Source organism: Chlamydotis macqueenii, chromosome 1 (assembly GCF_036417535.1).
Source record: "Chlamydotis macqueenii isolate bChlMac1 chromosome 1, bChlMac1.mat, whole genome shotgun sequence".
Lineage (NCBI taxonomy): Eukaryota > Metazoa > Chordata > Aves > Otidiformes > Otididae > Chlamydotis > Chlamydotis macqueenii.
In genome coordinates, this window is record NC_141556.1 from 200929276 (window position 1) to 201073454 (window position 144179).

The window sequence follows — 144179 nt, forward strand, 5'->3', positions numbered from 1 at the left end:
TCTTACCACACCCCCCTGATTTGTTTTTTTTATGAGTGCAGGGTACCTTTAAGTCCCCAGAAGCTAAACCAGCTCACATATGGCATGCTACAACTACTCGAGACCGGTTTCTGGAGAGGCAGCACAGCTGAAGAACACGTGCACTCACATCCTCCCTCATTATTCATTCCGGGTTTCTGATTGAAATGCTCCTACATCACACCTAAAAACCAGAAGATTTAAAAATAAGCAACAACCATGTAAGACACTGTAACGGGGATGGCACTATTTTTTTTTCTTCCTTCTGAGCCCAGAATACATAACGTAATGCTCATGAGAATCTGAGTTGTCTTTAGGCAGGAAATTGGTGTTTATATATAGTGCATCTATATATAGATCCGCACTCCAACACATGCAGCATTACTCTATGTGTGTATGTGTATAACGTGCAAGATTTTCTTTTCCCCTCATACTCTAAATAATTAATCAATGTACTTTTACACCTAAAAGATTACTTTGGCTTCCCCAAATAAAGACTGGATAAAGCTCAACAGGAAAGCTGAATCTGAAAAATAGCTAAAAACGTAAGGATTTCGGCACAGAAGTTCCCAGAGAAGGAAGAACCAGCGCACATTAATCTGTCAGTGGTAACTCTGTGTGCACTCTTGTCTTCCAGCAAAGACACAGTAATTCAAGTTAACTTTGGGGAGCAGCAGAGGAGGGCTAACTTGAATCAGCCCACCCTTCCTATTGAGTATCCACATGCCAGTGAAAACTATCATTTTATACGCACTAACACATTACCTTTCTGTAGTTTGCAGGTTTAAGCTAGTAGAATCAGATACATACCCTATAGTACATTGCAAAAATTGTATTTCTTGGTGATGGCACTCAGTAAAAGACCCCCAAAATAGTGTGGTTTGGAGAAAAAATGAACAGGAAGCTCTTAAATACTGCTTTACCCTCAAAGCATTTTGCAAACGTTAACATTTCAGTGCTCCCAGGACACAAGTGAAACCATGCCACACAGCTTCCCTGGAAAATGGTAAAATGCCTCACTTAAAGGCTAAGCGGAAAGTCAGATGTGCTACTGTAAGGTGGGAGTTTTCTTCATCCAGCTGCATACCCAGCTAGAGTGTACCCGTTTTTTTTTTTTTTAAAAACCAACTTTATCCTTTGTTTCAGTTATCACCAATGCACTCACTTCAATAACATGACCAAATGTTAGAAGCTAGCGACGTTAAAAATAAAATGCAAGCAAATATAAAGGCAGTTGCCACAAAGAGACAAGTCCACCAGATGTCTTCACTTTGTTAGAAGCAAGACATTTCTAAAAGCAGCTGAGAAACCCCAGCCTCACACAGCAGCACAGATCTGCTCCCTTCCATGGACCTCACCAGACTTGGCTGCTTTAACTTTACCGGCAGAGATCTCAGTTGTAAAGAACCTGAGCCTTACTGCAATCACGGATTTTCACGTAAAAACCTGCTTATTTTCCAAGCCAGGGCTAGCACAGGAGTAAGAGGAACTTGGACACCGGTATCACTGTTTGGCTGGCAGGTTTTCTAGCATTCTTGCCACTAAGCTGCAAAGAGAAATTTCTGTTTCTCAGTGATCTCTTGGTACATATCACATCCAGATAATTCCTAGAGGAATCTATATCCATAATAAAGATTGCCAAATTTAATTCAAGTGCGTGAAAGGATGAGTTAAATGCCTGTGGGTCAAACTCCTTGCAACTTCAGTAAGAATGCAGAGAATGTGAAGACGAATGATCTCCCTGTCTCTTGCTATTTTGAACTGGAACCAGGTACATGTCTCAGTGTGTAACAATAAACATGCTTTTAAGGAAAACTCTGGGGTATTTCTCACTGTAAGCTCTGCTTTCCCTGAACATGACTTCATGCTCCAAAGGCTATTTTAGTCTTGTGTTCCAGAAAGATCCCAAAAGGCTGTTTACAGGAGCAAAGACCTTTTAAAGGAAAGTCTTCAGTGAAAAATCAAAATTAAGAAATAAAGGAAGTAGTTTTATGTACTGGTGTATATAAATCTAAAGGCCAGGGTTTAAAGCAGTCGTGAGTCACCCATGGGTGGGGATGAAGGCGGTGGCATCCTGCAGACCACTGGCCTAACCAGAAGGCATCTCACAGTTACTGCCACTTGCTGTGAGGTATCACCACCTAAATAATGCCATTTCTTAGAAGCGTGGGTCTGGGATTCCGTCATACACCCACACAACCAGTATCGTGTTTTAACTGTAGAGTTTGAAAGTCCCGAATTACAGCTGGACCTCAGAGGCCTCCGCGTCACACTCTTCAACAGCAGATGATGGGTATGAAAGCATTGTATCGCTTGGTGAAATCTGAAAAGGGTCACTTGTCAGTCAAGAGAGGGGAGACAATTGTATTTGCATGCCTAACAATGAAACTATGAGTGAAAGACTGAATAACTATCAGCTTTAAAAAAAAAAAAAAAAAAAAATTCACTGTTAACATGAGGTTGAAGTGCCAGTTTGGAGTCCTGCAGCAGGCACAGTTGCACTGGCAAGGGGAGGACTCCATGTCCCTGCTGTGACATCAACCACAGAAATCAAAGAAACAGGAAAGCTGCACTTTTCCAGTCTCTGGGAAGTCAAACCAGCACCATCGTTCAAAAAAAAAAAAAAATCATGCTTGCCAATAACCATGCTGTAACAGTGGTTGGGCAGCATCTTTGGGGTCAGACTAGCTTCTGCATTATAACACAGACTTCAAACAGGATGACAGTGGAATTCTGGAGAGGAGGAACTCGGCTCTCCTTCGGGGATGAACAGCACCTAGTGCTACGGTCCCAGTCTTCAGGTGTTAGGAAGCAAAACTTGCAGATGGTAAATACAGTAAATAATTTAAAAAACATCAGAATAGCGCAGAACTAGGATATATGGGAGAAGGAGAAAGGGCACGTCAGGTGAGATTTAACACACCTTTTTTGTGGAGCTCCATTTTGATGTTGCATAACATCGAAGAAAAAGCCTCTTGGGCCACTGGGTTTTGTTTTTTTTTTTTTACTTTATTTTTAAATCACTTGCTAATAAAAAAAAAAGGAAAATCCAGTAAAATTACTTTGCCTCTCATGTTCTAATATAAGCCAGTTTAACATAGAAAATACTATAATCAGAGTGACCAACTTCATTCATTCAGACAAAATAATACCACTCAGGAACAGCCGACATCTGCAGCACTCACTGTTACAACCCCTGCATTAAAGAGAGGAGCGTGTCAGGAAAAGGGACAACCATGAGCTTTCCCCAAAAACCATCAGGCAGCTTTGTCGGAGGTATTGGTATTTATAAGTTTCTTATCCAACATGCTTCCTCTCTTTTCTTCTTTAGAGAAAAGCATACTGGCTTTTTTGTTTAAGAGGCATTAAGTATTGGACAGGGTAGTTGGTACAAAGCTCTACCCTGTTACTCTCTTTGGTTTTTATTTAGTGTTGGTTTTACCATTTCATGTCAACGAAGGTTTCTCATGCTGTACAGATGTCTTCCTACTTTGATGACATCTGAATTCAGAGGGTGCGGATAACTACTGTTAGCAACAGTAAACGGTGATGGCAAGGGGCAAGAAGCACATCTTAACTCTTCAACGGGAACATACAAACTGTGGATGCTGATCCTGTAAATAAAAATCAATGTCCCCACTTTATCTCCAAATGAACCTCCAGAACAGGTGCTAGACAGATCATAGTCCAATCTCAAATAATTATTTTCTTAATGATCCTAGGTGAAAAATGCTTTGTTTTTTTTTTTTTTGCTGATAACTTGCACGTTAGCACAGGGAAGACTCAGAGCTTCCTTGGAAGCATACTACTTCTGGCTTACCAAAACCAATGCTTTTTATTTTTAACTAACACTAAAAAATATTTTTGAAAGAATTGCCAAGCAAGCCTGGAACACCTGGACCAGATATCCTGCTGTGCTGTAACACAGTCTATTTAAGGCTGCCTCAGAAGGTCACTCATACCTCAACTACTGCAATATGTCACCACCTTACAAATGGGAGAGAGTGACATCAGCAAATAAAATGGGTGCCTTGCCATGCCCTGGCACTGGCTTTCTACTCCCAGGTGCCAGGTGTGATGTTAGGTTTAAATTTAAAGGATCTGACTGACCAAACCTAGTTCTGAACTCACAAGTAAAAAAACTGATAGAAGCATGGAGCCCTTTAACTAAGAAAAGACACAACTGCACTGAATTTCACAGGGCTGAGGCATTTCAGCACTGAACAGCAGTAACTCTGGAACTGCTAAAATGCAAATAGCGTATGACGTCACCCACCACAAACTCCATTACATTAAAAACCCCACCTTTCAGAATTCCTGCCTTACAGAAGGTCAAAATTATTCCATCCTGTCACGACTTTTTAAACTAAAATCTTCAGACACTTTCAAGGTATGTCGTTATATATTTCACAATTCATAAGTCAAAATCTGGAAATGAAAATAGTGTGTCTTTATTGATAGTCTGCCACAAATTACTGTATAAACTCAAAAGTTAGTAAAAAAAAAAAAAGTATCTGCTACATGGGAAGATCTTGAACATTACAAGCACATCTGCAAAAAGCGGATGCTTTCTTATAGTAGGTAAGAGTTGTTCTGTTACCAGCTCTCACTGTAGTGCCATATGCAATTAAAAGCATTGTTTTAAACAAACTGTATGAGGCTCAGTAGAGTCACTGTTTCTTCATTATCGCAAACACCCAGAGATGTACACTTTAATGTTAAGCCTTCACTGTCTTCAGTGGAACGCCTTTGTCTCTTAGGTGAGCTTGTACACAATGTTTGCAGGACTGGAGCTTCTGACTACAAAAGCAGTGACAAGAGGGACAAAAACAGACTATACTACAATAGGAATTCCAACAATTCAATGCATCCATCTTACTGAAGGAAACCAGTATCTTTACATACTACTGAATGTTAAAAACAAACAAAAGATGTTTAAGCACAAAGTATATATTTATACCAAATAAAACAACTGAAAAAGTATTACATAAAGAAAAATAATGTAACAGAACGTACTTAAGTACCTAACTTACAGTCATGCTCATATCTAAAAGTAACATTGGTAACTAATATATATAATTTTTGACAAGGGTGCATTTAAGAGTTCTCTAACATACAGCATTCTAAATGTGGAGAGTATTTTTTTTCCAAGATACAGAAAACAAATTATTTTACACAGGCACACCTGTTAATTTGTTTAAAAAAACATGCTTGTAAGTGAAAAGGTCACTTTAGTACTCATTTCCCAGATGTGTGAAAGCTAAGTAGTGTTAATCACGTTGAAATAGTCTCTTCTCCTTTTGCATTTGTGAGCGCCAACACTGAATGGTACGATATTTGATCCATGTGGTTTACTGACACTGCAACCTGTTTCCAAGCAGTAGCCCTGCCCAGGTGTTGAACAGCACAGTACTGTACAGCCCCATCTGTCCGCATGTAGTGTATTTATAACTAAAAGCTATTACAATTATTACAAATGATTTCTGTTTCAATATATACATCAGTATAAAATACTACCCAAAACACTTCGGCATTTCAAACAAATTTAACCACTTCATCAAACAATGTGTTTGCAGAATAAAAAAAAAAAATTCCAAATTAATGTTGATTGCCAACAGTACAGCATTTCTATGGTATGTTTCCTAATAAATGAGAGAACGGAAATGTATTTAAATCAATTAAAATAAGTATCACAAAACATAATTCATGTTAGAGCAGTTCAAGGATTCCCAGTTTGTCAGTATCTATCCTAAGCAGTGCTACTCAAATACAGTATAAGCCATTTAGTGTTTCTACAATGAGAAGAAAACATTCAAATATTAAAGCTGTGACAAACACACAAAAGCAAGGAAAGAAAATTTGTTCTGTACTCATCCCTGTTGTAGCAAGGCACAGCGTGTCAGGAGTTTGCACTCAGTGCATCGTATGTGCTATTATACCTGGATACAACTGTGGAAGACAACTGAAATGAAATCAACTATGAATTTCCTTGCTGTTGTGGTTTTATGTCAGACCATTCAAGTTATAACAACTTAGTGTTTTTTTTCCTGAAGGGAAGAAGAGAGAAGAATTCATAATGAAATTGTAAAAATGCTACTAAAATCCCTATCTTGGACACAATATACTGCTTTAGGAGCTACTGTGTCACTGCACAATACAAGTGGCCTATTCATAGCTGAATTATTGGTGTAGCAGAATGTATTTGTTCTTGCGGATGTGTTTCGAGAATTTTTATTTTAAAACCTGCCTGTGTCCCATAACAAGCCACAATTTTGTGTATGTCAAACACTAATATCTTTACCTAAAGTAGTAAATGTACACTTACAGTGGCAAATTTCAAATTTGAAAAGCAGCAGCCTCTGCTGCTTCGGTTTTTAAAATGAGACTCCTTTCAGAGTTTTCATTCTTTACATTATCCTAAAGTAGAACTATTTCTGAAGCATAAAAAAAATCCACTGGGCTTTTTTGTTTTGTTTTGCTGATTCCTTCCTAACTTGAAAAATAATTAGTCTTAAAAAAAAAAAAAAATCGCAAAACAAAAAACCCAAAAAATCTCTCCCCAGGAGAAGTCCCTGCTAGCTGAGATTTTTTTCAAAGCAAAGTTTCACGCTTACAGAATCTTTAAAGTCATGTTACACACCCTTGAAAATAAAGGCTCATGTTGAGAATGGTGACAGGCCCTTAATTAGAGGTGTTAACTAGTGACACTATTTTTCATCAGAAAAAAGCAAAAGCCCCACAAAGCTTCGTAGCTTATACTGAAAGTTTGATTCATGCTCATTTTGTTCATTTAAAAATACTCTTTGGAAACTGTGTCAACTCCTGCAGACAACTTAGTGATACATCTTTTCCTGTTAAAATAAAGATAATTCATATTCACCTCTACCCCATGCTAAGCTCTACTACTAATATACACTTCATTACCTGCTCATGTCACCATCTAACACATATCTTTACATTCTTCTACATATAGTGTCCAGGGCTTATTTTTCACCAAAGAGAATTTGATAGCTATTACACTTAGGAGTTTTTCTTGAGGATTTTTTTTTTTTTGGTGTTCTAGCTTTTTCATTGCAACTTAGAGTGATGTTAATAATTCAGACTTTTTTCATGCTAACTTAAGACAAACTTTTCATAAAATTTTTTAGCCATTAAGGATATTAAAATCTAAACTCACTTAGAGATCAAAACTGAAAACCAGAAGAGAGATTAGATGCATCTGTCATTTTAAAATTGTTTCTGCTACTTTAAAATGCATTTTAAAATTGTACATATGACACTTAGGATTCTAACTTTTAAATTGCTGCAATCAGATTCTAATCCAAATTTTGCAAATAAACATGAAAAATAAGCCACTGGTCATGAATTCTAATGATTACATTCAAAGCTAGCCTTTAAAAAAATAAAAAAGTTACAGGCAAAACATACTGGTTTATGTACTCACTAGCTTATCAGGCTACAATAGGCATGTTTTAAGTATAAAAAAGCAGACAATTCAAATTTAAATAAGACTATGTGAAATCAGAAAAAAACCCTTAGATTTCACTATTTAAAAAAAAAAAACAAAAACACCTATAATTACTTCCCATCCTACAGCTACAGTTAAACCAGCTAACAAAAATAATCAAACTATTTTTGACAAACAAAAGTTAGGCTAGAATATGTGGCAACAATCAAAGTTCATATATGTTTATGTAAAATGACTCATGATTTACTAGAACATAAAATATGAACAAGAGCACTTTGTGACTAATGAAAGAGCTACTAGTAGAAACACTTAATGCCAAACAGTCTTCAGCCCTCCGTTAAGTCGTATCTCCAAATCAGTATTGACTTCTTTTGACCAGATACATCATTTTTGGCTTGTCACCCCAGTCTGTCACGTTTTACCACTTGCCACAGGCAGCAGGAAACAACTAGCTGAGCAAACTACAAGCAGTGGCATGCAGAAATTAACTCTCAAATCTGAGTACTTAGATAAAATGATATGCAAGCGCACACTAGGACAAAAGGAATGGCATTCGTCATCCAAATAGGCTCATCATCCCTCCCCACCCCCCTTGAACAGTAGTTGCAACAGCAATAGAAAAAGATCAAGAAGATATCTGTTCTTCAGAGTCAACTGTGGAAAAAAGTCAGCAATATATAACAGCAGCGATGGACAAGGAAGAGCAAAACGAAAGAATCCTGTTGAGTATTTGTTCATTTACTTTTTCTGAACACAAGCCAAAGTGTGTCACACTGGCTTGTACTGAACTTCAGATACAGATGTCCTATTCTCCTTAGATCCTTCACAGATTTAGAATTCAGTCTCCCTGAGGCCCCTATAACCAAGTAAGAAAACTCTCTTTATCTAGCTTGGTGGCTGCCAAGACAGATTCCATGTCATTAAGGATGTCAGAGCTCAAAGCCTCTTGCAGACTTGGCATCAGTTCTTCTCCTTCTATATTCATCCCATCTCCTTCCAGTGTCCCAAGGTCCACATTTGTCCCTGGAATGGCTTCAAGGTAGTCTGGGAAACGGTTCTGATGGGACGGTATGTTACTTTGGCTGATACTGTCACCTAGTTATAACACAAAGCAAGACAGATATTAAATTCACTGGAAGAACCAAACCCACCAGGACAACCGGTTAAAGGTTAATTGGGTATCTCCTGCATCATACAAGCCATGATTCATAGAAATCCAGCACAATACCCAAAGATGACTTGACCAGATGCAGATGTACAAAGAACATGCCTTTGTTTCAACCTTTTCACCTACTGACCCAAATCTCTACAGATTTTTGATATCACTTAGCATATTTTAATTTTTATGCTTAAAGGAAAAAGACAATACTGAGTCAAATATTGCTGTGGAGCAGTATTAGCAAGACTGGATGAGGTCCTATTCTTAGCTCTGAACAAACAATATTACTTAAAAAAGCAAATGGACACTCAAATTCCACATTACAACAGGAGTGATACCATGTATGAACAATCCTCCATCCTACTAAATTATGAGTACGTTTTTCACAAATCTAATATTTCTATTACAGAAACAGAAGAAGGTAGAAAAACAATGCAAAAAGTACCACAGCTTCTCAGAGTTGCTTGTTTTCATTGCAAATGGACACAAGTATATTTGGAAAACATGCATTGAGGATGTACACAGAAACAGACCTGTATCCATCTCATCAACACTGTTCAGGAAGTCATCGGGGGTTCTGGGTACACTGTAACTGCTCATGCTAAGTCCACTGTCTGTGCTTTCATCTCTGGAGTGATATGTTCCACTGCAGCAGAAAAAAAGCGAGAAAAATAAATTAGGGTAGAACACAGAAGAAATTAAAATAAATGCTTGGTTTTGAACCAATTCAAGGGCTTTGAAAACAGTCACAAAAATGCTCTATTCTAATAAAAAAAAAACTGAAGCTTTTTATTTTACGCGGACCTTTTCCAATTAAAACTATTATTTGGATTCAATTTAACTTGATGAGAACATACTTAAGCAGCTTTAAAAAACTGTCTACCTGTGTTCTGCAGAGTTTTAAAACTTTTCACATCCACCCACAACTAAAAACCATTGGAAGCATATCACAGATAGTCTCTAATGATAATAAAAACAGTAATAACAATGGCGTACCCTTTCATACTTCTATAAGGATTAAAAAAAAAAGTATTTTAACTGCTAGCGTCCCCATGTTTAATCAACCACTGAAGGGTATTTTTAGGTCACTGCTGTTATAAATAGGAGCTACAGTTGGAACTCCTTAAGTGATTCTTCAATTGTTTCCCACTGTTGCATTACTACTCGTTCAGTCATACATGTCGTGGCAAGAGTGCGCCCTAAAATAAATCAAATACTGGTACAGAAGCCATCCTGTAAACAAACCCTGTTCAGAACAATCTTGTTGACAGATCAGTTAACAAAACAGTGATGTCATGGGGCATTACATGCATTTGCTTTCTTACTGCCCTCTTAGTGCCAGTAGAGTGAGAAATACCAATAAAGTTGCAGTGGGAAATTTTGGATGGGGCAGAGGGGAAGTAAGCCAGTGCATTGAGTTTACATAGCAAGGTTTTGGTAGGAGAGGGGTGGCCTCTGTGAGAACACAGCAGGAGCTGACCCCATGTCAGACACAGCTGATTCCAGCCAGCTCTGAAAAGGTCCTGCTGCTGCCCAAAGCTGAGCCTGTCAGTGACAGTATCTTTGTGATAACGTATTTAAGAAAGGGTAAAAAAAACACTGTGCAGCAGCTGGAGGAGTGAAATTATGAGAGGAACAGTCCTGTGGACACCAAGGTCAGTGAAGGAGGAGGAGGAGGTGCTCCAGGTGCCAGAGTAGAGATTCCCCTGCAGCTCATGGTGCAGCCCATGGTGGAGCAGGTTGTCCCCCTGCATTCCACGGAGGCCCACAGAGGAGCAGAGATCCACCTGCAGCCCGTGGAGGGCCCGTGCTGGAGCAGGCTCCTGGCAGGACCTGTGACCCCATGGAGAGGAGCCAAGCAGGAGCAGGTTTTCTGGCAGGAACTGCGGCCTGCGTGAGCAGCTGTAGAAATAGTCCATTACCTCCCGCCCCCTGCATCTCGTGATATCCAAGCTTCACAAAATATTTTCAAAATCTGTATTTCTTCAGGTTGTGGTAGCATTTACTGTGAATCCTTACTGATTTTTCCAGCTTTAATACTAAATGAACCTCAACTTGACTTACTGTTGAAATTAGCATTTGAAGACATACTGATCCTTCTCATAATGTGCTCATAAAGTATACTGCCTTTATGTATGCCTTTTTGTCAAGTAGGAAGAAGCAGACAGATGATGGCTGAACAGCTATGCAACATCGGATGCAGGCAGAATGCCATCAGCCATGAATATATACATATATTTTTAATATATATAAAATATATATATTAGATTTCACTAAGACATCTTTGCCATATGAGAAAGAAACCTAACATTTCTTTATAGTTAAATAACAATTTTTTTTAGATTCATTTAAAAATAGTATCACCGCACATTCGGTAACAATCCTAATAATTAAGCTATTTAAAACTTCTGGGGAAAAAAATGCTGGTTTACTTTGTGGGACAAAATACTAAAAACAGAACTGAGACTATGCTGAGCTAAATCATCCTAGTTGAGAAGGCTTTTTGGCTGCTGCTCTCACATTTGGAATGTTCAGCTCTTCTCTTCAAATCACTCCTTAATACACATTTCGTCTTTCTCCATTTCTTCATTTAGTAGTCACAACACCCAAAATTACCGCATGCAACTAAACTGCATTACCCAAAATAGAGTGGATACTTCTTCCACTAATACTTGTTAAAATATGTGTACACAACAGAAGAAATCCCAATTTAGGCATTAAACAGAGAATTACCATCACTACCAACATAAATCTAATAGACAAAAATCTATAAAGAGAGTGGCGAACCAAAAGGTGAAATAGTCTCACGAAGCCTGCATTGCTGGATGTCCCATTCAAAAAATATAATATACCCCAATGACAGTAAGTTCTGAAGATAGCAGGCAGAAGATTGACTATGCAAATGAAAACACTACTGTGCATTTTCTCAAATTGCTCCAATGTAGCACTTATTTTCTAAGATTTTATTTTTTTATGTTCTGATTACGTAGGCAGTGGAAAATATTCAACTACCTAAACTTTGGATATCCAACTTCAGTACCTAAAGTTAGGAGGACTGCCTGACCAGGAACTTTATATATACCCTATAATGATAAAGATTTAGACTAGATGTAAGGAAGAAGTTTTTTTACATTAGTGGTGGTGAAACACTGGAAAAGGTTGCCCAGTGAGGTGGTAGATACCCCATCCCTGGAAACATTAAACTTAAGATCAGCTACTTGATACGGCTGAAATGTTAGTAGATTTTTACTCCATTAATTAAAAGATTATGTGGCTTGGAGATGTGACTGTTTTACCATTTTCATCTTTTCTTTCCAGCACACCAAGCAAAAAATACAGATACGACTTATCTCAAGCTGCAGCAGTTTCTCCAAATTTGTAATGGTTAGTATGAAGCATTTGCAAACTAATTAGAACAAGTATTTCAAACAAAACAAACACTCCAATTCAGAGGGATTAAAGAAAAAGTTACATGAAAAAGACTAGTCTATACTGTAAAAGTCTTGAATTCAAAAAATCTTGAATTCAAAGACCCACTTCAAAATAATACAGCATTTAAAATGAAATATGCCACTATTTTCAGATCTAGCATTAACACAGTAAAAATACTGGTAAATTAAATACCTGAAGTGGAGGCGAGGGGTGAGTGGAGAAACCTTAAAATGAACCTCAAGGTGTAGTCCTAAACGTGCCTCACAGTTCATTTGATCTCATAGTAAACTATTCACAAATTCTTCTGAGTCAGTAATTTGAAATGACTGTTAGTCAACAGATTATGCAGAGGCAAACATGTTACGGCTTTGAATAAAAAAAAACCTTCCTACAAGTCTGAACAGACTACTTCCTCCCACAGGAGACAGCTTTTAATCCTCAACTTTTACTAGACTTGCCATTTAAGGGAAGATTCATTTACAGCTGTGGCTTTTGGCACAGACAGATGTTCAAAATAAACTATTACATATACCAAACAGAATTTTAAATCAATTTTTTTCCCCTCTAGTAGCTACTCCTACAAACCTGTTAAGAAATGGATCAGAACTATTTGTAGTCATTGTTCTCAGTTCCTGAGACATTCCAGGAGATGACACAGGATTTTGAGATCCACCGTCTTGTTCCATTGTTGGAAGCTGGCTACGGAGAGCCAATTCCTAGAATAGGGGGAGGGGGAGAAAGAAAGATCATGTTAGGCACTTCAATGCACTTTTTGATACATAAACACATGACATTATAGGTAATTAATGCTTTTACTGTTTCCAGTTACAAGAGTTTCTGAAGACAATACAAGAATTTTTACTGGCTTCAGTGATAATGAAAGTTCCACCAGTGAAGCCCAGTATTACAGAGACTTCACTGTAAATGTATTTATGGATATAAATATCTGTATGTTTACATAAATCTTTTCTAGTTCACTTCAATATCCTTTTGCTAAGGCTATTCTTAAGATCAAAAAAAGAGAATTGTTAACACTATCTGACCCCTAAGATACATCTATCTAGCTCTGCTGCTAGCACTTTTTCCCCACTTCTTTTAAGTTCTGATTTAGACTCTGGCGTCCTTTTTACCCTGCTTGCGTCATTCAGCAAAGTTTCAAGTCTTTCCCCACAAGTTTCCATTCACTCCTCCTCTTTGAGGCATGCATGTTGAAATTTGATTGATCTAATCAGCAATTTGTGCCATCCTTAAATCTTAAAGCTCTTCAAATCCCTAGCAACGTCTTAGTTTTACTGAAGACACCACATTTCTGAAGTTACAAACTTAGATTACTTATATATTTTTATGCATCTGACTGTGCACCAACTTGAATCAATCCATCCATAAAGCTTATAATTACTATTTAATGAAAATATGTTTTAACATAAAATACACGAAATTAAAGGTGGGTGGAGATAAGCAGCATTTTATGTCATTTCCAGTGCCCCCTTCTCTCCCTTTTTAAACAGGCAATTAATGAGTTACACATGTGAAAGATACAATAATTTTGTTCAAGCAGCATTCCTAAAGCATCAGCAATAGCTCACCAAGTCTGTGCTTTGTTAATGTAGAATCTGGTAAAGACATCTATGGACTACTTGTTACCTTTATTAGCAGTATGTGATTTCCAGGCTGTGCCTGGGGAGCTAATCTCAGGCAAAACCAATCCTGTCAGTCTTGACAATAATCAATATTTCTGACTTGTAAAATGACAGGTCATCATCCATTCTCAATTATGAGCCCAAGGACTACTAGAGACTTTTAAGACATAAGAATAGTCTTTCTCCAATTCTTCTTCAAAGTAATTTCTTTTTAAAAAAGTGTAAGGTTATTTTATTTTCCAGCAGATTGTGGCAAATATCTAATGCGTCTCTTTCACATGGGTTTTTTTATTTTCTAATCTGCATATGCTTCACTCCCATTCCTGTGGATTATTGTTCTACATATTCCTTTAATACAAAGTTTCATGTTTTGTACTAGAAGGTTTCTCACTCTCGTTGATTAGACCTTTGCAGAAAGTGCACAAACATACCATTGGGTTTTGTGTTTGTCACACCCAATTGTCTGCTCCAAGTAAATCCAGTCCTCTGCTCACAACCGCTTTACTTGGCCACTGTTTTAATAAATAGTAATAATACACCTTCTCCTCATTTTCAGATCACAGGATGGCAGGCACCTTTTAATTATTTCTTTGGCTTATCCATATGATTTTCATTTGCTTATATAATAAAATCAAGTGCAACAACTATATAATGAGGTCTTACTTCACAGCTGAGTTTACAAACTTCTATCAGTCACATCAGCCTTGATATAATAAGGCTGATATACAGGTAGACTCAATCCATTTAAAAAGAAAAGAAAGGAAAAAAAAGAAAAGGAAAAAAGTTCTTCTTTCTTGGAATGCTTCCAAATGATGACCTGAAGAAGGCAGAAGGTCTTAGAGCAGCTGTGCCAGAGATGGCTCAAAAACTGCTTGCTCACATCACAATCTTTATGCTCTTCCTCTGGAGACTAGAATTCTTCCAAATGTCACCCAAACCTTCCCTTCTCTGAGAACCTGCCTTCATGGTGTAGCTACTGTTAACTAATTCTACTTTGCTATTTGTCCAATGAAAAAGGAGGAAGGGAAAATAAAATAAAATTTTGCACCACTGCTTCTAGAATCTTTTCAGCCTTGGGTTCACACCAGGCATACAGCACACCTTCCTTCTCCGCTCCGACAGCAGAGCTGTCAAACAGCGAGTGCTCCGCTCTTTCGCAGCTACAGCTGCCGGACTGTGGCAAGAATCCTCTGTCCTTTCCTTCTCCCCCGCCTCTTGCTTTGCTTTGCGCGTTGCATTTTTATTTCCTTGGGCTGCAGCCCCTGACTACGATGAAAAAGTGGGGCCATAAGTGCCAGCAGCCTGCAGAAGAAACTTAAATCACACATCAGTGCCCCAAAGAGTGATGACAAAGCAAAGCCAACATGGAGTCATTTCTGTATACAAAGCACTAAAGCGACATTAGATCTCCTTGTGTGGTAGGCCTCCTCTTTCCAATCAGCACTACCTCCTCATGCAATAGTTTGTTGGGGTGGTTTTTGTTTGTTTGTTTGTTTTTTTAAAAAAAATATATATAAAAGAGCAAGAGAAGAGAAATCCATACACACCACCTTTTCAAGAGCTACTGACATCAGGAAAGAAAAAACCCCACATATTTATCTTCTTTTCCTTAAAAAAAGTCAGTACAAAGGAATAAGCAATTTGGAAAAAATGGGAAAGTTACCGTTGTATTTTCTAAATCCTTAGAGGGTAGAAGTGATTGAAGTTTCATCAATACATGAAGAACTTAAATAGTACAGTAAAACTAAATGTAGCTCAGATACTAGCCACCTAAAAAAAGAAAAATCAAGTTTCCCTGAAGATAAAAGAGATATACTAAACCAGGAGAGAGAACTGTATTTTGCCTATTCTTTGGCACGTACAACATAGTGAAATAACTCTTTTCAGTATTAGTACTACTTTTATCCTTGCTGAAAAAAACAAAGTGCAAAACTACAACTATTTTTAACTATAAGTAGCATTACTGCTACTTATTCAGCAGGCAGAACTACAGCACTTCCCCTAGGAAGAATGTTATTCCATTACTCATTCAAGTAATAAATTTAGGTCAATCTGGGAGTCTGAAAGAGAAAGGAATTACCAAAAAAGACGAGCTATTCGGAAAAATATACAGAGCAGTTTTTAATCATTCCGTAAGATAAGTTTTCTACAAGCCCTGAAGAGTGTATCAAGACTATTTTCCCTAAAAGATGCATGCAATGGAAGCTAAAGTTATGTTGCTTGAAGAATGGTTCTTTTCATTTCCTCTTCTTTATAAAACTGATTTTCAATTAAAAAAAAGTTATACTTAAAAAAATGTATGGGAGTGTACAAGCCTCTCCCAGCTCCAAACAGAGGAATATGAACTCCAGGCTTTTAGTTCATGTTTTAAAATATATCCTTTATTAGAAGTATTTAAAGTCTGGAGGCAAAAATAAAACTATGACAAAATCCTGGCTTAGATTTCTATAACCTGATCTCATCCTATTTCTGTAAGTATGTCAAACTTTTTTTAAGTACCTCTGGGAAAACAAAAGCTTAGCATTCCTATTGCTAACAGAAAAGCTGAATTTTCGTTATTACATAAAGACCAAAATGATCTCTCAACTCCTCAAGCAAAGTAATTTTAAAAATAAGGTCAGTATTGTGTAATTTATCTGGCTGACCTCATCCTTCCCCCCTCCTCCACCCCGTAAGTGCATAGAGATTAAGTTTTACATGAGGTTCCAAGTCATTTACACCATGTCCAAATTAACTTTATAAAATTACTCTTTTCAGAACATTCTTATTTTTATCTTCATCACACTTTTGAGGAAAGATAAAAGATTCCCTCATGCAACTCACATATTATATTCTCAATGTATTAAACATATGATATGCTACTCAACTTGAATTGGTATATCCTTATAATTGGGTTATTTTGGTAAATTTACTTTAAAAAGGCCAATTGTAACATTTCTGCCCCCAAACACTGCTCAACTGGCAAACGATCCACAAGCTTCACCAGGATGGGAGAGAAGTACTAGGGGAAAGAGAAGACCACGACGCTTAGGGGCAGACTTACGGCACCAGTTATTTCTTCAGACTAAGTATTTATGCTCTTGTTTGGGGCCACGCAGTTACAGCATGTGTACCAGAGAAACAGGGGAAACACATGGACAGATGAAGACAAATGAATTAAACAATGAGGAGTTATGCAATTAGTGAAGAGTAAGGGGGAAACAGAAATCATGCAGTGTTGCAATCATGAAAACCAGCAAAATTAATTTAAGAGGTGATACTGATAGAATGATAGTTAATTGCACTGTATACACTTGGCAAAGAACTCAATGCTACACAGAGAATTGCAAGCACAGAAAAGGCAGCATAAATTGGAACAAACATTCATAAATAAAGTCTGGCTTCTTGTCTGGTTTTGCAGTCCTTCACTGTGCCTCTGCTTCACACTCCTCTTGCTATTTATCTGCCCGTGGCTCCAGTACTGCATCTGCCCAGTCCAGGCGCCTCGGAGCACCAGTAAGGCGGGTACAGTGCCAGCAGGAGTCAGCAACCATGAAAGCCATGCAGAGCTGGATGGCCTCCCTCTAACAATTTTTGTTTGCTTCTAGCAAAAGCTGTTTTTCCTGGCCATCTTGTACTCAGGTCAAAATGACTCATATATTCTGCTGACCAATTGCTTTAGTAGTACTTCTGTGATTAAGTTTTGCAGCTGCAAGCAGCACCAATGACTCAAGGAAATCCACTGCAGTGAGCTACAACTCCTATACAGGCACAAAATGTGCCCTGAAGCAATTAGGGGCATTAAAAAACAAAAAAAAAAAAAAAACAAAAAAAAAAACCACCACCACCAAAGGAAACAAGCATAGATTTGATTTATTCTATAGACTTTAAGACTGCTTATTTATCCATAAAGATCTACATTCACAGGCAAGCAATAAAATTATTTTGTTAATCTGTAAAGCTGCAAGTGGAATCAGAACTTTTGAACTTTCAAGTTACTAGTGTAATACAAGTATCTCTCAGCATTTCCCACTTAAATGAGAGTGTGAAACTCAAATTCTACAGCTCTTGCCACACAAAATCATAAACCAAGTTTCTCTTAGATCTATGGTTTTCCATAAGGAATGAAGCTATACTATTTCAAAAGCTGACGAGCATTTAAAGCACTTAGTTACCAAGATGGCTGAACAGCAGCAATGTTGCTCTTGCAGTAAAATCAGCTGAACTCTCTGTTTTGTATATTTTGATGGCAGCCAACATACCCTTCCCCCTCAAATCCAGCCACACAGGACTCCCTTTCAACAACACTTGCCTATTTAAGTCTACTCATGCTTGCATTTTCTAGCCAGTCTTTAAAGCAGTACCTTAGTGCATTGCTCATCAGAAATACCAAATACTTTAATAATTATCCCAAGGAACATCTCCAGAAATTCTACAGGACATCTAACTCCATGCTGAAATTCCCGATGCTTTGACAAAACTTTCGGTTTTATTTAATAGTGTTTAGAAGAAGCAGAGTTTGTTAGTCAGGGCAGAGGAAGATGTGTGCCTTGACCTCTTAATCACCATGGGTTATGATCCCAGGACAATTCCAAAGTGACTTTTTACTGATAGTTACAGACAGCCTTTGACTGTTTATTCTCACCCCTCCCTTCAGCTGGAACTAACATTTGTATGGCCATACAGTAAGACAAGTCAGAAAAATGACCTAGCTGAAAAATAATTTTTCTGGCAGATCAGATACCTGATCTCTCTTGCAGTGTAGCCACACCAATGCTTCAGCTACTAGATGATGAAAAACATGTTAGACATATCCTGTTCTGCTGCCTTATTATCAAGACAACCAACCTTTGGCAGACAGAGCTGAGTTTCATGGCTTAAACTGCTGCACTCCACTTTGCCAGAGCATGTCTACCAGACCTCTCAGTCAGAAGTCATTTTATTAAGAAGCAAATATTTTGCTTAAAAAAATACCACACAACTCCCCAGCTGCAGTCTTCAGTTTCGGATGGCTCTAGACACCTGGTTAAGTCTTTTCCTGAATTAATTTCTAAAGTCATGGCACTACACAGGTATGCTGCCTTACCTGTAAGCCTCATGGTGCTCTAACAAAGCTCTGTGCAACCAATGCCGAGTAAATGACAGGTACTTAGCAGATTATCTGAACTAACCTTCAGCTACCTAAAATACAAGTGCTTTCCTAGAAATAGATGCCTATATAAATAGAAGTAATATGCTAAGATTTGTTGCAGAATTTACTGCCACAGACTAAAAGAAGTCAGTTCATTAATTTACAAAGAGTTTGAGAAGGTAGTCCAGTGAATAACAACAGTTTGTTACCTAATGAAGTAAAATAATATAACAGTTCAATGAAAACTGAGATAAACACATACAAAATTGATTTCTGTTTACTTGGAATCTTCAGGTTACTTATGATATCATTCATGCTGCTCAGCTCCCTTATCCACATGACAGTTCTCCAGTAATATTTTGTTATTGATTTTGGAGACTAAGAAATCAGTAACAATTTCTGTTCACTGTGCAAAAGAAACACCTACCAGAAAAGTTAAACCATGAGGGACAAAGCAAAACTAAAGTACTAGTAAAAAGACCTATGAAGTGAGTAAAACACAAGAAAAGGAGGGATACAATATTTACTTCCACTAAAATGAGGAATTTCAGGTACTATTTGTGATTATTGATTTAAAAAGTTCAATCAGAAGGAAAAATTTTAAATGCCAAAAAAACCTTGTTGGAAAGACTGTTCATCATGCCTTAGTTAGCCCTCCTCAAAACTTTTCACATAATGGATCTTTTCAGAATAAAACATATCATAGACCACTTTCTCTATCAAATAGCAAGCAATAAGGCAAATTAAAATTGAGGGACACGATACAGCTATGAATTTGCCTGAAGTACCTTGTTATTATCTTCCTGCACCTTGTAAATGTCATTCTCAAAAATGTTTCTGTATACCAGTGGTCATATCTTTCCCAGTCAAAAAAGCCACATTCAAAGACCAAATAGCTGGCTTCAGTACCTTATCTCCATTAAAAAAAAACAAAACCAAACCAACCAAAACAAAACAAACCAATCCACAGCAAAACCCAACCAAAAACCAACACCAACCCCACTCCCTCCAACACGAACACCCTTAATGAAACCAAGTCAAGTCATTAATCTTGTTAATCTAGGTCAGCTTCAGATAACACACAAAGGGGTGGGAAACAGATTCAAGGGGCAACACTGTTTGGGGTTCACTAAAAAAACTAAAATAACTGTTGTCCACTATTTCCACTGAGATATGAAGACAAGTGTATCTTGTTATTTAGAGACATACTACTGGCAAGAGAGGGGAAAAAAAACCCAAAAAACAAAAAACCACCACAAAAACAAAAACCACCAACCCAAAACCTAAGTCCTCTGTAAAACTTCCAGCTTCACTAACATCACAGAAGTTCAAGAATACAGAAGTCAAAACTGTACTTGTTCTTAACAATGCTTTCCTTACTTGCTAGAAAATGTCACAAATCTGACAATAACATGGCTTTGTGGTGTACACGCAAAGTGACAGAAAAAAAAAATTTTTATTGAAAAACAGTAATAGTGTCCTAAGAAATTAATACCTTCCTGGAACACTGGAAATCTTCTTGACTAAGCTGATGAAAGGTGTCAAACACCAACTAAGATGAATTTTTTTTAAAGAAAAGAATCACAGGAAACTAAAATAATATTTCAAATCCAGTAACTACTCAGTACTGTAAGTGCTTATATTATACGCAGTAAGAGCGAATATTAAAAAAAAAAAAAAAGAAACAAAACCAAGTGATTCAGCGAACAGTGACAGACTGGCCATATGTGTTTGCAGATTCTTCAGTGAGTAGGGGAATTTCCAGAATGTCACTCAAAAGGTGGTAAGTCTCCTGTCTGGGGAAACAGGACAGAGAATATGAGAGGTACTTCATAAAATATAAAGGACAAAAGAATGGAGACGATGAAGAAAAAGCACACTCCGGGTATGCAGAACTATCAAGAAAGCAGCACAGAGACAAGCACAAATGACCAGAGCAGCAAGGAAGCTGGACTGTATTTGGTTCTCGGACAGCGACCTCCAGTCAGTGGTAGAAACAAGCAGCAGATACGGAATGAGCAAGCATATACAGAATAACCTGACATGTAAACAGCTGTGTAGTATTCTGATCTTACTAGCCAATACCCTAATATTAGTGGCAGACGAATAAGAAATCTTCCAGCTTTAGCAGAAGAAAGCAGTCTGCACAGCATCCAAGAATAATGACATCAGTACGTCAACATTATTTGCCTCTATCTCTTTCCATCTTACCCTGGAAGGTGAGAAATCTGTTACCTACCATCTAGCCGATTTTATGATTTACACAAAAGTTGTCCTACTTCTACTTTAGGTGACACATTGTTGACAACCGGATGTTAATCGCAAGAAAATGGAAGGAAGGCTACTGGGAAGAAGATACAGTCAAGTCATTCAATCTCGTAACTAAGAGAGGTAGCCATCTTTAAGATGCTCACAGATAATTGATGATGATGAGTAAGTAACTGAACTTGGTGTTTTCAAATTCCCTGGATGTATCAGCAGCTCTTGTTTATACACAGTAAATATGGCAGATATAATTTTTGCTTCAAATACCTTGACTTGGACATTTTTAGAATTATAATAAAATACATACTCATTTAAACAAGTAGAGCCTTTTACAGTACTTGCTACAAAAGATGAAGCTGAGCAATTGCTTAATTTTTCCAGGAGGTATTTAAGTGCTAAGGCCTCCATATGTAACATTGAGTGTTAGTGTCACTATAGGATACTACAGTATCATGGCAGATCGAAACTGGCAAGGACACAATGTCCGCTCAGTACCAAAGAAAAGTGACCAAAGATGTGGATGTGGATCCAAAGATGTGGATGTCCCATGCCTGGAAGTGTTCAAGGCCAGGTTGGACGGGTCTTTGAGTGACCTAGTCTAGTGGAAGGTGTCCCTGCCCAGGGCAGTGGAGGTGGAACATTCTTTCCAACCCTTAACATCCCTTCCAACCCAAACCATTCTATGATTCTGAAATACCAGCACAACCACGGCACTGTATCTAGGTTATGTGGACAAAAACGTCGAGGAGGGTGGGCTGGATGCAGGATGTTGGGCTAGATGACTTCCACCAGTCCCTTCCAATCTATTTGATTCTGTGATTAAGAAAAGTTCAGAGATCCAGTTAGAAGCTAAGGAACATTTATCAGTTTTTTAAATCCATATAAAAGAGATACTTCATTAGAGGCAAGGTTCAAGAATGCTAGTGTCATAATTTCTTTACAAATGGAAGACCTTGACAATCCTTCTCTAAAATAGACTTAAGTCTTCCCAGAATTAAGACCACTGAACATACAAAGATTTCCTTTTCAGTATTCCTTAAAGAAAAAAAAAAACTGAAATTTAGCAAGATAAGTTATTATTCTTCTCCCAAGCAGAGTTTTATCATCATGAAAGCACATAATTCCTCTAAACTTCATTAATTTATTTATAAAGGAAAGAAAGGAGCTGTCAAAAAGAAAAAAGTTAACCAAAGAAATGTTTGTTCTTTCTACAGATTTTTCACATATTCACTAGGTTGACCATGACCTGATAGGACATACAGACTGGGACTTCAGTAACAGTATTATTGGAGAAGACAGACAACATTTGCCCCTGCAGTATAAGGCCTCAAGAAGCATTCAGAGAACAATTTTCAGGAGCAGTTCTCTAAGAACCTTCTTCCATATGTGGCTGCTCATAACATTATTGAAGCGACACGTGAAAACACTCAAAAAATACATTTAGATGATACAACATGAATAATCTAATATTACAGAACTTTTAAGTTGACATGATTGCCTACTTTTCTGTCCACCAGACCACTCAAACACAGCTTGACTCATTAGCAAGTGCAGACTAATAAAATTCATCCCAATCAGGTGAGTATACAGGTGAGCCTGGTATGAAGCCAGTTCAAGAATAACTGGAGTCCTGATTTTTGCCTAAATCTGTTTATCAGTTCTCATCTCAAAGTGGAATGACCACTACATATACATTTAATGAATTATCAAGAAGGTCCCTTTGAGTTTTTGCAGCTTTTTAGTGTTTTAAGACAGATTCCAAAAATCTGATCTTATTAAGTACGAAAATGATCCCAAAGTTCTCAATTTGCTGTGTATTTCTGAGGTGGCAACAGGAAGATGTTACTGTGCAAGAGTGAACAATTGTACGACAGGGCTTCAGGCATACAAGAAAACACAGAATACGCTTTTGGCTTTCAGTAAGGAAAACATCCCTTCTGAATGACCTAATTGTGGCAGAAGATAAAGTGTTTCCAACTGGTGTGGAGTGTGCTTCTCTGTTTATTCCCTTGTATACCAGCAATTCTTAAAATAATTTTTTTCTCCTCCACAATAGGACCTAATATTGATCAACAAGATCATTATGTGGTTAATGCTCTGTAAATGAATCCAATTATTACATCTCAATTCAAATGCTTTTAGAGTCATACTGATTTGCCAAATAAAGTAATTTTTCCAGGGTGTCAGTACTGTTTTTAAGGTATGAGGTTCCTATTTTGAAGATGATCTTCTCAGAACTAACATACAATTTTTGCAGTACTCTTCAGAATGCAGTAGTAAACTAGTATTCATGGCTTCCAAACACAAGATTTTTTTTTTGTTCTGTTTTTCTTGCCTAGTGCAAGAAAAGAAAAAACAAAGTACAATACAAGCCAATACAAATAATCTCCTAACAATCAGTAGATTAAGAATACTGTTAGCAATAGCAAGCAATAAGATCTCTGAATATTCCATAAATCCACCCTTTCAGAGATTCGTTCCATATTCAACTTTTTAAGAGCCTAAAAAACATCTGCATTAAACTGTCTATCATGCTTCACATTTTGACCAATTTTCACTTGGTCTGAGCTTGGGAAGCTTTTCAGAATTGTTTCCTATACAGAAATGTATCTGTGCAGAAGCCTTTTAAATGTCAAAATGAAATAATTACATATTATATCCCCATAGCAATTATTTTGTTAGTCTTGTCTATTAAATAATTCTTACACTGTACATGCTCAAAAATCATATTTCAAATTACTATGAACTGATATCCTTCTTTAAGATCATACCTGTTTAAACAAACTGGTAAGAACATTCATATGTACAGTACTTAAAAGTCACAAACGACTACCTGAGATATCATGGGAGGTTTGCTTTAAATACACATCTTGATGATATCAGGACTGGAACAGCAGTATCCTCAAGAATGCTGAACAAGAAGGTTGTTTTCAGTGCAGAAAAAAAAACGTGCAATGAATTCCTCTTTTGCTTCTAAATATTGATATCAAGTTGTGCTAATGCAGCACTCAAAAACAACGTTTGGGTTGAGACCAGAGAAATGGTTCAAAAATGTGTTTGGCAGAGCTTGGGGTTTTTTGGGGGTTTTTCTTTCTTAGAATGCCTTCATGTAGCAGAAGCTCCCCTGCTAGCCTAATTTAATGCTTTCATTTTTCTAATTATGCTGAAACATCAGTTAAGAGCCTACCTGATGTTTTGGAGAATTTGCTGTGCTGGGATTGATATTCCGCAATGCCTAAGAGTAAAAATAAGATGGATAAAAATTACTTTAGCTGCATGGTTTGCCTATGCAGGCTGTCTTATAAACACCATCTTGTAGTATCAAGCCCCTAAGACAGGCCAGATGAGACAGGATAAGGGAGTTAAGAAACTATGAAAACCACGACACAGTGAAACAAAACTCACAGATTTATCAAGGATGCATATTTGACAGATAAGCTTAATGACCAGGGAGAACAACATGAAGGGAACTGCCTGTCACCTGGTCCAAAGTTAGTCAGGTTCTCAATGACAACCGAGGGAAGAAGACAATTAGAAGGCCTATCTAGAAGCATGCTAGCACAGGGATTGTTGGTGGATTAATTGCAAAGCAGGAACAACAGCAGAAGCCCAGGTGCTTAAGCAGAGAGAAAGTCCTGATGCCACCTTTGCAATGTATTCTTACCTAGAGTACTATAAAAAGTAATGGCTGTAAAGATGACCCAACTCACACCAAGAGATGTTGAAGATTCCTACAAAACAGGCCTTGACTACAAAGCGAATAACAGGTGTCAGATTCCAGGACAGAATACTGCAGGTGATGAAGAAAGAGAAAAGCTGTCTTTGAGGACATTAAGATATTATCCTCTCCTGATACAAGGCCCATCACCCAAAGTGAAAAGGGAACAGGATAAGATTTTAGAAGGTTTTCCTCAAAGAAAAGATTAGTGCTTTCTCTGGCAGTGTCAAGAAAACCCAAAGAATATCCTAAGTATCTAGCACAGATGGCAGTAACTCTTAAAACATTCAGACGGAAAAATCGAAGCAGAAGGCTTAATATCAAAAGGAAGTCAAGCTCAAATGCAATATCCAGAGATTCCAATGTCCAGTCCTACACTTTAACATTTGCCACAGCTGTAGTCATATAGTAGAAAAATACTGAAAGGAATAGCTTACATTCTAACTATAAAGTTTGAAATTCTTCAGTATAAGAAAAATCACAGGTTCAAAAAGCAGCATGAGTGATTCACAGTTGTTCCTTGTTCCACTTCACTGTTTAACAGATAAGATTTTAGCAACATGGTGTCTCCCCAAGGTGTCTTATATAAACTTTAAAAGTACTTTGAAATCCTACAGGCTGCGACAGGTTCTAGAAGTGACAGACTTTCCTCCACTTAAAAGGGAGAACTAAAGCTGCTGTGGGAACCTACTTCTTTCCTTTTTACATGACTCAGAACTCAATGGATATGAAATATATTCTCAAGAGGAATATCCAATCAGATCAACAGTCCATGATGTCATTCTAACAGTAAAGAAGCCTGTTCTCACAGAGTTTTGTTGGAAAGAGAAATGAGGAAGGAAAATAAAATCCTTCGGTCTGCTAAGTCAGAGCAAAGTTCACTATCAAGCTGCTATGAGTAACAGAATGAATTCAGATCTTTTTAGATCTCAAAGCTTTTTGTACAGTCACTGGTCTTTAAGACTCACTGAAACAACAACTTAGCCAAAACAAAACATAACATACAAAAGTAATAGTGGAAGTAGGTGTCTAACCTGTGGCCTCACCTGCCGAAGCAGTTCTTGATGCTTCAGTCTCAGCCTTTCCTTCTCCATCTGCAGCTGCTGAAGTCTCATCTGTTGCTGCTGATTGGAGCTACTCCCACCCATCACTCCACCTTGGGGACTCTGAGGAGCCAGAGGGGGTGGCTGTTTCACTGGAGCACTTTGGCTGATTCGCTGATTCATGGCTAAGGAACCAAAAAAAAAAAAAAACATTTAAAAATGAAATTCAAACAAATACATGCAAGTACTATCCTTACGAGGCATATATTAAAAGCTTTATAAAATTACAAGCCATGACAGTATAAAACATGCAGCCTAGGTTGATGTTCAGAGTCTGAAATGTATGCTCACATGTTGTTCTTGTGAAATCAATGCAACAGCCTCATGTTTAAGAGTACATACTTGTTCTAAAAGCTTCTGAAAACAGTTAAATGTGTAAGTTGGTAAACACTTCAAAAGTGGTAGTAAAACATTTCAAGTTTAATTGGAAGGATCTCTCTCCCCCCCGCCCCCCAAATAAACTATTCTCAACTTAGACACAAGTAGTATCAAATTATTTTTCTTATTCATGTGAAGTCTTAGTATCAGTAAACTTGAGAACACATAGAACGACAAAACATATCATCTCACTTACTTATATCAAACTACATTTGGTTAAAGGCTATCGTTCTTCCTAATGCGGTGCAGGTCACGCAACAATCATTCATGTACTTGCACATCAAGTTTTGAGTGTTACAGACTCCATTTAGGGCATTTTGACATGCAGAATTAGAGCCAATACAGAAATTGTAGGTCAGTTATACAGCCAAACATACTGCCACCAACATACGAAACATTTTGCTAGTGCTTCGTTTTCTTTTACCCCACATAAGTATGTCATGCATTTTCTCCAAGTGTGGAGAAGAAAAAGTGTTGTCTTGTATGCCTAACGCACAATGAGACCCCACCTCCCCTTGCTGTCATAAAAGCAAGACCTAAGACAATATTATTTGATAAAATAATGTATGACTGGGATGCATCTACTTGACAGGCTTGATTTTCCCCTCACACAAGACTAGCATGGTTAAAGTCAACACAGACACTGGAGCTCCCATCATGAAACAGAGGGCTGGGAAAGGCTGAATGTTTTACAAGGGCAGTATTTTCAGGGGCTTTCAGTTTTGGAATCAGCCGTCCATCCTGTTGTCTGGAACAGCCTGAATACGTTAACATTCACATTATGATGCAGAACACATTTGCCGAAGCAGTGATGGGAGAGTGGTGGGGTTTGGTGTTTTTTTTTTTTTTTTTTCTGGGAATGAGGATTATGGTTTATGAGAACTAAGCGGGGGGGTAGGAGGGAATGAGGTTCTTTTAGGATGACAGCGTGATTTGGTGCAAAGAAAACCATCTGTTCTATAGTCTGAATTAATGTTTTCATCATATATCGAGGACTGCTGGAATATTAGTACTTCTAACTATCATAAAGGAGAACTATCTCATAAAGAATCTATCATCTTTTCTCTGAAAAGCCTTTTAGTCTCCCCTGTCTTTTGAGTATTCAACTTAAGGTGCAGTAGCGCCTTTCTTCTTTTCCAAGAAAGCCTAAATAGATTTATTTCATACTAGCAGTAAAAACAGCTGTTGCTTCACAGCCTTGCTCCCTTTTCCCTTTGCCACAGCTCATCTTTTCATTGAGAGGTAACATAGGAAGAAGAAATGCCGTATGCACACTGGAGTGAGAACAGAAAAGACAAAAATAAGTTGAAAACGGTTACAGACTCAACTCTCTAGTCTACCCTTTCAACTATTCCATAGGTCCAGCACAGAGTCAATAGGGGAATGGACAGGTGGGTCACATTTTCATGAGTCATGTCAAAATAAAATGAAGTGTCAAATAGCTTGAAGGAATTTGAAATAATCTTTTACGTAGTTACTTGTGAGAGCACTTCATACATGTGATCACAAATAAGATAAAACTTCCTGTAAAGGTAAGTGAATAGGTGAAGTAGAAATAGAAACTGAATCCCAGTATCAAGTAGAAACAACAGAGTGAATACAAAGGGTTGGTGGTTCGACTCCAATCTGCAAGTCCCAATCTGACCCAGAGAGGAAAAAAAAATAGCAGCAAGATGATGTTGCTGTGATTAAATCTTAAAATCCAGCAGATGATCTTACGAGACATCCAGCACCACTTTGCCATCAAAACTGAACCACAGGAAGATGACCAGGATGAGGCAATCAACCAGCTTTGTGAGATGAGTTGTGGTCCGCAGGCCAGCAACGGGAAGAGACAGGACAGCCTGTTCCTCTGATGAACAAACACAGAAGGTTCCTATGCCCCAAGACACCAGAAACTGTTAAGCAACAGTTTCAACAGCACCAACAGCTGTCCTGCAAGGATGTGAGTAGTGAACAGTGACTACAAGCTCCAAGACCTCCACTTGGGCAATCTCTGCTGGAAGACTGACAGCAATTAAACTACCTACATTTACCAAATTAGGACAAAGCTGAAGCTAGAGCGCAATGCAAAAAATACAGCCCACCTAGCAGCTCCAGACAAGCTAGACACAACACTGCTGGAGTGGGGAATGTATCTCCTCTCTGTTTACCCAGAATCCTATCAAGTCTGGAACCAGGACCATACCTTTTGCTTTTTATATCTTACCCTCCTTCACCTTAAAAGCAGACAACGAAGGGGTCAGTAGGGGACAACAGAAAACAAAGCCTTCTCTGGCTGTTAAGCTCATTCTGCAACTCAAGCAGTCTGCACTACCCTTCGGAAGTTCCAGGACTGAAACCCTGTTATTAAACAAGATGGAAGGTCAATTACAGTGGAAAGTAAAGAGAGACAAAGGTTAGAAAATTCTAATCACCTCAAAGAAGTACATCCAAGTTTTAAGTAAACTACCTAGCTTGTAAAAATTAAGTACGCAAAGCTGAAGAATGTCAGTTTTCTCTCATTTAAAAGGCCACCTTTATGGTCTAGTCTCCAAGTACATAATCATATAATCTGGAGTCCCTGCCTCATGCAGTTCACAGCCAAGTCATGTTACAGATAACCTCATAAAAATATAAGTTTCTAACATTAGTTAGAATATGTTATGTTAATTAGTTCAATATGTTATGAATTTGTTTTTCCTGCATGCACCACACAAGTATTACTTCCCTAGGTCTCTCCTCCCCTGAAATGCGGCTTTGGAAATAACTTCCTTCTCACGCCAAATTCTTCATATTTTATATACCTGTATCTTTCTGACAGCTGCTTGTGTTATTCTTGTTCTCTCTGATCAGTTTGCTCCATTCTTCCTATCTACTGACTTTGCAATTAAAACTGTAAGAAACAAATCATGTTTGTCTGATGTTTTTGATTTTATTCCCTCATTCTAGATCCCTGAAAAGCCTTCTACTGTCCATTTTGGAAGTAATGTTTCCAACAAAAAGTGTATCTAAAACAAGATATCATAAGATAGTGAGACCTCAGTGCATACTTAATATTAATCAATAAATATTGGGAGAAAATTTTATTTTATGATTTAGTAATTATTCAGAAATCAAACCTAAAAATGTAGTTTCTAATTCTTATTCAAGTATCCACTAAAAGGATTTTTATGATCATTCTATTATTTCAAGAATGCAATGCAAAAGACTTCAAACTGACAAGATTTTAAACTGTCTCAGGACAGACTATGGAGATGTTTTTCATGTAAAGGAACTATTTTTAACTGTGAAATTAAACTAAAAGTTTGGACATTAAAAGATGATACTGCTAACTGAATTTTACTGACTTAACATCATCACTAAATGCAGAACTAGTGGAAAAAAAACCAACAGTAATAACAGTAATAATACTGAATGATTTTCAGCCATCTTAGCTGATTACACGAGTGTGCTATTTTCAAGCGAAACAGAAACAAGACTTATTTTCTATGATTTCCTACACAATTTTTCATTAAGTGACAGAAAAAAACAGAAGGTTTTAAAGTTTTCGTTGTTGCTGCTTTGGGGTTTTTTGTTTGTTTTGGGTTGTTTTGTGGTTGTTTTGTTTTTAATTCTCAGATCTCAGTTACTTACTGAGGATATGACTGCAGAAACCTGCACTCAAAAGAATATGCTTATCAATATATCAGACAAGCCCATTTGATTTTTTCCATACCTCAACAGGTTTGTGATGATCCTGACATGCACAACTCTCTTTAAGCACTCTGAATTCCAAGGCAAAGAGCTTCATTTATCTCTTAGAGTTCAGACTTATCAGTTCTCTAATGCATCCTGTTCCTTACCTTCCATGGCTATGGAAAGCCTTTAAATAAGGGGCTCTGCACCCACACTGCGGAGGCTGTAAAGACCTCACAGGCAGAGAAGGAACAAACAAGGCTTTGTTTCTAGAAGAGGGGGATTTGAGGGAGGAGGAGGAGGGGCAGACAAGTTAAAAAACTCGGGCAACTGAAGACAATCAAAAAAAAGATCTTGCCGCCCTATAATATAGCTTAGCTTCACAATATGCAGAATACAGTCAATTGTAATAGCAGCAATATGCTTTGAGAACAGAGAATTAGTGGTCATCAAATACTACACATTAAGTGTTCTACTGTCCAAACTCAACAGCAAAATGTCTGTTCTGTACTGTAGCAGACAATACTTGACAGTTACTGGAAAAAGTTTAGGCTGTTGCCTACATCCTTACTGGAAAAAAAAAAAAAAACAAACAAACAAACAAACAAAAACAAACAGAGAGAAACAATTACCAGTCATTGGTGCTAGAGAGAAAAGGCCAGCATATTGTTAACAGCTCAGACATAAAAGGCTGATTCTCTCCCGAGATCCTGTGCCAATTTAAATCCCACATCCCAGGGCAGCGACAGTTTGCAGTAACACAGCACCTTTCCCCTACGCAGAATCGAATGGAAATATTTCTGTAGAGCACCCTTAATGGTTCATAGACACAGCTGAATGTTTGATAGTTTTTCTTTTGTATTTATCATTTCACCTCTCAAAACTAGAACTAATTTCAATCTGCAAATTTAAAGACATTATTTATTTGAACAAACAACAAAAAAGCTCAGGACCTCAGCATACTATAACTTACTGTTCTTAATAATAAGAATAAACGTTTTCATTGAGGGAACTGAAAAAGAGCACTTGTGCCCTTCAGCCTCTTTTAGAAACCAGACAGGTTTTGTGCATGATTTTTGGCTATGGCCAGGTTTTTGAATGGTGCTAGTTAGCAGCACAGCAACAAAAGCAAAAATCCTCTTTGATTGAGCTGAAAAGAGCTGTGAAAAAAAAAAAAAACCCGAACAAAACAAAACAAAACACCAAACAAAAAAACAACCCAGCAGGATTTGAAAGAATGAGTCTCGGAAGTAATAAAAACTTGTTCCAAGTGGCTTTTTTAGAGATACTTGGTACAACAATTTGTTGTTTAATCAGGATACAAGTCATGTTTCTGGATTGCATTCTTTATAATGCATTGCTGTGTTACTTCAAAGAAATCTCAGTTGCAGTTTCATAATGCCGCTGTTCTAAAACAACCTAAAAATTAGCACAAGAAAATATTCAGTTCTTTTCAGTCTCCAACTAATCTGAGAATCCTGGAGCTTAGCTTAGAGTAAAGGGGAAACCTGAAACAGACTGTTCTCCAGGCTCATTTTGCTGTCTCAGAGCGTACTAACCAATCTTAGTGTCTTAGTCAGGTAAGTAGAAATATTCACACACCCCTGAGCTGGACTCTTGGTTAAAACAGGATATATCCAGTGAAAATACTATCTATTACAGAAGTATGCCCAAACTACAGATTGATTACTCTGCATTTATCAATTACTTGTATTCAAGTGAAATTAACCTGTTGATTAAAACAATATTAACAAATTTAAACAGTTCTTTGCTTCCTTTGATAAAGCTGTCACTGTTTTTAAAAGTCTTTCTGTATCCTAAAATGCAGAGGTGTGACAGCTAGACCGGCTGACCATCACTGACTCTATAGCATCCACAGACAGACTCTTAACACACTGGAAACTAAACTGAAGTGAAACACTATGGCAGTTGCTCATGAATCTAACCTTTTTCCCCTGATAGAAGTCAATAGGGCAGATCGTGCCTGACCAATTTGTTGGCCTTTTACGACGGGGGTAACAGCATCGGTGGACAAGGGACGGGCAACGGATATCATCTACCTGGACTTGTGCAAGGCATTTGACACTGTCCCGCACGACATCCTTCTCTCTAAACTAGAGAGACATGGGTTCGATGGATGGACCACTCGGTGGATAAGGAGTTGGCTGGATGGCCGCACTCAGAGAGTGGTGGTCAACGGCTCAATGTCCAAGTGGAGACCGGTCACCAGTGGCGTCCCTCAGGGGTCTGTGTTGGGCCCGGCCCTGTTCAACATCTTTGTCGGCGACATGGACAGTGGGATAGAGTGCACCCTCAGCAAGTTCGCCGATGACACCAAGCTGTGTGGTGCCGTCGACTCGCTGGAAGGGAGGGATGCCATCCAGAGGGACCTGGACAGGCTGGAGAGGTGGGCCCATGCCAACCTCATGAAGTTCAACCAGGCCAAGTGCAAGGTCCTGCATCTGGGTCGTGGCAATCCCAAGCACAAATACAGGCTGGGTGGAGAATAGATCGAGAGCAGCCCTGAGGAGAAAGACCTGGGAGTGTTGGTAGACGAGAGGTTCAACATGAGTGGGCAATGCGCCCTTGCGGCCCAGAAGGCCAACCGCATCCTGGGCTGCATCAAGAGGAGCGTGGCCAGCAGGTCGAGGGAGGTGATTCTCCCCCTCTACTCTGCCATGGTGAGACCCCACCTGGAGTACTGTGTCCAGTTCTGGAGTCCCAAACACAAGAAAGACATGGACCAGTTGGAAAGGGTCCAGAGGAGGGCCACAAAGATGATCAGAGGGCTGGAGCACCTCTCCTATGAGGACAGGCTGAGAGAGTTGGGGCTGTTCAGCCTGGAGAAGAGGAGGCTCTGGGGAGACCTGATAGCGGTCTTCCAATACCTCAAGGGGGCCTACAGGAAAGATGGGGAGAAGCTGTTCAGTAGGGCCTGTTGTGATAGAACAAGGGGTAATGGGTTTAAATTAGAAGGAGGTAGGTTTAGATTCTATATGAGAAAAAAATTTTTTTACAATGAGAGTTGTAGAGCACTGGAACAGGTTGCCCAGAGAGGTGGTGGATGCCCCATCCCTGGAATCGTTCAAGGCCAGGCTGGATGGGGCTCTGAGCAACCTGATCTAGTCAGGGATGTCCCTGCTTCTTGCAGGGGGGTTGGACTAGATGACCGTTGAAGGTCCCTTCCAACTCTAACTGTCCTATGATTCTATGATTCTAATAGCAATATTTAGAAAGCATTTTCACTCAATGTATTCCAGTTTCAGAAGAACTGGAATTTTCTGCCCAGCCAGAAAAGCAAATATAAATGAGATTCAGCAGTAGCATAGCTAGCTATACAAAACTTCTGCTGAGTGCATGCATATAAAACAAAACATGTTCCATTCTCTAGCAAGAAATCAATTTTAATTTTGGAAGTCTAAAAAAAATTTGAAAATATTTTACTTCATTTTTAGATCTTCATACAGAATGGAACTGACAGTGTATTAGAACTACAGAACAACAATGCAAGACACATTGCGTAGGACAGATTATCAGAAGAAACCTCAACTAGTGTCATCTAAGTTTAAACTGTATGTATGAAACACTTAAGACTACAGAACGTGCAGGACTGAACTCATCGAGGCCCCATGCCTGTCCACCGAATATTTGGAAAAAAATGTATTTAATCAAAGCTAGTCCGCATTTTAGACCAAAGTTTAATCAGCAAAGATTCTACTATAAGGGTATTAGTTGCAAACTGTTTCACTGCTTAGTCACCACGTAATACTTCCTGGGTTAATAAGGCCAAAACACAAGGTTCTGTGTAATTTCTTATAAAATAATATGAAAACTTTTTTAAAAGTGCCGGTTTCCTCCAATTTGAGAGGAACACACTCTGTGTATATGCATGTGCACATCTGCATCTTTTTAAAATCTGTCATAAGCTCATTAGAAATGATTAAACAGAAATTACAAAATGCAGTAAAAACTACTGTAATTAAAAAAACCACAAGAATACAAGAAATCGAAATCACGTTTCAATATGATTGAATCCAAGGAGGAAAAAAAGCTGTCACTTCTTTGAATTTTACATTATGTATGATTACAGAGTATGTAATTATTGTGTGTACATTTATACTTAGGTTACAGATAATGAACGATGTGTTCAAAATGATGCTCCTTCAATTTTTAACGTAGTGCGCTCAGGAACAGAGACAAGCAAACCACAGTGTTAGAAGGGTATGACAAAATATGGCCCTATTAAGAGGTCACAGCTATTCTAGCACAACACTGGAAGTATGCATTACTTTTACTGGCCTAAAGACACCATTACCAACAAATCTCCTTTTTCAAACAGGATTAAATTATTTTGAAAACAAAACAAACCCAAACCAGGTATAAAGTCATATAAACCAACTGCCCTGAAAAATCCTTAATAAAAGTGGGGTTTTCTCCCTCTTTTTGATTAGTATACAAACATCCTACAGAAAGTAGGGAACTGCATCCTTACACAATACTTGTGGACAGGTTTAATGAGTTCTTCAGTTAACTTTGTTTAGTAAAGAGGTCTAAATAAATCCTGCTTTCGAATAAAACAGGATTTCACTTTCTGATATGATGATGAACAACTAATACACATTTATAGTCACTACCATAACAGCAGCATCCCCTATTACAAAGGGATGCTTACCAGTGAGATTTCATCTGCCTCTGCAGATTCATGATGAGCTCACTCTGACACAAGCCACTGGTTCACTGAGAACTGATGCTGCTCCATCTGTACACATTCTCTGACACACATACTAAAATACAGAAGTCTTTTCTCCATCCTAAGTGACCTGAAATTGTTCTTCTGGAAAAACAGAGACAGGGAAGTGAAGAATCTAATACCAACAGACCTTAAAGTCAAGTCAAAGCCACTTTCGTTTAGAGAGTATGTAAAGAGGATATGCCATTGAATTTGCAGATCAAAACCAACTGTGGCTAATGCTCTGCTTTTGTGCAAAAACAGAAGGCAGATCTGTAACTTAAAAGACCTGAAATGCCACTATGACCAGATGTAAGGTCTGGGCTTTCGCCAAAGGCAAAAAAAAAGTTTTCCAGCCTAGGGTTCTAGTTCTATCCTGTCCTGGCACAAATCTGCCTCTGGCAAGGCTCCTACAAACTAATTTGAAGAAACACATATTAACCAAAGTGCTATACAGGCAAGGGGTAAGAAAGTAACACTATGGAATACTTTAATTTCCAGTACTTCAAAATTTGCAGATGCTTTGAAGTTTAAGCTTTTAATGGCATTTCAAGTCTGTTGTGTGGTTGGTTGGTTGTATGTTTTAAGTGGAAATGATAAATACCTGTTTCAGTGAAACCTACAGGTGCATTTTACTTCAATATTTCTGAACAAGCTCTTTTCACTGTTTCAAAAGGTATAACGTTCTTACCTCACAAAAAAAAGGAAGCAGAAAATCCTGATGTGCATTCCCTATACTCCTACTGTTATTATCGCTTTTATTCCTTTTCCTACTTGTGTAGTTCAAGCAACTACGGTACACAGAGTCCCTGTGGCACTTTCCATAATGATATTAAACACTGTCTTGCCTTGCCCTCCCCCTCATCCAGAATTCATATAGAACTTCAAAAAATATTAACAGAATCTCTAAGTGGGAGTGATAAAAATAAAGTAATAATTGTAAGTATTAAAATTGTAAGTAATAAAAATAAAATAATAATGGCAATAATTTCAATCTAGGGTCACATCTTTTGCTTCATACTCCATATGGCAACTCCAACATTTGAAAGACCAGAAGGAAAGACACTGCACCTCTGGATCACTGATATGATCACTAGTAACAAACCTATAAAACTGAAGTCTGTAATAAAATAACAAGAAAATTGAAACAGTATCTTGTTTTACTCCAATTCCTGTAAATAGACTTGCCTGACTGGTCTAATGGGAGTACTACTTATATCAAGTCAACAGAGACACAGAAATCAACTGCCAGTTTCTGGTATTTTGCCATTTTATGTTCACTTCTTGTTTTAACCATTGTCTCATCTTCAAATTAAGTATCCTCAAAAGGCAAATTATTTTAAGTTGCATTTCAAAAACAAGTCCCATTATCAGCAAACTTAAATAACAGTTAAAATCCTTTAATCGTTATTTGATACAAAAGCCAATTCTTGGAAACTTGTAGCAATAAAGATGAATGATTACAAACTTCAACTGGTTCTAGGAAATTTGATTTGATAGAAAAAGCAGGTGTCCTTCTACTTCACCAACTCCAGCCACTCAGAATGCATAGCTAACCTGCTTCCTACCCAGATGTTCTTTGACTACCAAGAAAACATTAACTTATCTGCAAGGATTAAGAAAAACAGCAGGATCTGTGAAGAATGACCAATGGACAACAGCAGAAGCCAGTAAGAGACAAAACAGGGCATAACACAAGCTCAACCTGAAGGTCCAATTACCTTACAGAAATAATCTTCTAACCAAAAAAAGAAAAGGTCATTTGAAGCTCCTTACTAACGAGGCTTGCAAAGGCGCTCAGAAGGTAAGATACCATGTTTGTACCAGATGCTCCACCAGACAAGAATTCTGCTGACATAGGCCTAAGACAACCCCCACCCCATCCCCATTCCTTTGATCCCATGTCATCTTTTATGATTGCCTGTGCTTGGCATGAGAAGACCCTCCTCTCACACTTAGTTCTTTCTTAGATTTTTAAAGTTTGTGAATTCTCCTAATGCAAAACTGTTTTAAAGTCAAACACGTAGACTTGAAGGATCAACATCTGAGTCACAACAAGACTTCACTGCTGTTTAAGTGGTGTAGCTGAAGACCTCAAGCCCACTTCAAAGATGTTAGATCCAAGTCTTGGAACAAAGTTCTTGTCTTCAACTTGGAGCACTCAAGTTTTAGACCCAGCCTACTCCACAGCAGGGTATTCTGACAGACTTTTATCCGATGCATTAATCTTAAACGCCTGTTCCAAGAAAGAATCCATATTAACTGCATCCTTTTATTTCTGTTTAAAAGCATGAATGCAATACCCAAATTCCCCTTACCAAGTAAGTCAGTAGGTGTGTCCGCCTGAAAGAATTTCTTCAAACAGATCCTTCTTCCTCTCTTTTCTAGCCACACTAATGGAAAATTACCAGCACTACTTAAGAAAAAAAAAAAAAACAAAAAAAAAAACCCCCAAAAAAACCCCAAAAAACCCCCCACACCCAGAGGTATATGCACACCTACTAGAGAAAATAAAGATGAATGCAAAGCTTCCATCTGATGAGGAACATACAGAGACATAAGGGCTATCTCCCTGGAAGCTGGGAATTCAGAAGCAATAAGGGCAAGGACTCTTCAAACCTGCTGTTTCTGAATATGGGAACAGAAGAGTATGTTTGCACATACCATTCAACAGCTTTATTGTTTTCAATGGTTCTTCAGATTGGTTAAAGTGGCAGGATCAAGGAAGAACTTAATTTCTCCTTCATTTTCAATCAACATTAGTATCACTGTAATAATCAAAAGCTTCAACAATACAAAGATGAATTCAGCTAGGATTGCTCCTGAAAGTGTTACTAGACAAAAAAACAGTGAAAACCAAGACTTCATATTAAAACACAGTGATAGAAAAGAGTATGTTGATCCTCAGGGGGGGAAAAACCCAATAGGATTTTCAACCTACATCAAGGACAGAAAGGTAAACTTCTGAGTCATTCACATTCTATTTAATTTAGGGCCACAGCACATATTTGTTGAGGATCTTCAAATGATAAATAAATGCAAGGCTCAGTAAGTTAGCTCTGTCAAACAGATTTTTTCTTCTTTACTGGAGAGTCTTAAGGAGGTCAGAAGTGAGAAAGCAACAGGAATCCTATTTTGTATTTTCTTGGCTCAAATGACACAAACGTAAACCACAATACAATGTGTACAACTTAAGATTTCAAGGAAAACTCCTTCAAGCTCAACAGCAGCTAGCAGCTTGTCTCTATTTGCCATCACTCTAGATCAGAAGAGCCCATATGCTCTTTTTTTTTTCCTTTCCTGCCCCTTTCAGTTACACTTGAGCTCTTTGACTGAAAAGGTCTGGAACAGATTAAAAGTCCGACCACAAAATAAAGAGTCTTGGCATGTACTCAAGCCTGTCTGGGATACACATATGCAGTGGGCCCAAAAAGGGAAGCTATGCAGCAAGAAACCCTTGTGCAGTCTTTTGGACATTTCTATCTTCTTTCAGTTTAACTATACAGCATTAACATTTGATGGAACTTCAGTATCCACAAGGCAGGTAGCTTTTACCCTTACAGTTAGTTCCTGCTGCTTACAGGAGTACAAAATAGTTCTGAGAAAAAGATCCATCTCACTCACAAGCTCTGTCAATTACAGTCTTTTCCACACTCCTTTTTAATTCCAGCTCATCACTGGAAACTATAAAGTAATATTAAAAAAAACCAAAACAAAACAAAAACAAAAACAAGAAAAAGAAAAATACACAGCCTGTAAGATTACTTAAGTAAATATAATTGACCTGCCTCTTTTAACTGCAAAAAGCAACACTGATTTTCAAAATGCCTGCTTCCTTTTCAGCCTTATTCACATGTTAAGTAATTGTGAAGTTGCGAATTACCCACACACTCCTTTTGCAACACGGCAAACAGGTCTGCAGCTCTGGCTGGTGTTAAAGCCAGCATGGACATTTGCCAAAGCTGACAGCCTTCAATACACACCCCACTTTTGGGCTCAAGTTGCACAGTGGTTCAACCTGTCTACAAACTGGTGAGCAGTTTATAAACAAAGTGTGACAACCTGGTGTTCTCCATAAGAGCAAACGGATGTTTAAAGTAAGCACTCAAGCCTACAAAACAAAAACGCTGAAATTCCTAACAGCCGTTTCAGAAAAACAAAACAGAACAGTGACTGTTGAGTTTTGCAGCTCTGTGTTTATATGGCATTCATGGAGTTAATGCCTCTCCCAAAAGGGGCCCACAGTTGTTGTTAGGTCAACCCCTGTAAAGCTTCAAAGGCTTTGTATCCCCTCAGCCTGACCTACTCAGTGATCTGCACACTGTTTTCATTTAGTTGCACTGAGTCCAAAACTAAAGCCTGAAAACCACAGCGATCTTTTTTTTTTTTTTTTTTTTTTTTACCCCTACTGTTTTTTCCATGGCTCTGGAAAAATAACTGAAATCCAAAGGAGCTGAAAATAGTACAATATTGGGAAAACAAGTCAAGGGCAAATTAATACAGCTCATAAAGCTTACACTCACAGGTCATGGCTTTTTACAAAAATTCAACTTGTATTACCGCCTTAAATACATCAGAACAATCACTTGGACAATCTAAGAAACTAGTTTGGAGTCTCTTAATATTATATACTACTGCTATTCATAGTCATCAGTGTCAGTATTTTATTGGAATGTCTGCAGTTCTGCTTTTCAGATCAAAAACATTACAAAACATGAGGTATCAGTTCTATTTTGTTAAATTTTTACATCTTTGCCTCGTGATTTAAGTTACTATTTCTATTTCTAATATTACATAGTCTTTACTCCACAAAAATATTATTAAAATGGAAAGAATAAAACTAATCGTTTCTCTCCATATCATTTAAAACAAAGTTTTATCACGATCATCACTGTGACAAGCTGGAATATGTTTCAGGTGTATTTAAACAGCATAAATTATTATTTGACAATGTCCTCTTTAGGATAGCACAAAGGAAAGTAAATTTTTGTTTGGAAATTAAAAGATTCTTCTGTGGTAAAGTTTTGCAGTTTTAAAGGGAAGAGTGAGCTTGGCTGAAACTGTCTTTAGTTTTCTGAGTGCCATCAATTTTGGGAACTGTATGGATCACATGGCAATATCCCAACCCCTAGCATTAGAAACTTTTGTGACATACACTTCTACAGGATATATGCTAATACTTTTTACGTTGTTTTTTTCTCAAATAATGACTTAAATAAGGTCTCAATAATTAAAATAAAAATGTATTTTAATTGTACTATTAAAAGTTTTCAAAATATGCCTGCAAAATTAAAGCTGAGTAAACTGAAGTGAATCAAGAATTCTGAAGCGAGATGAACTTTTACCAAAGCGTGGGTCAAGCCTTGGGTCTAGCCAAGATGTAGTCTTGTTCTTATGGTTTATGTAGTAAATTTCTCCATCCTGGGTCATAGCTTGTTCCCATCCATCGGGGAGTGGGCCTGCAATATAGAAGGAAGGAGTTGATGGTGGGCTCTTGTTTGCTCCAGCTGAAATTGATCTAAAAGAAGTTCCAACATTTTACATATATAACAGTACATGAAACAGAAGAGTTTCAAGCTTATGTCTAACATTTCTGGCATAGGGGCAAAGAAGTGGTGGGTGGGAAATCAAAGAACAGAAAGCACTTCTATCCTTTAGATTTAGGATTTTGGCCTTTACTTATAACTTGCTTGCATTCTTTCATATGCTTTTGACACCTCCTTTTGCTACAGCATACAGTACAAAACCAGCAATAAGTCAAGCCTGCCAAAATGAAACCAGCATGAGCACCAGGAAAAAGAATAAGCTTAGAGGTATTCCACCTTTCATGGGTAAGTGCATCTAGTGATTAAGGCCAAGCAGCAGCAACAAGGTAACACCTACAAGATCCTGAAATATTCCTCTATCTTTCACAAACAATTTAAAAAGTGAAAAAACCCATGTTCCCTTTACCTCATAGCATAATTTTCTGTGAAAGCATTCAAGGCTTAAGCAAGCAAAAACACAGACTTCAAGCACAGGAGGCAAAAAAGCAACGACAACAAAAAAAGAAAACAGTAAGAGCAGACATAGAGACACAGCGCTACGAACAGCAGTGCTAGGCCCCTACAAGCAGGGAGGCACAAGCAAGGAAACCTACATTCAGGAAAGGGCAAAAGGAAGGTAGGTGATGGTGTTCTGTAGTCTAGAGCTGATGTCTGAGCATAGAATCTTGAGGGGTGTTTCCCTTGTGTTCCAAACAGTGGCTTTCCAGAAAATCACCCTTCATTGCTCTACATTTCATAAACCACTAATTCCCATCTCCTCCATATAATCATGTATGTTCACCTGTATTTTGCTTACACTGAAAATTATTTTTAAAGTTACATTCATCTTATCTCATCTTGCAGGTGCTTTACAAATCCATAGTTTTGAATTCTTATAGTCAAGTAGATATGGACTTTAAAAAAATATCTAAATTAGACACAGGAAGAGCTTGCCTATTTTTCTTTAGATTGAAGTATAACCTTAAGATGATATGGCAAAAGATCCACCACAAACGTTAAGAATGTAAAAGAAATTAGAACAAGACCTGCTGCAGGAAGCTGTCATATTTCAACCTCTTCTTCCACTCTTCCTCAGCGTAATGTAGTAATACATTAGAAAAAGCCATCTGGCTGTTAGACTTGGACTAACAGACCGTTCTGCATAAGGTAAGACACATTAAGTACACGCAAACATCATCATTTCATACATGAGATTCAGATACACACACAGAAATGCATGTGTATCTGATAAATACCTTAAGTACCTACTATATCCATGTTCAAACTACATTAGCTCTTTGCCTGTCATTTTGTCCTAAAGTCATGCTCCTCTTGAAGAATTCATTGGCCAAAGCTGGGTTGGAGGGTAGGATAAATTTGTTTGCTTAATCTCAAAAGATGTTCTTAAAAAATGTCAAAAAGAGTAAAATAATCATTCAATTGCATTCCAGTAATATCCCAAGGCATAACCAGGACAAGAATTTCTTGCTGTGATCTTTGAAGATCCCCTGCAAACTGTATTTCTAATTTAAACTCTCTCATTTTGGCCCAGAAAACCGTGCCTCTGTAGCAACCTCATTACTCCACCATTAGAGCTACAGGTTTTCAAGTGAGGAAAAACAGTGATCTAACCATTGGACATTTCCTTCCCATCCTTAACACTAACAAGCTTTAAATGCTGCATACAGGTAACAAGAGTACCTCCGCTTTTATCAGAGCCTAGTGAACAGAACAGGCAAGAAAGAGTGACAACACTGCAAAACATTCATAAATTCTAACGTATTCACGGTACAACAGGACTTTGATACAGAATTAAAAGCTCAAGTGCCAAGAACCCTGTACTTTGTTATCATACCTGAAGACCAGCCAGCTAAGCATTGAGAAGCTATTTTATAAAACTGGGGCACAGGAACACAGTGACATGTCCCACATCATCCAAGTGTAGAAGAACCAAAAATGTTCCTTGACTGCCAAGCCAGCACCCTAGCCATGTGGGCAGACCTTCACTACATCCTCCTCAGAGTGCTTCTAAGCCACGGATCCCTCAGAGCTGAAACTCAGCAAGAAATTATCTTTTGAACTGCAAAGCCCCAAAACCCACTAGCCTTGGGGTGTCAGTCCTGCTGAACACCAAGTGAAGCGCATACTGGTCCAGCATGTTCCTTTGTAGTAAATAAGAACAAAATGCCTTTGAAGCAGGATGCCAGGAACTGATCAGTCCACCTACCTGGTGGAAGAATACTGCTTATTAGATTCAGTGATCTGATGAGTACTAGCTTACTGGAGACAAACCTGGGCAACGTTCTCTTTCCAAATAAGACGCAGAGCTGTGGACAGGATAGGAAGGGTCTATCTGCTCACCTGGCTGAAGTGCCATCAATGGCTGCAGAAACAGAACTTTTCTCTCTAAAAACTTTTCGCATTAATCAAGACGTTGCTTTCTTCCTTGGCCAGTAAACTGCTCTTGTGTTTCTGCTGTCATCCCTACATGTTGAAATGTTAGTTCAAAAATTGATTAATACTACTTTCTGTAATTCTTATTTGGTTTTGTGAGCAGTTGTGAAACCAGAAGACTGTCAAGTCTGATTTTGTAACTGGCTCTCTGACAAACTTCGTATTAGATGCAAGTAATGGAGGAAAAATGGAAAACCATGGTGAAAAAGAGCAGACGCATTCACTCAGAGCATCTAGGAAAATTTCTGTGCAATTAAACGTCCTTCTTCCCACAAAAGGCTCAACAGGAACACAATTCCCAGCATTAAATGACTTAAGTTATATAAGCTCCGTATTACTGTGCTTCAGACCTTCTCACTAAAATTTCTGTAGTTACTGTAGCCTGTGTTGTACAAAACCAGTCACACTGGGTCTAACCAAAAGTCCATTTTGCACAGGCACCTAGTTTGGAGTGATGGACAGATCTTACTGCTGAAAGCAGTCCGTTTAGTGACTGTCACACTCCGTAAAGCACTGAATACACATACAGACCCAAAAAGTATAGTTGCTACGAACAGTCACTTGATCTTCAAGTACCTCAAGTGATTTCTTGAGCCAGATTCTTGTCTACTTACTAGGTGCCAAAGGATCTCTCTTTCAAGTACTTTTCCAGTCTCCCCTTGGACCTTCGTAAACATTTAGCACCAACAATATCCCTGTGGCACGGTGTCCTACTAGTTCTGTTTGGTGCCTTCTAAGTCAATTGAATACAATCACAACCATAAGTTCACAATTCTATGAAATTATTTGCACAGGGAGAGACAACCCTTCTAGGGAACTCATCACTTACTGTGGTACTTTTTAAGAGAAGGTTATCAAAAATTTATTCCAGTTTCCAAATGTAAGCCATCCTTACAGAACCACTGATAAGGCATACCTTTCTAAGTAAATATTTACATAATGCTGTACATTAACATAAACACATTTAATTTTAAAAGTCTGGGTGCACGTCTCCATTTTTGTGAGTTTTTACTTTCTCACTATACCATTGTTGCCATGAAATGCAGAGTCTTGAACACAAAGCAGAACTCACTGCTGGCAGACAGAAAGCAACAGAAAGAGTGACAAAAGAAAAAAAAAATTAGTACAGATTCAAACTATGCCATGAAACAAAGTAAATCTTGTAATCCTCTACAGTGTCATTTATTTAATTGTAAAATAAATGTAAATATAGCTTTATTTTATCACAAGGTTAACACAAATTAGATATTAAAAGAATATGCATGGACAACCTAGGAACTGGAACATTTATGTTCAACAGCAGTAATAATCTTCACTTAATACAAATGCTGATCTCCAAGAACCTTCCTAATCTTTCTCCGTGAAAGAGTAAACTTTTCACTGTGATTCCAAAGCTTTTTAAAATTATATCATTGTCTACAGAATTTATCTAAAGTTCACCTTTACCCTGTTCAATCAGTAAAATTCACAAAAGACACTATTAAAAAAGGGACATTATTTGCAGATGAAGAAAAAAATAAACCAAACACTACTGCCATGCAGATACTTAGAAACTTGAGTTTCACAAGTGCTATGTAGTGTTGATTGTATATAAAGTAGATTTTGCAGTATGACTGGTTACATAGAAGAGAAATCTGGAATTGAAGTGAGCAAGAATAACAGAAGAGTTAGAACTTGTTTTAGTTACTAGTGTATTCCTCCCCACCCTCCTGCCCCATCAAGGGGAAAAAACAAAACAAACCAAAAAAAAACCGAACAAAAAACAGACCAACCCTTAAGAGTTAGGAATTTGAGTCTTCATTTTCCTACCAACCTTTCACATGGCACTAGAGCCTTACCCCTAAGAGGCAACAGAATTACTCTAGGTCTACAAACTTTCACGGAGAAGCCCAATTCAAAACTGCAATTTAAGAGCGAAGATGAAAGAGGACAAAGACAGGTAATCTGCTCCAGCACTAATTATCTAAAGTCTGTGCACAAGCAGAACAGGCTAAGGTAAGCAGTGGTGTCAAGCATAATTCAAGAAGTATCTGAAGAATGGAAGTACATAAATACAATTATTATCCCATCTCTGTTATACCAACTGTAAAAGAAACAGGAATTATTTACTTTCAAATTTTTAACTTTACCTTAGTAAGAAATGTAGGCTTCTCAGAAGAACAATGTACTATCATTACTTTTTTTTTTTTTTTATCACATTAAACATAGCTTTTCCTGTAACACCTTTAGGGAAAAACAGTTAGAAACATGCACACACCAAAGTCAGAACAGTCAAGACTGATTTTTATATACAGTTGCATATTTTAGAAGTAACAGGCTTGGTTTCTTTCCATTATTGATGTGAAGATGCAATTCCATTTCACAGACTAATCAACAAAATGCCATTTAAAAGAGCCACTGTTTTTCTCTGCATATATACAGCCAAACCATCTTAGCTGATTACACATAGCAAGCGCAGTTCAGCAAGACTGAGGAAAAAAAAAAAAAAAAAAAAAAAAAAAAACAACTCCAAAGAATCAAAACAAGCAGGAGAAAAAAAAAAAACCCCTCACTCTTCACATACTGATGCCACCCTCCTGTAACAAATGTATGGTAACACTCAAAAAATATCTCATTCACAAAATCATGTCAGGCACAGATTAAGCTGGTTCAGATGCTTATTAACTTCCTTAAAGAAACATAGCTTGCAGCAAGATACCTGGATTCTCATTCAGTCTTAGCTACCTCAAAATGTGGGATTTCTCAAGAAAAGCAACCTAAAAATCTCAACCTCATGCTAAACTACATTTTCCCTGTTTTCACTTCAAATACGCTTTTGACTTGCCTTCAAACCTTAGCACACCTTCTAGTTCTGCTTTCTTCCCACTTTCCCTGAGCCCCACTTACCCTATTTATGCGCAGAAAAGACAACAGGTTTATCTTCAATATGCAGACAGCAGCTTTCCGAGCTCTGTTTTCTCTCTCCCTCTTCAGTTTGTTTTCCTGTTCTTAATTCTAGCTAACAGCTAGAAGTCTAATTCTGGCTAAATGGCTAAAGCTTCTAAGGGCTTTCAAGACAGCTCCTAAAAATCTTCTCTCGTGTTTTACTGCAGCAACTTTACTTGCAAGCTCCTATGGCGCTCTGTAATTAAATACACCAAAACTTGGGCAGTAACTTCTGATTAAGGGCTACAATTACTGAGCGCTATACAAGGACGAAGTGTACAGAAAGGAAAACATTCTCCCTTGTGGCATTTTGGACATTTTTTTTTTTTACAAGTCAGTGACCTCCAGCTGCCACAATACTTACACTTGGTTTTTCCCCAATATCTTTCATGAAAGACTCTCAAAGCAGAAGGGCATGTTTCATTGCCAGAAATATTTCCTAAGAGGAAACTTCTGTCTTAAAGGTCTCAACTTTATTTCCCAGTTCTTGTGGATGAATATCCAAATTAGAACATTAAGTAATCTTATATCTATGACGTTAGCACTCAGAATTAAGTTCTACTGTGCTGAAGTGGTACATAGTTACTTGATTTTTCCACTTCTCTCATTCTTTACAAGGCCACCAAAGAAGCATAAGTTACTATGAACTCAGTAGTAAAAACTAACAGAACCAGATACAAGAGACTTCAGTAAAAATAAACATACAGTCTTAATTTAAAAGTTAGTACATTAGATTTGCCAAATTAGGCATGAGAAGCAGACTCATATCTAATAAAAGGAGGTTCAGTATCTTTTAATTCAAATCAGACTTTTGTTAAATGCAAGTAAGTTAGGAGTAAGCAGGTGCATCCAAAAAGCCAGTTCCAAGTCATATTACCTCAACTGATTTAAGCTTAAAAAAAAAGCAACGCCACATAAACGCGTAACACAATATACACAGAAGTTCTGACTGCTTCATGCACTTTATCAAATTCAGAGCACTGGGGCAAAAAAGCTTTACAAGATTTTCAGTTCATGTTCAATACAGTATCATCTGTGAATTTAAAATAAACGTTCAATGAACTTGTATTCAGCAAGTGCTTTCTCAAGTTACACGACAACCCACTTAAATGTCTCAACTCTACTGTATGAGCAACAACATGCAGTCACTTGCTCACACACCTACCTCAGTCAATTACACGTAAATTCCTGATTTTCTTTAAAAATAATTCTCATGTACTGATTGCTAGATTCTGTTTTTGACTTTTACCTCTTACAACTAACCAGTTTATTTTTTTGCTAAGGACTCTTCCATTTCTTTTCAACTACATAAAATGAATTGTGCTTCACTATCAATATTTTTTCCTGTTAATTCTTGGTACAATGGAAGGTTTGAGGAGTTATCTTAAAATATAGAATTTATGTCAATATTCAAACAGCAAGCATCTAGTTTTAGCACAAATAAGATAAGCCAATAGGCAAGCTACACCAAGGGAATTGTCCCCTTTCTTGTATTGCTTGTTCTTCAGAAGTGCCTCTGAAAAAACATGTAATCTCTATTGCTGCAGGTTTCCTGGGATGTATTTAGAGAAAAATCATCACAGATACTATATTTTCACATCAGAGCCTGAGACTTTAACTGATCTGGACCGTGACTTCCCGAACTTGAATAGGACTCCAGCTTGTTTCAGGATAATCCAAACTCCTGGCCTAACCAGCAAACAGTTTGATTAGCTTCCCCTCTAATACTCAGTCATGAACAGCACAGTTTGGCCACGCCTGTTAATCTTTTAGTACTATCTGCAGCACATAAATTGTAGCACGATACAAAGCTGTCTAAAAGGACAACAAAAAGCAGGACCAGAGAATAACCTTTGTGAAATATAGGAACAGCAGACACACAAAATACAATCAGACTGTAAAAAAATAAAACATGAACCTCAACCACAGACAGAAGGCGACAAAGCACAGGGAAGAGCACAGCAGTCAAACTAGCATGGCACCAAGTTTATCTGCTTGCTCTGTGCACCACCAGGACAAGTGAGCTCTGAAAACATACAGCAGATTCTACAGCAAGAAAAAGCACACTTCACTGCTCTCTAGTGGCACCCATCCCCAGCCCCCAACTATCTGAAAAACAGTTCTATATTCCAGGAAAATACATACCAGACTTCCTCAGCTAGAGGAATAATCATAATGATACAGGATTTTGGAAGTGATAAGAAAATAAGAGGAAAACCAAATGTCTCTGCTTCCAAACAAGATTTTCCAGGTGTTTACGTTACTCATTTGGGGAAGAAAAAAAAAAAAAAAAAAGGAAATGTAAACGAATGGGAGTATATCAAGCCTAGTAAGTGAGCAAGGAGAGGCAAGAAGAACACTGCACAAGCACAACAGCTACAACGTACATTGACACCAGTTTAATGGAAGTTCTGGTCTTCAACAATTTAACAGCATTTTCAGTCAGAAGAAACTAGACAAAAATTCTGCTTTAAATTTTTGCATCATCCATTTGAAAAAATAAAAACACAAACCAAAGAACTACAGGACACTTCCTGTTGACATCATAAATATCATACAAATTTTCTTACCTCAAGTATCAGCTTCTTGCTTGATGTATCAGGCATCAACAAATTTAAAGTTTAAAATCAGAGTAACTAGAAGCATTTTTGAGATTTGGACTCCCTCTCCTCCAATTAAGATAGATACTGGTATCTTCATTTGTATGATCTTTTTCATAAACACAAATTTTGCTTACCTGATGCCGAGTTCATTATGTTCTGCTGCACAGAAGGACTGGTGGGAGCTGTAACATTCATCTGGGAAAGCATGGCCTTCCTAGGATCTTGCCATGTTGTTGTTTGATCAATGTGACTAAGACAAAACAAAGCGAGAGTTAGGACAGTCAAGCATTCACAACAATGACCTGCTAGCACAGAAAGTTTAACAACAAAAAGTTAAGCTTGCCAACAACAGACACATTCAAAACTAAGCAGGAACTGTTTGGATTCTTTCCAAGCATCATGGCATGTCAGATTCTAAAACCCTTATTCTGGCCACCACCACTTTCCCAACACACATCTGTAGCGATCAGAGCTACAGCAACAGCGAAATAAGACTCAAAATGAACATTGTAATCTAGACTGCTGTACCGTAACTAGATGTTGCGCCCTTGAACTAAACATTCTCCTCCTTTTCTCGTTGATTAGTTACTTGTCATTTTTAAATGTGACTTCAGAGTCTTTCAAACCAAGCCAGTTATGTCTACAATCTCAAGCATAGTCCACTAACTTAGCATGATGAGTTCATATTCAATGCCTAGGGAGCTGAAATGAACTGGCTAGTGTTCCCAAACTTTCTGTGCGCAGAACACATTCTTAGATTATTTGATGGACTACTCCCCTCACCACTGATAACTGAACAATCTGTCCGTGGTAATTTAAGTAACAAGTCACACTAAGGCAGTAATATGAAAGTGATGTGCAGCTGCTTTTCAACTTCATGTGAAAAGATGAGGATGGACGGCTGGACTGTCCACTAACCCAACAGCCCTCTGCAGAACCTAATTACAAAACTTGGGGAGCTTAGATTTATCGGTTTTGAAAAAACTGGGAAGTACATTCAGCACTGTCATTCACAGAAGTACTTAATTCAATGAAAATACGAAAGTGTAATGAATGATTACGTCACCTTTTGAGTATGTGATTAGCATGTTTTGCTAATGAATAACAAATGCAGACTATTTATAACAAGCATCAACGTTATCTTGATGCCATTAAGCAACACTGCTTCAAGTACTACATGTGGACAAAAATAAAACTACCATTACACACTGAGCACTGACTGAGCAGTAAAGCTTGTTATTGATTCATTTACAACTAGTATCAATTAAAACTCATATTCAAATACTATTGTTATCAATTAGAATCCAGTGCATTATTAACTTGATACCATTCTTTCCTTACATTAATAACCCTTAAAGTTACTTTTTTTTTTTTTTATTACATAAAATGTCCATTTTCATTTACTTCAGCAAAACCACAACATTTAAAGCTGCAGTATAAATTCTACTGGCCATCTGAGTTCAAAACCAGGTACTCCAACTCTTACCTCTGCTTTGTCCCCTTGTCTTTCACTGTGGTTTTGTATGCATCTTGGTGGATCAATGTGTATTTGTACTGAACTATCAATCAGGCTGTAAATTTTCCATCTTTTTGTCAGGATTAAATAATAATTGTGCAGCAACTGCTCCCAGTTCACAGTTTCTCTTATTTTAAAGCATATTCAAGTTTAAAGGCTGGGACTGTATTATCTTAGACATACTAAAAGGGATAAATACTTCAGATTTGGTCACCTCAACACTAGCATCTTTGTGAACACTGACATCTGACCTTGTCATTCTGCTCTCTACCAAAAGAAAGGAACCTAAACAAGTACTGTTAGGATGTAATTCATTTGATCAATTTAATGAACCTACTGAAGGTGAATCAAGCCTATTTTCTCGTTCAAGAAGGGAACCAAAGTTAACTAGGTCAAACACATTGACATGAGAAGAGATGAATCCCAAACTTTGTTTATGTATTTGCATGACCACAACATCCAAGAGCTCTGGTCATAAATTAAGACCTCATTGTAGTTCAAACTGGATGAACAAAACAGTATTATTTTCTCCCTGCTCTAAGCAACTAATTGCTATGCCTAGAAACTTACTAATAAAACCCTTGACTCCAATTAATAAAAATGTACTCCACTGAATTAGTGTTTTTAACTCTTTGATGTTCAAAGAGTTTATATTTTCCCTCAAATACTAGATTTTGTAACTACTTCATCGTGTCAAAAAGGTGAGAATGAATAGATACAAATTCAGAAGATTATAAAAATAGGGCAATAGTCACTAGAATAATTACTTACGCAGAATTATTTATCACATTCTAATCTTTGAAGGAACTTTCTTTTATAAGATAGAAGGTATCACAAAGTGGCTTTCAAAAAAATTTGGTTTAAGATATGTATATTTTATCCTCTCTAAACACACACACAAACAATTCCAGGTCAAAGAGTTACAGACACACTGTAGCAGGGTCACAAAATAGGCAGGAATGTTATCTGTACAAAAAATATAGTAGTAAATAAAGTTCTACTTTGTCTGCATGTGGCAACTACTGCAAGTTTTTCCTTGTATACAGGAAGCTCCCTGTTACTACAGTGTTGATTAAAATGGTGTCACTGCCATGTTAGTTTCCACAATACAGCTCAATTAATACAGGTACTACCAAGCACTTTGTGTCTCAGGTTGCATATGTTTTCTAATATTCAGCTCCACTGAGAAACATGTCACATGCAGCAAATCTCTACTTCCTTTTTAGCCAGTTTATTTAAAAAACAGGACACAACAATGTAAAGACTACCCTATACATACTGAGATATACATAAACCTTCATACTGGAGAACATTTTTTCACTTTTCTGACAGTTAATTTTGTAAAGGAATGAAAGCAGGTAAAGACAATACAGATGTAAAAACACTGCACAGTAATGCTTCACAGACTATGTTTAAATTACAGTACCAGCATGTGCTACTCCTCCCCTCTATTTCTGATTTGTTATATTTGCTCAACTCAGTTCTGGGAACAGTGGAAACTGGAAAAACACCACAGCACCCATTACTACACCTTTGTTTATTTCCATTTACCTCCCATAAAAAAAAAACCCATGTAATACTATGAACTTATAAAATCTCTACCTAAGGTACACATTTTATAGCCTTTGTTTTTATACACTATTTGAGCGTAGAGTAAGAAACAGAAGGATAAAAGTTTTCTCACTGCATTACAGAACCAGTTCTGCAGTTAGCTGCAGAAACACACTGAAACAACATTCACCAGCTTTTCCAAACATTTCTGAATATGAGATAGATGAATGGACTATGGAAGGAGCAATTTTAAAAGCGCCTCCAGTTTTGAGCACAAGGACAGCATTATCAATTCTTCAAGACGACTGAAGCATACCACGCAAAGCAGAGTTAATATTCACATGGAGTTGTTAACACGGATCACTATTTTAGGCAGCAGCAGCTTCCAACTTTTTCCTAGCTTAAGTATCACTTGAGAACAGTCAGCATGTTCCTTGCTTTACCAACTAAATTTCAAACAGTAGTCATCTTAGAGCTAAGAGCCACAGAAGAAAAGTCTCAAAGTAAGCAAGCTGATCACATTAAAACCATATTAATCATAAGGTTGGTTCTTTGTGTGTCCCCCCCCGCTCTGTGCTCCCTGACCTTCCATTTCCCCCACTTCTTCCCTCAAAACCTTTCTTTTCAACCTTCCTCAGATCAGAGTCCTTACCTGTATCTCACCTGCTCCATATCCTGAGTTTTTGAGTGCTATATACTAAGAAACCACCCAAAACACATCACAACAGATCAGTTCTTTTCCACAACTTCCAAATCATGCTCATCAACTTAAAAAATACAAAGCAGACAAACTCCCACTTACATGGATGAAACGTTTAAATAATCCTAGAACCACAGGAAGGAACATAGGTCTTCATTCTGTTCAATATCTGCAGCATGTGCACCAGGGTAACTTACTATAAACGCTATGTATTTCTCATTATCAATTTAAGTAAGGAAACAGGACGTTCTCCACAGGTAAAGATCTTTCCTTCTGTTTTGAATAGCAGTGCAGAAAAGGTCTAAATGGACATAAGAACTCTGACACTAACACTACATTATCTTTCTGTGCACCTAACAGATTTTTTCCATAGTAGCTAATTACATGCTCCAATCTTTACATTCAATATCTTCTATTTTACATGATCTGAGCCATATCTTGATAAAGCTCAACATTTTAAAAAATATTAGCAAGTTATATCTTCATTGATATACATCAGTCATTATATTTAGTACAGTACCATCAAATTAAACTTAAATTCTACTTACTCATTAACTAGAATCACAGCTCTGTACTGTGTGCGCAGAATAAAAGGTAAACAGTCTTGCAATTAAAATCAACGTCTCTAGGACAATCAAGGAGCATAAGACACTTTACTTCAGAAAATAAATTCTCAGATCCAACATCTAGCTGTCTGACACTATTAATTATTGTTCATTTCTGTCTAGGTGAAGGAAATCCTTGTTCAATCAGACAAATGTTGCACAAACTGAGGAAATCAACTTAGACTATACCGTAAGTGTAGGTCTATGGTAACACAGAACATAGGCCTTAGAAAAACAAAGCTAAACCACCCAGAACATGCTAAATATTTGTTAGCAAACACGTCAATTCTGTTGTCAAGAAAAGTGACTGTTCCAAGCCACACCACCCTCATCCTCCACTATGAATTATGCAGAGAATCAAGCTGCCTCTCCCCACCCATTTCCAAGTTTTATACTCATATACAAATTATTTACATAATTACAAGAATTACTTTAAAGAATTCATTTTATGCATGCAAAGAGCAATTCTGCAGTTACTAAGAATAAGAATCTTTCTAATGGAAAGAAATCTTTACTGGCATTAAACACCATCACACGCCCAAAGATTTGTCAGATTCAATTTCTAACCTAATTTTAAAAAGCTGGTAGTTTGGGGGGCAGGCAGGAGGGGTTTGCTTGATTTGTTTGACTGTTGTTTTGGTTTGGCGGTTAATAATAATAATAATAATAAAAATAATAATAATAATGTACAACAGAAGAGAAGCAGGAGAACTAGAGACCAAAAAAAAAAAATCCTATCTGAAAATAACCTTTAGATGCTAATAGACTAACAAAACCAGTCCTAAACCAGAGAACTGATCTGCCTCTGCACGAAGCGTGACACACCTTCACATCTGTACTCCAGCTGCTGCACTGAGAAGACATGAACTGTATTATTGAAAGTCATGTCAGAAATGAACTAACACACAAAGGACACTCAAAATTATTTAAATCCTTTGAGAAAGGCTTATCTAAGAGGCCTTCAGTTCTGATATTCTGTAGTATTTATTGCAATCTACAGTGTCCTTGCTGGTAGGTACACTTTTCAAGGTCTGTTGAGGACTTAATTCATGTAACAATTCTCAGTCATTACAAAACCAGGATTCTTTACTCCTCTTTTTTGTCTTTATTAGTATAAAGTCACCTTATATACAGTGAATGTCTGCTACGTCATTTGTAGTGATAACTTTCCTTTCACAAGAAAGGATCTGCTCAGAAAAGATATTAATATAAACAGGTCAGAAATTGACAGATTATTTTACTAAAATGTGTAACAGAAACGTGCCATTAGGAAGGAAAGCAAAATAGGTGAATAGATATTTTCATCTTCAGTACCAGATGAACATGCTATATAAAATTTCTGCAACAGCTTGCTTTCTCTCCTTAATTTTAAATGGAAGAGATAAAGATCCATCACCAAGGAGGGCAAATCTAAAGAAAAAACTGTCTCTGCAGCTATTTCAAGTAAAATTACTGGATTCATGTAACCTTACAGATACCTTCCTACATCACTGCTTAGCAAACACAGAGAAGACCCTCTCAAGATGCAACCATTTTGTCTTCTGTAACACTAAAGACAAGATTACACAAACATTTTTACATTATTAAGGGAAGGGCAGATGATTTTCAGAACTCAAGGGCAACAGAATCCTTTATCACTTTCCTGTCCTGTTACCTCTGAGATTCTGTATCATTTCTCTCTCCCTAGTTAGCTCTTAAAAGGAGACAAAGAAAGCAAGAGGGAAATCAAATGCCTCTTTGCATGAACAGGAGCCAGACAATTTTACGCCCCTTTCTATATACCCTATTTTTGGTTGCCTGAAGGTTCTGAAGTCAGAGATGCTTGCCTAAGCATGCTGCCATAAAAGCTGCTATAGCCAGCTGCCTCAGTATCTAAAGGGGGTTCCTAGCAATCCTGTTGAATAACCCTGAGGCTAACCACCACCAGGGAAAACAAAATATTAAGACAAAAAGATTCTTCAGGTTGTTTCCTTATTGCTCTAAGTAGGAAGTCTCAGAGGGCAGTTCAAACTGGTTGCTTGAGTGTTCAGACAGCGATCACTCCCAGATGGCCATAACAGGATGAGATGACTCTAAGAAACCATTAGATAGGACCTACTGGAAATGCACAGCTTTCTGCTGCAAAGAATAAGTGAATCTGGTTTGCTTGGCATTAAAATAATTGACAAACATTTTTGTTGAATACTTCAGACCTGACACTTCACACCTGAAATCGATCAACTGTTTAGATGTTCTCAGTTTTAGTCATATAAACAGTCTTAGGAATTTCTCTTCCCTCATTTGAGACTGCAGCTTAGCAAAAAAAAAAAAAACAAAACAAAACAAAAAACCCAAAAAACACCAAAACCAAAGCAAAAAACAACAAACTGCCCAATTTCCTTTCTCTATTTGTATGTATTTTCTATGTTTCTTTTTTTTTTTCCCTTTTTCACTTTCATTTCCTGTATTACAGTTTTTTCCCATACCTTTTTGACTCCTCCTTGTGACCATGTCTCAGGAAGAGCTTTTTACTTTTACTATGTGCTGCTGAGGTTGGAGGCAATTATTCTTGTCCCTGAAGACTCTGCAGATTGCCATGTAAAACAAAGAAGAAAATCTTCCAACAGCAAGTTGCTGCCTGAGTCAGTACTTGTGAGCTACCTGCTCAGCCAACCCCAGGCAATCTTGCATACTCCATTTTTTGCCAGCAGATTATTCTTTTTCACCACCCACGCTTCAACCCCCTGGAGACAGATTGCCCAAGCAGCAATACACCAGAAGCAACAGATTTCTCGGCACCCAGATACAACACACTGTCTAAGGGCTATGCTTTGAAAAGTTATTTTTATTTATCCATTTAACCTGCAGTGGCAAAGACAACACAGAGAAAAAGCTGGAGAAGAAATTAAGCTACTCAGATTATATCATTTTAATGATAGCTACAATAATTAAATGCATAGTATACTTAAATATAATAGCTATTTTATATATATATTTTTTATTTTATTTTAAGTGACCTAAAAATGTTTTCAACCTGAGGATTTTCCAGTTCCAGGTTCTACATTTCCTCTTGCCAGTCACAAAGAGTTTGAAGATCATAACTTAAAACTATTTCAGAAGCCCACTGTTAAATAAATAATGCAAAGTGAAACTAATTTTGAACTCACATTTCATTACAAGTTTCAGAAGTTATTAAATGGAAATTTTAATTTCTGTTTTGTTTTACGATTAAGAGTTTGGGGAAGTAACAGAGAAATTTAAAGTCTGACAGTGAAATCAACAGCAGCAAAACAAACTCTACCTTCTTTCTAGAAACAAAAAATAAAGACCCGTGTACTTTTTAAGAGGTCTTAAGTTTTAAATTTATTCATTAAATCAATTTAATAAATACCAATACCTCACCTTTTATGTATTTAATTTAATTTGCTTTGAGTATCTTTTAGTATACAGGGAATTAAAAATAGCAATTACAAAATGCGTTAAGCACAGGACTGTATTTAAAAGCATATCACTTAAAGTACAAGTTTTATTTAGGGACATGTAACAGTTTAGTCTTTGCCAAAATTAGCAAATACCATGTTTTATCAATAAACATGGTAAAGTACTTATTTAGAAACTGTTCAACCCTACCCTTAGATGCAAAACAGATCACAACATAAAAATCACAGATCTCCAACTTTCACTAAATTTCTGCAGGAGAAGTTATAGTAACACTTGAAGTTCCCAACAAATTCTAAATACCTAAAATTACCACCTTAACTTATACAAAGTTAATTTCAAATTTGGAATCCCTGCAGTCTTCACTTGCTAGTTATGAAAATCAGCATTCAGCTTGGGGGAGCCAGGCGTGTGCTGCTGCAGCGGGAGAACATTACATTTACTTATTGGCATACAGTTTTAAAAAACACGTACGCTTAAAATACATGTCTAGCATTTAAAATCATGCTTACTAGTAACAAGTATCTCTATACAATAAAGATACAAATATATCCTTACCACTTAAGAGATCAGAGTACAGGTCACACCAGAAGTTGGTTGCGTCTTTTTTAACGGCTAAGATCATTATAATAGCTCCCCTTCCAGCACAGCGCCTCTCCACTAATAAATAGTTCAGCTTAGAGACTTCCTCAACTCAGACTTCATGCTTGAACAGTATGGGGTTTATTTTCCCTTTAGGAAGTGAGGCCAGCTCTTGTATTAAGAGCTCCCTTACAGTGTTTGCTGACCATTAGTCAGGGCTTCCCTACGACCCACCCCTTTCCTCTACTCCCTTTCAGGTCCAAATGCCACCATTATTAACTTCCAGCTTTTCCTTTTTTTTGCCTGCAAAATTCACAAACTGTTTTAGAAATTCCCTTGATGGTGCAGAAGTTTGGGGTTTTTTTTCCAGCCAGTATTAGGTCACTTTGAACTCTTGGACAAACTGAGTTCCTTTAATCCCTTCTACAAGATAGGGTTTCTATAGCCAAATGTCTTCTTATCACCACTCTACAGGCTACTGCCCACCAACCAGGAAGCCAAAACTGTTTTCAACTCTTCAATTCAAACAAGTGCAAGCTCTGAAAGTTGTTTAAGTTCTGCCTGTTTGCTTGGGTTCGATGCATTCAGTAGCTAGCATATAAAATCCCAGAGACACAAAACTTATTTCTTTCATAACCTGTGTGTGAAAGACACACTGCTACTGATCCCAGAAGTGCCAGTGTGTACTATTACACATGAGTAATTTCAACAGCTGAGTTAACAGGACAGAACTTTTCTAAATTTTAAGCAGTAAATTAGAGAACACAGTTAATGGAACAATATACATCCCGATTCCACATCAACTTCTCACAAAACAAGCCTTTATATAGGCCACCGGATATAAACCTGCTGGGACAAGCTGCATGAACTGCAAATGAACACACAGTTACAATATGGCTGCATCACAGGGACTCACTGTCATGGCAAACTTCAGAATATATCCAACTCTTGCCCTTCAAACTCAGTAGACTAGATTGTAATCTTAAAATCAGAAGATGTAAACCAGTACTGGCAGGCAAAAAAAAAGAAGATATTGGGAGTTTCATACCTCTCTCGATATATCTTTTTCAATTAATATTCCTTCATAGTCATCCACAATTAGCTTGCTAAAACCTAACACTGAGCTAATATAATCCCTTTGGTTTGCCCCGCTCCAGTAATTTTCAACATTGTTCTAAAATGTCAGATCTGTATTTAGTTATCCGAATCAATTGCTTCTAGTTACCATGTACTGAAAGCTTTTTAAAACAGATGGGGTTTTTTCACATAAGTTTTGTATTCAGAATTATGGAAGAAGGAACAAACCCCTCTGCTCTTCAGGTCCCAGTTTCTTAGTTTTGAACTGAGAGGCTTGAATAAGCCAAAAAAAAAAAAAAGTAAACATTTACTTGGCTAGAGCTGTGGTTTAACACTTTATAGTTTCAGGTATTTACCCAGCAACTTCCTTCTAGAATTCACCACTCAAAGTTCAGTAGCAAACATGCACTGTTTAGTGATATCTTTAACATTTATTCTGCAATCACTTTATATATCACTACACAGGTCATAATTTTAAACTTTATCTCAAAACCTTTTAAAAGTAAACTGTACATTAAAAAGAAATAAATCTGTTTCTAGATACCGCGACTAGTTCTATAAAACGGCACATCACAGCTTCTAGTCATGCTTCTCTTATACCTTGTTATCCTTTTAATATATTTTCAGAAACCTATTTCTTCAGAAAATCGTTACAAAATACTTATGTTCAAATGAGAACTGAAAAGGACTGTTACGGATTTGACGATATCATGTTCTTCTCTACAAGACACCTACTTGTATTTTAGTGTAAATCAAGAACAAAATGTAACTGCATAACACGGGCAAAGAACATGCTGCAGAAGACGGGCAAGATACCCAGTATGAAAGTGAGAAAGTGGACAAGGCCCTGGTCTTGAGTGGATCTATTTCAAAGGCCCTACTTCTCCGTGCTCCGTTTCTCATCATCTCTGACTTGACTGACTATTTATATTCTGAGCTTTTCAGGATTGCAGTCTTACTTGACTAACTAAATGGACCCCCATGGCAGCAGTCCTGTAATCTAGCAGTCTCTCTGGTAACTCACGTACTCTACTACAGGGAACAGCTACTTGGACAGCAAGCACCATCCAAGCAGCCAAGTACCACCTTCTGTGCTGGAGCATGCACAGAGCTGGCTGGAAGCTGCTGCTGCCAACACTGCTTCCACATTAAAGAGGAGGGCCTGGAGGCACACTCCTGCTCACAGAGCAGGCCAGGAACTGCTCTCTGCTGATTTTGTCAACGCAATCAACAGGGCAGGCAGTAGGCAGATGCTGGATTTGTCCCTTAAATACAGAGACTGCAGTGAAACCATATTACGCTATCAGTACACACAAGAGAAATTAATCTGCTGATGGAGTCACTCTGCTACAATTTACTTAGAAATTCATTGGTGATAAGGGACTTCAAGCCAATCGATCTCCTGGATATCTCCATCAGATCCTAAGTATCTTATCTGAAAATCACTGTATATGTTGGAGTCATAGATGTCCTGCAAGTGAAAGCTGCTGAAGAACAGTGTGCAGAAAAATAATGTCCATGAAAAATTAATTTGCATCCTACCCAGAACTATGCAAGGATCCAATAAACTGCTTAATTACTGAAAACTTGTAGATATTTCATAAGACAATGAAACTCATTTAAATTTATGCACTTTCATAAAATTGAAGGGCACTACTCCACAACAATGCAGATCCGAAAACATGGTTTACCTGGCTCCATAACTGTGGAGCTGATAAAGTATTTTCAGTCATGTGAGAAAGAAGAAAATCATTGTGAATCACTTCAGCACAGTCCTAGGGGTGATTAATTAGGGAGTGGCAGAGGAAAAGATGAAACATCAAAAGAAAGTCAATAGTGGAAGTCTAAAAGAGGAAACATGACTTGCAGAGTAATCTGGCAATCTGGTAATATCAACACCTCCTAAGGAGCCAAGCTTCATGAAGAGAAGCTGAAGTAGCCAAGGAAGGCGGCTGAAATCTGCAAGGTTACAAACCACAGGAAGAATTCTTGCAAAGAATGAAAAAAACAGTTCACTAGACAGAAATATATTGCTCTGGGAGATTAAACTGCGACGGAAACTCTAAAACGGTATGAAACCTCTCCTGGTCTCAGACAGAGAAGGAATACAGAGCACTTCAGCTCAGGTGGAAAAATTAACTCAATTGGTTGAGGAGAAAACTATCAGAGGAACAAAACAACTTATCAGAGACACTAGGAACTGTAACAGAGACTAGCAACTGTAATAGAAGGATACAGCTGCATTTGAAGATCTGCAGCTGAAGAACAACAAAAAGAACATAATGAAGGACAAGCCAAAAGCTGATATAAAATTTTCCCAATATAAGAACAGATTGTGTTTGATTTTAAAAATGTACAAGTCAAAATGAAACTTTACATACTTGCAAAGGAAAACCACAGTTCCTTCTCTTAAGCATCTGAAAGGCATTGTAGGCATTAATTTAGAAACAGAAAAACATCTTCAAAAGCTGCAAAGCAGTAAGTTTGACAGTAAAAATATATATGCATGCTGCATACAAGGTACTTCTCAATGCTAAAATTATTTTTAAAGTGTTGTGCAATTCCTTCTTCTCTTTTGAAAATCTTGCCGCCTCCCCCCCCCAAAAAAAAAAAAAAAAAGAGAAAAAGAGAAAGGAAAAAAAGTTCCCTCACTTTCACACTGGAAATTACTAGGTGAAACGCTTTCACTTTACCGTAACTTGCAACAACCCTCAGTTTTGAACAGAAGGATTTTATAAAACTACGCAACAAATATCCCAAGACCCTACAAAAATGTGCATATATTCCCTTTAAGGTGGTAACATCGTTCTCAGCACAGAGAAAGTCAGCACTGACTTAGCAGTTTTGTGCACAAAGCTGCCCATTTGCTCCTTGCTCTCCTTGTTTTTGCTTTGCTGATCAAAGGAGTTGCCAAGTTTTTTCTTTACGATTACAAGGCAGGAAAAATGGCTCTCCTCAGAGAGGCCCCTTGTGAAGGTCACAAAGGTTAGCTCCACAAGCCCTGGAGTCTGCTCTGATGCTGAAGTGATTGGCTGGCTTCCCTGCAGTTACCCTGCATTTCCCCTCCTTCACAATAGTGCACTGGTTATGGAAACTAAATATGAAAGAACATGGTGGGGGAGGAAAGAATTTCTATGGAGACACAGTTGAAAACACTCACAAGTTCTACTTGTTTGAGCAGCCTGAAATATAGCATTCTGAAACATTTTATTTCTTCATGGAAAACTCAAAAATTTCAAAATGCGCACCCTCCCCACCCCCTCATAACAAAAATTCAAAAGGAAAAGAAAAAAAAAAAGTTTGCTTTTTCTTAGCAAACACATACTGCTCTGCCTTGGTCTGGAAAAAGTTATTTCTTAAGATGTTTATTTGCCCCATCCCTGGATTTAATCAACTGGAATCCACAGGTCACACCCTCTTAATGAAGACTGAAATGAAGCCAACTAATCAGGATTTAGATTTGTAGCACCTTCCAGCTCCTGAGCAGAATCACACTAGAGACATTTTTAGAATCTTACAGAATATAAGAAAGCTTATTTATAGGCATCAGAACTATAAATTACTTTTAGGTCCTAAAGACAAGTAATGAAGGTATCTTGGAATACCTAGCAAAACAATCACTACAGTTCAGATGGTTGATTAAATACACTCCCGATTTTCTATGAATTCAAACCTCCCAATCCACAAGCAGCCACAACTATTTAGGTTTTTCCTTAAACATTAAAACCAAAAAAAATCTAACCTATAGTGTATACACTCAAAGCTCTAGCCACTTCAAAGCATCTGCTCCTATGAAACAGATTCAGCATTGGTCTAAGTAGGAGAAAGTAGCATAAATTTTGTGCATTGAAGGAGCTTTTCGAGACTTAGTGTCTGGAAGCACAATTTCGCATCACTTTACAAATAAAACTTTGATTCTCAGCGTTACTGAAAAAGCTTTCTTGCCACCCTGAAAATCAAGCAGGCTCTTTCCTCTCTCTATAACTCTAGGTGTCAAGTTCTGCCTCCAGTGCCATCACCCATGTGTTTGGACAGGTGAAGCTAATTAAAACAGCCACCAGTGCATTTGATACTGGCCCCACCTCTGCAGCTGGTTTGAGTTCATTACGTTCCTGGGAGCCAAAAGTACTTCCAGAAGTAGTCAAGTCATACAGCCCCACTAACTAGGTATTTCCATCTGTTTAAGTACTCTCGAGATTTAACAATATCCAGTAATAGAGAGGCTCATACTGCAGCCTTTTCCTCCTAGGAGGAGTCAACAGGCTTCATCTTCCTACCCAGTCACTTCTGTTCACAAAACATCTAGGAAAACAGACCCTCTGTATTTGGAGGCTGCAATAAATGACTGAATGCCAGAATCCTAAGGAAACCAAGCTGAAAACAATAGAATACATCAAAGAAGGAAGAATATCATAATTCATAAAAAAGCATAGAAGTTTTAAGTGGGATTTTGACTCAGTTACTTTGATCTATTCACCTGTAAAAATATGTAACAAAAAGTACAGACACCTCAAGGAATCTCCAGAACTGCTTCATCTACAAGTCCAGATTCAAATGCAGAAGCATCAGGAGAGCAAGGAGAAATCCACGCAACAGCCATACCATAACAAAACACAAAAGGTTTATAAAGGAAAGAGCTACACATGATCACCATTAATATTTATCAGAGAACCTTAAAAAAAAAAAAAAACAAAAAACACACAAACCCACAATACAAATTCCTCTTTTCCAGGAGAGTTCTTATGACCAACACTTACCTTTTTTTTTTTTTTTTTTTTTTGATAGTGTAATAAGAGACAGCACTTCTGCCCGAAAACCTTACCAAACTCCTCAAGCCTCTTTGAGGGTGGCTATGAAGGCCAGCACACCTAACACCTACCAAACGCAAGCCCTCCTCAGCATCCATACAAATGCAAGGCACACAATATGCTGGCCAACAGAAGACACTGTCACCAGATTATACCTGAAACATTTACAACACCAAGAGATCACTTCTCTTTCAAACTCACCATGACAATAAAAACCAAGAGGAGAAAGAACCGAGTCAGAGTAAATAACATGCTGTTTTACTAGCAGGCACATCTTTGACCACCTCCACATGGGACAAAAGTGCTCATCATAGAACCATAGAATGGTTAGAGTCGGAAGGGACCTTCAAAAGTCATCTAGTCCAACCCCCCTGCAAGAAGCAGGGACATCCCCAACTAGATCAGGTTGCTCAGAGCCTCATCCAGCCTGGCCTTGAACGTTTCCAGGGATGGGGCATCCACCACATCTCTGGGCAACCTGTGCCAGTGTTCCACCACCCGCATTGGATATTAGGAAAAAAGTTTTTACAATCTAAATCTACCCCCCTCTATTTTAAAACCATTACCTCTCGTCCTATCGCAACAGGCCCTACTAAACAGCCTTTCCCCATCTTTCCTGTAGGCCCCCTTGAAGTACTGGAAGGCTGCTATAAGGTCTCCCCAGAGCCTCCTCTTCTCCAGGCTGAACAGCCCCAACTCTCTCAGCCTGTCCTCGTAAGAGAGGTGCTCCAGCCCTCTGATCATCTTTGTGGCCCTCCTCTGGACCTTCTCCAACTGGTCCATGTCCTTCTTGTGTTGGGGGCTCCAGAGCTGGACACAGTACTCCAGGTGGGGTCTCACCAGGGCAGAGTAGAGGGGCAGAATCACCTCCCTCGACCTGCTGGCCATGCTCCTCTTGATGCAGCCCAGGATGCCGTTGGCCTTCTGGGCCGCAAGGGCGCATTGCCTGCTCATGTTAAGCTTCTCATCCACCAGCACTCCCAAGTCCTTCTCCTCAGGGCTGCTCTTGATCCATTCCCCTCCCAGCCTGTATTTGTGCCTGGGATTGCCATGACCCACATGCAGGACCTTGCCCTTGGCCTGGTTGAACTTCATGAGGTTGGCACGGGCCCACCTCTCCAGCCTGTCAAGGTGCCTCTGGATGGCATCCCTCCCTTCCAGCGTGTCGACGGCACCACACAACTTGGTGTCGTCGGCAAACTTGCTGAGGGTGCACTCTATCCCACTGTCCATGTCGCCGACAAAGATGTTGAACAGGGCCGGGCCCAGCACGGACCCCTGAGGGACGCCACTCGTGACTGGTCTCCGCTTGGACATTGAGCCCTTGACCACCACTCTCTGAGTGCGGCCATCCAGCCAACTCCTTATCCACCGAGTGGTCCATCCATCAAACCCATGTCTCTCTAGTTTAGAGAGAAGGATGTCATGCGGGACAGTGTCAAAAGCTTTGCACAAGTCCAGGTAGACAATGTCAGTTGCTCGTCCCTTGTCCACCGATGCCGTCACCCCGTCATAGAAGGCCACCAAATTGGTCAGGCACGATCTGCCCTTGGTGAAGCCATGCTGGCTGTCACCAACCACCTCCTTGCTCTCCACGTGCCTTAGCATGGTTTCCAGGAGAATCTGCTCCATGACCTTGCCAGGCACAGAGGTGAGGCTGACTGGCCTGTAGTTACCTGGGTCTTCCTTATTCCCCTTTTTAAAAATTGGGGTTATGTTCCCTCTCTTCCAGTCATCGGGGACCTCACCAGACTGCCACGACTTCTCAAATACAATGGCCAGTGGCTTGGCAACTTCATCCGCCAGTTCCCTCAGGACCCGCAGATGGATCTCATCAGGTCCCATGGACTTGTGCACCTTCAAGTTCCTCAGATGTTCCCAAACCTGCTCTGTGAGTACAGCGGGAGGTTCTTCATCCTTGCAGTCCCTGCTTGTGCCTTCCACAGCTTGGGTGGTGAGACAAGAGCCCTTATCGGTGAAGACTGAGGCAAAAAAGTCATTGAATACCTCAGCCTTCTCCAAGTCCCGGGTAACCAGGACACCAGTTTCCTTCCAGAGGGGGCCTACATTTTCCTTTGACTTTCTTTTGTCCCCTACATACCTATAGAAGCTTTTGTTGTTGCTTTTTATATCCCTGGCCAGGTTCAGTTCCGTCAGGGCTTTAGCCTTCCTCACACGATCCCTGGCCACTTGCACAGCCTCTTTGTAGTCCTCCCAGGCTACCTGTCTCCGCTTCCACCCTCTACAGGCTTTCCTCTTCACTTTCAGTTGGTCAGTTATCCTTCCAGCTGATGTTGCTATGGAGGCAAAAAGTCTCCCATAGTATATGCTGTGCTAAGATTAAGGCACTTCTGGCCCTGCCTTTGTTACTCTGATGACACAAATACAAGACAAAAAACTTCCTTTTGCTGTCACCTACTGAATCCACACTAGAGGGCTCTGCTGATGTAATCACATTCTGAGAGGTACTTACTTCATGAGTACATTTACAAATTCCTATCAAAGAAATTAAATTCACTATCTGAAAAAGGTGGAGCAATATTGCCTTACCACAGCTCCTATATTCTTACAGGCACCACAGCTAAGATGAAGTAAAAAAAACCCAAACCAAAAAATACTTAAAATATCCACAAGTATCAAAACCAACAGAAGACACTAATCATAAAATCATAGAATAGTTTGGGTTGGAAGGGACCTTTATAGGTCATCTAGTCCAACCCCCCTGCAAGGAGCAGGGACATCTCCAGCCAGATCAGGTTGCTCAGAACCCCGTCCAACCTGGCCTTGAATGTTTCCGGGAATGGGGCATCTACCACCTCTCTGGGCAACCTGTGCCAGTGTTCCACCACCCGCATTGTGAAAAAAGAATTTTCCTACTATCTAATCTGAATCTACCTCCCTCTATTTTAAAACTATTACCTCTCATTTTATTACAACAGGCCCTGCTGAAGAGTTTTTCCCCAACCTCTCTGTAGGCACCCTTGAGATACTGGAAGACCACTATCAGGTCTCCCGACAGCCTCCTCTTCTCCAGGCTGAACAGCCCCAACTCTCTCAGCCTGTCGTCATAGGAGAGGTGCTCCAGCCCTCTCATCATAAATGAACAAAAACCCCACTGTAAGCAGTAAGACGAAGACTCCACCCAAACCTGTAACATGAGAGAAGACTAAAGTTCAGGACTATGGTTTTGTAAGTTTTTATGTTAAAGGTTCAGATTGCTGTAATTCTTTAATGATGACATAACTGGGCCAAGGAACAGACACACTGTAATCAGGCCCTTCTTTCTGCTGTATGTAATGCATGAGGAACTTCCAAGAGTTTTGGAAAGCAACCCCCTTCAAAAAAGACACTTTTAAGAAAATGCTGAGTAATTCCCTGATACAAGACTCAAGTAATACAAGAATCTGTCAAGTGGAGGTAGTACCAGGTGCCCTACATCAATCCTGAAACTGTACACAACATGTCCAGAGCTACCACCTTTTTTTGAGCAAGTTAAAATTACAGGGAAACTACTAAAAACATCCTGAACACATACCTTACTCAAAATCTGAATTGGGAAGAGTTTAATGTATGGCAAAAAGCTAAAACATTTCACTAGGCACCTCAGTTTCTTTTAGTTTTTATGACTTATGATGTAAGAGGTCAATAAGTTCGTAATTTCTAAATTAACAAAAAAAAAATACATAAATTGATCACACAGAAGATGAAAGGAGAATAACAAGGACAAAACCAAGGATGCAGATCAAAATCAGCTAGTTTCACAATTTCTATTTCAGCAATATGGATGGCTGAACCCGTCAAATATCATATCTGACATCCAAAGTTTTATCTTACTATGACAGGTTTTGGTTTTTTTTGTATTCAGTCTATAAACATCAGTAAACCTAATACTGTGTTGTTTAAAAATGGCCAGTATTTCTTGCAAAGTTCAATTCGGACATCATATGAATATCCAACTGCTAAAATTTTTACACCAGAACAAATGAATCAAAGCAACCTTACCACAATTTAATCATTCATACAAGACAGTCTCACATACACCCATTCAGGTAAACCTGATCAACTAAAAACAAAACTGCAAAATGCTTTGTTCCCAATGTTTTAAACATTAAGTTATATGAGAATATAGAGGTTTTCCAACAGGAAATGGAAGTAGGACAAAACCCAACAAGACATACATGGCCAAAATGCTTGTTACAAGCTAACTTAGACCAGTGATCTCTTAAGTTTTTTTGACTAGGAACCGTACTAGTAAAAATTCTTGAGTATGCACCCCAAATATAGGTACATTTATAAATTATATACATGTACTACATAATATAGTATGTACATTATAAAACATACACAAAAATACAAAGTAAAAAAGGATGAGCTAAAGAAAAACTAAACATAATTTTGTTTTTAAAATTTTATTTATTAATGTTATAAAAAACATTTTCTTCTCCCACTCCAATGCCTTGCACACCACCTGGGATGCTGGAAACCACTGCCTTACACTGTCTAAAAGGTGAATGTCATGCTTCTGAAATGCATTCAATTTCAGAACTTGGAATATGATCTCCCTAACAATAACACTGCAAAATATTATTTTAGAAGACATTACATCATTTCATCTTTCTGACTGGGAAATTCATTTAGGCACATTACAAATACCACCTGAAATTAGGAGTCTCACACTGAAAGCTGCTGGAATTTCTGTTGCCTTTCTATTTTCAAAAATGCAAAGAGAAATCTGACCTGGAGATCATGCTGAAGGAGATCCAGTCCTAATAATCCTCCACCAAATACAACAGGATTGGGAGAAGGGGCGAGAGGAGGGAAAAAAAAGGTTGTTTTAGTGCAAGGCCAAGTCCAAATCCAGAACACAAAACAAAATCATAGCCAGCAATAAAGCCAGGTTTGACATAAAGGGCACAAGCTACACGAAGAAAAGGTTTGACCCATTCGCTGCTTGCTGCAGAAAAGGAATTCTTTAGTTTGCCATGATTTTAGTATCCCCAACTCACATCTAAAGGGTGACCAGCTAGTCACTGATTGTTTTTTGAAAACTACTACTTCAGAGGACATTGACATCAGCCTGAAGGATGCTCCAGTAAGAAAACAGAGCTACATTAACAGCCTTCCAGTACCTAAAGGGAGCCTACAAGAAAGCTGGAGAGGGGCTTTTGACAAGGGTATGTAGTCATACGACAAGGGGTAAGGGCTTTAAACTGGAAGAGGGGAGATTTAGATCAGACGTAAGGAAGAAATTCATTACTATGAGGGTGCTGAGGCAGTAGAACAGGCTGCCCAGAGAAGTTGTGGATGCACCATCCCTGGAAGTGTTCAAGGCCAGGTTGGACGGGGCTTTGAGTGACCTGGTCTAGTGGAAGGTGTCCCTGCCATGGCAGGTCCGTTTTGGAACTGGATGATTTTTACAGTCCCTTCCAATCCAAACTATTCTCTGATTCTATGACAATCTGTATAGGTATTTATTTCTTCTAAATGTTATTACTTTTTGCTAGATCCAACAATCAGGTGTTCAGAATGTAGTCAAGCTAATGAGAAGTGGGACAGGTTAGAAATTCAGCACTATTCTTAAGAATTTTTGAGTCATGGGGCCACAAGGTTCCATTTCTACATATGATTAAACAGGAAAAAAAAGCACATGCCCAGGAAACCAAGAGAAGAAACAATACTTTGCCCAACTTAGCCTTATTTTGATCCAACAATCCCCGAGCACATAGTAGTAGCACCTTAAGACAGCCATCAGAAAGACTCAAATTCTGCATCAGTACAGCTGACTGAAAAAAAAACCCCTGCTAAAGTGGCAGGGGAAATTATGGTCCACTTATTAAGACTACATTTGTTATGTGAGAGTGCTATTTATAATGTCACATGCCGGAACTTGTTCCCAAGCTAGCTAAACCTACATGCTTAATTGACTCAATAGACAATGCTGCATTGTCAAGACTAATCCTTTCCTACAGGCTACAGTTTCTAAACCATGAAAGCTTTCATACATTTTAATTTTCTTACAGTTCCAAACCCAGAAAACTTCAAAATATACACACACAGAGTATGTATTTGGATAGATACTACATCAATTATCACTAAAATTCACGTATCCATATGCAAACTGAATAATCAGAAAGTCCAAGCACTATAAAGAACACAGGAGTCAGCAGGTTCTTTGAGCTCCTATTTCAGACATCCAAGACAGAAGAGACTAAGGAAGAAAAAAGCTGCCAACAGATTCATGTGACCAATATACACTATGTGATGCATGGAGTGCCAGCTCTCACATCATCCTAAATTTTGACTAAGCCACCTTATAAAGTATTTGTTTCAAGTTACTTCCCAAGAGTAAGGTTTTGGGAATAAGAAATCTACTTCTAATTAGTTTAAAGTCTGAAAAATTGTCACTTAAGAACTCATTTAAACAAAAAATTACCTTGAAATCTGCAGACAGACTGAATTGCCAACTCCTGCAGACTACTTTTTATTCATACTGATGAAAAATGCTTTCAGGAACATTTAGGAAAAAAGAAAAGAGATCAGAAGATACCAAGTTCTGCACAGTAAACAAATTCCATTAAGTAATTCAACAGTTAAATGGAACGAGTTTTTCAACATTTGTATACCAACTATCAAAGTAACTGTTAAATTTTAGGAGGTGAAGTGATTCAATTACTACTTATTTAAAACAGCAAAGTGGCTCAATCTCTTCTTCAGAACACTGAAGTTCAATATCTTAGGATTCACCAAGCAATTCTGTTTTTTTAATATTCCTCCTGCCTCCTCCAAAACTGAATAAAAGAAACACATTAGAGACAACACTATTAAATCTCAAAAGCTGTTGAGAAGCTTTAGGACAAAGTAACAAGTAAAGGAGAAAAAAAAATAATTAAAATATGCCTTCTCAAACTATTACCAGATGTAAGCAACCAGCAGAAGTCTTTATAATGCCACCAAGCAACTCTGATCAGGGCACTTGAGTTCTTTAAGAAGCTGAAAGTCAACTGTGATCAGCTGGTCTAAATGCCTATAAACTACACAACTAAATACACCCAACAGTTACCAAAAACACAGAGACTAAAAGTCAAGCTAAAAATTAAAGATATACATCTACAGATGTATATATTTTTCCTGTTCAGACTGGTTGTTTAATAAGCTTACATTTCAAATTTTTATAGTTAGAACAATGAAGTTTGTATTTGACCTCAATCCCTCTGTTGCTAGTATCTTGACAAGACAGCACTCAACAAGAAAAGCCTCCTTCCCCTTTTAGATGCCAGCGCCTGACTGTAAAGACAAGCCTTCAAAAGGACGTATTCATGCAACATTTCTTGAATACAGCAGTCATGAATGACATTGCTGAGCACGCTGCATTCAGCACACTGCTGATAAAACCCGTTTCAGATAATGAAGCACGAGATACAGCAGACCAACTCAAGCTGAAAACAGCCTTCTAAAACAAAGGAGAGTTAAATTTACAACCATCATCTTTCTTCTAAAATGCATCTCCCCCTTCTGATTTTCCATACTAAGCAGCTGTCAGGTTTATATTGTAGGCAGATAAAACAGCTTTGCAAAAACAATGTGTTACTCCCTTTAATAATATGCTGAAAAGGGCATCCGATCCCATTTGTTTCACATTTTTCTGGTCTTCACAGAAACACCATTATTTAACCTGACTGCAAAAATTAAAAGTTGTAGATAGAAAACTGCTAAATTACTTAAAGCATTAAAAATGGACTCCAAAAAGCCAAGCCATGTTGGAAAGATGTTCTTTCAATTGCCACAGGGTCTAATGATATTTTGACAAGACTACAATTACGCTTCTGTTACAAGAACAGATCTTGTTCTCCACGTCTTGCCAGGATAATACTGCTTTTAATTAATGCTTTTGTTGTGACGTGTACCCTCCGGCTGTAATAAGTTTTATAATAATTTCAGTATGTAGCATGTATTTTCCCCACATCATTTATTCAAAATTTCTCATCTTTCGGCCTCATAGATAATGCCCAAGCCTTACTTCCCAGAATTCTTCAAAACATGGCTAAACACTCTTGTGCCTAGCAAAACACCGTTAAAACATGTCTTTGTATTACTGTTTTCCTTTGCTTCCCTGGAGAAGAAAGGCACATAATGTTCCTATCAGACTGGCACAACCACAAGAGAGCCAAATTTCCTTTTAACCATCAGTCCCAGTTTCACTTTCAGGAATTGGCACAAACATCTGTCTTCTTTTCAAACAGTTGATACATGCTTTCAGTGTATTATCTTTAAAACAGTTCTAACCATTGCTGAAGTGCCATAAGGTGTTGATCTTCAATGACATTTACTGATCACTAAACCTAGGTTAAAAAAAAAAAAAACAAAACACAAACAAAACAAAATACAAACAAAACCAAAAACAAGTGTAGCTTTTATTCTTACAATCCACTGCATAACCCACCTCTCAGATTTGAGAAGTCTCACTAAAGGAAGTTACAAACCAGAGCTTCAGCAAACAAACGGGCAATTCCTGAAGCCACAAAAATCTAGGCGCGTATTTATCTAAAGTTTGAGACAGGTAAAGTACTGTGTGGGAAATGCTATGAAATCTCTGTCAAGAAAGCTAAGCCTCAAATTTAATCCATTGCCTCTCTACCACAAACAACGGTGAAGTAACTAACTCATTTTTTGTTTAAATGTTATTAATTAGTAAAACATGACTGTCTAATTAACTCCACAAGAAGGTGGGAAGTATCAAACCAATTCTTATATGCAAATTAAAATCGGCTTTACAATGCTTTTGGATAGATTGCGCTGACTTTGAAAAGTAAAGACAGTATGCAAACAGCTGCCCTTACCAACCACAGGAAACAATTTTTATCTGCCGCATGTTCTCCGACCATATTCAGGAAAATAAATTGAAATTTTAAATCTCACTCCCATTCGAGTGTTCAAGCTTTCTTTTTTCTTTTGTGTTTTTTTTTTTTAAAAGTGTTGTCTATATTTTAGTAGACTCAGTTCTCCAAAGTGTCTGAACACTAACAGCAACAGTAAATTTATACCTTCAGAGAGAAGAGTTAACATTAAACATTATTCCCATTTATTTTCCATTACTTTTTTATTTCTCTAATAAAACAAATCCAATATTCTGCCTGATTGCTCAAAATAGAAATTAATTTCAGAATCCCATCCCCATTTCACGCAGAAACAATCTTCATTTTCTCCTGCATGGTGTTTACATGACTTCACTGACAGTAAACATTTAGTAAGAATAAGTGTATGTATTGTCAACAGCAAAATTCATGGATTACATTATCTGGCCTTTACCAAGAAAGTCATAGGTGACAGCCATATCTACTGTTTCCAAATTCCCCTGCTGTTGCTGGAAGGTGCATCTGTCTAAAAGAGAACCGCTTGAATTTTTTAGCCAGGCTGGACTTGTTTGTACAGCCTAAAAATCTGATGAACTACTAAAAACAACAGCAGGTTGAACTCCAAGTTGTGCGATTCTGATTTGCAAAAGCAACCAGTGGAAGACTTCTAAGGCTTGCAACATCACAGAAAACTAAGTTATTTAATATGAACTCTGTTTAAATAGCTTAACAGACATAAGATGACTCACAAATACACACAAACAATGGAATTGTGTATATATAATAATTTTTAGAATCGAACATACCACAACTTGGAGCTTTCGCAATCTTAACTGCCAGCTTCCTCTATACCACTGACATATTTGCCCAGCCAATAACTACTGATGGACTCGATCAGAGAGGTCAAAGTCAAACCAAAAATAAAGATGTTGAGCACAGAGGCTTTCCTTACAAGAAGTGGCTGAATTGCCACAACCAATCACAATCCACTGGTTGCCCATGAACAGCATGCTACAAGCACTGATTAAAGAAATTATCCTTTAGACCCTCCTCCTTTTCTTTAAGTAGAAGCCTGACTGTTTGTTCCCAGTGTTTCTCAGAAAGAAGCAAAACATAACCTTGAAATGAAAATGGATTCATCAAACAGAAGCAGATTCAATAAAGAGTTAAAATGCTAGACTTCTGGTAATCAATCTTAATACTATTAATGCCAAATCATTCACTAAAGGAGGAAGTAATCAGTCTCTAAAATCCTGTAAGTTGGCTTCAATTAACTATACAATCAAAAAGCTTGTACCTTGATACAGAGCAGTATTAAAAAAGGAAATTAAAGTTATTAATTTTTACTGTCTCTCTCCTGTTGTTACTGGGTGACAGTACTACCAATGGCATACCTAGTGCCACCAGAATGAAAAATCAGGTCACAACCTAGAGTATAAAGAAAGCACATAACTTACAACTGAGATTTCTTCCCTCTATGATTTTCGTCACACTGGCTAAGCTGCACAGTTACTCTGTGAAGACTATTATAAACACATGAAGTAACTTCAAATACAAGAACTTCCAGAATGAGAACTACAACCTTTAGATCTCAGGCACACCTGATAATTTCTACTTTGAAAGAACAGAAATTTCATGCTATACAAAGTCCTTGACTGGATTTACATAAAGTGTCTAACACTGCTATGTATTTCATTCCAAGGATATGTCAATCATTGAAATTCTATATTGAACACTGAGAATTTTAATGGCATATATTTCTTAAAATGTGTTTGTGTGTTATAATTCTGACTTCTGATTAGAATAAAGCCATACACCTTTTGATTTACGTATCTGATTGTGTATATATATATACACGGGCAAATAAAAGGCTCACAGGTGAGTTTAATGCATCTTTCTATAATTAATACATACGCTGAAAATATTTTTTCTATCATTGTATAGTAGGAAAGTTAATTAAAGCATTCAAAGTTTAGTTTAGTTTTAAACAGCACAGCAGTTAAACCAAGCTGGTCAACTGGAAGAACAAGTCATAAATCAAAAAGGAGCTGTGTGTAGCAAGGAACAACCTCATTTTTTATTCTGGTGCTTGAGATAAACCATAACTGCAGTAACTATTTACATAAGGAATAGAGAAGAGGAGATTAAAAAAAAAAAGTGCACTGACCTTTAGAAAGCTTATAAAATACCACAGTTTTTTCATACTTTTAAATTTCTAGTAGAATATCTGAAGACAGACAATGGTACGGGCTTGAATTCTTTGTTAGTACCAACTCCTCCAAGAATAAACCATGACAAATTCCTTTCCTAGCAGATCTGCACCTATCCCCATATCAGCTCCTGTTGGTCAGACACTCACTATTCTTCATCATCCTGCGTTTGCCTATGACAAACAAAACAGCCTGAGCGAAAAACACAGCACAAAACAAGCCTATCCCTCCTCTTAAGCTTCTATATCAAGCCTACTTTGGCTACAGGAAATGAAGTGGTAGCATGCTAGCTAGGTCACTGAAAAGCACAGTACCACATATTGTTGAGGCATACAATTATTTCAAACTGTCATTACCTTAAACTAACCTAAATAATTAGCTGATTTATTGCTTTTATAGAACAACTTTGCTTTAAAACAAGGAGAAATGAAGAAATGCCAATTCTGCATTATTTTTCAGTTCCTTTATTTCAGTGTCCCTATTATAAGCCCTCTCTCCCATTACCTGCTGTATGAATTTGTACTTTGCTCTACACTTCAATTTTGCTGGCAGCCGTGCCTCAAGAAGGTGCAAGCTGTTCAACACCAACACCACCACCACCCAAAAAAAAAAAAAAAAAACACCTCTAAAAAAGCAAAACTGTGGTGTGGATACAGTTATGAACAAAATCATGTGATTACCCTTTTCTTAATAAAGCTTGCACTTTTTGTGATTTATTCTACTGATGTAAATCATCAAAACATCAGAGATTTTTCCTTGCCCAGGTGTACTTAGAAAACTTCTGAGGACAAACAAGTACTTACTCTGATTTTACCTGGATCAGTAATAGTCAGTCACAACAGACCTACCACTTAAGAGTTGTGCTGCGTAAGTACACTAGTTTCAGTGTACTCATCCCACTTAAAAATAGACTGCACTTTAGATCTAAATCACCCTGCTCCTGTAAAAGCGATTATTTTCTTTTTTTTTTTTTTAGCATGTTTTCAAATTATTACTGAGAATGGTTTCGTGAGAATATTAAGTCACTCGTACGTCAGTCCTAAGTTGAGCTCAGTATGTTTTTCTTACAGCAACTTTGGAATACCAGGTGTAAAAAATTTACACAGTTAAACTAAAATTAATACTCTGATCCCTCATTAAGAGTTGTCTATACTGAGATATTGATTTCGTGCAGATTTTAAATCCTGTTAGAGGCCTGAATAGGCTGAAACACTGTAGAGTGCTTGTAGGCTTAAAAATTAAACACACATATGAAGCGACAAAAATACAAGCTGTCTTCCTCCCAAACGCTCTTCTCAAAATGCACAGTATTTCAAACTTTCCAGTTTAGCTACAGGTTTTTCACTCTGCTAAATTACAAAGGGAAAAAAAAAAAAAGATTCTATATGAAGTTAACAAAATGTGGTTCCAAAACAGCTTTGCTAGCATATTATCCATGACAGCATAACACTTCATACTGTCTGACAGCTCAATTCAATGTCCAAGGTATTTTTTTATCTTTAAAAAAAAAAAAAAAAGCCAAACCAAGAAACCCCAAACCTCACAACCAAATTCAAACAAAAAACGTCCAAAAAACCCAAAACTAAACTACACCCACAAAAAACAACCCCAAGAAAACCAACCACAAAACCACCACACACGCACACAGACACACCTTGCTGACTTCAGCTGAATTTAGTTCACACATCAAATTTGTAACTGCAGCAAAGCTCAGTTTACACATACTGTTAGAACTTTTTAAAACCAAGCTCAGACCACAGAGTATCAGCTAAAGAACGCATACCCAACCACAGCTAAGTATTATACTCACCCAGCACCAGAGTACGCCTTTCTTCTGTCTTTTTAATTTCCAGTTCTAAGTAATTCAGATGTGTATTGGTGGGATTGGAAGAACCACTGTGTCACCCTAGTTCGGTTTCTATGCAACAGGAAAGTGGTAACTCTACACAGATGTCTGCAATAAAACTTCTTCAATTTCAGTTTACAAGCCAGGCAAACAGCAACACTTTTTAATATCTTTTTTTTTCCTCTATATGGCTCATTAAGAACTGCTTTCCTCCATTATTTTATTTGCTGGTTTTGACGTTCATATTAAGCTACATATTAATCCATGATTTTATTTACTAAAGAACAAACAAAAAACCCCAACAACCACCACCCTCCCCAAAAACCTGATCCAAACCAATTATTTATTACACCATTTTATCTGTACCATTTCCACTCTCCCCCATTGATGTACTACATATTCCTAGCAGAAGACTTGACATTTTCTGTTAAAAACACTGGAACAGACTATCTTAAACCACATTCCAGATTACTCCATTCAATGAAATCTGTGCTTCTATAAACAGGATGGAAATGCAAATTCCACAACAGAAGAAGTCACCGATCTCATACCTAGAGGAGCTTAAACACGAAGTTTTTGATTTGGTTTTGTTTTTTTAACCAAATAGCTCAAAATATAATTAGAAGAGTGAAATTTTGAAGACTTAAGCAAATTTTCTTGAGGACTGCAGTTGATCAGCTCTCCGAATTTTAGATTAGGAATAGCTAGTGTTGTTGAGCATTGCCATAGGTGTTAGGATGTGGGTGGAGATTAACAGAAAAACCAAGATGACCTCTTTTCTGGAGGTTCACAATAGACTTTGAATTCAAGGAAGACAAAAATAAGTGTTATGTCTTATTACTGGCTTACTCTCAGAATGACTGTTTAATATTCACAATGAATTTGTTTGCAACTAGCAACAGAAGAATACTTAGAAACTTGAGTCAAGAATTAAAAAGTAGTATTTCAATACAGCTCTTAAAAATATTTACATCATCTCTCTTGTAAATGTAGTTTTATCATTTAACTCAGCCATTATAAGGTTGATCAAAATACTATTTGATTAAGTCACAGGATAAAAGAGAACAAAAATAGGCCTCAGTTAAATCTAAAATATATTTATTGCAGACAATACAAATGGATCAAATCCTGTCTGAAGCTGCTCAGTATAAAGCAATGTAGAGTCCATCTATTTGTCCACAGGAAATTATAACAATACGATTTTACATTGTAGAAAATAGTACTGACAGTGATTCTAGAAATACGCAAACTAAAATAAACCCCCCAAAAACCAACCACAACCAACAAGTCCCTCCTCTAAACCCCCAGACTCATTTGGTACGTCCCAAAGAGTAAATCAAAACTGTTCTACTGGCTCCAAAATTGCATTTTATCTTCTAAGAGAATATCACTATAAATGTGGAGGGATAAATAAATAATTTTTTTAAAAATTGATTGCATCATTTACTGCAGTCCTGATAAAAGTCACTAACGCTGTAAAAATTATTTTAAAAGCTCCAAGAACACAAAATATTTTGTTTACAATTTTATTGAATATCCACCAACCATACTTTACAGAGTAGTGGCTTGTTTTGACTAAAAAGTAAAACTGGATTCGTATATTGGAATGACTCCACATGCATCTATCTCTCTAGTGGCATCACAGATTTAAGGCTTAATTTACTCTCATGCAGCATCTCCCTCTGCTTCCTTCTCTAAGCAAATCACACCATGAACTAGGTCAGAGAACTGATATAGCTGAAAAAAATATCATCACAGAAAAAAGAAACTGGTATGGCTCATGACATAACTACATAAGTAACTATGTTAGCACAGCAACAACTATGAAACTATGAGAGGCTGCCTCAAACAAAGCATACAAACAAATCTTGCTTTGACTCTTCAAACCCAACCTATCCTAAGAACATCTTTAATCTTATTATGCTCTGCTGTCTTCCCATGAGTTTCCTTATTCCCATCCCATGTGCCCATGACAAGTTCTCCAACAACTGACCTGCACAGAAAAATTAAGAATAGTTGTAGCAGTAAGAACCAGGGAGTAGGACTCAAAATGACCAAGTACCACTGCTGATGAAACAACCGTATCTGTGTGTGAATGTGGCATTACAGGCCCAGTACTGGAATCAGCTGTGAAGTTAGCGTTGTAAGACTTTTTTTCAAAGACAAAGTATATTAAAAATAAAAGACACGCTTTCCCAATGGAAATATGTTTTTCTCAGTTCTATCTAGTTCTCTCTTCTCTGTTCTATCATATTCAGAAACTCATAATTACAGAACACCAAGAGTACAAATATGGAGGAAGACTTTTAGACAAGCAGCAATTTCTTCTATTTTGAACAGAATTCCCTGCTATTATGACTTAACACACAGCATATAGATCATTTAAGAAGCTATGTCATGTGCTAGCTGAAATGTGATTATTATGTTACACATCCAGTCATCTGTCAGATCTTCAAGCAAGTTAAAAGTAATTGCATAAATATGACCACAACAGCGAGCAATAACCTAGAAAACTGATATATGTCAACCAGGCATTCCAGGAAGGCAAGTCCCTGTATGAACTACTGAACACATAGAAGACTGTGGAGTACAGCATGGTTATTTGGACAACTTATTCAAGGTAAGATGGGACACGGGATGTTACCACATATGACTATCTTATGTATATAAAACAGACTAAGCAAGTTTCTTAATTGTTATTTTCTTTTTTTTTTTTTAATCATAAGAAAATCCTACCTGAAGCATGGAATTTCATTTTTTTTTACCTAATACAGAAACTGCAGCCCATTTAAAAATCATGTGAGCTGGCCATGATGAGCTACACTAGATGTTCTGCTTCTGCAGAGAACCATTTTCTGAAGAAGCATGTTAACAGGAGGAAAGGAAGTTGGGGGATCTCCATCCTTGGAGGTTTTCCAAACTTGGCTAAACAGTCATTTCTGACCTGATTAACATTTAGCAACACTTGTGCTTTCAGCAGAATGCTGGATAGATGACCAACCTTCAATAAATACTAGGTTGGCTAGGTAATCTCCAGCAGCTGTGTTTGTGAACTTTGAAAAAAAACATGTCTAGGTCACCTGGTAAATTAATGGCTCTTCGAATCTTCCAGTAAGCTTAAGATCCTACCAATCCTGAAGCTCCTATGCAGAATTAATCAACCTTCACTGCCAGGAGAAGAAAGCTTCTGTCTGAATCACTGAAGTTCTTTTTAGACTCAGACAACTGTCCCTTATTATCTGATTATTTACTGATTGCCACATTTGAAACAACATATTCAATATGAAAAAAAAAAACTAGTTACAGCTGGTTGACAATCTTAAAAAAAAAAACCTCACAAATCTGGAAAGCCAAATACTTTTCTTTTGCTTACTGAACTGTCGTGATATGTAGACACACTGCACAACACAGAAAAACAGGGTGTAAGCATCTGCTACTGCGATACTAGGAAGTAAGGCACTGTATTGACAGAAGCTATTTTGTAACTAAACTTAAAAGCAAATATGAAATGACAGTTCCAAAGCAAGGTTGAGATCAACATTATTTCAGCATTGCTGGAACTGAGTATATGAAGAAACATAACCTGGCTTCCAAATACTCTGGCACTGCTTGCTTCTCTAATGTTCCATTCAATTAAAAACCTACATACATGTGTAGTATCAGCCACAAGGTAGATATTTTATTCTAGAGACGAATTTCATGTGGATATTTTTTTTCAATGACATACACAGGCATCATTTTATCACACCAGCATACTTATGTTTTGCTGGAGCAGCTCCCAGACACAAGCCGGAAGCAAGTGCAGACGACCTTCCCCTTTCAACGTGAAAGCACCAACAGAAGTATTTGCATCCCAAAGTTCATGCAGAAGACTCATCTTCTGGAGACACAGCAGTCATAGTAGGCATTAAGTTCCAGAAAGCAATGACTAGACAATCTGATTAGGAACAGCAAGTGTTGGGTTTTGGTTTCATTTTGGTTTTCTGGTGGGTTTTTTTTGTTCTGTTTTTTTTTTTGTGTGTGTGTTTTTTTTTTTCCCAGGAAAAAAAAAACAACAAATCAAAACAAAAAGCAGCTGCAGGATAAGGACAAGTCCTGATATGACATGAACAAACAATTACCAGTAAGAAATTTAAAACCAAAACAAAACACAGCACAGGAGGGAGAAATCAGAAGCTTTTGCAACAGTAGTTCTTCTCTGGTCAGCATCCACAGGAGTCTATACACTAGGATCCATGCAAGAAAAAGAGCAGCAGCACCACAAAGTTTCCCAATGACACAAACTTACTCTTGGTCGACTGCTAACTGCAAAGAAGTGGGGAGAAAAAAAAAAAAAAAAAAAAAAAAAAGTATACAGAGCGAAAGGACAAGCAGCAGATGGAATAAATTGGGGGTGGGTTTTTTGGTTGGTTTCTTTTTTTTTTTTTTTGAGTTGTTTCTTTTTTTTAATGAAAGGTTCAGAATGGTAGATGTTGTAAAACATTCTTAACCTTTCATCTAAACAACAACAAAAAGTGGAAAAGGCTTACAGAAGGGCTGCGGGGGTCACTGAGAAAAGTTCCTACCTGAGGAAGACCCAGCAGGTTAGGACTCTTCAAGTTTCAAAAGACATAATTTCCAGAGGAAAAGGTATCGATCCTGGGCAGATCAAACATGCATCAGCTGTTCATCACCACTTCCAAAATAAGAACCAGGCACCACTGAACAAAGCTGATGGGAGCCAAGCTTCAACAGAACAAAGGTGTTTCTTCATGCAGTGGATAGAAGAGACTCCTTGCCAAAGTATGCAGCATATGCTAAAAGTTTCTATGGCCTCAAGGGCAGGCAGCACAAATCTTGGAGGACAGTTGGAAGCTGGGAGAGTTCTCGGAGAGAGTATCACATATGCTTGCCCTGTTCTTAGTCTTTCCAAGAAATTTGCTCACAACAACTACTGGCAACAAGTTACTGATCTGGACAGGCACTTGGTTTAAATCAGTATAGGCAGTTCAAAGAGACGCTGCTAACAAGGTCTCTTACAAGAGCAAAGCTTGCAGGGCTCAGCATTGCTAGGTTTTAAAACTGAACATCTTATCAAGATCAGCAGATGAAGACTTAGGGAGAAGAGTATCACCACTTGTGCCGCACCCCTATTGTCAGTATTCCTGATTTTTATCTCCACTTCAAAACCACATCATCTTGTGAACTTTTTCCTTCACCTAATCATTTTAAGTATATCTTTGATGTATCACACAGAGATATCTATATGAACCAACACAACATCATAATCTGATTCTGCTATTCAGCCTTGCTATGTCCACCAAATTCCAATATTGGTTCAGTAGGATCCACTAGAGAGGTAACAATTAGGAAATCCTGAGCTAATCTAAAATGCTGGGCAGGAGCATGAGCTAAACAGCCTAATATTTGACAAACGTTTTCCCTTCAGTAAAAAATATTGCCTTGAATGGTATGCAAGTGATACACTAACCTAAATGAAAAGCTACCAGTCCCAGTGAAGTGCAAGTGAAAAAGACTGTTTTATGTGACAGCACTAGTTGCTACTGCACTGCAGTTTGTATATGTTCGTTTAATAAAACTTTTTCTTTTTGGACTCATCAGTTTGATAAAGTAATTGCTTACAAGAATTAGCATCTTACTTATTTTTCAGCAGCCTGCAAAACAGACAGATTTTTAGCTGGAAGTCAAGAACTGAACAGCATACTATACAATGAAAGAACATCTGCATCTACTTCTTTTATAGAAGGTGTATCTTGCAGTTCAACTGAACGAAAAGAGACGAAGTATATGCATATCTACCTGCATCTGGTAGGTGGGGTTGGAATATCTTAATCAGCAGTGAGTACGTAACGGTTAGTATTTTAAGCTCTCGTAACTTCCCATCACAACTGCAGGTAAGGACAATACAGATCAAATGTATTTGTCTGTAGAAACTGGACAGAAGCTAGCTATTTCAGCTACTCATGAGGTTAAAGTGTCCTGCATTACGAAAACAGTAAGTTTGCTTACATCTTTCATATAAAGAGCTTTACAAAGTTACAAGGAAATTACGTGCAGATCCTAGCAAAACAAGAAGCATCTGCACCAGAATCTCCTGCATTTCAGATAAATTCCATACAAACAAACTTGTTCTGCGTGCACCAAAAAAAAAAGAGCTCAGTGGCTTCTTGTGAGGATAAACGACTTCTCACCATAAAATTTACTTAAATAAAATGTATCCATTACAAAGGCAGCAAATTTCTCTTTAATGCAACTCCCTGAACCATGTGGAAAGTTAGCCGTTACCTTGGCTTAGAAAGCACTTAAAATCCTCCCCCTTTCGTTTCACGGAGCAAGCATTTGAGATCATTTGAAAAGGGCAAAACTTGGTACAGGCCAGGGTCTACCACTCCAAGAGGATGGCAGAGTAGAGGAATCGATTAAAGTTCACACGCAATCTCAGAGTTGCTCACCATCACAGCATAAACAGGATTCAAGCTGTAGCCCTGAGCAAAAGCCACACAAATAGTTGCACCAGAAGAAAAGTCTCCCTTCTGCTTCCCCCCTCCCTATTCCAAAGCAACCTTAAAAGCAGAAGTTGGACAATGGGTACCACAACTATGGAAACTGAATTAAAATTCATTTTTCCTGGAGACATTACCACGTACAACTGACATTTAATTCATTAAGAAAACAATGAACTGTCCAAGTTCCTCAACAAATCTCTATAATACAAAGCTGATCATGCCAAGACCCATCCAACAGCATAAGAAAAAAAACGGGCACAAATTTGAATTGCAAACTATTTTGTAAAAGAATATAATTAAGACTTCCTTTGACCTTGTTAATAGGGATGCTAAAATGTTAATTTTTAACTAACTGTTTACGCTAAGGTCTGTTTCACATTTTCTCCTCCTTAAGCCTAGCCAGTGACTAAATTACAAGGATATTGTGAAACGTTTTTTCCAGTTATTAGTCATTACGGTAAAAAAAAAAAAAAGACAAAAGAAAAGTGCACAAGCATACAGATCGTAACAGTTCTCCTAATACTACAAATCTGAAAGTTCCTATCCTCTGTCACCCAGTAATTGTTTGGTCACAATACTGTAGGTCTGCTTTAGTTTCAGAATAGAATTCCCGTAAAAAGGGAAAACCTGACAGAGCAGTTACGGAAGTGAACACTTACTTCAGTCCAAATGTTAAACTCAACTCACTGGCTAGAAGAGTTTAGGTGACATACACAGATGGAAATTAAAAGTGCATGTGTTTAGGGACTGAGGGTAAGAAAACAAAACATGGCTCTACACTGATGATAACAAACATATAATTATGTCAACAGCAGCATAACAAAAAGCTCTCAAAAATTTATCCATACATAAACTAGAATGCAGACAGTTTTTAGCTTTGTCAGGCTCATGCATACAAAGCCCTGTAACCATGGAACGTGCTATTAACTATTTTTACTGAAGACTGGAAGTATTTAAAACTGTTTGTTGTTAAACAAGTATAACTCATCCTGACCTGAAGACCAGCACAGAAGTCAATGGACACCTAAACTCCAATTAAAGCACGGTATTACCTTTTTTTCTACAAACATGTTTTTCATATATATATAAAAATGGCCTACAAGGTAGAGCATAGAACATCCTTTCAAGTACTTTCATGTTTTCTTTGCGACAGCCTTTTATATGTTAGGTTACACCTTTTTAAATATATCTCATTTCATATCCTTAACTCATGCAAAGCTGGTTACTCTGACAATGACAAAGGTTTTGTAAATAAAAAAATAAAAATCACTACTGAATTACGTGTGCATTGGATATTTAGGTCTACCAACTGTATTAACTATACCATCAACATAGTTAGTAAATATGGAAAGAACTCTGTTTCTCACCATTCTGAAGAGACTATATAAATGTTGGAACAAAAGTAGCTGCAGAGGAGTTGCCAACCAAGCTTTTCAAATAGGAACAACAAATCAGAAAAAAAAAGATCTTGAAAAGTGAGATCCTATGAGAAAATATACCTGTGAATGAGCTCTGTTTCTTTCCTCTACCCAAATAATTCCATTTTGCCTATACAACCTATGCTTCTTTGCTTTCAGATGTTTTCTTACGTCATAAATGTCTAATTTTACCACATATCCGGAAAAGGCAAAAAGTTTACTGAACATTTCAGTTAAAACAGGTAATTAGAAAGGGAAAGGCATCCTTAAAGCACTAACATTATTTAAATGAACTCATGTAATGCAGACAGACTTCTAACAAAGCTCTCCATAAATCAGAACCCACTGGAGATGAACTAGCAATAGTAAATGACCTTTACTTGACATTCCTATAAAGCAGATCAGCAGAAAAAAAACTGGCTTCACAATCTCAATGTAATAATCAATAACTAAACTTAACCACTAACACTGATCTAAGTTACCAAACAGCATGTCAGACTCAACAAAAAGGATCTGGTCTTTCACTATGACGCAGCAAAGTCTCATTAGTGAAATTAAAGCAAAGTCCAAGACTGTTTTCAAGGCAGCTTTGTTCCCACAGCAACTGGCATGACTGACAGGCAGTATACTGGTAAAAGTCTTACTTTACAAGGCAGCTTTGTATTATTAGCTTGACTTAACCGGCAATTCAGAAAACCTAGCTATACTTGCCTGAAACACTACCTGAAGTAACTTAGTTAAAAGCCAAATAAAACACCAGCATGGTTAATCCCAGAAAAGTAGTACTTCAGGAGACCATGAAACTGTGATGCAGCCAAGTCACGCCTTTCAAATACTCCTGTTCTCCAAATAAAACTCCAGTTTTACTTACCAAAAAATAGCTGTTAAGTACCATTTTCATAATAAAGACAAATTTCCCCCACGCTATAGATTCCTACCTAAATGCTTAACAAAAAAATATAGTTTACCTGGTAAATTTGCCAATACAATCTTATTTCAAAACAAAGTTTAGCAAGTTGTTTCTGAGAGTATGTCCTGCCATTACATGGCATCTATCTGTCAACGTTACAGTACATAGCCTCCTCCCAATAATTTTGTTTCACATTATGCCAACCTCCAGGCTGTCAAATTTCCCTTACAGACAATTCTGTCTTTCTTGGGTCACCTACGTGGTATCCTGACCATGTCCTAGGGGCACCTGCCAGAGGACTGCTACTCACAGAAATCCCCTGTAAATTTCCTACGTTCAATCAAGTGTAATTTTCTTTAGAATTTACAAGAAAAATTGAGTCATTTAAATATTAGGGTTTACATAATCATATGCTGGTTTTTTAAGGGGAAAAACAAACAAACAAACCAACCCCACACCGTAAAAGAGGGGATACTGTTTACACATATAGTGAAACATAGGGAGTTCCATCATTAATGACTTTTACTGCATTAATATGTTTGGACTGTACAAACAATAAATGCAAATATGTTGAAATTCATAAAAATACAAGGACACAAAATTAAGAGAACGGAGTAGCTATCAGTTTCAAAACATTAAACTAAATCTAATTACATCATCTGAATTTGTTCCCAGCTATGAAGATAAACACATGCAGTGGTCTGGCCACATATAAAAAGAAGAGAAACATCTCTAGTTTTGGCTGACAGTTCTCTATTGCTGTTTACCTCATTTTTGGGTTTTTTTCCTTCAGTTGGCCGCAAGGGGAAGTGTGTAGTCTTAATCCAGAGCCTGACAGGAATTGCTTGTAGTTAATATCAGACTCGTTTTAACAGTTAATCCTGTATCTCAACCCCAAGTAACACACCTTGCTCTCCTGGGTGTCATCCAGTAAGTGCTTACGTCTGATACAGGAAAGTGTTTATTTGGGAGCAAGCTAGGAACTCTGCTTTAATTTTACATATGACCCAATTTAGGACCCGCAGTTAAATATTTCAGCATTCCCAGTGCTAATAAGTTACTTTCTCTGGAAGTCTACTGTAAAAATAGATAAACTGAGCAAAAAATCCAGTTTGTTTGCTCTGTGTCAGCTTTTAAAAATTTGCAGCTGTTGTGCCACAATTGCAGAGGGAAACTGAGCAAACTATAAACAGAGGTTTTATATTTGGAATTGTAAAGCTACTGATTTTTTTTCATTTTGAGAAGAGGAAAGACAGTAAGAGATGAATCTTGTAAAAGTAGGTATAATTTTACCCACATATGCCACTGATCAGTTCAACTGCATTTACCCATTAGAAGTATTTTTTGCAAAAACTAGTGGGATAGTAGTGCCTGTATTACTTTCATGAGAACTTTCAAATTAACATCCTCATATTATTTTACTGGTTTCTATCAAGTAGGAATTTCCATGATGTGACTGATGGCTTACAGATTACCCTATGCTACAAACCAGATGACTACTAAAAAAAACACAGCTATAATTCTTTGCCATCTTCAACATACACAAGAAGAAAGGTAGAAGGATAGGAGAGTCCAGAAGACACTCATCTTGATTTATACCAAATCCTTGTTTGTCTTTAGGAGAGGTCAAGACCTGAGAAAACAGAAGTGGTTCCGTAGCGGTGTAACTGCTCCCACAGAGCTTGATGCTACTACTTTTAACTAAATAGTACCTGACAAAACATTTAATAAGCAAAATTGTAGAAGCATCTTTTTTTCAACATGAAATTCTGATTAAACTTGTATCAGAAGCCTCCTCTTATTAGATGAGAGAGATTCTAAGAGCTCTAATTATAAAGGACTAGTACATAAATATCTCTGTCACAATTATAGCTTTCAACATAATACTAAGTTTTCAGACCACATTAAGATAAAACTTACCTCAAATTTGATTCAGGAGATAGGAAAGCATTGCTATAGAACAGTATTACGCATTTAAAGCCTATAAACCAAAGCTACACCACTGTTCTCAACAGCTACTGCTGTATGCCATTGCTTTCTCTCTCCATTGCATTATACTCAGATCCAATTTAGATTTGTAAGAATTACATTTGCATTATATTTTCTACAGCTGGCACGTGCTCCCCTATGGTATTAGAAGCTCTCAGTAGAGGTTTAATTCAGTGCTTTTTAGAGTTTACGGAAAGATTGCAATAGGCAGCAAACCAGGCACTATAAAGCACAAAGATTATTTTTAAGAGAGATATACTGAAAGGAAAAATCTGTGAGAGGAAGAAAGGTACAGATCAACAGCTGATTTTTAAAAAAAAAAGAAAAAAAAGTAAAGAAAAAAGAAAATCCTCAGAGGCAATTTAATTATGAGCTTACAAATAATGGCCACAGATACTATACTTTTTTCCAATTCTATTTTCTTCTGAAGATAATAAATGCCAATATGCTTAAAAATAAAAGGAAAATACATTAATGAAAACCAGAGGGTTTGGTTTTGCTTTACCTGAATTCCCATCTATTAAGCTGGTTTTCAAATAAAATTACCCTGTATGGCAGGGTACTGAATGCATGGATGTAATCATTTGCAATTTTTCTTAAGCAAAACAAAACTAAACACAAGAAAAGCACCACGTGCCACTGCTTTCACTGATGCCCACCCACTAAACTGGCTGCAAGTTCTGTGAATTCAGCGGGCTGAAGATGTACTTTCATTCTCCTCCCAGTTCAGTCTCAATAAGGCAGGTTTGCCCTTATTCTTCCTCTATTCTTTTAAAAGACACAGAAATCTTTAGTAAAATTGTTGCAAATTCAAAGTAGTTTGTATCATTGTTCTTTCATGAGATTCCTCAAGTAAGAGTGAGAAGAAAAGATACACACTTAGCAGTACTCTGTTTTGCAATACAAAAAAAATAAAAAAATCTTCAGTTGCCAAAAACATACCATAGCATGCTTGACTCTAAAAGCATTTCAACTAACCCTTCTTTTCTCCAGCTATGTTCTGAAACTGACACCACTCATCTTCCCCTGCACAAATCTCATGGCATTTTTCTTTTTTAGATCATCAATCTTATCAATATTTTCATAAATAGTCAGAAATAATCAAAAATGAAACTGATCTGACACGTCACAAATAAAATTTAGCAAATGGAACCATCTTCAACTGCTTTTTAGAACAAAGTGTGAAAAAGTGACAAACTCATCAAAAGCAGCAGTTGCAGTTTTGGTTTCCAACAATACAGCTCTTTTAATGACAAACTAGCCTGAACTATAGAACCATAAACACAAGAACTCACATTAACTGATGATTCTGAATAGGCATTTCTCCAGTAAATTAAAGTATTCAATAAAATATGCAACCAAGGCAGCAGTTCTTCCAATAAACTTCATCTGCCCTGGAAGACTAAGATTACTTTGGCGGGGTGAGGAGGAAGGAAGCGGATGATACTGCTGTAGTGGGACGTTCCAGTCAGGGGCAAAAACGGGATGCGAGAGAAATTTAACAGCATTGCTTGGTACTTTTCATGTGTGACAGGCAAAAAAAATTATAAAAAAAAAAAGTATAGCAACAAACTTCCATGTTATCTTAAAACAATGTGGTTTCACAACATCGAAAGCCATACCCCTCTATAGAGCACAAAAGAAATGTGTAATAGCAATCTGTTTTTAAGGTTTCTGCCAGATGGGTAAACACCTCAAACACACCCACAGATACTAACAAAAACCACCTTGGCCTCCTTCAGGAAGTCATTCAACACTTCACAGAAAAAAATAGGAAGTTGTTGATAAACTGCTTGCAAGAACTACTTCCTGTAGGAAAAATAATTACAAGACTTGTTTGCTGGACAGTTAACTTCTCCTTGCACTACAAAATGAGAAATGGTATTACTCAAGCTTTGTAACAAAAGCGTAACACTAAGTTAAAACCATACAAGAATAATTCTAAAATCGAGCAAAACCTTCTTGTTTCTGCGAGTTGTTATCTGCTACTCCCATGGCACATTATCTTTTGCCTAGAGAGCGATCCCCTAGCTTTCTCCGTAGTTCACTGAAATGTCAACCAGCAGCTGGCTGACAGGAAGCGGTTAAAAAGCAATGCAGTTGACATCACCACACAAACCAAGCGAGTCTCTTTTACTGCATGTTTAAGAATGGGCTAAAGCTACCGCTCAGCAATGCTGAGATGACTCAGCCGTGACCACTTACTAACCAGGCAAGTCTTAACTTATGAGTTCTATCTAAGTAGCAGTTCAAGTTAAAAAGTGTGTTAGTTTTACCAGCTGTATAGCAAGCATGTCTTAACTCACTGGCCAAAGTAATCTGCATTTTCACTAATGAAAAATTATACTCAGAGGAGTCCTACTGGTAACAGCGAGATGAACGCTAATGAGTGGAATTGTGGCAAATCATGCACTGGGCATTCATACATAAAAGGGTTTATTTATCTAGACGACAGACTGATTTACAAGAGTAGTTCTGGTTCAGACCCTACACTACCACTCTCATCCTCCTTTAGTACGTATGGATACATGTGTGGTGTGTATATAAAAAAGCTGGCCAAATAACTCTGTGCAGGTATCAATACATAGAGACAAGTATTTTCTCTCCCATACTCACTATTTTTACCTCTTTGCGCAAACTACTGCGCTTGCAGTCTTGACCCATTGATTAGTGGAAGTGACTGTATTCCAGACGGTATTAAGCGCAGTACCCTATTTTATATTATTCTGTTTGCACTGTAGTATATTATGATAACTATAACCATAAGGCTTACTGACATCTGGAAAAAATCTAATACTGTTACCTATTCTGCAAAGATCTTTCTAGAGCCTGATTACCAGACTGTTCATGGAGCAGCTACAGAACAGAGCAAATGGAAACAAAGAGCAACGCAGCCAATCCAACAAAAAAGCTGAATACTTGGAAGAGACACCAAAAATCTGCATATGGTAGAAAGAATCACGTTAAATGTATTTAGTATCAAGAACCTCAGCACACATGCTTCAAGCAAATGCTTAAGGTATAACCAGACAGGATACAAGTTTTAACAGGCTTGCACGTATGAAATAGAACTGATCACTCTGAACACCGAAAAAGAAGTTTCTGAAATACAAACTTGCTACTCAAAAATAATGTTTATGTTTCTTTTGATTTCCTAAACACAGAAAGCAAACATTTTGCTAGTACTTTTTTTGCTAGTGTTTTTTACAGATCTTCACGAACTCCAATGAAGTCATTCCAATGAAGCTGGTGGTTCTCACCTGTAGATAGTATTGAACAGCCTTTTAGGAACTCCAAATGTTCTTCAAAGTGTGAACAGAGCCTGCAGAACTGTCCTCCTTAGACTCGCCCATACCACAGCATCACTCAAGGAAAGCCGAAAGAAAACAGCCCATTAAGCTGTTTAAAATCTCCCAAGGTCAGCATGTGACCCAGCAGGGAGAGGTTCAAAAAGTACAGCCTTTATTTTTCTTCCTAACAACCTGGTTTGTTTCCACTCCTTTCCCCTTCAAGACACATCCTTCACAGCTAGCAGCTCTTTCAATCATTTACTTTGGATGTCTGCTTGAGAACAAACGATCTTGCTCATGCAGATGAGTTTGCCAGACTTGTGTGTACTTTCCAGTCTCAGGCTCTTTATTGTTCTTGCTGAAACCTGATCCTTTGAAATGGATACCAGGACACCAAGAAAGGACAAAAAAAACTTGCAGAAAAAAAGGAAAAGATTTTTTTTTTTTGTGGTAATAATAAAACTCCAGAAAAGCTTTCCGAGAACAAATCTTTCATTCTTATTTCACCTGCATGAGCATAATTTTTTAAAAAAATCAATTATAAGAGCGAAGACATTTTTCATCTCTTAAACTGCTCTGTTTTCTATAAAATTGACAGCATTATCAAAAACAAACACTTGTGACAGTAAAACTTAAAAATCAACTATTTTTCATGGCTCATAAGCTACTCTTTAAGAGCTCTCACTAGCACAGTCAAAACAAAGTTTGCTTTTCATTTCAAAACTCAGTCTTTGCTTTCCTCAAGGACCAATGAGCTACAGTCCTCAAATGGCATAAACTTGGTTAAAAAAAAAAAAAAAAGAAAAAAAAAAAATCTCTTTGTGCCCACTGAAAAGCTCACATTCTAGAATGCACTGATTTGTTAAACTTCACTAAAGAAAATATCACATCTTCAAGATCTATAGCTCATGTTCATTTTCGCATCCCTAGTACGGAATGACTGTTTTCAAAAAGGAACCTTCAGGCTCAAATAGTGTCAGACAACTGCTGTAACCTCTTTTCAGTTAAAAAAAGTGACACCGATTTCTCTGTACGGAAACACCATCGCTATAGGAACAAGAAACAGCTTTAAGAAGTTCTGCAAGTTCCATTTTCCTTGCAGACAATGTAAATTTCTTTTTGAAGCCACAAACTCAACTACTTAAATCAAATGCATGTATTAATGTTTTAGCAAGAAAGGTAAGGATAAAGATGTTTTTCTTGGCTGAAAAAAGTTTTACATAAATAATACGCCGCACTGCCTCTCCCCTTGCCCAACTCTGAAAATGACGTACAATGGGTTATTTAGAGACTTGCAGTTAAATAAAATCTCCAAAATATAGTCAAAATATTTGAGAGCCAATTATGTGTCTTAGTGGGCACACTTTCAGAAAGAAGGACAAGCTCCTGCTGTTTTAGAAAACTACGCAGCATAAAAGAAAATGCTCCCTGATGGATTAGGTGTCAGATGGCTGGCATGTGTAACCTCCCTTCAGTTATGGAAAAGGTGATACTAATTTCACTGTGTGAAAAAACTACAGCTGAGGAACAAGAAACAATGTTAGAAGTTCTGCAATTTCCCTTTCACTGCAGGGGATGCAGATGAGTTAAGAGTTACAGACCCAAGTACTGCAATCAAATACATCCATTAATTTCCTCCGGAGTAGAGAGTAGGCAAAAATGATCTGATTGCATACTTAACACAATTGTCCTTATTAAAAAAAAATAAGAAGTCCTGATACATTCTCACTACAATAGTTTCTAAAGTTACTCTATAGTTTTACATTTATTTAATAAAAACTAAGTAAAATGCATTTTGACCTCCATGAGAACTCTGGTAAGATTTAGCAAATCCAAAAGTCACATTGTTTAAAAATCACTACGTGCATTTCACTGATTTTCAGTATAGAATATAATGGATAACATTCTTCAGTTAAGATTAAGAAAGGATAAATATTCACTGAGTACTATACAGTTTTCAGAAACAGCAGGTAGTTTGATCTGAGAGAAATACTGAAGTGGTAGGATCACCTACTTAAAACATTTTAAAAAAATATGTATTTTAAACACAAAGACATTAACTAAAATTCAAAAATTGTAAAGAAAAAAAAAACCAAACAAACCACAAACACACCAACTAAAAAAACACCCAACAAAAAAATGCCAGAAGTACAGCCAACTGAAATCAGGTTTCACTTACTTAAGAAAGTATCTCTGTCCAGATGGTGTCTTAGCCATCTCCCAACCTGGTGGCAAAGGTACATCATCAGGGATCTCAAAGGAAGACTGGCGGAGATGTTGAGAAGATGGAGCTCCAGGTCCAGTCACTACTCCAGAGGGTGTAAGTGTCCCTGGAGAAACAGCTCCCAGCTGCAGCGATGCTGGAGAGGAATGAGCACGCACATGCTGAGGGGTCAGGGCTCCTGCTGTCCCTGCATCGGTGCTGGCCTGCCAGGAGTGAAATTGTTTCCATTAAGATTCTTATATTTCAGCAGAAACGCAGCTGTCAGAAGACATTTTACTTTAAATGAATCTTTCAGAAGAAATTCATAAGTCAGTCATTCTAAAGTTCTGCTTATTTTACAGTTGTTACCATCCAAGACAGCCTCCAAGTCAGTTGGTTCATTAACATCACAAAAGCCCTTGTTTAAGTCAAGAAATACTAACTATAAGTGCTCTTAGTTTTATTTTGTAAACTGAAGTTCTTACTCCTTGGTGCAGGGTTAAGAAAACACATGCCTGCAGTCAGCAGACCTCATACAGCATATTGCATCCTTCATTACTGGACTGCACCCACTCATTACCATCGCACCCACTTTCTGCTGGAGGAGTTAATTTCCCACTCTCCTTTTGAAATGGGGATGCGGGGGCTGCAAGGACACCCACACATACACCCTCTGCAGGGGTTTAAATGATTACACAAGGAGAAAAGCAACAATTAAATGCCGACCAACAGCACTGAGTTCCAACCGAGGAAGACTCCTGAACTCAACCATAAAAAAAAACCCTTTACAACAAGACTGAACACAAAATCTCCTAACACGCACACAAACCGCACTTTAAGGGTATTGGGAGCTCATAAAGAGTCTGCCCATGCTTTACCCAAAGCAGAACTTCAGCAAACTGTTGAACCAGTCAATCAGAAATGACTCACAAAACCATTCACCAGAGTGACCAGTCACAAGTACACAGAACTTCTTTGCCAGTAGTAAACACGTGTCCACTGCGAAACAGAAAAAGCAGCTCTAAGAATCGGATTAAAGTAATACGGATGTTTTAATATATTTGCCAATTAATTGATTTTGCAGATAGACTAGAACAACATGGGCACCTCCAATAAGATGCATGCACCAGCCCTCGCCACACCTCCCTACACAAGGTATTGCACCACACACAAGGCCCCATTTATATTCTTTTATGGGGACTGACAACTCTGTTTCACTACATCTGTATGCAAGCACACGTGAAGTTTCACACATTAAACTGGAAACGAATTAGCTTACAATTAGATTTAAACAAAAAAATACAAGTTGCAAATCAACTGAGTTTGAGGTATTTTATTTCTTGAGAAACAGGGAGAACTAGAGAGACTTAAAGACCTTTTCTGTTAAGCAGAGTATTTTTATGGCACAACTAAACAAAACGGAAAATGAAAACAGTCTTATTTTAAAAGACAGTCCACACTGAAGGAGATGATTCTCTGGCTTTAGCTGGATTTCAAGTTTCTGTTTTAGGAACCACCGACTGGCACAAGGAACAGTGACCCCACTACATGCGCATTACAGATGAAGAGTAACCTACACAAGATAACGCTGAGCTTAAAAGTACAAGCTGTATGAACGTCACACACGTTAAACGCGTTTCAAACACGATAGCTAGTTAACTGCAGTTACTGTATTTAACAAGACACAGCACTAAGTGTCAGCTGAACATATACCAGCTCACAGCTGTGCGCAATGGAACTGTGATAAGATTTGCACAACTTATAAAAAAACTATACATAATGACCTTATTCCTCGCTGGCTTTCAGTAAGTTATTAAAGGTCTGCAAGCCAGAAGCCAGCAAAACTCCAGAAGCAACTCGGCCCCACCCCTTTCTATTTTCTTTTCAGCCTTGCAGTATGAAGGCCAGACTGATTTTTCGAGTATTTGGAAAATGAATTAACTCCTAGGCCGAGAGAGTACGTGCCAAGGTTCAGCCTGGAGTGTGCTTCCCAAGCCAAGTTATAAATCCTTCAAACCAGAAGTTTAATAATGGAAACGTTGACAGACCCTTAACAACCGGAGTACCAGGCACCAGCACACTGAGCCAGTTTCACTCCTGCCGGCCACACAGATAAAGTGACAATAGCCAATAATAAAACCTACTTTACAGCTTAGCAACAAAGTTGATTACTTAATAAAACACTCGAGCAGGCACAGACTCCTTCCCAAAAGTTGGTAACAGCAGCCTAAACATTAACTTGCCGCTGTATTTGCAGCAACACTTGTCTCTTGGCACCAAAGTCCCTCTCTGCTTGAAGACCAAAGGCTGCGGAGGCCCTGGGTCGGCTCTGCCCCGCATCCCGCCCCGGGCCGGCCCCGCCGAGATCCGGCAGCCCCCGGCCCCGCCGCGTCCCCTGCCCGGGGCGCGGCCGGTTGGCCCCGCGGGCCCTCGACGGCGTCGGACCTGAAGGGTGGCAGAGGGAATTCACTGCTGAAACGTCTGTGTGTGTGCGTGAGGGGGTTAATCCTACCCAACCCCGCGCAGCGATGAAATGGTGGAACAGCTACATCCATGTTGTTGGACGGGGTGGGGGGGGGGGGGAAGTTTGGCACCAGCCCATCACCCCCCTCAGCGGACGGGCAGCCGCGCCACGCAGGAGGATTTGACCCCCAACGCGAAATCCGCCCTGTCTCCCAAGCGGAGCCTTGTCACACAAGTTCTTGGGGCTCCTCCCCCTCCCCCACCGCCTTCCCGGCGAGGCCGAGAGCGCGGCCGCGGGTCTCGCCGAGGAGCGGATGTGGAGCCCGAGGCCCCGCCGGAGACCGGGCTGGGGCCAACCGCCCGCCCTCCCGCCGCGGCGCCGGCCGCCCTCAGCGCCCCGAGGCGCGGGAGCAGAGGGGCCGCGCGGCGCTCCCGCCCCTGCGGGGGGGCGAGAGGAGGAGGAGGAGGAGGAGGAGGGCGGGCTCCCCGCAAAACGGGGGAGTAACAGAGGCACCGCGCACCCCGGCCAGGCGCCCCCCGCCCCGCTCAGCCTCACGGAGGGCGGATTCCCGCCCCGGCCCCCTCCCCCACACACCTCCCCCGGGAGGAGCTCGGCGGCGGCGGGCCGGGAAGGGGGGGTGCGAGCGCACGGCCCAGCCGGGCCGCCCCCCGCGGCGACCCCCTCCCTCCGTCCCCATGTCCCCCGCCGCCCCCCTCACCTGGCGGGAGTGGGCCTTGGGCTCGGGCGGCTTGAAAAAGGAGTCGGGCAGCTTCCGCAGCCGCATGGGCAGCGTGTGCGGCACGTTGGCGCCTTTGGGGTTCATCACGGCGTTGAAGAGCGCCTCCAAGTCGGTCTCCGAGTCGCCCCGCACATGGACGATCTGGTGCCCCGCCGGAGGGGGTCCCGCTCCTGGGGGCTGCGCCGCGCCGGCCGGGGCCCCCGACACCGCGCCCGGGGGCTGCGGCGGCGGCGGCTGCTGCTGCTGCGAGGCGGGGGTCTGCGCTGCCTGCGGCGGCTGCTGAGGTTGAGGCTGCCCGGGATCCATGGCTCCGTCGGGACCCCCCCCCCCCACCGGCGCTTCCCTGGCGGGGCTCGGCGGCTCAGAGCCCGGATTCCCAGCCCCGCATGCCCCGCTCCCCGGGCCGCGGCTCGGTCCTGCTGTCGCCGGTGACTTTCTCGCCCCTCGTCAGGGAAACCGACCCGGCCGCAACAACTGGCAAAACAACTCTGCCCGTGTGGCGCTTCCCCAAGCCCGGCCCAGCCCGGCCGGCGCCTCTGTCCCGGCGGCGGAAACTAACTCACACCACACACCAAACAAAAGTTCGCAGTTACGCCCGCCCGAATCACTCTCCGCCGCCGGCTCCGCCCCTCCTGAGCCCGCCCGCACCGTATCCGACCGAGGCAGCCTGCACCGCGCAGAGGCTTCCTGCGCGCGCCCGCCCGCACCGCCTCCCGCTTGCGGGGCGCCCGGCGCGGGGGACACTGCCCACCCTGCCCCAGACCCCCGCCACGCGCGGCCCGCAGCCGCCTCACGCCTCGACTCGCCCGTCGCCCCTCCTTGCGCGCCCGCCTGCACCCCTCCCGACTCCTGCCCGCCCGCTTTCAGCTGCCACGGAGCGGTGCCGCCAACCAGAACTTTTTTTTTCCCTCCCGAACTTCTACCCTAACTTCCAGGCGGCCGCTGGGCGAGGGGGTGGGGGGGAGTGGCCGCGCTCTCCACCCCTCCCCCGCCGCCCCCGCACCCGCCGGGGGGCCGTCGCCGGGCGGGGCTGCGCCCCCACACGCAGTCCCGACCGCGGGGCGCTGGAGGGGGGCTCAGCTGGGGACCCCTCTCCCGCGGTGAGGGCGGCCGAGGCGGTGGGGCCCAGCCCTTCTCGGGGTGAGGAGGAGGAGGATGAGCCGGATGAGCCCGGCCTGCCCGCCCTCGGCCCCCGGCCCCCGCCTCACCTGGCGGGGCGGCCCCGGCCTCCCGCGGCTGTTACCGCGCAGGACGGAGCGGGGGCTGGGGCGAGGGGCAGCGGAGGTCGGACGGTCGCACTTTCTGCCCGCAGAGATTTCAGTGACTCGAGAGCCTGCCCCGGCATTTTTGGGTCGCGGATGTGAAAAGCTGGCTCATAAAGACGAGACATCGAGAGAAAAAAACCTTTTATTCGATAAAACGGTGAAGAAAGGGGGGACAAAACCGCCGAAATATGCCTTCTAAATATTGAAAATTACACAAAACTTTTGTCACTGACTGCACAGTAACATCTGCGTAACGTGTAGCCATTCAGAGCCTGTAATCAAGGAGCACACATCCTTCCTTGTAAGAAAACTAGGGAATTTCTACCTGAATTTGTGCACAGAGAAGGCCACCTCTGTGATAAAACTGGAGAACAGCCAGGGTTATGACTGGTTGGTAAACAAGCTTCCACCAAAAGAGTGATACAGAGCGTGCACGTGTCTCTTGCAGGGATCCACAATCAGGTAGGCGAAAGTCTGTTCGTGGCTTTTGCTTGAAGGGTAACATAGGCCATTATCATCCTGAGGGGAAGTGAAAAAAAAAACAACACAATATTAGCGACAACGTGGATACCCATGAGAGAATTCATAAAATCTGAATAAAATGTATAATTTTGTTCCAATTGTAACAATTTATTTAATGGCAAAATAGAACAAATACACCATGGTTTATTTAAGCAGCATTACGTCTTCATGAGGATCCTGACACTACAAAACACACAGTAGTTCTGTCTGAATAGTTCCAATAACCTTGAGGTAACTGTAAGATTTACATAAAATGTAAAGTTAAACATGTAAGCATATGTTTACACAATTAGAGCCTAAAATACCGATGATTAAATATACGGGGTTCAAATCATGTTTCCTGTGAAACAGAAAAGTTTAGGGACTCTGTGCTAATACACAAAGCTGTTCTATCAGTAATTCTTCTTCACTTAACATTTGCTAATACATCTGTTCAGTTTCAAATACATGTATTTAAGTAAAACCCTCATTACAGCTCGTGTTAACTGTTATTGAAAACAGTTTGTATGCCACTCCTCAGAAAGGGTCTGAAGGGAATCTAAGCACCTAGATCCAAAACCCTCATACTGAAAAAAACACATTCAGCTGACAACTAACACAAGAACTGAGCTCTTCAATTCAGCATCCTGCGTCTGAGACAGGGCAGCACAGCTTGACATGCACTTCAAATCCAGTAGAGGTCCAGAAACTAGATGGGGAGATTTTTGGAGGGCTGATTTTTATTTTTATTCCGTCAGCCTGGTAGTTGTACATCTAAAAGATCCACAAATATGTAGCTGATACCTCGTTTCTTTTAAAACATGTAACAATTTCCTCCTGCTCCCCAAAACTTCTATACAATAGTTGAAGAGATGTAGGTTCTGTTCCACTTTTTTTTTTTCCTGAGGGAAATCACTATATTGCGCATATTGTCCATCTTCTCCAGGAGAAATTTAGACTCCCAGACTAGAGGCTATTCCAGATTAGAGGCACATCTCCCTCATTCTTCTCCAGGAAGCTATCTTCCTTTGCATGAAATAATCCACCTTTTTTTTGGACCAAGGAAACAAGAAAACTGTAACCTCTCTCAGTGGTTAAAGCAGTGAGCTTCGAAGGAAAAGGTCTGGGTTCTAATTTCCACTCCAAGGACCAGTTGTGAATTTTATCCAGTAGCTGTTACTGGCACCCTGTTTTCTCCTGTTATTTCAAAGATGATGAACCCCCTACTATATGTTCTGGTGTCTTCCTTTGAGGGATTATTCAAGACCATAAATCTTAAATTAAGATAAGCACCACTATAAAAGATTGTTTAAGACAGGAAGAGATTTGATAATGTTTATTCACAGCATTTTCTGATGGCAGTCAAATGCCACAAGCTAAGAATAGCGTTCTGTTTTTAAGCAACGTAGCATACAAGTTCTGTAGCTCCAATTTTAAGATGCCTAGCTCTCTTCAGATGCTTTTTAGGGATACACGCATAACAAACACTGGATTCTCAATTGCAGTAAGGAGAGCAAGCTTTAAGATTGTACAGCACTCAGCATCACAGTGCCTTTAGAGTTGGGTCCAAAAGTAACCTAGGCTCATGCAGAAAACAAGAAAAAAAAAAGGCAAGAGAAGACCAACACCGAGATGTGATTGCTAGTTATTTTCCCATTGCTACTGAAGATCCCCCTGCTGCACTCCTTATGGAACTGATCGATGCCAGTTAAGGTTTTGACTGTTTCAAGGCAGTCTTGGCACCCTAAAAATTTGTTCAACAACTCAAGAACAAAAACAAGTTAAGTTCTGATGATGAGGCATTTCAAGAAACTCCAGAATATAGCAAACCTGGTATCAGGAAAATAATAAATATAATCTAATTAAATGAAAAGGGTTCTTAAATTTATTGTAATTGGTATAAGAGGTCATAAAAACTCTAAAATACGTGAGCATAAAGGCTGTGGAATTTACACAGACTTACTCTGGTTTCTAGAGCAATAGGGTACATGTACATGAATTAAGAATCGTACCAATTCCATCTGCAGTGTGGACTTCAGTTCAGACATGCAGGGGGTGTAATGATTGATTTACTGATGTTAGAGTGGGATAATTTTATTTTTTATTTGTTTGAACACGATCAGCTGATGATTTAAGAGTACATATGCATAGCTAATGCATAGCATGATACAGAAATAAAGATACTGCTGAACATCCCTCAAAACTACAGGATTTAATCAACAATTTTTAAAAAAATACTTTTTGAATAAACTATGCATTACACTGATTTCTAACACTGCTATAGTTGAGGTTCGGGTAAAGAAAGTTCTAAAATAGCCGTTAGCATCCAAATACTTCAGCTATAAGAATGCTTCATTATATGCAAGCCCCGAAGTTCTCAAGGGTATTTGGAGTTCAACAGAGTACTTGGTCGCAAGATTTAAACTTATTTCTCCTGTGATGCCCAGGTCTATCGAGTTTTGATGCTAAACAGATCTACATACATTTATAACTACACTTTATTTACATCTCTAATAGTATGCTTTTTTAGATATTGTTTCCAAAACAAGGGCTCCTTAGCCACAGCTTAAAAACCAAATAAAAAGGAAGAGATGGTGTCAGGATGGTGTTACATAAAGTTCTTAATTCCTGATTCCATTTGTACTTGTGCAAATATACAAGTGTACTTATTTGTCCATTTATTAATCCAGCTTGCAAAAATTTGTATTCCTCTAACTTCTCAGCTGCTCTTCGAGTCACTTTTACCAGAGAGCTTTTTTTTTTTTAATTTCTATCACACTAATATATTTCTATCAGTCCATTTCTTTCAGATACAAACCAAGAAACTATGGCTCAAAAATTGTCAGCTCAATATTAAGATTATAATAACACACTCTACAGTTATTTACCAACTGAACTCAGAAACTAAATCAAGGGGATAACTGCATAAATGTAGTTATCTCCTTGAGAGAAACTTTTAATCACAAGCACAAGACATTTGTTCTCTGGTAGGTGCCCTTCCTGTAATTTCCAAGGAGAGTTTAAAGAGTTTTGATCCACGTAGCCATCAAACAATCAAGACATACCCATTTAAGGCTTTCTCTATCCTGAGAGAAAATTCTTCAGGATGTTCTTTAATAAAAACCAGAATTTCAGAATTCCATTCACCTCACAAATTTTCAGAATGTGCAGTAAAGCCCAATTTTCTCCCAAGGCTCCAGGGAGGATAGCATGCTCCGTATTTACACTGGATTTTCTTTTGTCCATCCACTTTTTGTTTTCAAAAAATTGCCAAAGTTTGAGGGTTTTTTGCCTTTTTTTTTTTTTTTGATACTGATGATATTTAATGTATAGCAAAGACAGTTAGGGGAGCTCTTAAATGTCATGCATCTACTTAGACATAGAAATCTGCAAAGTTCACATATCAATACATTTGATTGAGAGATGGGGAGGAAACAGTAATAACTGAAGAACATAAAGTTATCAGGGTTTTGCTTTTTTATTTTATTTTTATTAAAGCCTGCAGCCTAGTAGGAAGGTAAATTTTGATATATTAAGTGCTTATTTTCAAAAACCTTTCAAAGCCGTTTATGAATCACACATAGTACTTAAAAGATGATGACCCACAAATGAACAACTGGGCTATTGGCAACTTACAGGGAAGTTTGTGCAGTCTGAAATGACATCAGCTAGTGCTTTTGAAAGTGGGTACATTATCTGACATTTAATTATTACATACTCTGGTTACTCAAGAAGAATTTGGAGTAGTTCATCCTACTGTAACAATTAAATGACAGACATGCTGATTCTAGTAAACATGCAGCCAGTTCTCAAACTTATCTTGATAGTAAATGTATGATTTTGCAAGAGAAACAGATAGGAATGATACTTGACAAGGGAGGGGAAAAGAGGTTAGCAGTCAACTCACCACCTCAGCCTTTTTGTGTATGAAACGTCCTTGCAGTCTTTACAGAAACAGATGCAATACAAGCTATTCAGAAAGCTCTAGCAACTTTTCTAAAAACAGAACTATACAACGTCAAATGTGGATTCTTAATCCTTACTGCTATCTCAAGTAGATCTAAAACCAGAATTACTCAGACCTAAAGATACGGGGTTTTTTCATAAACTCGTTTCTAGATGACTATGATGACTTCAAGTGTAATCCAGTAAATCTATTTTTAATGAGCTACCAAATAAAACATTAGTTGTGGTTATTAATGAAGAGTTACTAAAGAGGACAAGAAAGCAGGATGAGATCAGGGAAAGGGTCAATGAATAAACAATGACAACAACTATAGAAAAGTAACCCTTTAAAATGGAATATTATACTTTTTTTTTGTAAATGTCAATTTATTATTTTCATTATGCATACTTCCAGTAATATCCTGTACCAAAAAATTATTACTACTTACATATGCAGACACTCTGAAGACTGTAGAAATAATATGTATTTCTTTTGTTTCAGGATTCTTTTGAACACTGAAATATAGGGGAATAATACATAGCACAGATTATTAGAATCTTTCATTTAATAAATACATTTTTAACATATGCACTGTGTTCTCGCTCAAATTTGATCAAGTTCAAATTAATAGTTAAATCCAACTCATGTCACATTGAAGCTGTTTGGTGCGGTCAACATGCTGGAGGGAAGGGATGTCATCCAGAGGGACCTTGACAGGCTGGAGAGGTGGGCCCGTGCCAACCTCATGAAGTTCCACAAGGCCAAGTGCAAGGTCCTATACATGGGCTGGGGCAATCCCAAGCACAAACACAGACCGGGTGGAGAATGGTTTGAGAGCAGCCCTGAGGAGAAGGACTTGGGAGTGATGTGGGATGAAAAGCTCAACATGAGCCAGCAATGTGCCCTTGCAGCCCAGAAAGCCAACTGCATCCTGGGCTGCATCAAAAGAAGCGTGGCCAGCAGGTCAGGGGAGGTGATTCTGCCCCTCTATTCTGTTCTAGATGGACTAAATGACCTTTAAAGGTCCCTTCCAACCCAATCCATTCTATGATTCTATGGTGCTATCACCATGAAAAGGTACATTGACCATTGTTAGAGAATGTGGATATTATGACATTTTACTGAAAACTATTGAACATATCTAGTCATCTGAGTGGGTTTCACTGTTTTCAGCTACTAAATCACAGCAATATTACCCAGGCCTAGATGACTCCAATAAAAAGTTTGTATTTTGATAGCTATGAAAAGTTATTAATCTAAACATTTTGCAAAAATCTTTTCACATGAAAAGGTCTTCAAAAAAACCTTTGAAATGAACTGCACCTTAATAATACAGACTACAAGAAGTAGCAGTAGTACTGGTGAAGAAATGCTCATTTTTAATTAATATACAATTATAGTTTAGGTTCATTTTACCTCTTTTGGAATGTTCTATATATAGATAGCTATGCGACTTAGGATGGTATTAGTTCTGAATTTTATTATTTCTAGACTGTGTTTGTTGTGAAGACTGGCATTTCTTCCATCACAATTACTAATAACACTAAGATATGCTTGCAAAGCATCCAGGCATCTCAATGTATTTCGAATTTAAGTATTTTTCAATCTGTCCTTTTTCCTCAGGTCTGGCTTAAGCGATGCTTACATTTCTTCATAAATTAGATCATGTAACTTCTACTAATTTATCTAATTTCATGGATCCTATTTACATTAACTCACTGTGGAGCAGTTGAGCCTTATAAATTCCATACTTATACAGTTCCAAGAAATGCACAGCTCAAAACCTGCCTTGTCACAGACAGGTTCAGTTCCTAGGAAAGGTCCCAGTATAGCTCAGTTGCTAGAGGATGTGTGTTAAACACAGCCCAGTTGTACACCACACCAGCTCCAAGCTGTCTGTGACAGCAGTCCCTTCTTACCACTGCTTTTGCAAAGTTTCTTTTTATAAGAACAAAGAAACCCTAAATCAACCAACATCATCTTTGTTGATCCAATCTCTCCAATCAATAAAAGAAATTGACTCTCCAATTAACTGATTTCATCTGTAGAGAAATGACACAGTTGTGTAGGAATTAAGTCTATACTGTGAAGTTGATCTTTCCTGTGGCGAATCAGTAAACAAGGCTTTCTCAGAAATTTTGGTTGCAACTGACATTTTGATATGCTCAACAGTGGATTAAGACAGCATTGCTGAAACTGGTACTGGCCCCAGTTGTCTGCCTTACCACCCCTCTAGAGATCACTGCCTTCCCAGCAGGAACAGCTCAACTGGTTCATGACTCAGCTTCTGAACCTCTGCAGTTTACAGACCAGCATATTAAGATAAACTAAAATGGATGTCAGTTTATGCTAACATACCAGGCTGTAAACTGCAGCAGTTCAGAAACTGTTTTACCATCTTTGCTGAAAAAGTGACAACTTTCAGAACAAGAAATAGAGGGTTAGTGGGATCAGCACCTTCTAGCATATATCAACACTTTCAAAAGCTACAGTTGTATTTAAGTTACTCTGGCTTCACATTCTTTGGTCTGAAAATAATGACTTTCAATTTCTGGTTTCTTAATTTTTGTTATATATATCTAGGATACCAAAGTAAGGAGTGACAGAGAATAAGGCTTCCTATTTGTTTGACTGCCTCCAGAAATTTTCCCCTTGTGGTCAGCTTCCTGTAAGTCATTTTTCAGACGGAGTGTTTATTTCTAGTACTTTGGTTAATTTTTAAGGCAAAATCATATATCTGCCAAAATCAGATAGGATTATTCCCTTGCTGACTTGAAAGAAACCAGGAGGTTGCCTTTGACAAGCTCGTTTGCTTTTTTTTTTGCTCGTTTCCTTTTTTTTTCCCCTAAAAGGTTTTAGAAAAAAACTACCTTGTCTTCTTGAAGAGTAGAGTATTTCCTTAAAAATAGTTTAAATACTTCCTTTTGTGCTTTCAAATTTTTAACTTCTAAACTATTGCTTGAATACAGTAGTTTCTTCATCATTTTAATATGCATCTATTTTCTTTAAGGAAGAGCAAAATTCCTCATCATCTCTCAATTCACTTTGGGTTCTATTTATATCCTAACATTAGTGGCAATATTTTATTAGGCTTTCCGGACATTAAAAGAACAACTCAGTGCCTTCACATAAATTCATTTATTATGGGGGAAAGGGCATGGAGATGGCACAGAGGAGAACAATGACTACAAGATCCTACAGCAGCTGTCACCTTTGAGAGACACTGTCAGAAAAATCAGGAATTAAGTAGAGAAGACAAAACTTATCAACAAAGATTCATAGGTTATATTTTAGCTAACATGTTTTTGTCATGTAAATGTTTTCTTTAACTAAACCAAAAATACTACAACAAGGATTTTAAAATTATTTGGGTTACACAGGATGACACTTAACGCTGAAATTTTGGCTGGATTCAACTTGTCACTAACTAATTATTGCTGGATTAGTAACAGACAACAAGCTGTGTATGAATTCATTAGGAAGCAATTATTACTCTTTTTACAAAGGAGAAAATGTTTGCCATTTAATAGTTGTATTTGGAATTCCCTAGCTGTGCTTGTAAAATATCTAGAGTGGTTAATTTCAAATAATAAAGCAATATACATGGAAATGCTTTCATAAAATGAAATCTGATACCTTTTGGCACTATTTTGAACACCAGTGCCTTGAGTTAGAACTCAGGAAAGGCTGGAAGAAAGGCCGTAAGAAAGAGAAGTGGGAGAAAGCTCGTAGTAGGTTTGCCACTCTCAGCATTAGAGACTTCGGTGGAACTCTTCATGTCAAGGCTCCTCTCCGTAAGAAAAACTGTTACAGGACTGAACAATGGTGTTTTATACCTCTGTAAGCATATCATGATTAGACTAAATTCATCTGTGGGAGCTAATTTTTCAATGTACATCAGCTAGCAGCTAAAAATTATTGTACTATCCATTTGTTTTTCACCAAGTGTTGTGAGCCCTCAGGGCATAAAAATTGAAGCTTAAGAAGAGTACAGTTTACAGAATTTTTTAATACTACAATTTTTTTAATATCACTTACAAAGAGTAGAAAGTATCCAATGCGACTACAATCCAATTTAAAAAGAAACCAGACAGAGGATAGCAGTCTAGAAAAGAAGAATTTTAAAAATAGCTGGTTTTCAACAGGAATTTGAAGGTGAACTGTATGGTAAACAGAATTTAACAGACCACTACTGTCATTAGCAATTGTTTACTGAAAATAAGTGGCCATATGAAAGCAATTTTCATTGCTTTATTTTCTGTTGTAATCTGTGCAAGTGTGAAGTAAGTAACATAGTGCCTAGCATGGACTAGAAATTAGACCTTAAGTCGAGACTGTGGCATGAGTGTACCTCTTCAGAGCTGCATTGCTTATCCTTCCATTGGCTTTTTCTCTCTTATGAAGGTGGCAACAAAACAGCAATATCATTTGGATAAACAAGGGCAGGGGGAAATGAGACAAAGCAGGAGACAACTGTGATCGTGAAGGGGGACAGAAAGTCTGAAATATCAAGATCAAAAGCTTTTCTCATGGGACTAACAGATAACTTAATATCAAAGGAGCAAGATAAAAGATTTAGTTAAATTGTGAGTTTATTTTTCAGCTGCAAGTCAGTGTTAATGCCAGATCCACTGGCAGTGAGAAACCAGCAGACATTTATAGGCACGAAAGTGGAGAGACACATGGTAGATGAATACTGAAGAACAGTTATGTCACATGAACTGAGTAGATGTACTTTAAAACTTTGGAGGATAGAAAGCAAGCTGTCAACTAGAAAAGAAAAAAAAAACCAAAATAAAACAAGACAAATCCCACCAAAAACCAGAGGAATGGACCTTGAAAGGTTTTGTCCTGATATTGTATAAAGGAAAAAAGTAGCACCTGAGAGAAAAATCACAGAAATATATGAAGGACCAACAGGGAACAGATTGACAATATGGAAAAATCAAACCTTGAAAGCATAAAGTTTTTTTTTAAAGTAATAAGAACTACTTGACATCCTTATCAGATTTTACAGCAGGAAAAGGAAAGAGAAGGGGGAAAGGTTTAAGGAGATAGGAAAGTAAAATGAAGGAGTGGCTTAAACAAAACTTGAACCAGTTTAGGAAAAAAAACAACAGCAAAGGGAAGCAAGAAAGTGAAGGAACTGATTTGATTTGCGCTTTGTCCTAGGTCAATTCAACAACAGAAGAGCAGAAACAGCTGTAGTCAATAGAGAGTCAACTAAGGCCAAGGATTAGAGTAACAGCTTGTTTCAAGTGCAGAGTGAACAATTTCGAATAAAAGCGAGGGTAGAGCTGAAGCACTGCTGGATCCTTTTATGTCATATTCTGTATTTTTTAAGAACCCACTTGATTCCCACCTATGTATGAAATGAAAATACCAAAACTAGTCACACTAATAAGAAAGTTTTGGGGACTAATCACAGTATTCAAATTAATAAATGCAGCAATCCAAGTTTGTTATTTCTAAAAAATCTTCTTGGAATATTGATAATGCTCAATTTCTCTGTTTCAGTGATTTCTCTCGAAATATCAACTGTTCTACTGTTACTTAAGTAATTTGTTTTAGATTACCCTGGGAAACAGTCTACGATTAAATCAACTTGCACCTTGAAAAGTACTGACTACTAGAAAATCTGAAAGTTGCTTACAAGTTACTAAAGTTTTGTAGCTTCTTTGGTTAAGTATTAAAAAATTCCCAAAAAACAGCCAAATATTTTGTTTTAAATATTTTGTTTGGATACAGCAAGCTATACACAAGTGCTACAGAAGTAAAGAAATATTCAGGTGTTTAAGAATCACTGTGTCTGAACCTTTCACTATATCTTTGCTCAGACAGAAATTTTACTCAAGTTTATGCAAAGACATTTTAAGAATGGACTTAAAGATGAATACATCTTACACAATTTTTTCCCTAATATGCTTGTGTATAATCTTAAAATAGGAGATGAAATAACAATTGGTCATTGCATCATTCCAAATAGAGCTGAGAAGGAAGAAAAATACAATTCTTACTCTAAGCAATTTTAAGCCTTTGTAGTGTACATTCCAGTGCATTACTCAGTATCATTATTATGAGAGTTCTTGTACTACCTCACATCTCAGAGGTCTGCAATTGTTTTCCATTATTCAGGTTAATATTGTTCTTTATACTATCCCACAAATATTTATTATGAGTGGCAAAGTATAATATAACATCAAATTCTAATAATATCATTGATGATCTTCATATTCTCATTAGCTTAGCTAGGAACGAGTCTTTGCATAACAGATAACTACATCCCATTTCCAACTAGTCAGGAAACAAGAAATTTTGTCAGTCATAGAAATCAGCATATGGATGTATCAAAACAGGGGGAAAAAAGTGCCTTATTTTTTTTTTTAATGGAACCTCTGGTCAATCACCTCTAATCTCAAGAAAAAAAAAAATACATAAAATTCCAAACAATTCCACACACAAGACCTGGCAAAAAATGTGTGTTAGTCCACTGTGTCATGCTAACAGCCAGAGTCCACTACTCTTAGCTTTACGCTGCAAGAAGCGTATTTGTAGAATTAAGAATGCCCAAATCCAACTGTATTTAAATATATATACACAGAACTAGAAATTACAACTGAAGTATTTCAGTTTTTAAATCCTAAACCAAAAGCAGCTTGAAAGTAGTCCAAGAGTACACATCCAACACTGTTGATATTTTATCAATGGCAGTGTGAACATATTCTGTTTTCAGTGCCATGCCATGCTTTCAGTAGACGATTACAGAAACAAAAATGTTTAAAATGGGAGTGAACTATAAAACATTAATGTCCATATATGTAATATAAAAAAGTTTTTAAGTGGGACAGATGTCATTAAAATTGCATATATTTTGCTATTGAACTACTCCCATTGTTACACAGTATTTTGATAGTTGTGCACAAATAAGCTTGCAGATTGATTTAATGACAGCCTCATTTTTGAAGCAGTAATGCACAACAAATTTACACAAATTGAAACGAAGTATCTATGCATAGCATATGCATATAGAATTATGTAAAACGGAACACGCTTACCTCACCAAGTCTTTATATAAAGCTTTTGTCGTTTCTAAGTATGGGCCAACTGCATCTTCAAACTGGCAGAGAGCTCCTCCAATGCAAAGATGCTTAAAAAGACAGAACAGAAATTCTTGGCGATCCAGTTGACTGAATAAGTCATAATGGTCTGAATCTTCCAAAAGCAAGACCTTGTGGAACAATAAAATAATGAAGAAGTCAAATAGATGAAAATTTCTTATTTGAGATTAAGTTTATAAACAATGTAACTACTTTGCTGTGTCTCGCACAGAGTTTACGCCCATATAAAATATATGAACTAGGGATAGAAATAAGTAAGTACTTCTCTCTAAATCCTTCCAATGATGCAATTATGTTCAAAATAGATAGATACAATATAAAGCAGAATCACTGTCAGATTTGTGCCTACAAGACATAAAGGAAGATTTTTCAAGAGTCTTGTTATTCACTCGTTAATTGCTCATCATGCTAATGAAACAATCAATAATCTAAAAATAATCTAGCTATAGTTGTATGTTAATCACTGACAATTAGTTTGTCTTTGGCAACTTTGCCTACATTTGCTTTTTTACTCTAAGTTTACACAGTTATCTCACATTTGTAAAGGAATCCCAAGGATGTCTCAGAGGAGACCACTCAAACTCACATCATTCTTTATTGCAGACTCTAGTGAGCTTTTATCTGTAGCCTGGATAAACCAGACATGCTATCCAGCTGCCTCCATGCGTCCCACCTGCCCTTTGCTGCAGTGTTATGTGAACACACAGAACTTGCTCGATTAGTCCCAACACTGCTTACTGTAAGGGTGGCCAGGAATTGTAACAGTACGGCTACTAGATGTTTGAGTCACATCAGCCAAGCTGCAGATGCCAACCCTGGCAAACTGGTCAAAGATAGACATGAGCTTACTGCTCTCTGGCTCTCCTTATTACATCCCTACACAACCTGAGCAAAAAAGGATCAGGGCAGCAGCTGTTGTTGGTTATCACCTCATACGTATCCAATCCCCTTCTTGGTTGAAGCAAGAAAAGATGTGGCAGGTAGGCAAGAAACATGGAGTTTTGCAGAGGAGGGCCACCCTCTGATACCAGTTTGCTGCCCTCTACAGTCTATCGTCCTGGGGCGCTGACTAATTTAATCTGAAGCTTTGATGTCATTCCTGGAATATTTCTTTAAAATTAATTGTTTCTGTTATCTTATGAGTAGGAATCATGTTCAACTCAAACAAATGTGAATCCTTCAACTTGCAAATGCAGGCACACACATTCCTTCCAAGGAAAGGAAAATGGAAAGAGACTAAAACTCCAATGATTTCTTATTTTAAATGTTGACTCTAACTTTCCTACATCCAGCATACTTAATTTACAGAAAACATTTCACACATACCTGACTTATAAATAAATACACAGTATTTTTAACTGCTAGGCTACCAAGCAGATCTGAAATTCAAACATGAGCTTGAGTTCTCTCTTTTTCCCAGAACTTTACAAGACAGACCAGTATTTCAGGCCACATCCTGGAACCAGTGTCACTGGTTCAAATACATTGCCTTCAAAGGATTTGCCAAGTGCAAATGAGTGCAACTCTATAATTATTAAGTACTTATGATGATTATATATACAAGGAAGAGCAAAATCCAGTTCTCCCACACTATGCTTTGCTGATGCTAAACAAACATAAGTTTAAAAAAAATGGTTTAGCTTATGAAATCAAAAGAAACACTTACAGTGAAGACGTATGTTGATTAAGAAGGTGCCAGTGTTAGAGAGATTCTTTTTCAGAATAATCTGCTCTCTAACACCTCCACTGGAATATAACAAATAGTTTTTACCTTGCAGGCCTGTTCAGGAGTTATATTTAGTCCTTTTCCAGTGTTACACTGAAAAACAATTTCCCTTTTCATAGTTTCCTCTCCTTTGTTTCAGTGAAAATATATGAAGACGCCTTTCCTTACATGCCTTCACACATGATATGGCCAGCATTCCTGGCCAAGAATGCTTCAGAATGTAGCTATTGATTATATTCAGTTTCATCAACTACCTGGAAGGTTGGGTAAACACACAGCTCTGGGTACTATGGGAGCTTTCCATCAGCATCACTTGTTTTCCCCTCCTAGGCAAACAAGGGGCTGCATCACCCCTCACACAAGCTTGAGACAAGGGTGAGTAGAAGGTTTTACTTTTTTCTCCCATCTAAAAAGGAAAGAAGGTCCACCTGGAAAACAGCCATTGCTCTCACATACTCAGGCAGTGCATCAATTGTTTCTATCGCATGGCTATTAATGCACATTTTTACAATTGAAAGTATGTATTGTCAGGAAAAAAATACTGAAAAATGTCTCCTTGCAGTACCTAATAAAGTATGAAAAATTATAAGAAACTACTCATTGCTATACTGACCTTCCTTAATTCATCAGAGATGATAATATCATCATAGTAGTCATCATAACACTTCACAATATCTCCAGTTTCTCTAACAACTCCTTCAGAGTATAGCCGATCAAAAAATGACATGGAAATCTGTGTGCAGGGCACCACTGTGGCTTCAATTTTTGTCACTTTGGAACCTGGAATATATGGGAAGGTTTCACTCCAAGTCTCTTGCATTAGATAAAATAGGAGAATTTCCATGTACTAATGGTTTTACCGTAACTTGTCTAAATGGTTTTGTGTGGCATATTCTTAAAAAAAAATACAGATCATATAAGTATGACTCCATCACACAGTCCCTCAAAAACCAAAGAAAGCAAAGAAAGAAACAACAGTAAAGAAAACATTAAATTCATCTGAATACTATCTGCCATTAAGGCTCATGTGTTTGCTCCCCCTGTTGGCAATACTATCAATCAAAACAACTAATACATGAAACATCATGTGAAACTCAACATCACATTAGATCACACCCCTAGAAAATAATATTCCACAGCTTAAGCCTTAAAGAATCTGAGGCCAAAGACCAAATTCGGCATGATGAAGCACAAAAGTCAACAGCTGTTAACAGCACCCCACAAAGTAAAAAACAAAACGAACACAGCCCTGAACAAATTTTTGGTTTCTTAAGTACTACATCTGAACTTTTTTTAGAAGTTATTTTGTAGATACTGTAATCTTTACTAACCAGCTATTTCAGAAGATGAAAGAGGTGCTATCAGCACTTCCTGTATGAATCAGGAGTATTATCTTTGTAATCATTAAGTGTAGAGTACATTTTTTTACTAATTTTTCTGTTTTCTGTGCTTGCAAGTCATCTAAGGCTGATGACTTACCTTGTTGCTCATAGACATCTAGTGCCATTTGAGATGCCCTACAGTATTTTAGTTAATGAAGTATCAGTCTGTAAGGGCACATATCTTCTCTCTATACAGTGTTACATCTACAGATCTGTATGTGTGGTGTTGGATAACTGACGGCATCTCAAATAGCATTAGACTCCATGTTTAAGAAGCTTTGGACTCAGTCCAGTTCCATCTGCTCTTGACGGTCCAAGTGTTCAGACCGAATGTTAGAATATATTCTCTACTCATCTCCAAGTCCTCCTGAACACCCTTCAAAGTGCTGCTGAACAGGAGAGGGGGGGAAGGCACGTGTGAACATGCAACACAAGGGCAATGTGTCTCAGCAGAGATAATATTCACAGCATTCCAGCTTTCCATGTCTTTACTCTTATCTTTTCTTCTCTGTAGGTTCCCTTGATGGGAGACTGATCAACAACATCACAATATTAAAAGGCTTTTGAGCGTACAATTAAAGATAAAATGAAGTGGTGTCCTGACAAACTCCCCTGAAGGATGACTAAAGACTAGTATTTAGGAAACGTTCAACTTTCACTCTAGATGACAGTATTTCAACAACAGAAACATGCCAAAAAGGGATGTGTGAACCATAATGCTTCCCAGAGCACCTATAATTTCATTCTGATCTGAATCTTTGCAAGCATAGAATAACCTGAAATTTCTCTTGCCCCTACACTTCCAAAAAGTCCTTGGGATTTCTCCCATATATTATAACATGGAGATTATTTATCCATAGGTTAAGCAGGACTGGCATTTTGGTATCTAAACCCATGTAAACTGTACCACCCACCTGATCAACACTAAGAAAAAAATTAAAGAGACATTACAAGTTGATGGCTTGGCTTGAAAATGTGTCTATTTAAGCTAAAAATACTGGCATGAAATTTTATATTTTATTGGGCCAATGTGATGTAAAGAAAATTGGCTATAGGGAAAAGCTTGGCATTTAATTGCTTGGCTTCACATCTACAGATATGGTTATGAAAGAGTACCTGTTATTAAAGAAAAAAGGTTTAGGACATTCTCCTACTTGTCCACATAGTGACTGTAAAAAACCAATCACAACTCAGAAAAAACATGATGTACTACCTCACAGCCTAAGAAAAAAAAAAACACTGTTTTTTATTTTTTTATTTATGCTTCCTCCCACTCCCTCACCTCTGGACTCCTCTAACTTCTAATTCACTAGTTCCCTTTCCAAGGGATATAATTTTGATTTAATGAAAGATTTAATAAGAGCTAAATCACCCTCTAACATAGAAATGATTTTGTGAAGACCTATGAATCAAAAATTGAGACAAGACTAATAAAAATCAGATGTTAAATTACTTGAGCAAAAAGAGACATCTTATATTTTCCCAGTTATTGAGCTCAAAGTATAAGAAACTGAGCTATTTATAGGCCTTCAAATTGTTAGGATTTTATTGTGGAGGGGGAGGAAAGGACACACACTTCTGCTCTGAAACAAGATTTTATGAAAACTCTCATGACAAAAAAGAAAACCAAAGAGCTTCATGATCTATTCAGTAGTTCAGAAAATGAAACTATAAATGGAAAAGTTTAAATATACTGGAAGCTCCTGTTCTCCATTTGAGAGGTGAGATTTGAAATTGGAGATTCAGAATTTCCTGGAAAAGAGTGACCAGTTTTAATAACACTGTAAAAGTGAGCAATAAAATAGGAAGAAGAAATGTCTTGACAACTCTGCAAGTGGAAAACAAAATTGCTGAGAAGTACCAAAGCAGATTAAGCTTCTTATAACAGCTAGCTCTGGAATATCTATAAAGTGCTGCCAATATACTTTTAAACAAACACACTGCACATCTAGTATGGGGCAGATGAACCCCACGTTAGGTATATTTAGGATTCCCTCAAAGTTTAAGAAAAATTTTTCCTCAGCAAAACCTCTTGCAATTTACTATTTACAAAACTGCTTATATAGAACATATATAATGCAACTTCAGAGCTCTGTACTAAAAAGAAGGTATTTTAAAAGTGAAAGGTTGCAGGTTGATGATTTGTAGGTTCAAATGACATCTAAAATTTTTGTAAATGGTAACCTGTAACAGTAGTCTAAAAAATTGCTGATTTAAGATTACCTCCCAGATTTTAAAACCCCATTCCAAAGACAGCAATTGTTAAAGCATCAAGTGCATACAGCAACTCAAGAATCTTCCTTCGGCAAATACTAAATTTTTATTTACAAAAAAAGACCGTAACCCTATCCCTTTGAAGATAACTTCTCAAGTGTTAACTGAGCTTAAGCAGATACAGTCCTGCCTCCCCAAGACTGCTGACAGGTGCAAGGCCAGTTATGTGTCTAAGGAAAAACTACTATTTAGTTTTCATTGCATCCATTAAAAAACATAAGACTCAAGACGTAAGTTGGTATGCATCAAATTTGTTCCTTTTGCTGCTTCTATTTTGAAAACATGAGAGTAAGAGATGAAGAGAGGACCATGACAGAACTATCAGGTACTCTGCCATGCAGCCAGGAAGAGGGGAAAAAAAATAAGCTTACTACAACAGGCAAAAAAAGTGTGGTGTAAGAACAGGTAATTAAGTATCTGCCTGATCAAATTACCAGACTAGAAGATATCCTTGTGTATTGTTTACCTAAAATGTTGTCTTTCAAGTAATGTTAAAGCTGGAGTCCTTGAGAAAATGTACTATTGTGGGATTCCATCAGGAATCCCAACATGTAGGGGAGAGAGGCACATGTTGCACTCCTTGGGGACCCCATGTTTTATTCCACCTTTTGATCTAACAGATGGAGACTGAGGATATTAAGGTCTGATAATATTAAGGTGAGGATGAAAAGCAGTCAAGAGAAATAAAAAATGAGATTATACACAGGGAAAAAAAACTAGTAACATTTAGAAACAGATTTTAGGAAAAGGAAATGGACAAGTAACAGAGAGGAGGTAGGGATAAATATGAAAGTGAAACCACACCCACTGAATTAAAAAGGAAAATAAATTCTTAGTGAGAAGTTAAAAGGGGACCACAGCCTGGAAAAAGACAAAAGGATTATGAAAAGAAACACTCTTGTAAAGTAATATTATTTTGATGTTTTATATAACGCTGACATCCTTCTGTGGGTCCATAAATACTTTCTGCCCAAGCTCATGGTGGGGAGAAGAAAGGAGGTTTTTAAGAACCTATCTAAACACCACTTATATTACACATCCAAAATACTTCCCCACTCAAAAAAACCCTAACATTTTCATTTACAAGAGAATAAATATAGTATTTGCATCAACCTGAATTCTGTAATTTTCTTCATATTTTCTAAAAAAGCAAAATAAGCCCATTTCCAGTATTTTCTTTCACAAACAGGAACTTGTTTTTAAAAGTTACTGCACAGTGATAAGTGAATGGTATATCTGGATTAATATATTGGCACGTCTGAAGAAGAAAATACTAGAAGATTATTTTTTACATCCTCCCACTCAAAGCTAATTCTTACTATATTTTCAAAAAATGCACATGAAGACTAAGTATACAAAAATGTGCCAACATTCCTCACCAAAAATAGGCAAAGAATGGGAAGATGAAATTTTAAGAGCAAATGGGGTATACCAGCTGTTCGGGATTTAGAAAGGGAACCCTTCCAGTCCTCAGAACAAAACGCATTACTTCTGTGCTGAGGAAGATTGAGCAGAATCAGGAGTTAAGCTGGGATACTTGGCAAGTGACCTTCCTCTCTTAACATGAGGTATGTAACCTACTGACCTTCGCTACAGGGACTGGCCAGTTATAGGCTAGACAGATAGCCTAAAAAAAATTCTTGCCTAAAGCAGGAAAAGGTTTACCCACAGTTTGAAATACATTTATTTTCTTTCTGCTTCCCAGAGTGAAAAAGAGGTACCTGAAGGGGGACTTGAGATATTTTTTGCATCTTATAGATTTCAATTGTTCTAACAGCCGGATACAGTGTTTGGAAAATGGATTTTGCGGACAAAAAGGTGGCAATGTCTAGTGTCATTGTATATAGTGGGGAAAACCTATGCCAATTCCAGAGAGCTGAAATGGAGAAGGTAGAAAATTCTCAAAGCTCCAGTAAAGTAAAGTATTTTCAGACAAACCAAAAGAACTGAGGAGTTCTCGCTACCCTCTTTTTAAAATATTCCTATTAAAGATAATCACTTTGGTGATATCAGAGTTCACATTATGCATAAAATCCCATTACATTATCACATGCAATTTCCATGATTTTTTTTTGTGTCATTTACATAATCAAAAATGCAATTTCAACGTGGTGCCATAAAATCACGTGCTTTTTGCTTTTGGTCTGTCTCCTTAGTGTCTCATCTCCATCTACAGACATAATCAGGTGTTATAGCAGTTAATGATATGGCAACAAACTAGAAGTCAACCTTATGCGGTGATTGCAACCAGAGCAACCTCTCACGTGGCTCTCCCTCTGCGCCCAAGTCACTCTTGTTGTGCAGATAGCGTAGTTACACAAGCTGGGGGTGTGCTCTATCTAATCTTCTGCTCTCTCAACTTTAACTTGTAACAGAGCAATAATTTCAGACCTGTCCTAAGTAAGGAGTTTGCATCTATAGAAGACTGTCTTTCTCCAAATATTATCTGAATAAGGTAGTATTGTAATTCCACAATTAATGCAATTGATTATGTCTGGATATATGATCAGGTCAACAGGATGTCCCAGACCATTTAAAAACACTTCTAGTAGCTTGGTTTATGGATCGGGGAGGGGGTCAAAGACAAAAAACCCTAAAATTTGACAATTCAGTAACAAACTAGGCAATAATCTTTTCTTATTATTTAGTAAAAGAAATAATTCTTTAAAATGTTTCAACCAGGTGAAGATACACAGATATGAATTGTCATTATTACAAAATGGTAAATTAGAGGAAAATAGTTACAATACAGACTTTTTTATGTAAGATTAATTTATTCTGAATTTACCCAATGTAGTCCATTGTCCTGAAGCTGAGAGCAACTTTAAACTGGAGTTCACATTTTGATCATTAAAAAATGCCTATAACATTCAAACAAGAGAATACAAGTTAATGAAATGAAACATAAAATCATCATTTATAGTGCCTTGCTTACCTTCAAAGCGAATTATAAGGATCCAATTAGTAACTTGATTCTGTATGATCTTTCAGTTTGGATACTAAATATTATACCACCAAATACATGTTTTTGTAACTTTGTGTAGCCAGTGTCTTTTATATATTAAAGATCATGTACATATTTATATATGCAGTATTAAGGTTTTACAGTAAAGCACTTTTAGTCCAAGAACACACAAAAAGGCTGAATTAAGTCCTTGGAGGTACAGAAAATGGAAGAAGAGATTAAACAATTCTATCCCTGCTTGCAATGTTGTTGAAGTAAAAAATGAAATGCTAATATGATTGTAAAATTTACAATTTATAAATAAATTTGAAGCTTGGAGAAGTGTAGAGTTACACAAAAATTACTAAACAGATACAGGAGAAATTCATAAATTATTGAAGGGGTGGAGAAGATGTTCCACAGTAAGATTTGAAGTATTCAATCTTACTGATTTAGCAATTAAAAAAGGAAACAGGCATAGTAATGTTTGTAGCTGGTAAGTTTAAATGACAGATATGCCACTTAAGAAAACCTACACTTATGTATATGCATACAAGCAGAGTGAATAATCTCTGAAGAAGCTGCTAAGAAAATGATGGATTTTTCAGTCTCTGCATCACCAAATTTCTTTACCACCTCTCTGGGATGCAGAGAGATCAGACTATATAATGTAATGGTCCCTTTGTTCTCAATTCACAGCTATTCAGAGTTCATAATTTCATAGTGATACATTTTTAATTCAAGAGAGACAAGCATTGAGAAGGCAAATGCGTATTTCATAAACTTTAATCACTTGAAATGTTTATCAGTGGGAGATGAAATATTGGCTTGTATTTGTGTGAACTTCCTTAACATACAAAGAGGCTGAATTTTTTATTCAGGATAACAATATGAAGTAGACATACAACAAATCAAAAGAGTCGTTTCTAAAAAAAAAACAGATGTAAAAACCACAGTGTTTTTAAAATCACAGATTATTATATTTTTCTGTCTGCAAACAGATGAACAGATTTGACTTTGCAGACAACAAAAGTGGAGGACACAAAATCAGCAAGACACTTGAGTCTGAAAGAGCTGAGAGCCCAAAATTCCAATATAAAGCAATGATATCGTATAAATTTTAAAATGTTGCATTTTCAGATATATGGTATGTATGCATGTCTAATTGCATGATGTGTTTACTGTGACAAAGCAGTAATAGCTGTGAGCAAGGGTACCAACTGCATGTACACTGTTTAAAGTAGACTTCCCAACATTAAATGTGGTGCTAAGCTCAGCATCCAGTTCAGATTCCCTTTCTTGGGCTTGAGTGACTAAACTGTTCCTTCTTAAAAGAGAGTAACTTAATACAGACTAAAATATTTTTACTGGACAATATAATTAACCCACAAAGTAAGATTCGAGCACCACACCTAAATCACCTACTTTCAAGAGACAGTGAGCAGGGGAATATCATGTTAACCCTGCCACAGTGTTTGCTATCACACACTTTTCCAACAACTATGATTTCATGGGAAAAAAAAAAAGGTCAATTTAAAAGATAAAGGACTTAAAACTACCATAACAAATTCATCCTTTTGATAGGGCTTAAACTGCTGGTCAAAACTGAACGTTTGTGCAGTGATCCTGCCTTGCATCGACCTGAAATGGAAAAGTGAGATTAAATATTCTGCAGGTACTATACTAGGTACTATACTATATATATATACTAGGTACTTATTCACTCTGCAAATTTGCCTCGGTACACTACATAAAGTCTTCTGCTGACCAATAATTATACCCTTTTTATTATTTTTTTTTTCCATTCTCACTTATAACCATCTCTATGGAGGGGTGGGGGAGGCACAACCGCTGCTCAAAGCAGCATCAGAGCAAGGCTGTGAAGCTGGAAATAGAGGCTGGCTACCTCTGGGAGACAAGGAATAGCGCCTTGCACCCCACAACAAGCGGTTTGGATGCCTGAAAAATAAGGAGGAGACTTCCAATTAAAGGGTGAGGGGAAAAAAAAAAAAAAAAAAAAAGGAAAAGAAAAAAAAAGAAAGGAAGAAAAAAAAAAAAACCAGAGAGAGACGCAGACCCACCGCCGCATCAGCAGGGCAGCCCTGAGGACGCGGTGACGGCCCAGCCCTCCCCCAGCGCCGCCCGCCCTTTCCCCGCCCTCCCCACCACCCCCGGCGAAGCGCTTTCCGCAGCGGGCCTTCCCCCTCCCACCATTTGAGGAGTCGCTCCCGGATGTCCCTGTCCTCCAGGCAGGGGAAAGCTTTCTGGGGCAGGGAGCGGAAAACGAAGGCGGCCGGGCCGCGCCGATCCCCGGCGGACATCTTCCCGCGCCGGCGGCGGCTCGGCGGTTGCCGTGGAAACGGCGCCGCGCAGGCGGTGCTCCGTCGGGGCGCTCCCGCCGCGGGGCTCGGCCCCGCTCACAAGCGTTCCGCCGGCCGACCGGGCCTCCACTGAGCCCTTCCCCGAGAGGGCTGCTAGGCACGGCTGTCGCTCTTCTGACAGGATTTCTGATTTTTACCCATAAAATCCCCCAAGTAAACATCAGTCCTCTCCCCTCTGCGCCTCTCTGTGCACCGAGGTAACTCAGGCTTGCCAAAGGAGAGCCTAGCAGTCCACCACGCAAAGGCAGGGACTACCACTGCTGGCCTAATCCACGCCAAAACAAATTATGAAAAACGCAAAGTTATGAATTATGAAGCTCTAATGAATCAGGGCTGCTTCATGCTTCCCAGGGTACTGAGCCATTGGGAATAGCCAGGCCGTGCTTTCAAGCTCTTCCCAGTGAAAAATTTAAGGAAAGTACATCATTACTTAAGGAAGTTATTTTTAAAAGTCCAGTAAAGCAAGAAGCACCTTGCAAAATCTGCGGAATTTCCTGCCCTTTGCAGGGAAAGCAGTGAGAGTTTAAGGCTGCTGCCCATCTCACGCTATGTCCTTGAGCAATCCACCCCCCTCCAAAACCAGATCTCACTCTGCTGCAAAAATCCAAAAATGTCATTTTCCCATTGATCTGCTGCTCAGGCTAAACAACACCCCCGTTTCTAAGAAGTTTAGCAGTGGTTTTGTTTCTGGATAAGGAAAAAAAAAATTAAGCTGAATCACATTTGATTTGATTAGAAAGCAGAAGAGAAAGGTGCAGCGTGCCACGACAGCGGGCAGCAAAGCTGAAACTGCTGACGTGCGCTCCCGTGTCTCATCAGCCTCTAAAAACCTGTGGATTCAACTTGTAAGACATGTTAGTCAAACAGGCTTGTACCAAAGGAATCCAGAAGAAACAGATATCATAAACCTGTTAAGAAAGCCTGCTTTAACCTAGTTTCAGTAGAATTCACTGCTTACTACATATTCAGTAGAAGATGTTGAGAGTGCTTACACCAGTGGGCTGCAGTTCAGCAGACCAAGTTATTGTACAGAAGCTAAGTGACATTTAAGGAGCCATACGCCATACTCCTGTATCTTCTCCATTCCATTTTCTCCAGATGTTTTCCCACAAGCTTCCATTTTTTTTTTTCCTGAAGAATTTTACTTGCACCTAAATGATGATAGAAAATAAAGCTACGCTATACTTCAGGATGCTTCAAGATGCAGAAACAGTTCAAGAGAAGATACAGAAAAAGTGTGCCTTTCTGCTTATATTTAAATACAATCTAAAAAGGAAGCACCTGAGGCAAATTATTATCACCTTATTCTCAACATGTCTGTACCTACTCCAGCACTACCCCATCTGTTAAATTCCTCTTGCTAGTGGTATTACTAGCCAGAGATTAAGTAGCCAAAGTCAAAGAACTGGTTTGGGCAGGGAGTGGTGCATAGCAACAACTAACAAACACTGAAATTCTCAATTTCTAGTTGTGCGAACTCAAATACAGGATTATAAAAAAAAGAGGGGAACTTTAGGTCTTTTGGGGCAAAAATTCCTGCTAACTTTAGTGAGGATTTTCTGTGATTAAAGTGTTGAATCAACAAGCATTTCTAGTGAAATCAAGAGTGTTTAAACGCTTTGATGAATCAGGAGTAAGGAAATGAGTAAGGACTTCAGGACTGGCTCGGGAGGATCAAGACAGGAAGCTCTAAACTATGGAATTAGTTTCTTTAATGTTGTGCCATCTACCTATCATAGTTTTATAATTCAACATTTCCAGTTTTAAGCCGTTTACAATAATAAAAGCTAGACTGAGACTTGCAGTTTAAACACTGACCTCATTATCCTCTGATGTCATTCACAACAGCCTGAAGTAGAAAGTCAGGCAGAGTACTCTTAAGCACAAACATTTAACATGCTTTTTTAAAAAAGTTAAGGATTTTGTGGTCTCACAATATTTGGAGGGTGGAAAAAATATTTTCCTGCTGCAGAATGAAGTATTGTGAGTATATATTGTTAAGCAATAGCAGCAACTCACTTTTGACTAGACTGATTTTCAGCATTGTTTGTTTTTCACATATTTGCTTGTATGTGATTTTGAAGAGTTTTACAGTCCTGAATAAACTGTGACCCTTAAGTGCAAAGGAAACAAACCATGCTTTCCATGGCAAACAAAAATCAAGTTACAGAGGACCAGCCCTGTTGCACCTTTGAGTGCACCAGTCTTTAAGGCAAAGGTCAGCTGGTGACGGAGCAGCAGCCTGTTCAAGTCGGGGAGGTAGCGAAGAACCTGAACAGCAACTCCTCCCTGCCTCCTGCAGAAGTTTTCAGCATCGCTGAGGGATAGTTAACCCACATGAATTAGCCGAGTGGAGAAGGAAAGGGATAATTATCAGTATACGTATGTGAAAAAAAATTAGTCTTTCCAGTGTTAAAATACTGTAGGAAAAGTCTGATGGAGAGTGAATTAAAGTCCAGATCCTGCATCTTGTCTGTAATGAGGACTAGAACCCCCCAGAGTAGAAAGCACTGTGCACTATGGTGAAGCTTGGCGCCCACAAACGATTTACAGGGTATCAGTGTCCAGTTCTAGGCACTTGCACTGATAAAAAAGCTCCAGGTTCAAGTCTGCAAGAGAGACAGAAGCCAATTAGAAGCCACTTAAAATTAGCAAATAGGAAAGACTGTGGTATATCAGAATTCCCCCTTTTCTCTACCCCTGCCCCAAGTTTTTCCCTTCAGCAACCCAAGGCTGCAGGGCAGGAGTCCTTGTCTGCTCTGGAGCCAGGCTCTGGATCCTCAAGCGAAGGCAGGCATCAACAGCTCTGCTTGCAGAGAACTGCCAGCGGTTTTCTTTTAAAGCACAAGAGCACATGGTGGCCACCTTCATACCGTGCAACTAGAGCTCTCACCCAGGAAGAGGGAGATCTGGATTTTAGCCTCTTTCAGCATGAGGAAGCTTACAGCTTTTACATCTAAAGTGCCTCAACTACTAGGGCTGGTGTCACATCCCCTGAGTTAATCTGCCACTGTCCTAGCAAGCTTACTTCTGGATCACAGTGTCAGGGCCCTGCAGAGACTCAGCAACCACTTTTCCCCAGCCATGTGGCTGCCTGCGCTCAAGGCCAGCACTGCTGTAACCTTGGGTCAGATGTCTGCAAGAAGAGCTGAGTGGGACAGAGCTGTGAGGTGCCTTATCCTCTTGGCTTGGGAGCTGTGTTTCAGCCCCAGCTGTTGTCCCTGCTCCTCGCTGGAGCTGCGTGGACAGCATGCCTGTGCCTGGCTGTGATCCCCACCAATCCTCAACCTGACCTCAGACTCAGCCTGTCTCATCACTACAGACTGGTCTGGTGATCTGGACTCATGGTTGAATGTGGTTGCTGTCACCACACCTGCTTTGCTGTTCTGGCTGGGGTGCTGCAGGAAGGGCTGTGTTGGGGAGGGCACTGCCCTACCAGCTTTGCTGTCACCCTCGGCTCCCAGAGCAGCCCCCTCTTGCTGCTGTCTGACACACAGTGTGTGGTAGAAAGATGGTTGTATTTATGCTAGATTTGTCCATGTTGCTTGTTTTAGTTTCATCAACTCAGTATATCTGAGTGACTCTTCCATTAATAACCTCTGCTTCCAAAGAACGTGTGATATATTGCTTTATATGTGCGCTACAGCCTACTATGAGGCTTAATTCAAAAAGCAATGCCAAAACAGATATTGTACAATTTGCATAATAAAAATATGTAGAGATAAGTAGTAAAGAAAATATATGAGGCTAAATACCAAAAGTGAGTTTAGGCAGCAAAGCAACAAGCATTGCAATGCCTGAATTTTCTTTGGTCCTCAAAAAAGAAACATGAGATGCTGGAGATGCACGGTAAGAATTACAGTGAGGCCCAGGAAACTCAACACAGTGTGTGTGACACCATCCAGACCTATCTAAGAGGGAAACAAATTCATGCACTTATGTCTCATTTCTCTTACACAATTTATGTTCTCCCCTGGAGATTCAGTGCTGTAAAGCTCTCCTTTGAAGGCTGGTGTCTAAACACCCTTTCTCTAAACAAGATATGGGTTGCTGTTTCTTTTAAACCCAGCAGAAGAGAAAAGGGTTACTGAGCTGCTATTCCTCTTTTCAAGCAATACATGAGTTATTCATATACACAAGTAGCAGCTGAGACACCCAGTTTCAAATTCACCCTGTGCTTTGAGAGTTCAGCACTATACTCCCTTTCTTCTGGGACCACAGGCCAAACCCACAGAGCTTACATACACAGTTTTCATACACAGTTTACCTACAAAAGCTTACAAGGCATCTGGGTAATTGTATCTCGGAAACTGTTTCCCTATATAGAAAATAACATTTTACTATAGTAGTTGGGAAACATAAACCTGAATCGCCTCTATAACTTCTTGGGTAGGGCCTTTAGGAGGGAGAGGCAACTCTAGGGCCTGTTCAAGTGCCAGCGATTGTTTATTACTTTTATCTACTGACTGCCTGGCTAATATAAAATATTGAAGTAATTCTGGATTTAGGCATGCAAATTTTTCAGCAATCCTATTTTAAATGCTTTTTACTGATTATGAATAATTGGAGTTTTTTCCTTGTTATTTGTAGACAATTGTGTAACCATACTGCAAGGTGTTCTGTTGGTTACGCAGCACAGTTTTTACATATAAATTAAGAATTCTACATGCATGAGTACAGCAGTATCAGGCTGCAGCATGTGCTGTTTTTCTCTGGACAGTGATCAGGGTATTTGTAGGAGTGACCGAATTTCTAGATGCTTGAACTTGGTATCTGCTACCATTTAAGATCCCCCGAGGGACTGGAACATCTTCATGGCCCTGTCAGATATGACACAAGACCTAGAGGAGACCTATGCTCCTCCAGACTGGTGGCTGGAGGTCAGGTAGGGATTTCAAATGGCACTAGACCTAGAGGTGACAGCTGAGACCTGGGAATGTGTTTCAGCTTCATAGGCTTAGTTTTAGGTGGGTACTTGCAGGTGTTTACAGGTCAACTAAGCTTCCATTATCATCAGGGAAGATCAAGATCTCAATTTAATTGCATAGAGAGGCACTTCAGATGCCCAAGGTACCTCTCAGATTGCCCCAGATACCCCTTTTCTGATTTTCTGGAATGGCATCTAGAGGCTGGGTCTACTGTAAGTAGTGATATGTCTGCCAGCTCCATAAAGGTGATACTCTGCTTTGTCTCTAATGGAACTAGACGGCCATGTGCAGGCATCTGAGTCGAGTCCCTAGTCAGTACCATCCTTAGAGTCAACTGATTTATTCAGCTGATGAGATGTCTACTATAAGGTGAGCTCAAAAATATCTGAAACTTCATACGCGAACTCTATTGAATGTGTGATAGCATGGATACCTACTGTACATCTTACATGGACACATCTACCCACCAGGCACCTAAAGTTAGGATTCAGGGATGAATTCTAGCTGTGGAGGTGCTGGCTGAGTTGCTGAAAAAGCACACCTGTCACTTCTGTTGTAAATTTACTTAATCTCCCTCTTAGCTCTGTACACCTTACTCTCCACCTATGCTCTTGATAAAGTATCTAATACCATTATTTTCCCCACCAGTATTTTGCACATCCCAGTTTAGCCCCACTCCCCCATATCTATAAGCAAATTACAAGTGTCTCCAAGATCCCAGTTCCTCACTCCCTCCCACTTTGGCCCATTGTGCCCAACCTTGGCTTACTTTGTCCCTTCTCCCACGGACCCTCAGGGATCTTTGCATCCTGTGCTGCTCTCTGGGCCATAGCATTCATGTGTCACTCACAGTTCCTAGTGAGGAAAAAGGAAAGCTTCATTCCAGAAGGAAACGGAGTGTGGTTTTCCAGCAGGATATATTTAAAAAAAAAAATTGTTAGGGTGACTTCGGAGAAACGTGTATGTGTTGAAATTAGCAAGCAACAAGCAGGGGCTTGCCTACAGTATTGATTTTACACTGAGAGGGATACATCAGTGATGAATCTTAATGTAGCCTGGCATGAATGGTTTGAAATTAGGATATTCAGGACCCACAAAGACCTTGATTTCTCTCCTATAGTGCATGTGAGTTGAGTGTTTACAAACATGTCCCATGTATGCAAGCTACCCATCAGTATCCTTTGCTTTGAAAAATGTACCTAGTGAAAAGTCAGGGTGATGCTAACTGCTGTAAAAGTCAAAGACTATGAAGGGTTAAGCCTAACTGCCTTTTTTTTTTCTCATCAAGAGGGTGGTGTTAAGGCAAGGGGGGAAGCTATAAACTTGTAAGATGTGGAATGTAGCACTGTTGCCTAACAAGATCTCTGTCTTTGACGTTAAATTCAGTCTTTTTTCAGGACTGGCAGGCAAAGCAAGTTCTGTTGCTCTCTTAAAAGCTGAGTAAGAGGTCATGTGACTTTTAATTGCATAAAAATAGCTTTTATTGTAAAATTCTGTTTCCTTTGTCTGCTGTTTATACTGTTTAAACAAAGTTTATGAAGTGTTATAAAATAAGGTACCCAAATGTAATCTTCCATTCAGTCTGACAAGCATCCTTCATTGCATAACCATGAATCCTAACCTAGGCCATCTGAGAGGCTGGCAATCTAAACCCTGAACCAGTCTGGGAGGGTGGAGAAATTGCTCAGTTTTCCAGCTTGTTTACTAAAATGATGAGATCTTTGCTGAACTGCAATGTTTGTTCTTTGACCTTTATAAAATACCTTATGTTTGCGGGTTTATTTTAGTATAAATTCCTATACAGATTTTTTTCTTGGTATTGTTTTCAGTCATGTGAGGAAATCTATTCTATTCTATTTTTCCTAGAACAGGGAGGAAAAGATGGGCTCCACTGTGAATTTCTTCTTTTGAACTTTGGAGAACAGAAGTTTGTTCCCAATGTGACCGCAAAGCTTCTACTGCAATTTAAGCAAGTAATTTAGCACTGGACCCACAAAGGACATAGAAGGTAGCGTTGTTGGGCTGAGATGCCCATCAAGATCCAGATTCTTAGTTACATGTCTGGGCTACCACTTCAAAATATGAATAATTATAGAGATCCTCCCAAAAGCCCCACTCTAAGCAAAGAGGTGCTTAAACCAGCCAGTATGAAACAGTATCTGACAAAAGGAGAAGTGACTTGTGAGAACTGAGGTGCGACCTTGGATTGAAGTCTCCCTGATTTCAGTTGAATACTCTGGCCACTAATTCTATGGTTATTTTAATGCTCTTCAGCTCAACAAGTATTATACTTCTGCACAAAGAGAGACAGTTTCAGTAGCAAGACTGATAGAGATGTGTCCTGTAGTGCCCTCTGATCTCGAAGTTATAGAAGGCGATACATTAATACATATTTGCCCTATGGGTAAAATCCAGCTTTACCCACGCAGCTGAAAGGAAAAGGGTAACCCAGCCACTGGCTCTTTTGTTTTGTGCAGGATTCTGTCTACTGGGACAGCTCTGGGAATGTTTACTGAATCGGGCTTTGCAAGTCACATAGAAGAGGAAAGTCTGTGCTTTGAATCCTGATGCTATTTAGGTGTAGGACAGATGTTCCAGAAAGTTGAGATTAAGGCTTGTCCACAAAAATAAAGAAAATACCAAGAAAATAGGGTTTTTTCGGGGAATTTTTTTTCTTTTCTTTGCAATTTTCCATCTGACTGTTTTGCTGTTTTCCTCCACAATTATGACTTCCACAGCAGCCAATAGTATATTGGCCAAGACATTTATTTCTAGTGGTACTGCCAGTACCTCCTGTTACGGAAAAGGCAGAGTAAGAGAGATGTCTCATGCAATTTGACCTGCTCAAAGTGAAATTAAGATTCTGCCAGAGAGCTGGTGGTAATGAGTTCCTCTCTAAACGCCAGGTGCTATGACTGTCCTTGTTCACCTCTGCAAATTCAACTCTAGGACAGACAAACATGTCTAGGGACCTAAGGATAATAAATATCTGGAAGCACATTGGCACCCATGTAAATATCTGAAGGAAAAGGTTCTTGTTATTCTACTCAACCTAAAAGACAGGCTGTAGCAATCAGAACTAATTGAAGAGTGAGAGTAGCCTTTCAAGGATATCTATTTTGGGTGCATTAAGGCAGCACAGCCTGAAGTCAACAAGTACAGGGTCAATTTAGGAAACACCGGTTGCCAAAACGAAACTGTCACCCACTTTGAACAAAAACTTGACATTTCTACATTTCCTACAGAAGAAACAGGAAATAGGTTTGGAAATATGTAACCGTTTTGGTTTCAGTTCCAGGAATTCTGTGCTTAATTCTCACCTATTGGCAAATCTAGGCCTTTTTGTCCGTGTTGGAGAAGTCTACAGGGCTTGTAGTAGTCAGGAAACCCCATGGAGTCTCCCAGGGCAGACCTGAAAATCTAAAACTTGTGTTCCATAGCTTATGATGGGGGTCACCAAGTGTCTAGGCATCTTGCTCAGTGCCAGGGTGAAGAGTTAGAAATTTGAGGCTCTGGAATATGGAGTCTAGAAATTCAGATCTGTCTGCACAACAGATCTGTCTTGAATTCACAGGCCAGGGAAGACCAAGCTCCTGATTATCCTACCAAGCAGTATTTTTTTAGTGACAGGAAACTAGGAGGGGTTTTATTCAGAATTCTGCATGAGTTTTGGTGAAGTTGGTTTTGGTTCATACAAATTGAGATTATCTGATGAAAGCCTGCTTATCCAAAACCTCAAGTTACACAACAGAATAAAATAACATATCAGAGAATGTGATTGCTACGTTATTTTTGCAAACTCCTCCTCCTGGATCAGCTGGTGTTTTTCTTCTCTATTTTCTATTCTAAGCTGCTGTGTGATTTGCTGTGCGGTGTTAAATATGGATCTCCTGACAGTAGTGTGCCTCAGAATCTGTGTTGAAGGGAAGCAATTCCTTTCCCCAGATGCGGGTCCAAGACTGCAAGGAGAATGTGGAGCTCTTGTTTATGGGTATGGAATGTGTGGCCTAAATCTTGTGCATGTCCTCTGGCAGGAAACCAAATCAGAGAGCTCACCACTTGGTCTACAGATGCCGATAGGTAAGAAGATATGTACGCTAGTTTGCTTCTGTAATTTATGTGGTAAAAATAAATTTGCACCTGCAAAAGCAATTGAACAAAAAGGCTGCTGCAGATCCCCAGTAGGTATAGCAGGTTAGTATACTTTGCAAGTGCAAAAAATTCTTCTAGAATCTGTCTTTATATTGTCTTCCCCACCAGGTGTTTCCATCTCCTTTCAGTCCTCAGGTCTTAAAAATCATGCTGTATAGTTAGAATGTCAGCATCAATCCCATCTTCCTTTTGCCACCGTTCTGAAAGAATCATTATAAAGGAGGGGAGCTTCCTCTTAGCCTTCCAAATGAGTGCATCCGGCCCAGTTACTACAGCAACACTGCCCTGATGAGGAAATGGCAAACTTCTTCTAAGATACAGGCCAGGTAGGAATCTCACTTGTTTGTTATTCTGCACAGTATCATTTGAATAAAATGATAGGCAAATGCTTTCTTAAAGTTTCCGAGAATATCTGCCTTTTACTTGGAATGACAAGAGGCCAAACTGAGCCACAAACTATGAAAATTGATGGAAACCAAAGGGTTCCATCCCTTGCAAAAGAGACTGGATTGTCCTTACTGTTCATGAAGAATGGATAATCTGCATTTATTCCTTAGCACTGAGTCTGAAAGAGACATTTTACTTTTGATTTTAATACTTTCTTTATTTCAATGTCTAAATTGAAATTCTCCTTGCTGGAGCTTGAGCTGGGAAGTGATTGCTGAAGGTTTCAACTTACAAACTTCAAAATTAGAAGTCATGACAGAAGGATGTGAGGTCTTTTTTTTTTCTGAAGGATACACGATTTACAGTGCCCGGTCTGGCTCCCAGAGGGAACAATGGGATCATTGCCATTTTCTTCAAAGTTGCAGTAGTCTTCCTAATCATGTTGCAGTTCAGCTGAGGAATATTTAGACTAGAGTGGTAAATGTTTGGGTATTAAGATCCTCTTAGGAAAAAAAAAAAAAAAAGGATTAGGAAAGCAAGCAACATTTAGAGAAATTATTTGTCTAACAATAGACCAGGAGATCCTTGCCAAAACATAGGCTAGTTGTGCCAGACATGTGCGTACAATAAAAGAGTTGTAATCTGAAGGAGAGGTGTTAAGGGTTTGCAAGCCTGTACCCAAGACACAACAAGTGGGGGAAGGATAAAGTGCTCTTAATGAACCCATAACTTCCTTCAGAGCTTAAAAAATCACCTTTGAATGCATCCACAATGGTACACAATCTAATGCTTTATAATTCTATCTAGAGATTTCCATAAATTTCAGAAAACATTGTTTAATGTTCTAGAGAGCTTGTAAGCATTTCCTTATTCCATTAGCACAAGAACATACAAAGATTTTTTACAAAAGACTGTTCTAACAGAAGTTATTATGCCTGACAAGCCTGGAATTGGCTGTAAGGTGTTTTGTTTTTTAATTGAAAGGTAAATTTAAGTTAATTAATAAACAAGCTTTGCTACTGTGTGTTTTTGTTTGGTTTTGGTTGTGATGGGGTTTTTTTGAGGGTTTTTTTTTCTTTTTTTTTTTCCTTGCTAGCCATTTATCTTTTCCATTTTAGGTCTCTGAAAATGTTTCAGATGTTATTTACAGAATCACAGAATCACAGAATCACAGAATTATCAAGATTGGAAAAGACCTAAAAGATCATCCAGTCCAGCCATCACCAATACTTCTCAGCTAAATCATATCCCTCAACACAACATCCAAACGTTTCTTGAACACCCCCATGGTCAGTGACTCCACCACCTCCCTGGGCAGTGCATTCCAGTGCCTGACTACCCTTTCCGAGAAGTAATATTTCCTAATGTCCAGCCTGAATCTCCCCTGGCGCAGCTTGAAACCATTGCCTCTAGTTCTATCACTGTCTACACGAGAGAAAAGGCCAACCCCTAGCTCACTACAACCTCCCTTCAGGAAGTTATAGAGAGCTATAAGGTCTCCCCTGAGCCTCCTCTTCTCCAGACTGAACAATCCCGGCTCCCTCAGCTGCTCCCACTACAGTTACTGAATTTTACCTTTTAATTCAACAGCAGAAGGACTGGTGTTATTCATATTATTCCTATATGAATATCTTGAGATGCAAACATATCAATCTTGGTGGATAAATAGGTTTTCAATCTTAATACATAAATTTAAAGAACATAATTTTAAATGTTAGATTTAGAACACACATTGAGAGCTAACAAGGGAACGGTGGAGTATTCAAGGAATAAACAAGGAGTCTCAGGAAGCAATTTTTTGCACCTATAGATTTATGTCCTCCTATTTGTCATAAATTAGATCAATAATGCCAAATACCCCATGAACTGTAATTCTGGGAAATCATCTGACTGTAAGATAAATGTGATTAAGTTGGAAACACTGAAAGTCATGTTAGATACATAAGGTGGCCCTTGCATAGAAGTATTCAGATGTTAACAGAAAAACTTCAAATGCATTGGCATCTAGTCCATAAGAAAACTGAAAACATCGTCAGAGTTAACTTATCCCCATTCATTATGCAGTTAGAAAGCAACTTAAAAGGTTGGCAAGCTCTACCTCTTCCTCTCTGGGGAAAAATAAACATAAAATTAAAGTGAATGCTCTTCTTAGGATCCTGTTTATTTTGAATGTCTTACTTATTCCAGACTTTTATTTTACCAAAATCAACATGTTGACCATGTCCTAGTGAAGCATTGATAGTGAACCTGAACACTCCTTGCAGCATTGTCAGAACAGACATTTCTCAAACTCTCATCCTGTCATCCCGCAAAAGCCCTCAGCCAGACAATACAACAGCTTGATTTGTGGGAAAGGTGGCGTTAAGAGCCCTAAATTGGCATTAAATGGAATCAGAATTGATTGCTTCTTTTCATCTCGTTGAACACACAGACTGTTGGGCTGTGTTTATGCTGCTGAGTTGATTCAAGCCTTGCGGCTGAATAGCACTGACTGGCTTGCGTCCACCCTCCGCAGGGTCAAATCCCTCTACAAGTGACTTCTCTTGGTCACCACTGCAGTGGTCCCAAACAGGGTCAAGGAGAGCACCAAGAATTACACAGTGTGACAATAAATGTGAATGCCTGAGCTCATTACCTGGTCCTCTTTGGTTTACCAGTATAGATATGTGCTAAAAAAAAAATATCCAGTTGCTGTGAAAACTTAAAAACAAGCGACTGGAGCAACAGTGACAATGAATCCATTAGATGTGTGAGTCTGTAGGGGTACACATCTGGCAAGGAATCGTGGCCTAGGAAGAGGGCTCCTCCCTAGGGTTCTCAGTAATATTCATGTGTGCAGAAGCAAAGCAGAGACCTGCTTCTTAAGATCATGGTCACAGCAGTGATGGATCACAAAAAACTCGTCTGCAGCTGTGCTTACTAGGATCACATGTACTGTGGTATAGGCTAGGCAGCTATGCCTGCCTGCACCCAAGGGCTGCTAACGTCTCCTGCATGTATACACACATACACACACAGAGGAGACAAAATTCATATGCATATACATAGATATACAGATAGATAGATGAAATGGCACCAGCGCTGCTCTCCACTTTCTAAAAAACCAGCTTGTGCTATGGCACTCAGTATAATTTCAAATTGCTCCTAAGAAATCTTCTCGACAATGGAGCCATTGATTTGAGTATGGTCCTTTTAAGATGTTGCCCTGGGCTGCTGTTGGGAAGCTGCTTCGCCGGCTGCCAGATCCGTCTTTTTGTTGTGTAATGCCAGGGGTGGCTTAGGACATGAGGCCATCGCGAGGCCTGCTGAAATACTGGTTAGTCTGGGAGAAGCCAAATCCAACATGAGTCACACTCATACTGTAGCTTCATGTGGTGCGGAGGTGGGACACTGGCACACTCCATCTTAGTCGCTGCCTAGTTCTTTGCAGCCCAGAAACAACTGAGCTTGCTCCAGAATGGAGCTTGAGGGTGAACTAACACTTAGGAAGCATGGACATTCAGGAGGTAAGACTTGGGCACAAAACTCTACCAGACACCAACAAGACAGTGTAGATGTACTTTTTGTTTACTAAATTTGAAATAGCATTTTTCCTGTGTGTTAAGTCTTCCATCTAGAGTAACTCGAACCTTTATAGCAGAGTTGGTCAGGTTGGATTGGAAAAATTATTTAGGTAACATTGAAAATTCTCCCTTAAAAGACTGAGTCTAGAGACTAGGAAGGTGTAATATCAAAACTCCACTCCAGTTTAATATTGAGCATGCTACTGCAATATATTGTTTGCTCTTGATATGCTCACAACATGATATGGTATTGAAAATACAGCCAATTTCCCAATGTTGATGGCCAGATTCTCTGTTGAAGTTAAACCATATCCTAGGCACAGAAACATATGATCTGGCTGCCTGATGGAAGCCATAACCCACATTCACATAGCAGTATGACTATTTATTAGACTCTTAAACTACCTCTGCAGCTACACTGGAAACATGTAGTTGTGCAGGGGACGAGTTTAGGCACTGGCCCGTTAGTGGTTTACACAGTTTAATGGGTGGCACTGTCCCTGGCGAGGCATGGCCCGTGCCAGCTAGCACTTTTCCAGACAATGTCCAAGCCTAGTTCAGGGCCTGGCACAGTCCCGGGACTCTGCCCAAAGGCAATATGAACAAAGCTACCTGCTCTAGGTAGAAAGAGAGTTTAGCTGTGTGGTTGCAAGCTGTAGCATGCCATTTGCTTTTGCAGCTAGAGAATTGGCTCTGGTCCATTTTATTTACTGATAGAGCCAAAGTGATCTATTCAGAGTCAGCTTAGCTTCTTTACGCCCAGTGTACCAGTTGCACTGGACGTGGTAGGAATTAGGATGTAGGGATTTCAAACTTTCTCAGTTTAGGTTTGGAAGGATATTTTTTTTCATTTACTTGTGGAATCTCAACTCTTCAGTTACTTGGATAAAGGAGAATTAACTGCAAATGAACACAGTTCTATCTACAGGGACATGACCAGTTTGACCAGGATGTGCCACAGAGTACGTTGGTGATGATCAGGTTCTCATGTTATACATCCTTTTGCAGCTGACTTTGGTAATCTCAGCTTGAGATCTAGTTTAAAAAAATGAAACAAAACAGAACAAAAACAGTATGTCAAGAGAATAAGTGAAGAAAATAAGTCAATAGACCTTTTCTGGGTCTGTCTACAATGGCATTCATATCATCTACCTTTTACACAGTGCTTGTGTCTGAGCTAGTCTCTAAGCTCTCTTTCAGGTCATTAGAGACAAATAGGTACTTTTAGGGACTGATTTATCTGACCTGTCTTAGGGACATCATCTAGGGACAGATGAATCATACCTTTAAATTGTCTATTTATCTCCAATTACTGTAAAGGAAGCACGTAGCTATTATCTCGCACACAATTTCTATGTATCTACAGAGACACAAACCTTCTAATTCCTCAGTCTACAATAGTACTGTACAATTATTTTTAATGTTTTCTTCAAACTTTCTGAATAAATCCATACACAGCAGCAGTAGGCCCCCAAGGGATAGCTTTTGCCTTACATCCAGTCCTCCCATGGTGGCCAGGCAGTGAAGGGTACTGGCACAGACCTCAGAGGGATGTGAGGGACACTCAGTGACGTGCGGCAGCAGCTGGGGTGCCCTCCTCAGCATATGCAAACACAGTGGCCATGGACCTGGTGGGACCTGGGCTTTGCTACAGCTGTGGATTTACTGCACGTTAAACCCCCGGCCACTCAGCCACCAAAGGAAACATGAGCGGCCGCAGCAGTTACGTTCTTGATTGGAAGTTAATAAGCCCAAAAGGGCCAGCTGATAGCCCACACATTAATGTGCGAGTGCTGTCTTGCTGATGACAGAAGAGATCTGAGGAGCAGGCAGAGATGTGAAATCTAGTCCTCCTGCTTTTTAAAATATGTTAATAACTCTATCTTCCTTAACCCTTCAGTTTTGTCTTCCCCAGAAAAAGAATAAGAGTACATTTTAGGCTCATTGGGTTTGATATACCTTGCATTTAATAGTACCAGAGGGATCTTAAAATGCTGTATTAGTTATGGGCCAGATGTTGTACGCGGTGCCAAGCTAAACTGATGGGACTGGTCAGGGCTGTAAGTGCACAAAGTTACCAGGGGAAGGGTAAGATGGCTGGCAGCTGCATACCACTGAAAGAGAATTTTAATCCAGGCAGACAGGAAAATCTGTATGATTTTAAGAATTATATTGTTTTAAAAAGCCTCTTGTACATGACTTCTGGAAAGGATTTACACTTTGGTAGTCAGGCACTGAACTAACCATTTCCATTGGATTCACCTTGATCTGCTGCAGTGTGCTCTGTACCTTTATTGCTCTTTTTGGGAGCTGTTCAAATGGTGTGTTTGTACTTGGTTTATAAATCATACCTGAGATTTTCAAATCTTTCAAAAAAATGTGAACACCCAATTTCCATTAAAATGAAGGTGAACTTTGAACCCTATCCCTTCAGATGTCACTGAAAGCTTCTGGAGCTGCCTTTTAAAGTCTTGGACTATTATAACATTGTACAAAAAATATTAATTTCAGGATGCTAAATACTTTCTTTCACCTTCTCTCCTTCCAAAACGATTTTGATTATTTCATGGCAACATATTTGTCTTGAATTTGGATTTTTATCAGTAACAAAAAAGCCAAATTAAAGTATTCTGCAGAGAGTAGGGCCACTTTTCTTCAGAATCATCCAGCTTTTACATTCAAAAGAAAAGTAATCTCCTGTATTATCTATATTCCTAGCTCATGCAGCAAGCCGCAAAACTCAAGCTTTTTCTTGGCTTCTCATTTTGTAGAAGACACCAATATAAAAATAAGTATGTAATGACATTGATAGCAACATATAATATGTATACAGTATACTATATATAATATAATACTTATTACATATATTTTATACAATAATATAAGAATATTGCACGATATCTTTTATAATGCTCCCCCTCCCTGTCCTGTAGATCCCCAACATTTTGAAAACCTGTGAGTAACAGATTTGGAGCTATCAGTATGCTGAGCTACTACAGATCCCCCACTCCCCCAATGGCATCTGACCTGTTATACCCACACTTAACAAATGGCCATTTGGATTTTGTGTCTCCCAGTAATCTCCTTCATTTAAACTTTTAATCAAGAGACTTTGTTCTCATGATGGTGATACAATGATGTTCTCATCGTTGGGGTTGCTATAATGCTAAACTGTTGAATTATATTTGTATGGAATCTCTTAAACTATGTACCCCATAGTATTCTCAGGAATCAGGTGAAAGAAGAGATGAGACTGAGTCTGCTATAAATGCCAATAAAAAGTAACACAAAGCTAGGGACAGTATGCTCTCTCCATGCATGAAGGACAGTTGCATTGGACCCTACATGCTGAATAAAGTAATACACTTAGACCACAGCTGTGCTGGAGACAGCTTAGTAGATCTGGCTGTTGAAATTACCACGTGTGCCCAAATGGGTTCGGCAAGCTCTGCACCTTTCTGCAGGGCCTCCTGAGAACGGTGCTGCCCGTAGTTTGCTCAGTTTGCAACTCCTCCTCCTTTCCTCTTTTCCTTCTCTGCCTACCGAAACTTGAATCCAGAAGTCTCTGCCCCTGGTCCTGCAACCATTCTCCTTAGGTATTGGTCTGGCAATGGATTTAAAGACAATAACAGAGAAAGAAAAAGAAGAATAGGCCTAAAATGAAAAGAAAATAAGCTTATTTTAACTGCAATCAGAAATCTTCAAGATATTAATCTATGTAGTCACCATCTATGTGTCTATGTAGCCACTGTCTTGACATGCAGTGCCAGCTGCAGTTTCCTTGTTGGAAATGGTCTCTGTGCAGTGTTTGTTACAGGGCCACCTCCTCTCCTTTCCTGTCATGTGCTCATGGCCAGAAAGAGCGTGAAACATCTACCAGGTCCCTGAAAAGAGGGGAAGGAGGGTGGGTATTGTGAGCATACGGGGGCTCTCTCTTTGGCAGGTATGTATTTTTTACCCAGTTATTTCTTCTTTGAATGTGCCCTGTCTAACGTCACTTGGGGATAGTCTGGCAAACAGCACTGTTGTGTTTTTACTTCCAGTCCTATCCGTGACGAGGCCTGCAAGGTGCCCCAGGTCCCAGCCCTGGATATTAACTGACATGTTCTGGGCTGTGGATCTGGGGATGCAAATCTCCAGAGATGGGGAGGATGGGCAGATAAAGTTTGTGACTTCTTAAGTGGCCCAACATTGGGCCATGGTTGGACTCAATATTCTTAAGGGTCTTTTCCAACCTAAACGATTCTGTGATTCTAATATGAGCTATCGGAGCTTGTGAGCAAGGGGCCTAATAGGGGTTCAACGGCACTGAGATTGGACCACGTGGTTGGACCATGGCAAAGAAAGACTCTGGAGAGAGTTGTTTGTTTATTAGAGTGGGATGTAACCTCAATAAGGTTGGAGAAGTCTTTTATATTCCTCTTCCCTGTCCTAATTCATTGAGATAATGAGACAGCGCAACTGCTATGATTATTTTTTATCTATGTATCTATCTGTCTGTCTATCTATCTATCTATCTATCTATCTATCTAAGAGTGGCTAGAAGCCAGGAGTAATTATTTAGTTCTTAGAAGGATATTAACGTCTGGGAAGGTTCAGAATGACATGCACATATCTAAGTGGGTAAGTAAGATCGGGACACAGGTCCAGTGCCTAATCCATACCCAAAGTTTGGTTCCCACCCATGCACAGGAGTGCTACTGCCTTGGATTAACAGACTGGGCATTCGACCTAGGTCTGAGGCATTTGAGAGCCCAAATCTACATGTCCCTGAGTATGTGTGCTCTGAAAAATGGGGTACCCTTAGGTGCAGGTAACATGGAGCACACATCAGAGCAAGGTAAGGGGTGGAGGAGATGGCCCTGTTTGCCTTTTGTGTAGGGGTCTGATGGCCAGAGCAGTCCCTCAGACAGTGAGTTTGCCATCATGAGTTGCTCTTACCAATAGGAGACTTTCTGTCAAGTTTATCTTTTTTCAAAACCAAAGTGTGTGGATCTAATAACACGGCTTCGATTGAGTGTGTGAATACAAAATATAATTTAAGAAAACACATTGTGGAGCTTGATTCCAAAGCTGAGGTCCGAAGCTTTTGTGTAGCATCCTCCTGCATAAACCCAGCCCTGCTTTTCCCACTCTGGGGCCAGGTCCTCAGAAACATGAAAAGTGCAGTTTTCAGAGGGGAGGCTGGGTGATCCTGCTGTGTGTGCTGCGGTGTGAAGGGCGCTGAGAGCTTTCCAAGAAGGGTAACTCAGAAGACAATCAAAAACATTTTTTTTTTGTTGCAAAAATTTAACATAGGATTCATTGCTTTAGACATTGCCTTGTCAGATCATTTCACTTTGACAGAGCTTTAGCAGCTGGAGTAGAACAAACTCTCTGGATTCTCTTCCAGCTTTTCGTACTAAAGGAAGCATAAAATTCTAAAAATCAGTTGCACTTGGATGGGAAACTTGTAAAGGAGGACTTCCTTGATGGAAAACAAGATTTATGGGAAGTGTGACTATTGTAGGACATAAAGAATAGTTAATACATTTGGGGGAAAAAAAAAAAAGAAGGAAAAGTTCACATTTTTCTGTCGCTTAACACTGAATGTTCAGCCAGAGGAAAAAAGGTACAGATTAAGCAGAAGACTGGCAAAGTCAGTTAAAACTTATCATTCACATATTGCCTAGAAAATGTCATCTATTATTATCCTAATTATTCCATATTTGGGCTGTCTGGTGTTCAGCGACAAGTCCTTAGCAAGATAGAAAAGCTGCTGTTGCAGTACAGTCTGAACTTTCCTGGAAAAAGCTGGCAAAACAATGAATAGCACAGAAAAAGTGAGCAAGATGTTCCTATTTCCCCAGGCTCACCAGAGAGCAAAAGGTACATGATACGAAGCTGAGATAACCTCAATCTGTTTCAAAATATTTTTAAAAAATAAAGGTTAAAAATACTTTGCAACTCTCTTCTACAACAGTGAGGCCAGGAGCTAATTGAGACGATGGTGCATGATTTCTTCTCATCTCTCCTAGGAGTTCGGGCAGAGGAGACCAAAAGGAGGGTCTGTCTAGCTACGGCCCCGCACTAGGATGTAAGGATGATCTCTGTCGCTAATCCAGCATGCAAAGACTCAGCTGTTGTACCTTTGCTGGGGAGAAATGCACCCCATTTTCACAGTAGAAGCTGCACATACCAAAGACATCACTGTTGATCTTCACAACACCCGCCCCTGCGCTGCATTGTGTTTCTTTCTTTCTTTCTGCACGTGATGTGGCCGATCCATGTTCTTTGCAAGAGTAGATGCTATTTAGCAGCAGTTTTCCATGATGTGGAGCTGGCTGCCATCTGAAGGTTGCCCTGACATGTTTCTGCTGCCCTGTCTCCTCACCTGCTCCCAGCTGTCTAATATCCATAAACCAGCCATCAAATCTGGGTTCGAGTGGTCTCTCTGCTGACACGCGCATCGGCTGTCTGGGAGAACATCACTTACGGGAGCATTCGGGATGTGACAGGCCTGTGAATAACAGGCTAATTGCTCGGTGTGATTATTTACACTAGCAACAGCACCAAAGTCCGTGCAGGTGGAACTGGGAGGTCACATGCCTCGGTGATGATAAACTGCCCACGTTGCACAGGAGTAGAAAAGTGGTGATGACAGCTGGGTGGCACTTAGTTACTTTGAAGCCAGATGCCTCCTGTATTCCAGATACGCTGTCCTTTAATCTCCTCAGAGCCGTGCTGGGTTTTGCTGTGCTCTGTGACTGCGTCTCTTGCTGTGACGCTCCGAGACAGCCTCCTGCTGAGGCGGCAGAATCCGGCCGCAGGCTTCCGAGCTGCGTTGCCAGCACCCGCGGCTGGGCCGGTCTATTTTCTAGAGCGGTGAGACTGGAAAAGGACCTCCATTTTCTTTTTTACTGGTGGTCAGGCCAAATTGCCTGGCAGCATTATTGAAACATTAATTAATGTGCCGTACATCCTCTTCTGCGTGCATAATGGCTACTTGACCACCGGCGCAGAGCAGGTTGCAGGCCACGTCCTTACACCCTGTCATTTAGCACAGAGGCTCTGGGGGCGGTAGGAGGGAAAGCAGCTCTTCAGATATTATTGTTATTCCACCTAGTAATGGTTCTTCTGCACTGGAAGAACATTCTTTCGGTGATTATGTATGATTTGCAAATAATAAGGTGTCTTGGAGTGAGTCAACTGTGAACAAACATAAATATGTGAAAAGGCATTTTAAGCCGTGTCTCCACAAATCTTTACATGTAATAAGCTTGCGTGTGACGTTTGATCCACTAATCATTCTGAGACTTATTGAGGCCAGAAACATAAGCCATAGTAAGTGGAGATTGAGAGCACTCTCTATTTGACTAGCTATTTTCCTGAGAACTTTCTGACCTAAGTGTGTGACAGAAGCTTTCTTTTTTAAATAACTTTATGAATGTTTGCTGGCATGGCAAACCAAAAGAACAAGATACAATAGCCTCTTGGTATAAATCTCTGTTAATGAGATCAGGACTAGAAACTTCATTGTTCAGCTCACATTCTGTCTGAATGCAATCTGCTTCTCAAATTATAAATCAGGGGCAAGACACTGTACCATTGTGTAACCCTACACCCCGGCTCTGGAATGTTTCCTAGTCACAAGAGGATTGTCATCATTTCATTTACAAGAGAACCATCAAACAGGCTTGGGCCATATTTGGTCTACAACTCCCCCTCAAATGAAGACCCCTCCTCCCGCTTGCAGCAGGGTATTTTTGTAGCAGCCACACAGAAGCATGCAGGATAGTGTGCCACATCCTGAAATCTGAAAACAAAAGAAGAAAAGTTATGATGTCTATCACTCTCAGAAGCGGTGCTAATTACTAAGGATGAAGGATTTGTTGATGTATGTCCTTCCCTCTAGAAAACAAACACACGTATGTGTAACCAGATCACTGAATTGGAAGGTTTAGTTGTGCCTGCAAAGGCGCATTGTGTGTGCAAAGCCTCTGCCGTCCCACAAGACCATACAGCACATTCGGCTTCCGAAAGCAGATGCCTTCTGACCATCTCAGACAGTCAGACAGAGGGACTTAATCACAGGGTGCGGGTGGTGGAATAATTTCGAGAGGTCTGAAGAACATAATTGCTTTCACATTTGCATCCAGCTTTCTAATAATCCAAGAAAAAAGGGGAAGACTTTTTATATTTGTTACTGGCTTAGGAGCTGCCTAGGAAATCCCAAGTTCACTCTTCAGCTCAACTAAACGTAGGCCGTTATACACTTAACCTAAAGGTACAGTCTTTCTGGTCAGCCAAGTCACTTTTCGTTCCTGGTCAGACTCCGTCTACAGGAAGGCTCTCCACGAAGGGAAAGAAGTTCACCCTTAGCAACCTGTGGTCTGTCTCCCTAGTTCTGTCTGCTGTATTATGAAAGATCGTGATCAATATCATGAAAGGTATGTGTTACTACTCACCCTTCCACTCATAGCCCTGCTAGCTGAAGCCTGCCTGTGCTGTTCTCAGCTACTGAGAACGTCTGTGTTGGTTCTGCCACAGCAGCCGTGCAAAGCAGCGCCATGTAGCTCAGTTCTCCAAAGGGAGACCATGCGCATGGGCTGACTACAAAACACAAAGATCAGTGTTGCAACATGAAAAACTAAGAGAAAGTAACTCCAGCAAACCAACTGTATGATCCCTAAAGGCCATGTTCTCCAGTGCCAAACCCTTTGCCTACAGCTGAGAACAGACTTCAGACCTCTTGAATAGATGGTGCAAATAATCTTTGCTTTTTATTAGATGACCAAACTGAGAAATCAGAAGGGGAAATGATTTCCACTGGCAAGAAATTACCAAAATATTTAAGTGGACCTGAAACGAAACATTTCACATAACTTTCGACTAATCTGATTAAGCTAAATTTAGTCTCAAAACCTTATTTTGAAGTGAAAAGTCAGACTTTTAAATATAAACAGAAATATTTCGACTTTAGTGATTTTTTTTTTTCTTTGACCAAAACCCTTTGTGGAATATGACGTATTTCAGGAGCATTTCCTCCTTTAGAAATAAAAGTGTTCATTTATTTCAGTTTGCTTAATGGCACAGTTCTTCAATGACCAGCAAATAACAGACAATGGTCCATTCCATTGCCATTTTTACCTAACTGCTTGATGGCACAACCTTAAACGGATTCAGTGTCTTTTGGAGTCTCACCCCAGCACCGGTAGGAAAGATAAAATATGAACAGACATTGCTGAAAATTGGACAAAAAGCATAGTGGTTTTTTCTCTTCCTCTCCTTTCCTTCTTTTCTCTTTCTTTTTCTTGTCCTTTTTCTTTTTCTTTTCCTTTTTAAAAATTTTTTCTTCATCTTTGTTTTTTTCTTCTTTTTCCTTTCATACCACTATGAAAGAGCATGATCTATTGGATATAGATTAAATAAATATGTTGAACAATTCCTTCCTTCTCAAAACAAACACAAAATTAATATATACAATAATAGGGACTTTATATGTAGTTTGGTGTCACCCACAGCCACTTCTGTCACCTGGATCATTGCCACCATTGTTCCTGGCTTGAGATTTATATTCAATATTGAAGGAATCCTGCAGCTACGATTTGAAATACAATTCCAAAAACATTGTGGAGTCATCTCTAGTTCCATGGGGTCACATTCACTCTGAGTGAATTCTCTCTTATAAAAGCAGTGGTGTTAGAGCAGGAATCATTATCAGCTAGACTGTTACAAATATTATGATGAGGCCAATTAAAGGATATGGAACCTCCTGTCTACTTGATCGAGCAGATGTAAGTGTTTCAGTGTATTTGATGACAAGTGAGTCTGATTGTTCCCATACACCAACAGACACGTTTTAGATACTGCACCTCATCTTCACTCTGCCCATATTTTGCTGATCTCTTTTCTGATGTGCACTGTCATTCCCATTTTGTCTGCAGAATTTGACAGCCTCAGTCAGGTTCTCCTCCACAGCAGGAGCTTTACCACAGCTTCTGCCTCATCCGCATCTGCCCATCACATCCACAGCACCTCTGTGACTGTCACCGCTGCCTCCAGTGCCAACAACAGGCAGGGGCCCTGCCCACCCTGATCAGGAGACCTCAGGTCCATTGCCTCCTCCCACCCTAAACCTGCAGGTGCTGTGGGAGGTGGCTGTTAGCCTGTAGTGCTCCCCCAGATGTAGAGGTAGATATTCTTGGCATTGGAGGCTGCAGCACAGGAGATGGAGGAGAAGGTGGACCTTGGCAGGGGTGCTTTCACACCCTGCAAACCCCTGACTGGGCATAAAGGTTGTGTTAACATCAGTCCCTGTCTTCTAAGCTGGCCATGTCTGCGCTCAGGAAGCTGCTTGTCAGTAACACCCTCCTCTGGCTCTGCTCCACCGCCGTTTGCAACCCATTTCATAGAATCATAGAATGGTTTGAGTTGGAAGGGACCTTAAAGATCATCTGGTTCCAACCCCACTGCCCTGGGCAGGGACATTTTCCACTGGACCAGGTTGCTCAGAGCCCTGTCCAACCTGCCCTTGAACACTTCCAGGGACGGGACATCTGCCTGGCTGCTGCCTTGTGTTAGCTGATGGGCTGACGATAACGCTGTGTCTGCACCACTATTGTAACTTCTCCTGAGCAAAGCTGGCACGGGTTTGTTGTTACACACCTCGTGCAGCCACAGAGGGGCTGTGGAGCTGTCATCTTGTGCTGAAATCTCACCTTCATTTGGCTCTGGAGCCTTATTGCTTGTTTGCAGGCCTTGCATTTCTACAGCATTCATCACAACCAGGTTTGCCTGGGCATTGCAGTAATATGAGTAAAATACTATGCCACAGTAATATAAGTAAAATATTCTTAAAATTAATTTATTTTATAAATCCATGATTTATGGATGGGCCAATTTACTCAGAGTGTTGCAGCTCAAGTAGCAAACTGAACTAAGAGGGAAGCTGAGTGTAAAGCAGCAAATTTCCTTCCAAGAAGAGGAACACATTTGCTTTCTTGAAATGTGACAGTTCAATCGTGTCAATGAAAACTTCATTTTGTGGTCTAGCTCTCCTGCACAACTTCAAGTGACCTGTTGGTCTTTAGCCTTTTCCTTAAAGTATATTTTGTCACATGGGAAGGAGCATGTACTGAGGACACTTGGTTATTTTTTTGGCATCATTTGCATGCCATTCTCTGTAAAAGCAGTGAGGTGCAGTTGCACCTGAGACCACCCCTATGGGTGTTCAATCAGTTTGAAAATCAGGCATGTAGGTGCATATTTAAAGGAGCTTTGTGGGGTTTTTGCATTTAGGCTTGCATTGGAAACCATAATTTTAACCTGGTTTTCTTGTTTTCCTTCCATACTAAAATTTTATTGTAGAAAAATATGGACTAAAAGCAGCAAAAACGGCAGGCAGAATGAAGAGTTTTTGAAAGAAATCTAAAGTACCCATATTTTAAGATGTCCATGTCTAAACCAAGCTTGTTGATTTTAACGTAGTTACTTTTCTTCATACTTGAAAAATAAGAATAAGCTGTTTTTAAAAAAAAAAGTCCTAAAGTTCTGTGTGATGCACAGCAAAGCCTGGAAACTTCAATTTGAAAAAACCCATCAACTAATGGGAACAAAAGAACTTGCTGGATCTTCACAAGTGCTCAGAATCTAGCAGCTGCCTCTGGGTCCACCCTCGTAGTGCACATTCCTGATGTCTGAGAGTCAGGCTCTTTAGACACCTCAACAAAAACTATACTGTAGTGTTGTCAAAAGAGTCAAAGTGATCTAGGAGGCAAGGTTATTATCTCTGAGTTGAAGCCTGTAACCCTAAGTGAAATAACCCATCTGAAAATGTTTTCCTAGAAACTTAAATGCACGCATCTGTTTTTAAAAAAAAATCTCTCCATGTAATTAAGAGAGGAAGCTGACTCATGGCCTTTGCTTTTGCCACCTAAACCAATTAACAGGAGAAGAAACCTGGTTAGGCTGGTGCTCTGGCTTGCTGACTAGCAGGGTTGGTTTTGATCCATGGCCTCTGGTATTTGGATTATTTGCTTTCCCCTCTCTTAATCTCTGTGGGGAAACTTTCCCTTGCTATTTAAATATTAAATCCTCGCTGTACTGGAATGTCGCAGTGTACTGCATACAAACAGAGATGTGAGGGCTCAGTATTTTCACTGCAAACCAATTCTGAGTTCCAACTGAGAAGGCCTTTGTTCATTTGCTCTGAGGATACACAAGTCTTTTGCTGGGAATTTCACGTGTGTTTGAGCACCAGAGACCCAGTGAGTACTGACACACATCAGAATCCTTTAAGCGTGGGGACTGCAGCTACACCTTCCCCCTTCTGGCAGCACTGTCAGGACCGACAGCAACAGCAATTATAAGACAGTTTCTACAGTTTTGATGGTTAAATATAGTTTCTCTTAACAGGCTCCAGACTGAAGTCAGCCTCTTTGAGCCTACCAGATGACTCCTCCAAAGGTACTACAATGCCTAGCTATGGGAGAAAGGTAGCATTATTCCATTCTTCAAAACATTGTTTTGAAAAAATTATTCGTTGCCTAAACCTCCTTTGTAAAATTTCAGTTGCTGAGTATTTCTACATATGTAGAAATCTGAGCCTTAATCTTGGCTGACATCACGCACCAGCAGGTAGCTCTGATCCCCTGATGAATTATCCATTGTTATGATGGATGCACATTTTCCTCTTCTCCTTTTTACAGGCTAGTTTCCCTCTAAGCAATGACAGCACTTATTAAAGATAATGGTATGAAAGAAT

At 38.9% G+C, this 144179-nt stretch overlaps 2 protein-coding genes across 5 annotated transcripts; both read right to left on the reverse strand.

Moving 5' to 3' along the window:
* Positions 1–4445: 4445 nt before the first annotated feature.
* YAP1 (Yes1 associated transcriptional regulator) lies at positions 4446–95449 on the reverse strand. 4 transcript variants are annotated; one of them, XM_086739597.1, is made up of 9 exons: positions 94847–95449; positions 91641–91888; positions 48319–48434; positions 40023–40136; positions 25857–26038; positions 24280–24327; positions 12663–12793; positions 9179–9291; positions 4446–8581 (listed from the first exon to the last, which is right to left on the reverse strand). In XM_086739597.1, the coding sequence occupies exons 1-9, from the start codon at positions 95171–95173 to the stop codon at positions 8343–8345; spliced, it is 1518 nt and encodes a 505-aa protein (XP_086595723.1). In that variant the 5' UTR covers positions 95174–95449; the 3' UTR covers positions 4446–8342. The 4 variants fall into 4 exon arrangements, with proteins under 4 accessions (XP_086595723.1, XP_086595722.1, XP_086595725.1 ...); XM_086739596.1 differs by having other exon boundaries at positions 25845–26038; XM_086739599.1 differs by lacking the exon at positions 24280–24327.
* A 918-nt stretch (positions 95450–96367) lies between these two features.
* CFAP300 (cilia and flagella associated protein 300) lies at positions 96368–118344 on the reverse strand. Its single transcript, XM_086742603.1, has 7 exons — positions 118235–118344; positions 117583–117664; positions 115868–115940; positions 110037–110203; positions 107635–107807; positions 101028–101094; positions 96368–96651 (listed from the first exon to the last, which is right to left on the reverse strand). The coding sequence occupies exons 1-7, from the start codon at positions 118342–118344 to the stop codon at positions 96514–96516; spliced, it is 810 nt and encodes a 269-aa protein (XP_086598729.1). The 3' UTR covers positions 96368–96513.
* Between the last annotated feature and the right edge of the window lie 25835 nt (positions 118345–144179).

What these genes read in the sequence shown, in the direction of transcription:
- YAP1 (XM_086739596.1), bottom strand. Translation starts at nt 95,173, where the DNA reads ATGGATCCCGGGCAGCCTCAACCTCAGCAGCCGCCGCAGGCAGCGCAG. An exon ending in CCAAGGCCCACTCCCGCCAG is followed by an intron (nt 91,889 to 94,846) that starts GTGAGGGGGGCG and finishes CACTCCTGGCAG; the next exon opens with GCCAGCACCGATGCAGGGAC. An exon ending in AAGGCTTGACCCACGCTTTG is followed by an intron (nt 26,039 to 40,022) that starts GTAAAAGTTCAT and finishes TTGGTTCCTTAG; the next exon opens with CCATGAATCAGCGAATCAGC.
- CFAP300 (XM_086742603.1), bottom strand. Translation starts at nt 118,344, where the DNA reads ATGTCCGCCGGGGATCGGCGCGGCCCGGCCGCCTTCGTTTTCCGCTCC. An exon ending in CGGGAGCGACTCCTCAAATG is followed by an intron (nt 117,665 to 118,234) that starts GTGGGAGGGGGA and finishes TTTCCATTTCAG; the next exon opens with GTCGATGCAAGGCAGGATCA. An exon ending in AGGACAATGGACTACATTGG is followed by an intron (nt 110,204 to 115,867) that starts GTAAATTCAGAA and finishes CATATATTCCAG; the next exon opens with GTTCCAAAGTGACAAAAATT.